At 37.2% G+C, this 144,179-nt stretch overlaps 3 protein-coding genes and 2 long non-coding RNA genes across 5 annotated transcripts; 2 read left to right on the top strand and 3 right to left on the bottom strand.

The window, feature by feature from the left end:
- Nucleotides 1-55,836: 55,836 nt before the first annotated feature.
- LOC126824470 (gamma-aminobutyric acid type B receptor subunit 2) lies at nt 55,837-73,455 on the top strand. The gene is made up of 10 exons (XM_050553701.2): nt 55,837-56,065; nt 56,385-56,448; nt 59,240-59,390; nt 60,162-60,297; nt 61,290-61,397; nt 62,319-62,441; nt 63,766-64,101; nt 65,500-65,635; nt 71,389-71,474; nt 72,477-73,455. Exons 1-10 carry the CDS (start codon nt 55,862-55,864, stop codon nt 72,603-72,605), a joined length of 1,473 nt encoding a protein of 490 aa, XP_050409658.2. The 5' UTR covers nt 55,837-55,861; the 3' UTR covers nt 72,606-73,455.
- Nucleotides 66,842-69,379, bottom strand: LOC126825695 (uncharacterized). The gene is made up of 2 exons (XR_007682123.2): nt 69,265-69,379; nt 66,842-67,865 (listed from the first exon to the last, which is right to left on the bottom strand). It is a non-coding gene; the product is annotated as an uncharacterized LOC126825695 (long non-coding RNA).
- Nucleotides 73,456-76,409: 2,954 nt separating the features above from the next.
- LOC126825660 (protein aurora borealis) lies at nt 76,410-91,728 on the bottom strand. The gene is made up of 12 exons (XM_050555403.2): nt 91,613-91,728; nt 89,128-90,043; nt 88,112-88,200; nt 87,173-87,306; nt 86,149-86,232; nt 84,834-84,890; nt 84,164-84,284; nt 82,089-82,197; nt 81,480-81,618; nt 81,055-81,207; nt 79,349-80,026; nt 76,410-78,076 (listed from the first exon to the last, which is right to left on the bottom strand). The coding sequence occupies exons 2-12, from the start codon at nt 89,947-89,949 to the stop codon at nt 77,994-77,996; spliced, it is 2,469 nt and encodes an 822-aa protein (XP_050411360.1). The 5' UTR covers nt 89,950-90,043; nt 91,613-91,728; the 3' UTR covers nt 76,410-77,993.
- A 9,676-nt stretch (nt 91,729-101,404) lies between these two features.
- Nucleotides 101,405-118,962, bottom strand: LOC126825682 (uncharacterized). The gene is made up of 11 exons (XM_050555447.2): nt 118,672-118,962; nt 116,352-116,467; nt 115,049-115,101; nt 110,009-110,072; nt 108,697-108,776; nt 107,941-107,997; nt 107,364-107,445; nt 106,122-106,246; nt 104,731-104,791; nt 102,398-102,481; nt 101,405-101,901 (listed from the first exon to the last, which is right to left on the bottom strand). The coding sequence occupies exons 1-11, from the start codon at nt 118,698-118,700 to the stop codon at nt 101,684-101,686; spliced, it is 969 nt and encodes a 322-aa protein (XP_050411404.1). The 5' UTR covers nt 118,701-118,962; the 3' UTR covers nt 101,405-101,683.
- Nucleotides 118,963-122,185: 3,223 nt separating this feature from the next.
- LOC126825699 (uncharacterized) lies at nt 122,186-127,467 on the top strand. Its single transcript, XR_007682131.2, has 3 exons — nt 122,186-122,477; nt 123,150-123,201; nt 126,035-127,467. It is a non-coding gene; the product is annotated as an uncharacterized LOC126825699 (long non-coding RNA).
- The last annotated feature ends 16,712 nt before the right edge of the window (nt 127,468-144,179 follow it).

Raw genomic sequence — 144,179 nt, 5'->3', positions numbered from 1 at the left:
ATATTTTTATGATATCATTCAACCGAAAGGTTAGATATATGCAACATAGATAATTGATATCCACATTCAAGTTAAACCAACTGTAGCTATTCATTTTAAGTTTTAGGTCGAGCTGAATTAAAACATTTATGGGTGGTTAATAGTGTTTACCTATAATTTTTTTACGCCAAGTCTATTACATCCAGATATTTAAAGCGCGTTAACAATATATTTATTTAAGAGAAACTATGTCATTTCGGGATTAACATATCGTAAATTTCATATTGATCTGACGATCGGCCTCCTATTTACAAAGCTATGGTTTATCCCAACTACAGTGTAAACATGGTTTAGAGACTCTATCTGAACTGCAGGGTACGTCATGTTTTAGAGACTTACATGGTAGATTATGGATTAGAGACTCCACCTGAACTACAGGGTGCATCGAACTACAAGGTACACAATGATTTAGAGACTCTATTCGAACTACGGGGTACATCATGTTTTAGTGACTCTGTCCTAACTTTATTATATTTACATAATATGTATGTGTTTGCCATTTTAACTATGAATATACACCCATTTGCATTAATATTATATATTATTTAGGGAGAGTGGTTTTACATAGGCTAAGCCTGTTTTGAAATCCCGTTCAGTCAACCTGAATAAAAATATTGTTTATAAAAAACAACTACAGGGTGCATCATGGTTTAGATATCCTCGGCCCCCGGTCTGTCCTAGCAGCACCAATAGTTACCACGGGTGCATTTCTGTCTGTTGTTCATTTCACGATTGTCACAGTAGTACAGTTTTTCACAAGCAAGAAAACTAGGTTACTGATGGTCCCTGAACTTGGCCTCTCGAGGGGTTCCCACTCTATTGGGGGTCCGGTTTGGTTCTCTCCCTGCTTTTATAAATCTGATCGCAAATTTGTTTTCTGTAATTTGCCCTGATGTTTCTAGCCTATTCAAAATTTGATGTTTCGAACCCAATATTGAATTCACTAACACTAAAAACCTTATTACCACCACCAAACTGATATATACGACATATTACAAAACATACCCAACGGAACAAAATGACGAATAATTAAAATTCCACTATTTTGGATTTCATTTTGCCTGCCATTTTGAATTTCTAACATCAAGAATTCTCAAAATTTATTTTTGAGATCAGAGTTGAATACAACAACCCCAAAACACATAAATTATTATAAGACATATTACAAAATTCCACAGTTTTGGATTAAATTTTTCCGTCCATTTTTAATTTTTGTCATCATGGATTCAGATCGGTTTTGAATCCGGCGACATCAAAAACCGTGTAAATGACATATTTCAAGTAATATCCAACAGAAAAACATGACGATTAAATTAACATCCGCCGATTTGTGTTGCTGCCTTTTTGGATTTTTGAAATTTATCTTTAAATTCAGAGACATTGAAAACCATATAAAAGACATAGCAAAAGTCATATCTTAAGAAATTATCGCTGCCATTTTATTAAAAAAATTTATGTTGTTGTTTTTTTTTTCTTTTTTAAATGGTATTATATTACCAAATTTGGCAGCCATTTTGAAAGAAATGCCCGCCACCAATGACAAATACTTTTTTTTAATTGATGTTTGTCAAATTCGATTTTTCGGCACATTTCGCTTGCATAATCACTCTGTGTTTGAAAAATTTAAAAAGAAATTATTTATCCTCCCACCACTGAAAGACACCGATTACGAGATATCGCTCTCCAATAATTCCTGAAGAACGCTGTATTGAATTATGTTAATTACATCATTTTGCCTTGTCCGAATTCGGTCGATTTTGAATGTGATTTTGTCTGACATATTTATCATTGAACCAAACTGCATTGGTTTCCTTTGCAAAATAAAACGTTTTGTTAAGTACAAATATTTGGCGCCAAGACGTCATAGTTTTTACGGTGTCATAGTTGGGGCCCCAAATGGCGCCTGTAAATGAGTTGCCGTAACTCTGCGACATCATTATGATGTCATAGCGCTAAATTATCGCCATTATAACGTCATAATAACGTAGCTCTGACGACGAGTACATGAACATACAATGCTTCGGTCCTTTCTCTGACATATCCAATGCAATGCAATGTAATGCAAACGCATAAGACAGATCATAAAACAAAATATCACAAATATTTGTCATTGGTATCATTACATTCGTGACAACAAATTCAACTGAATCAATTGTCATTAGTCACCTTATCGCTGGAGAACCACGGTGACTAAGCGGGTAAAGCGCTGGCTCGCTAGCCTGGAGATCGCGTGTTCATCTGGATTTTCTGGTGTGGTTTCCCCTTGTGAGTGGTGCAGGACGGATGGCCTGACAATGACAGCTGTCTAGTCGTTCGGATGGGACGAAAAACCGAGGACCGTGTATACATTGGCGTGCACGCAAACCATCCCTTAATAGTTGGAATCGATATAAGGGTAATGATCATATATTGCTGTCCGGGCAGAATTTCCCTCGTAGCATACTGTGTGGCGTATGCCCGTCTTCATTAGCCCAATCGGAGCAGAACAGTAGGACGTTAAACTCGATTTCATTTAATTTCCTGACAATAAAATCAATTGTCAATAGTCACCTTCTTCATCGCTGTTCTAACAATCGACAAAGCATTGTACGTTCAAATCCAAGTCCCAACTATTTTCTGCACGAACAGTGCCTTGTATTGCAACAACACCTGATTGATGACGACTATATACGACCACCCTATGTATGTGCGTTTAAAATGGTATAACGTATTTCTTTGCATCTGTAGGCCTACTGTGTACTGTTTAGTGATCAAACATATATATTTACTCCAAGTCCGTACCTGTAATAATCGAAGTTACTTTCCCCTATTTTTACAAAACAGAATGGTGGACCTACTTTTCTGGAGTACTCAAAACTTGTAAGAACTATTGCCTACGTAGTCGGAAAGACCTGGAATTGATTTTGAATTTTCAAGTCATTAATAGAATTGGTAGTGTATCATACGAACATAAATATGCAGTTTTGGCCTATAACTTATCTTCAGACAAAATAAACATTTTGACAATTCGAAATACAAAAAAAAAATATTCATGTGGCGTTTTGACTGTCATCCACGGTTAATTTCCCGCTATAAGAATATCACTTGGTAATTCCACTGCCTGATAAATATTCATAGAACCCATTAGTTTGTGTTTGCTCGTGTATGAAAGCGTGACTCTTGGTGGTGGTATCGGTGCCTCCGTGTGTAAATTGGTAGTTTGAAATAGCTATTAATTCAAATCTTTTGACGTTATTTTAAGGGATTGAGGGATGAATCAACGAATGAATAAATGAACTTGTCTTGGGTTGACGTCTTACTTTCTGCTCTATCCGAGCTAATGAAGACGAACATATTCCATGCATGCATTGATGACATTTGGTGATAGCTCTCTGTGTGTTGATTTTGAAGAGGACAGGACAATGCTGGTCGTTGACCAGTTTTGCATAGAACTGGTCAACGCATTCCTACTTGTCCACACCAACGGGCTAATGTAGACTGGCATTATGACATGAGTGAAACTGTATCCATATACTGGTGTTTCCGCCTACTGTCCTTCGTCGAATTCTAACTGCAAAAGATTCTTTTTCGTGCAAGTCACATCTGCTGAAACGGTTTGTTCCCGGAATGCCAACAAACTGTTAATCCGTTGATTTATCAGTAATCCATACTTGTCACTCTGGGCCCTGTTTCTCGAAATCTTAACTAAAGATAAAATCCAAATTTTAGTAGATACTTCAATTTTGATTGGCTAAGCACTAAAATCAATCTAATATTAGCCAATCAAATTACTAAAATCTGGATTTTATCTTAGTTAAAATTTCGTGAAACAGGCTCCAGGTATAGTGAGGATTGTTAACCGTTAATGAGCCTGATCCTTATTAGTAAAGCTTAATAATTAATTAATAATGTTATTATTAATAATTAATGACAGTCTAAACACAGTTTATATCGGCTTTATGCCTTCAAAACATGAATTCAATGCCATGGGTAGTCTATGTCGAAATTATATTTATTTCAAATTGGCAAACGCTCAGGTTAACACCCTACTGAAACACCCCAAGAACTTTCTCGGTCATCGCTGGGACTTCCAGATTAGTTATTTGTTAAGACTGAATTCGTAAACTGTTTTATGTTAATTCGATTGGTTTTACGTACAATAACAACTACAACCCCATTGTCTTTCATTCATTAAACGATATATTCATCCGCAGGCGCAAAAATTAAGCTGCTTTATCAGGTCCGGTCAGTAATAAACCGTAAGATCAGTTTACTAATCCTAAGATGAAATTAGTTTTTCCTTTCTAAAAACCTCATTTTATATATATATATATATATATATATATATATATATATATATATATATATATATATATATATATGAATATATATTCTTTAAAAATAACAAACTGAAGATTGGTCTTCATATAAATTCATTACCAACCGGTTTCACAACATAATGATCATCAGGGTAACTTACATTGTGTTGCTAATGGTATAGCGTTAACAATGGCAAGGGACCATATATATATATATATATAGAATGACATTATTTATGAATAGTCCCAAGACGGACGAAAGGTACTTTAAAATGTTAAAATGTTATTAAACCAGTGTTGAAATCAGTTTGTGTCGGCATACCATTTTTTATCTTTTCATCATTTACCGTGAAACAAAGTAGTGCAGTTGTGCTAATAACTTTGGATATATATATATATATATATATATATATATATATAAAATAAAATAAAATATGGACTAAAAAACTACATTAGTTGTATATATTTCTAAGTACTTTCGCTAATACTCTTCAGACAAATATAGACAATGGTTAAAAAATAAAGATAACACAGTAATGATTATGACGTCATAGCGTCATAGTTATAGAGTATTGTTCAGAAGGGGCATAACTGAAATTATAACTTAGACTACAATGATAATACAATGATATAACACTTCACAATTTTGCATTTAACTCTGGCCGATATTTTTCAATAAAATATGATTCTTTGGTCTCTAGTAAATCGTTGTGATTGCTATACAATTTATATAATAACGGGAAAACTTTAAACTCTCGTCCACCGCAAACATCTAAATGGCCACTTAGTGGTTTTAAATGGTTTTAAATCGACATCATTTTAAAACCATTTTGCATCAAAGTAAAAAGCTTCATTCGTGATGACATCATAAGCTTCGATGTGGTCAACCTTTATGGTTAAAAGATAATAACCATTGTATATATTGTCTGAAGAGCATTAGCGAAACTATTGACAAATATATAATTTTTAGCAGTTTCAATTCGGGATGGTGTTTGTCCCGATAGAATTCGTTACTGTGAAATGACCACATCTTTTAAGAGCTCATGTGTTGTTTCTTCGTTATTAAATTTTGAAGATAGTAATTCAATTAAAATCCCCGCAGAGGTGGAACAGAAATTCCTACAATGCTCTAAATCAAAACGGTTTATCCAGAATGCTTAATATCGATATGTTTCGTCTTCCCATGACCCCAATGCTTCACATGTAATGTGAAAAAGAAATCCGTTGGAAACAGTAGCCTCTATTGGCGTTTACAATGTTTTCCGCAAATTAGGGTCAATATCGTTAGGATTCGCCCTCACATGACCCCTTAATGCTTCAAACCGATTTTTTTTTTTTTTTAAATAATATGTTTCAAACTGTGGCCTTTATCTCGTTCACGTGCTTGTTGGCGAAATAACCGACGGCCTGATAGCGAATGTGGGCGTATACATATCGTTTTTATATTACATCAAAGCCTCTTAGCTCTTCTCTTCAGATCTTAAATAATTATATATTTGTAGAATAACATATTTAGGTTTTGCGTTTTTATAATTCAAAGAAACATTCATGCGACAATGAAAAAAGATGATTAATTATATATCATGAATGGTCTGCCATGGAAACTAGCAAACATTACTCAACGTACACTGGTTTATTTCTAATAGTGCTTATAGAAAATAAGTCCGGACAATACATAAAGTAAATTAAAGGGGTTTAAAGTAAGCAAGACAAGTGATTAATAGAGCATTTCTTGTTTCGTTTTCCGGGTAGGACTGGAGAAAAACATCACATCACTAGTTGTTAGTATTAACGAGATAAAATTTATGTATAAATCATATGCACACATTATTACACTTTAATTAGCTGAAATACTGTGGAGCGGAATGAACGACACAATTCTAACGCTTAACTTGGTAATCAACACTGTCCCTAAATCTCTCAATCTAATTAAAACACAGATCATATTTCGTTTCGTGTGTTATGGTTCAAAATTTTGATTTACTGGTCTTCAGTACGCGATGATGGGGGCGAGTTGTTAAATAACCTGTGTTCTTGTTGATATGAACGATTAGCCAATCAAATGATCTGTTGAGTTGGGTTCTTGTTGTCTAGCGTCCGGAACTGTGGGTAGACATTCGTCGTGATAGACAAAAAACACCAAAGCAAACGTTGGATTTCCGAATACTACAACCGATCAGATCAAAAGTATTATAAAAAAAACGAAACGAAATCTAGATCTGTATTTTAATCAGATTGTAAATCTATTTTATTTTAACAACCACTGTTATATTTATTTACTCGGCTTTATGCATGAAGTACCGGATTCCTATTTTAGTGCTGGTAGGATTGTGTATTTGTGTGTCTTGAACGAATAAGTCATATAGCTTAGCATTTTTATATGTGTAAAATAGCAAATTTACTAAATGTAATGTTAGGTTCCCACCACCACGATTCGCGCTACGATTGAAATCATGGTTTGATCGAGTAGAAATCATGGTGATCCTATCAGGTCTTATCATACATTGAGGTCAGTCGTAGCAATCATGTTGACGGTATCGAAACGTATCCGAACGTACCTGCACATAACAGATCCTGAACTCAGTAATGACAATCCTATCGTAACGCATCCTACGACAGTGGAAACCTGGCATAAGTAAGGGGTAGCATGTATTTACTTTACAAACATTTGCACAGGCGGTACTGCATGTAGGTTAAGGGTTAGAGTTATGTCGTGAATTCCGCTCCATAAAGTGCATGTAGTACATGTGCCCGAACAAAATCTAATCATACATGTGTTTTATTTGTCTGAAAATACTCATCGATAGGGCGATCTCGTCTCCGATTATGGCTTAACACAACTATGCTTTCAGAGATCATGTGAAATAGACATCTACATGGTGGGTCGCTTGCGGTCTGGGCTATCCTAAAATCAATAAACGGTTTATGTCCTGCATAAACAAACTAGATATTTATTTAAAAACTTAACTCTGTGTTTGAAATCTCCCCGGTTAAATAACATCCATTAAATAAGCCAACGAATATAATAGCTCTCTCTTGAACCATTTAACTCGTTACAACGTTTCACATCGAGAAACACCAAAATTGAAGTTAAGTACGTCACTGATCCGGATCCGGATAAATCATTTTGTACAAAATATGAGGAGGGGGGGTAGGGTAGGTGAATGGTCTAACGCGTAGGCCCACGCTTTAGTTTGGGGTGTTCCCACTTAGCCGGCAGGCTTTGATGTCAAATTTTGCCGATAATCCTAGAACAATGGTGTTATAAACTATAGTCCATAGCTTTTTTAAGACTAAAACTGTATTGATTTTAACAAATTTAACTTTCATTAAATAACATTAAATAGCTTACACATATAAAAATATATTGATTTTAACAAATTAAATATTTATTAAATAACATTCTGATCCAACAGTGGTAAGAACATCATTCTTGGTGTTTACAACAGCTGGACAAGTTTTTGTTGAACATTTCCAATGGACGGTATTTGGTCTGCTTGACTTTATACTGAACTTGTAACCATTGTGTATTAAATATCGGCCACCTCGATTATTGGAGATAGAAGCGAATATTAACCTGAACGTTTGCCATTTTAAAATAAATATAATTTCGACACAGATCGACCATCTATTTATATTAATATAGTGAATTGAATTCATGTTTGAAATCATAACGCCGGCATGAACTGTGTTCAAAATGTCATTAATTAGTTGGTTAATAAATTTTATTAAGAGGGATTAAGAGCTCATTAACGCTGAACACTAGTGAACAGTTCTTGAGTGACTACTTTTAAACAGACTATAGTTTTAAGATCAATCAATGGATTAACAGTCTGCCGGCTAAGTGGGAACACACCTTTAGATTATAAGGTATGGCATTGAGTCAAGTGACGTTGTTTCGATCTCACACTTGTATGTGGCAAGGAGCTCGGTCGCCTAACTAAGCTCATTGATGTTCTGCGAGTCCTCCGGTTTCCTTCCACTACTAAAGATACCTAGCGAAATAAAGAAACGCTGTGGTTCAGTTAGTAAGACGCTGACTCGCTAACCCGGAGATCCCGTGTTCGGTCCCGATGTGGGCCGAGATAGTTTTCCGGCGTGGTTCCTTCATATCAGTGGTGCAGGATGTGGGCCTGACAAGGGAAGGAAATGGTCGTTCGGGTAGGACAAAACAACCGGGTCCTGTGTACTCATTGGCGTGGTTAGAACGGTCTCTTACTCATTTATCTGTATTTATTTACATTATTTAATCGAACTTTCGTCGTCATGAAACACGTACCATATATTTTTGAAATATCAAAAATAAATAACATAGCTATATATTGTGACACAGGGCTCCATATAAAATTGCTAACATATCAAATACAAACGTTTATTTAGATGCACTGAAACTATTGGACCCCACCTGTTTTTGATAATACATGATAGTTTTGTAATTACAGACCTAATAAATCCCACATGTCATTGAGAAGCTATACATGGTCAGCTAATCGTACAATAACGTGTGTTAAAAAATAACTCCATATATAATGATTTTGTGGTGTGAGACTCATTTCCTTATCTACTTTCCCTTCCCTATTGCTGAACGCTATATAACCTTGAGTTTATTGACAGTAAGACAGACATGGAATAGAGTTCCTTCCGACTTATCTCAATTTCATCTTCTGAATAAAGTTCCTATCATTTTGCTAATCTCCTGTTATCTATAGTGCTACAATATGAAGAAAATGTATACATGTATAAGCATTTGGCTTGTTTTTGTATCATATCTCTAAAATTGTCATGTTATATTTGGTATTTTATGAATAAACATTGTTTAAACCAAAAGCATTTTAATACGTGAGACCAGATAATAGAGTCTAGAGAACATGTTACATAGATAAGTTATATTTAAAGCACGGCTTTCATTCGTTATCGCTCGTCTTCATTAGCCCAGTTTAGGAGCAGAACAGTAGGACGTTAAACCCCTACGGCCTCTGGTTAAACCTGTTAACGAATGAAGCGTGCTTTAAATGACTTGTAGATTGACACCTGCTCAACATGCTTGTTGTTATTGCACAGAAAACCCACCCACATCTCTATATGATTTCTACTAAAACTAGGGTAAATCAGCAAAAGTGTACAATAACATTGAACATGTCTATAGTTATTGCACGGTTAAGCCCCACCCAATCTACTAGAGGGAAAACAATCTGCTTATTCAACGAAAAGAACAAAGGGAGATTTCCTGTCCATGTTACAATTCTAATTAGTGGTGATGTGGTTGATTTATATACAGATTATTTCACCTGTGCCTACAATTTTTAGAATACATGTATCTACCTTTTTCACATTTCTGAGTGCTCGGCCTTATACTTGAGTCTTTGGTAATACCATCAAGGAGTTAGCCCTGGACATCAGCAAAGGTAACAGTTAAAGAGATACATGCAAAGTAATGAATGCAGTACTGCGCTCTCTCTTTTCTGCCGCTCTCTCTCTCTCTCGCGCGCGCTTAAAGTCTGCGATTCCGACTTCTAATTGGACCGCCATAAGGAGCCATGATGTAAAATTTAGATAGAGAGTTGGTCGCTTTTGCTGTAACAGTTTAAAAATATATTGTGAAAACGAATATATTCGAAATTCTAGTCAAATTATTTGATTTTTGATAAGATAGTCTAGTACCATTGCTACGATAAACACGGTCTTGATTATCCATTTCAACGTCGAATTATTAAATAACACGGGTTTGAATCTGTCATCCGGTGTTCTAGAGATTTTTATTGGGCTTGCCGTGTGAATAAATGTCTATGATTATATAATTAATACAACTGCTGAAGAGACCTACAATTTACAATCGACATTATTGGCTCTTGAAGAATAATATATCTTTAATCCACCCTACAATGTACTCAGGCAGGTTATTAACATTTAATTACTAAATCAAATTACAAACGGTAGTTTTTCTCCCGGCGGTATCTTTTCCGGACGTCGTCATATGTCATAACAGGTTACGAAGTTGTAGAGGTAATTGGAGTTAAGGGTTAGTATGATCCCTCATTACCTGTTAATTAACAAGCTACCTTAAACCATTCCGGTGTGACAGTTTGGATTGACACCCGGTGTGTGTTTCCTCCTGGGCACTTGCGCACGTCCGAAACTATTGTTTACTATAACGACAAAACTATATCTACTTCCGCCGGTGTGAGATGGTCCCTGCATGATCAGTCCGGGGAAAAGTATTACTATAAGAGTTTTGTCATTAATAAACAATGTTATCGTGATTAACTGTTGTTATGGTGATCAGAAATTACGGAATCAACGGAAATACCTTGATTGGCTTGAAATTGGTACTTCTCTCTGTAGTGAGTGACAGGGGAAACCATACAAATTGATTATCGAATGACTGAATTAATTCACCTCCACGGGCAGTTATTATTAAAGTCTTTGATATACTCGTGACTCTATTTATCGCACGTATAGAAGAATGGAATTTCTTACCCCCCAATTATTAATCCACTGGTCCGGCTATGTGATTTTTACCGCGAGCACTTCGCTTTTCCACATAAAGCAAATGGATTTTTTTCCCACGTTTTTTTGCTATCCGCACTGATGACGCCAAACGTCAGTCAGCTGGACCTCCTGTTTTTAACTTGTTTTTATTATGACAAAGAGAGAAGACCCACCCTCTCTTCTCACGACAGCGATTTTATAAGTGTGTTTAATGTGTCTTTTTGATTTACAAGGACTTTTTTATTTTTGTGTTTTTACCAATTTCCAACCCTTTAAGTGTAAATAATTCAATTAAATCAACCTGTCCATAATATCATATTTATTTTATTGGACGTTAAATCTGTAATAAACAACAACAACAACATATTCCCCTCCCCTCCATTAGGTTGGACAGGCGGCGGGCCCTAGGGCTCAGCTGACAGTCAAACCTAAATTTACATACATAAGATCGTAGCATTTATGGCAAAGCGGGTCAGACTGCACACGGTTGTCATTCTTTCATTTCTTACACCCGGAGTTACTCCTTTGGATGAATTTCACCTTGGGCGCTTTCCTGCAAGACACTGTGTCTTACCCAACAGCTGAATCAAGCCTATTTTGTGGCTTCCTCTGACAAGTTTCTTAGGAAACACCTGTCTACGATATCACCCTTGGTGGAAGTGGACGTAAAACTCCAGGAACGAACGAACGTATCCCTCCATGCCTTATAGCTATGGCGGGTGTGGCGCCAGGCAGGGTAAGCTTAATCTTCCGGACCCCTGTTACCACTGTTTGTGGTGTATTTTGTACACGAGGAGCAGTCCATTTGCTGATTACACTATTTTGCTTGAATACAATATTTTGCCTATAACATTTTTAGGACTTCGAATTTTGTCTTATGGTTTGGATTGTTCGTACTGGGTTTTATTTTATTTTTAAAGAATTTCTGCATTTGTTTTTGATAATATTCTGTCGACTAAAATAACATGACATTCTTCTATTATTATCGAACGTCGAAGAAGGCTGTTGATTTTTTCGCACTGTAGGTCTGAACCTTCATTAAATTTGTCTTCCAGAAAGTAAATATCGCTACAGCTAGCACTGACAGAATTTCTAGAGAGTTGAATGTTAAAATCCTGTCCCATAAAATCAAAACCTGATCACTTGCTAGAAAGACAGAAAATGCTCTCATTAACCATTAAAATGATATCATTAACGGTTAGCAATTTACAGATTTAAGATGATAGAACAGTTGAGCTTCATGTGTTCGCAGTAAAGTCTCAGATAACTGACTTAACGATAGAATTCCCTGAGGGTCTGTTGAAAGGACATGGAGATGGAAAAAATGACATGTATACAGCTCTCGAAAAACATAATATAACTTTTTCCGTTCTTTATGTAGATAACGCTATGGTAATACATACATTGCAACCCATGGCATATAATTTGATAATAACTGACTTGTTGTTGTTGTTCTTAGTGTTTAACGTCCGCTTCCACCGCAGGTGATATCGCAGACATCGCAGACATCTTATTTTCATTTTCATTATCTCAGCGCACGCGCAGGGGTCTTTCTTGTGGGAGGAAACCGGATTACCCGGAGTAAAACCACGGGGTTGAGAAGGCGCCCACTATCCCCAAGTCACATACGCTCACACCAGGGATCGAAACCACAACCGCAAGCCAGAGGTGACCGGCCAGCTAGAGGCCGAAGCGCGGCACTCAAGACTACTAGGGCACCCCCCCCCCCCTAATAACTGACTTTCGACAACCCCAGTTATAAACTGTAACAACAAACATGGCTTCATTTATTAAGGTATCGGCAACTGCAGTAAGAAAATGATCAAACAGAAGGCATAATCAAATAATCCCAAACAAATCGAACGAGTATTGTTCATAGTGTCAGCCATTTTGATTATATACAGAAACCATCAAAAGAGCCACCGATTCGTATTCGAAGATAAATAAATAAATCTTTTGTCTCTTAATTAGTTTATTACCACTCTTACTTATCGACATTAATCCATAATTGATTAATAGACAACAAATAGCCCTATTATTGATACCTGATTGAATGATAGCTGACTCAGTCAAGCGCAATAGACTGTAACGGTGTGTTCCCACATAGCCGGCAGACTGTTAATCCTTTGATTGGTCTTAAAACTATAGTCTGTTTAAAAGTAGTCACTCAAGAACTGTTCACTAGTGTTCAGCGTTAATGAGCTCTTAATCCCTCTTTATAAAATTTATTAACCAACTAATTAATGACATTTTGAACACAGTTCATGCTCTTTAAGAGTAAATCGGTATGGAACAAATATTTCCTATTTAGTGGGGCTGTAAAATGATTGTTATGTTGTAAGGCATTTATTTATAAATTATATAATGCTATTTAATAAAAGTTAAATGTGTAAATTGTAATGCATTTTTATATATGTAAATCATTTAATGTTATTTAATAAATATTAAATTTGTTAAAATCAATATATTTTTATATGTGTAAGCTATTTAATGTTATTTAATAAAAGTTAAATTTGTTAAAATCAATACAGTTTTAGTCTTAAAAAAGATATGGACTGTAGTTTATAACACCATTGTTCTAGGATTAACTCTGGATTAGCGGCAAAATTTGACATCAAAGCCGGCCGGCTAAGTGGGAACACCCCACTGTAACGGATGCACGAAGTGGAAATCACAGCTTTGTGTAGGGCGTGAACCACGTTTCATTTTATTTCATTATTGTGGTTCTGTTAACTATTATAGTAAAACTTTTATATGTAGGTATATTTGTCATTTTGCGTCCTGTTCTTTAGATATCCCAATTACCCATATTCCTGAAGCAATGGTCCGAGAAAGTCCTCTCTGGCGATTGCTGGATTGGCTTCTGATACCTGAGCTTTTGAGGGAGTGTGTCTATCCTTCCCGTGCAATCAAATCTATCCCAAGTACAGCAACATGATAGCCCTTCGTTTAATCTGGTGTCTTCCCTAAAACTTTGGACAGTGATTTAAGCTATTAAAAAAGAAATTGTTCGTCTCCAAACAGTATTGTTTACATTGTATGCGTTTTGATAGCCTCGTTTATCACGCAATTAGTTTTTCTGCAATATTCTGCTGTGTACTGGTTAATTGGGCATAATAAAATCGTGAATCATGACGTGACATTATGTAAACATATTTGGTCCAATTTGGAGCTCTGTTTAAAGCGTAATGATATTGTTACGCAGTTATCTATTGGTTGTTAATCGGACTATTGACCCGTATAATTTGGAACAGAAATTTGCTTCCATTACAGCAGTGTTAAGTGGGATTAGCTCTAATCAAAAGGATCACTGCGGTGAGTATGCAATTACTAGATCTATTGCTGATGGAAATTTTCAAAAATGATTTAAGATATGGTGATAAAGCATACTTAAGATCAATCTGATTAAAACACAGATCCAATTTCGTTTCGTTTTTATAGTTCAAAATTTCGATTTTAATTGTCTTTACTACACTTGGATCTGGAAGCGTTGTTATTTAACTCGTGTTCTGTTTAGAATGAGGGGTCAGTCAATCAAACAGTCTGTCGAATCGAGCGTTTGACCTTTTTTGCGCGGAACTGTGGGTAGACATTAGCGGCAATAGAAATCAAAACAAAGCAAAAGTAGATAAAAAAAAATACATGGCGGTCGCTAATTTGTTAATCGAATGACTGACGTAATCTGGTCAAATGTCGCTTGCTTGATACCTGACGTCATAGAACGTGATCTCCCACTATAACTTGTTAGATCTACATGTAGTGTAGGCCATCGAAAGTATAAAAAACGAAACGAAATATAGATTTATATTTTAATTAGATTGATTTAAGATTGTCTTTGGTGAATATGAGATTTAAAGCAGTAATAAACAGATAATCTTTTAGGTCTATGTGTCATTTCGCTTGGCTATGCAGTAAGTTAAACATACATTATGCAATAGCTAAATCTGCCTATCGCAGGTCTTTCTTTGGGCCCGAAATGTTATACAAACTATTAATTAGACGTTTATTAACATGAAATGACTTTAATCAACTCTTGATGCCATCTTATGTGATGGATTTTCACTGGATTTGAATCCGATTTACTGCTCAGTGCTCATTGATGATTTAATCCAAAAATGGATAATCGACTATGATTTTTATCGTACCGACTTTAGTAATAATGATCGAGGCTGGGCCTAAAATTCAATCGATAATATCTCTGTTCGGAGCGGAGCAATTCGACTGAAATTTTCAGCATATTCACTTTACATTATTTAGTTTTTTAACTATTATAATGAGAACTGCCAGCTCTTTACCTAATCTTCCATAATGCCCCTTTAATATAAAAATAGTTCATTACCACCCTACCCTAATGGCTTCCCATCTTTTGATGGTTTCTAAATGATTATCTCTGATCGTATATGAATGTTTTTCTTTATCCCATGTTTTGTATACATATATATATATATTCATTGTTCTACGTTTGTCATTCTTTGCTTGATAAGGTATTTTGTATGCCATATAATTGTCATGTGTTATAAAAATATTTTATTTATGACTGGAGTCAGGCATCACTTTATGTATATTCATTGTATCAATATATTAAATTGAAATTCCGAATCAACCATATCTCTTGTTTGGCAAGATGTCTGGCATCGATAAATCACTGATTATTGACAGATAGAGATTTCTAACCAACCGTAACTTTAAGTATACCTTTTTTCCAGATATTAAACCAACGATTTATTGCGAAGGAACACAAAATAACGAATTTTATGTACCATTTAAGTTACAGGAATGTTTTTTTTTGTTAGTTGTTATATAAAGAAGAGGGTCCAGGGTATATGGGGATTATATGGGATGTGTAGCTGCAATGGGCTATATTGGTTATTGCAGCTATTACTGCCGATTAACACAGCACAGAGAGAGAGAGAGAGAGAGAGAGAGATGGGTTTAACGTCCACGCGACACAAACTAGGTCATTTCTGGACTAACATATGGTTCAATTATATTTCAATAATTCACTTGTGCGTAGGGATCTTTAGCAGTGGGAGGAAACCGGAGGACCCAGAGATAAAACCCACGAGGATTGACAGGCGACCCTACTCCTTGTCACGTCAGTTGACTCAATGACAGACCTTATGATACAACGTGCAGGCGCTAACCATTCGGCCATCCATCCCGCCAACGATTACAGTGGGGGTAATATGAAAGTTATCGATGTAAATAGATGTATGTAAAATATATAAATAGTTCTTTTATGGTTATTCGTTAATTATTGATATTTTTTTGTATCTGTTCTCTACTTAATATTTTTTTTATTGTGCTGATGTATTACTTGGTTCATTCAGAATCTTTGGGAATAATCCTTGTAAGGCCTTGTATATGGTTTAGGGTTCCAAAAACTACTAGAAAATCTTGAAAATTCCCTGAAATCTTTTTTATTTTTCTTTGCAAAAAAAAAAGACATAGCAGTCATTCTTGTCATAAAACTTAGTACATACTTGTTGTAGCAAACTCTGTGAGCAGCTTTGTACAGTATGCTTTTAAAAATAAGGATGTGGCACCATCTTTTACATACCCCCGCCCCAGGGCTCACACTGGCTTTCATTTTTTTCCCCTGCCAAAATGGATGATAATTTTTATATAAAAAAAGGTTCATATTTTTTTCCGCCCGCAGGAATATTTTATCGGCCAAAAATGTGTGATAAAAAAGACAACATTTCACAGTTTTATGTCCGAGGTAGGCCTATTATAAAACAATTGCCGATATATACAACTTTAAAGATCTGTCTTTACATAATACATTAACACAGTTTTGATTTACTAAGATAAGATGCTATTTTTGGGGTGACTTTATTCTATTTGCACACTTGTACAGCACAATATAAGTTCAGTAGGCCAGGGTTGCAAATTTTCTATAAATTTATGTTTTGCGTGTACAATAGGCCTATTGTTATTTTCAGGTACTGTAAAGGTATCAGAATCTGAATCCCTGATAAAATGATATCGGTTGCAGTTATATATGTATATGAGATGCTTAGAATTATACTTGTCGTTCACTTTCAGAGCATTTTGGCGACGGTAATATGATACAAATGGCGAAATGATTTCTCGCTCAAGAATCATCGCCATTCAACCCGTTCTTACGTTTCCGACCAGTGATGGTAATATAATTTAATATAATAATATCCGATAGACATGCTTGTATATCAAAATATTTCAATCTCTTCGAAAAAACTGTCGGCAATTTTTGTTAAAGACGAAATGAAACATCAAATAATCACCGCTTTGATTAATCATTAGGAGTAAATAATGACTTGAGATAGGCTTTATATATATCATTGACAATTTGCTGATTACACTATTTTGCTTGAATACACTATTTTGCCTATAACATTTTTTAGGACTTCGAATTCTGTCTTATGGTTTGGATTGTTCGTACTTGGTTTTATTTTATTTTTAAAGAATTTCTGCATTTGTTTTTGATAATATTCTGTCGACTAAAATAACATGACATTCTTCTATTATTATCGAACGTCGAAGAAGGCTGTTGATTTTTTCGAACTGTAGGTCTGAACCTTCATTAAATTTGTCTTCCGGAAAGTAAATATCGCTACAGCTCGAACTGACAGAATTTCTAGAGAGTTGAATGTTAAAATCCTGTCCCATAAAATCAAAACCTGATCACTTGCTAGAAAGACAGAAAATGCTCTCATTAACCATTTAAATGCTATCATTAACGGTTAGCAATTTACAGATTTAAGATGATAAAACAGTTGAGCTTCATGTGTTCGCAGTAAAGTCTCAGATAACTGACTTAACGATAGAATTCCCTGAGGGTCTGTTGAAAGGACATGGAGATGGAAAAAATGACATGTATACAGCTCTCGAAAAACATAATATAACTTTTTCGGTTCTTTATGTAGATAACGCTATGGTAATACATACATTGCAACCCATGGCATATAATTTGATAATAACTGACTTGTTGTTGTTGTTCTTAGTGTTTAACGTCCGCTTCCACCGCAGGTGATATCGCAGACATCGCAGACATCTTATTTTTCATTTTCATTATCTCAGCGCAGGCGCAGGGGTCATTCTTGTGGGAGGAAACCGGATTACCCGGAGTAAACCCACGGGGTTGAGAAGGCGCCCCCTATCCCCAAGCCACATACGCTCACACCAGGGATCGAAACCACAACCGCAAGCCAGAGGTGACCGGCCAGCTAGAGGCCGAAGCGCGGCACTCAAGACTACTAGGGCATCCCCCCCCCTAATAACTGACTTTCGACAACTCCAGTTATAAACTGTAAGAACAAACATGGCTTCATTTATTAAAGTATCGGCAACTGCAGTAAGAAAATGATCAAACAGAAGGCATAATCAAATAATCCCAAACAAATCGAACGAGTATTGTTCATAGTGACAGCCATTTTGATTATATACAGAAACCATCAAAAGAGCCACCGATTCGTATTTGAAGATAAATAAATAAATCTTTTGTCTCTTAATTAGTTTATTACCATTTTTACTTATCGACATTAATCCATCATTGATTAATAGACAACAAATAGCCCTATTATTGATACCTGATTGAATGATAGCTGACTCAGTCAAGCGCAATAGACTGTAACGGTGTGTTCCCACATAGCCGGCAGACTGTTAATCCTTTGATTGGTCTTAAAACTATAGTCTGTTTAAAAGTATTCACTCAAGAACTGTTCACTAGTGTTCAGCGTTAATGAGCTCTTAATCCCTCTTTATAAAATTTATTAACCAACTAATTAATGACATTTTGAACATAGTTCATGCTCTTTAAGTGTAAATCGGTATGGAACAAATATTTCCTATTTAGTGGGGCTGTAAAATGATTGTTATGTTGTAAGGCATTTATTTATAAATTATATAATGCTATTTAATAAAAGTTAAATGTGTAAATTGTAATGCATTTTTATATATGTAAATCATTTAATGTTATTTAATAAATATTAAATTTTTTAAAATCATTATATTTTTATATGTGTAAGCTATTTAATGTCATTTAATAAAAGTTAAATTTGTTAAAATCAATACAGTTTTAGTCTTAAAAAAGATATGGACTATAGTTTATAACACCATTGTTCTAGGATTAACTCTGGATTAGCGGCAAAATTAGCGGCCTACCGGCTAAGTGGGAACACCCCACTGTAACGGATGCACGAAGTGGAAATCACAGCTTTGTGTAGGGCGTGAACCACGTTTCATTTTATTTCATTATTGTGGTTCTGTTAACTATTAAAGTAAAACTTTTATATGTTGGTATATTTGTCATTTTGCGTCCTGTTCTTTAGATATCCCAATTACCCATATTCCTGTAGCAATGGTCCGAGAAAGTCCTCTCTGGCGATTGCTGGATTGGCTTCTGATACCTGAGCTTTTGAGGGAGTGTGTCTATCCTTCTCGTGCAATCAAATCTATCCCAAGTACAGCAACATGATAGCCCTTCGTTTAATCTGGTGTCTTCTCTAAAACTTTGGACAGTGATTTAAGCTATTAAAAAAGAAATTGTTCGTCTCCAAACAGTATTGTTTACATTGTATGCGTTTTGATAACCTCGTTTATCACGCAATTAGTTTTTCTGCAATATTCTGCTGTGTACTGGTTAATTGGGCATAATAAAATCGTGAATCATGACGTGACATTATGTAAACATATTTGGTCCAATTTGGAGCTCTGTTTAAAGCGTAATGATATTGTTACGCAGTTATCTATTGGTTGTTAATCGGACTATTGACCCGTATAATTTGGAACAGAAATTTGCTTCCATTACAGCAGTGTTAAGTGGGATTAGCTCTAATCAAAAGGAACACTGCGGGGAGTATGCAATTACTAGATCTATTGCTGATGGAAATTTTAAAAAATGATTTAGGTAATGGTGATAAAGCATACTTAAGATCAATCTGATTAAAACACAGATCCAATTTCGTTTCGTTTTTATAGTTCAAAATTTCGATTTTGATTGTCTTTACTACACTTGGATCTGGAAGCGTTGTTATTTAACTCGTGTTCTGCTTAGAATGAGGGGTCAGTCAATCAAATAGTCTGTCGAATCGAGCGTTTGACCTTTTTTGCGCGGAACTGTGGGTAGACATTAGCGGCAATAGAAATCAAAACAAAGCAAAAGTAGATAAAAAAAATACATGGCGGTCGCTAATTTGTTAATCGATTGACTGACGTAATCTGACCAAATGTCGCTGGCTTGATACCTGACGTCATAGAACGTGATCTCCCACTATAACTTGTTACATCTACATGTAGTGTAGGCCATCGAAAGTATAAAAAACGAAACGAAATATAGATTTATATTTTAATTAGATTGATTTAAGATTGTCTTTGGTGAATATGAGATTTAAAGCAGTAATAAACAGAAAATCGTTTAGGTCTATGTGTCATTTCGCCTGACTATGCAGTAAGTTAAACATACATTATGCAATAGCTAAATCTGCCTATCGCAGGTCTTTCTTTGGGCCCGAAATGTTATACAAACTATTAATTAGACGTTTATTAACATGAAATGACTTTAATCAACTCTTGATGCCATCTTAAGTGATGGATTTTCACTGGATTTGAATCCGATTTACTGCTCAGTGCTCATTGATGATTTAATCCAAAAATGGATAATCGAGACTATGATTTTTATCGTACCGACTTTAGTAATAATGATCGAGGCTGGGCCTAAAATTCAATCGATAATATCTCTGTTCGGAGCCGAGCAATTTGACTGATATTTTCAGCATATTCACTTTACATTATTTAGTTTTTTAACTATTATAATGAGAACTGCCATCTCTTTACTTAATCGTCCATAATGCCCCTTTAATATAAAAATAGTTCATTACCACCCTACCCTAATGGCTTCCCATCCTTTGATGGTTTCTAAATGATTATCTCTGATTGTATATGAATGTTTTTCTTTATCCCATGTTTTGTATATATATATATATATATATATATATTCATTGTTCTACGTTTGCCATTCTTTGCTTGATAAGTTATTTTGTATGCCATATAATTGTCATGTGTTATAAAAATATTTTATTTATGACTGGAGTCAGGCATCACTTTATGTATATTCATTGTATCAATATATTAAATTGAAATTCCGAATCAACCATATCTCTTGTTTGGCAAGATGTCTGGCATCGATAAATCACTGATTATTGACAGATAGAGATTTCTAACCAACCGTAACTTGAAGTATACCTTTTTTCCAGATATTAAACCAATGATTTATTGCGAAGGAACACAAAATAACGAATTTTATGTACCATTTAAGTTACAGGAATGTTTTTTTTTTTGTTAATTGTTATATAAAGAAGAGAGTCCAGGGTATATGGGGATTATATGGGATGTGTAGCTGCAATGGGCTATATTGGTTATTGCAGCTATTACTGCCGATTAATACAGCACAGAGAGAGAGAGAGAGAGAGAGAGAGATGGGTTTAACGTCCACGCGACACAAACTAGGTCATTTCTGGACTAACATATGGTTCAATTATATTTCAATAATTCACTTGTGCGTAGGGATCTTTAGCAGTGGTAGGAAACCGGAGGACCCAGAGATAAAACCCACGAGGTTTGACAGGCGACCCTACTCCTTGTCACGTACAACCGGGAATCGAAACCACGCCAGTTGACTCAATGACAGACCTTATGATACAACGTGCAGGCGCTAACCATTCGGCCATCCAACCCGCCAACGAATACAGTGGGAGTAATATGAAAGTTATCGATGTAAATAGATGTATGTAAAATATATAAATAGTTCTTTTATGGTTATTCGTTAATTATTGATATTTTTTTGTATCTGTTCTCTACTTAATATTTTTTTTATTGTGCTGATGTATTACTTGGTTCATTCAGAATCTTTGGGAATAATCCTTGTAAGGCCTTGTATATGGTTTAGGGTTCCAAAAACTACTAGAAAATCTTGAAAATTCCCTGAAATCTTTTTTATTTTTCTTTGCAAAAAAATAAGACATAGCAGTCATTCTTGTCATAAAACTTAGTACATACTTGTTCTAGCAAACTCAGTGAGCAGCTTTGTACAGTATGCTTTTAAAAATAAGGATGTGGCACCCACTTTTACATACCCCCGCCCCAGGGCTCACACTGGCTTTCATTTTTTTCCCCTGCCAAAATGGATGATAATTTTTATATAAAAAAAAAGGTTCATATTTTTTTCCGCCCACAGGAATATTTTATCGGCCAAAAATGTGTGATAAAAAAGACAACATTTCACAGTTTTATGTCAGAGGTAGGCCTATTATAAAACAATTGCCGATATATACAACTTTAAAGATCTGTCTTTACATAATACATTAACACAGTTTTGATTTATTAAGATAAGATGCTATTTTTGGGGTGACTTTATTCTATTTGCACACTCGTACAGCACAATATAAGTTCAGTAGGCCTATTTACACGTCAGATCTCATTCAAGGATTGCAAATTTTCTATAAATTTATGTTTTGCGTGTACAATAGGCCTATTGTTATTTTCAGGTACTGTAAAGGTATCAGAATCTGAATCCCTGATAAAATGATATCGGTTGCAGTTATATATGTATATGAGATGCTTAGAATTATACTTGTCGTTCACTTTCAGAGCATTTTGGCGACGGTAATATGATACAAATGGCGAAATGATTTCTCGCTCAAGAATCATCGCCATTCAACCCGTTCTTACGTTTCCGACCAGTGATGATAATATAATTTAAAATACAGATGTGACGTCACCCTTTGATGTTGGCGTACCATTATTTCAAATAATCGTACGGGCAACTTGCCTATCGTACCTTGTCAAATATTAGACTCGAGTGACGTATTTCACTGTAAACGCACGTGCGGAGTGTCTGTATTTTAAGATGTTTAATGGTCTCGAGCTGAGACATTGCGTAATATATTGTAAAAACACTCGGACCTGACGGTCCTCTTGTTGTTACAATATATTACTTAATGTCTCGCTCTCGACCATTAAACAATACTTAATATAATAATATCCGATAGACAAGCTTGTATATCAAAATATTTCAATCTCTTTTGTTACAGACGAAATGAAATATCAAATAATCACCGCTTTGATTAATCATTAGGAGTAAATAAGGACTTGAGATAGGCTTTATATATATCATTGACAATTATCAAACAACTATTCATTAATCTAAGACAGTTGATTATATTTACTCATTGACGCGATCCGGGTTATCAGCCAGTTGATTAATTTATAGAATTGTAATGTTTAATCCAGGATAAATACGATTAGAATTTTAAGATTTTTTCCCGACAGTTCTCAAAAAGAATCGTCAGTACCGCAAAACGTTATCGCCAAAATCAAATTTTAATCGCCACTTTTATGTTTTAATCGCCACTTACATATTTTTATCGCCACTTTCATATTTTTATCACCACTTTCATATTTTTATCGAAAATTGCCCCCCCCCCCAAAAAAAATAACTTTCAAAACTTCCTTTTCCATCTTTAAAGCTACGATCATGTATTCATATCCATTTATTTATTTTTTGTACATACTTTCTTAACATCATCCACTTTTTATGTATTTATGACCAAACCAGGATGCATTCTTCGAATGAGAGAGAGAGAGAGAGAGAGAGAGAGAGAAATGGGGTTTAACGTCCACTCGACGCTAACTAGGTCATTTTGGAACTAACACATGATTCAATTTTTTTTCAATAATTCGCTTGCGCGTAGGGGTGGGTCTTTAGCAGTGGGGGGGGGGGGGCGGAGGGCCCGGAAAAAACGCACGGGGTTGGACAGACGACCCTACTCCTTGTCACGTACAACCGGGGAATCGAAACCGAGCCAGTTGACTCAATGACAGACCGCATGATACAACGCGCGCACGTGCTAACCATTCGGCCAACCAAACCCCCTTCTTCGAATGGCATTTAGTAATTGTAACATATAATCAAATAACACACAATGGACAATGAGGGGATGAGCCGTGTCATTTCACCCTGTTATCCCTCCATTACGTCACATCACGTGTGCGTACATGGCATGGTAACCGCTTGTTAGGACCGATATTCCATTTATTACAGATATTCCGAAATAATCTTGTAGTTTCGTGAGGATTGAAAATTCCCCACATGACCACCAGGGGCTTTAAATTAAATGAAATGAAATAAAATGGGGTTTAACGTCGGACAGCAACACTACGGCCTACTCTTATATCGAATCCCAACTGTCAAGGGATCTTTTACTGTATGGGGGTATGCCCGTCTTAATTAGCCCAGTACAGGAGCAGAACAGTAGGACGTTAAACCCCATTTCATTTCATTTCACACCCGACCTTTCAAGCGGCTTTAAATAAAATAGTGAAATAAACCAAGGTAATCCTCTGTCACAATGTCTGAGGAAACCAATTAAATAGCTAGGGCGTGTAGTTTATTGACTATAAAGCTGACTCTTGAAGCCTGATGTTTTCCAATTAATACACAGAACGGATGCGCTTCGATTCCACATGTCGTGGCGTGAACTATGGTTGTTCGTGATACGTTAATCTAAACACACAGTATAATTTAATGACGTGAAGAACACGTCGCTTTTTTGTGTAAGTCGTAGTCTAGAACACATTCATCCGAACCAGTGTGAGTTTCTTATGAATTACTTTTTTTGTTTGTAACAAGGAAAAAGTTACAGGATATGTTTATTGAAACTGACACGACTAGATTCTAAATGTGAACGATTAAATGTAAAATTTTAGACATAGTATTTATTTCTATTTTGAATTAAAAGTTAAAGAAAAATACTGTAGTGTGAAAAACGATTTGAAGTCAAGGGTATATTTGACAATTATTGGCTATGTGAAATCCCGGGAAGTGGTATCATGTGTTCTAGATAGTAAGCATACTATATGAACTCCCCGAATGAGAAGATGTATCATGTTTTCTAGAAAAAAGCACACTACGTGAAGTTGTATCGGGTGTTCTAGAAAGAATAAGTAAAACTACGTGAACACCTCCGATGATAAGTGGCATCAAGTGTTCCTAAGAAAAAACATCGAACCAGAATCATTTTAAGAGTTAACTATCAATATGTCTGTGTTTATGAATTGTTTAGTTCTGATTGTTGTTTGTTTACAAGATGTAAAGACAGAACCTGTTACACCTATTTATATAGGTACCATATTACCGCTTTCTAATCACTGGTTCCAATCCTATTCAAACTTCTTCACCATTTTATTTCAATTCGCCTTTGATGAGATCAACAATAGAACGGACATATTGGATGGGTATGAACTACACATAGTGGCCAAGGATTCAATGGTAAGTGTTGCTTTTTGTACGAATATGTTGATGTGACCGTTGTCCGCCTGTCCACCAATATTTGATAGAATGAACCCCAATACGGGAACTATATATTATAACATTAGGGCCTATGTTAAAGTTACAAATTCATATTTTCTAAGAAAGTCAAAACATAATTATTTCTATGTCTTTTGCTCAAAAAGTTTTCAACTCACTATTATACGATCATAGGTGTCATTCTCACACTTAAAACTCATTTACACCGGAAATAATAACACAATTACCTCCAAATTACCTCCCTTGTTTTCTATTCTACCCAATGGAGTAGCTTTATTCAAACGTTTGAATTTGAAGAGGAAAATGATATTTTTGCCAATTTCTCAACTGGCAATAGTGAATTATAGGATTAGTAGGATTATTCTTTAACAAGGTAGGACTGTTTATAGATACCATCTATTTTAAGGCTTTATTTTAATAAATTTTAAAAATATAACTGAAAAATATGAAATTGCAACCTTAATGTGACCGCTCTCCGTCTCTCTGGCAAATTTTGAGCTAATTGATTCCAATACCCTGATTAAAATAAACACTATGTTTATTTCTCTTTTTTTGTTTCCTGAAGGAGGAGCGGACGGGGCGGTCAGAATTATTCTTAAACCCCGTGCGCATCTATTATTGATGGAGTTAGTGCACCTCTTATTGAAACTGTGTAATCGCGCCAGAGTATTTAAGTGATCAGGACCGGATTAACCTTGTGGGGGACCGGGACAAGTCAAAAATTAAATAAATAAGCGTATTGAAAAAAATCAAACCACGCGAATCCCACGGTGAGATGGGCGAGGGGGTCTGTCCCCAGAAAATTGATTAGATTTAGCGTATTCTGAGGTATATTCTGGGCGATTAACACGAAGTAAATGAAATTTAAATATTGAACATTTTTTGTATTAAAACCTAAGTTTCAAACTTCAATCAAGTTACGAATCCCAGCCAATCCCTTTAAAGACAAAAAGTGGCCAATAATAGGATATGAGAAGCCAAACTTCGACCAAATTACCAACCCCAGTCAATTGTATCAAATGCGGGTGGGGGGGCATTTGGCCCACCTTGCCCTCCCTAGATCTGGTGCTATGGGTGGCTTAGAGTCGTCATTGGCGTTCTCTTTTTTTCTCCATTTCTGTTCTTCTGTTCATCTCTCCTTGTGTGGACAGGTCATTTGTGTCCGAGGGGGGTTGGATGGCTGAATGGTTAGCGTGTGCGCGCTGTATCATAAAGTCTATCATTGAGTCAACTGGCGTGGTTTTTCGATTCCCCAGTTGTACGTGAGAAGGAGTAGGGTCGCCTGTCCAACCTCGTGGGTTTTCTCCGGGTCCTCCAGTTTCCTCCCACTGCTAAAGAACGCGCAAGTGAATTATTGAAATAAAATTGAATCATATGTTAGTCCCGAAATGACTTAGTTTGTGTCGAGTGGACATTAAACCCCATCTCCCTCTCTCTCTCTCTCTCTCTCTCTCTCTCTCATTTGTTACCGGTATTACCCGTTCATCTCTGGATTAAGCCGTTGAATTAGTTAATTTGTTACCGGTATTGACCCTATAAAGTCCGGAATCAGCCCAGCCGTTGCATCAGTTCGTTTTTCACCGGTATTGACCCTATCAAGTCCGGAATCAGCTGTGTTGAATCGGTTCTTTTGTTACCAGTATTGACCCTATCAAGTCCTGAATCAGTCCAGCCGTTTAATCATTTCGTTTATTACCGGTCTTGACCCTATAAAGTCCGGAATCAGCTGTGTTGAATCAGTTCGTTTGTTACCAGTATTGACCCTATCAAGTCTGGAATCAGCCAGCCGTTGAATCAGTTCGATGAAACCACGGGGTTGCTATTAGACCAGCAGTGTTATTATCCTTTGTAAACATCCAACCCTATATATCTATTTAAAGATAGCCACGCAGCAGCCGTGTCTCTAAAGCAGCTTATCTGAAAGGAAAATCTGGATGTTGACCAAACTTCTTAAGGAAAGTATCCCCCAAGAAATCGTCGTATTCACAAGCTTAAACGCGCTAAATCGCTAATATTCTGGACCTAGAAATTGACACAAATGGGTCGCAACGCATATAATAATGTGATATGGATGTATATAAACTGATTTACATTCAATCGTTTCTGTTTTACGGTAAGTCCTAATCGCCAGACGTCTCAATAGAATGGCAATCTCTAGCGCCTGTTTATTCCAGTCTACACGGGTAGTATTTATTGCGCATGCTCTCCAGATAAAAATATGTCGTCACTGTTTTTACATGACTAGTGGAATATATCCAGCCTCGTTCTTCGAGTCCTTGTTACAAATGTGATGTTCGTAAGGTTGGCAAAAGGGGGAGGGTTTTTTCTCCGGAATGAAAAGTCGAGGAATGCTGAATTTCGATAGGGTTCACCCCACCCCTTGGCCACACTGCTTTAAACTACATTTTAAACAAAATGTAAAATCTTTTGCGTTTACAGGGCTTTCGGCGGGGGTGGGGGATAGATGCGGAACCTCAAAGTCGCAGAACACTGGAGAATCGGATAACAATTTATCCTATATCGCGTTCAGAAGCCATTTGTTGACGGGATAATGACAAAATAAGCCAACACTGAAATATGGACAATAAGATTAAAACACAGATCCTATTTCGTTTCGTTTTTTATAGTTCAAAATTGTTTTGCTTGTCTTCACAACACTAGGATCTGGAAGAGTTATAAAACCCACGTTCTGGTTGAAGTGAGGGATTAGCCAATGAAACGGTCGGTTACGGCGAGTTCTTGGCGTGCGATGCACGGAACTGTGGGTAAACCACTAAAAACGTCAACGCTGATTGATTAATCAATGTCTGACGTCCTAGGGTCCAAAACTGATCGAACGACCCGTGACGCGACCTTTCACTAAAACCGGTCGACCTTTCACTAAAACCGGTCGGATCTTCATGTAGTGTTGGCCATCGAGAGTATAAAAAAACGAAACGAAATATAGATCTGTATTTTAATTAGATTGAAATGTGGGCGTATAAAAATAGATTTCCTGTAATCGGATCCCTCCGACTGTCATTTTATATTGTTAAACACTTGAAACTTCAATATTGTGAAAATTGAGTGGCAGTCCAAAAATGGTTCAATATCGTTCGCTGCTTACAAATATAGAATTTGTCAACGGGATAATGTACAAAGCCAGTAGGGGATCTTTTGTTGGATCTCGTTTTATTCAGACTGAATCCAATCAAGAATATTATCTATCGTTAATATTTTGATATTGTTTTGTTAACTAAGTATTCAAAAATCAATTCGGTGTACATTTTAACAAGTATTAGACCGTGACAATGTTTTTATTTTCGAAACGTGCAAATGACGCACGGAAAATCAAACCAACATTCTGTAGCCATGACAATGATTTTATTTTCTTCTTTAAGGGAAATATTGTTCTGACATCGTCGCTATGGCCTGAATTCGGGCTCCTTCTCAGAGTCAGCGTCTTACTCACTGAGCCACTACGGTTCCCTCACCGTTAAACATCAACAAACCATCATTAGTGATCAACTCATCTGGAACTATAATAAGGTTTTTAAAGCTCCTATCGATCGTCTAATGGCGCCTACTGAGATGTAACTATTTATCTGACACGATATTAAATTCCAATCAGTCTCAAAGTATTTCCTGAAGCAAGATCATATCAAGACTTTTTTATATAATAGGCAAAAAAAAGATATATAGTTAACTTGTCGTTACTTGCTTGACACTTTATCGAATATCCAATCAATTTTAATAGGCTTGGAGCCAGAATTTCTAACGTGCTTAGAAACTCTTCCATCTCGTAAACTATACATTTTGGGAAGCTAAAGTACTGAGGAACACGAACTCACATTGTTCCAAGCACAACAGCGTTTGCACAAACTCGTTTTAGGGCCAGCTGAAAATTGTCATAATTGTCGAGTAAATGCTATGATTATACTTAAAGGAACAAAGTCATTAACTCAATCTCACCCACAGTCTTCAACATTGCTAACACGACTGATTGGCCAATTTAGATCAACATTGGTGTTGTTTATCTTACAGTGAAAAGATGGGCTTCTGATTTCGAATATTTAAGACAAAATGAAAATTTAGAAATTGGCACACGAATCGTGTGTCAGAATGCTTTCGGTCGCCAATTGTATGAAGCGACTCGATGAACGAGGCTAAACATATCCCATGTAGACTGAACTGACCAGAAGACAAAGGCTGCTATTCAATTCGGACTTTGCGTATTTCGCCGAATGTAACTGATTAGAAAGTACAGTAAAACAGAAATGATTGAAAATAAATCCGTTTATATACATTCACATTACATTATTATATGCGTTACGACCCATTTGTGCCCATTTCTAGGTGCCAAATAATAGCGATTTAGCTCCTTTAAAATTTTGAATTTGACAAAAATTAGATATTAGCACCAACCGGAATATTCCATGCATTATCCTACTGGGGGACATTTTGCCCAAACGGCGACTTTACGGTCTACTCTTATTTCGAATTCCAACTGCCAAGGGTTCCTTTACGTGCGCGCCAACATAGGTTACCTTCATTAACTAACTAAAATCAAAACACCCCCCCCCCCGGTTTAAAACGACGCGTGATACAGGCGCACACCCATTTTCTGGGTGCACATGATGTTCATACACTTCCTTACTCTAAGTATTACTAGCAGAATTAGATCAAATCCCATTTCTTGGGATCACGTGGCTAAGTGGGTAAGACGCTGGCTCGCTAGCCTGGAGGACGGGTGTTCGATCCCTGCATTGGCCGAGAAAGTTCATTCAGTGGTTCCTCCTTGTCAGTGATGCAGGACGGAGGGCCTGACAAGGACAGCTGTCTAGTCCTTCGGATGAGACGAAAAACCGAGGTCCCGCGTATACATTGGAATGCACGTAAAAGGTCCCTTGGAAATTGGAATTCGATATAATAGTGCCGCTGCCCGGGCAAAGTTTCCCTCATACACACTGGATGGCGTATGCCCGTCTTCGTTAGCCCAACATAGGAGCAGAACAGTAGGACGTTAAACTCCATTTCATTTCATTTCAAATCACATTTCTAAATGACAAGCAATATTTGTAAAATGATTGATAAATCCTGCACTAATCTTTCTTTTATGCCAAAGTTGAATAAAGCTGGCGTACATGTAAACGAACCCATGGTCGTTGCTGTGCTGACAAGAAATTTTCATTAACTCAGTTGGTACAGAAAAGCGGGACGTCAAACCCCATTTCATTTGTTCGTTCATTATTAAAGCTTATATTACAGCACACCATAGAACAATTTTCTATGTTTAATTTGCTTCGTTTAAAGGATTTAAAGGAGATAAACCTCTACCTCAATAATATTCGAAATTAAAAATACGAATTAGAATTTAATATTGGTCCATTTCAATCAATATTGTTGTTGTTAATCTTGCCATGAAAATATGCGATCCTAATATGCACTATTTAAAACGCAATGAACATTTTAAAACCAGTACACGAGTCGTGTACTGTATGGTTTCGGGAGCAACTTGTAATTAACAAAGAAAAACACATTGTCCCACCAGACAATGCGGGAGTAATAAGTAATGGCTGATTCGCAACGACAAAATGATAATATAGAACAGTAGGCGATAATTTCATATTTTTAAGTTATATTTTTAAAATGTATTAAAATAAAGCCCTAAAAAAGATGGTATCTATAAACAGTCCTACCTGGTTAAAGAATAATCCTATTAATCCTATAATTCACTATTGCCAGTTGAGAAATTGACAAAAATATCAATTTCAACTTCAAATTCAAACGTTTGAAGATAGCTATTCCATGGTGGGGAATAGGAAAACAGGGGAGGTAATTGGGAGGTAATTGTGTTATTATTTCCGGTGTGAAGATTTATAAGTGTGAGAAAGATAACCTATGATCGTATAATATTGAGTTGACAGCCTATTGAGCAAAAGACATATAGAAATAATTATGTTTGGACTTTCTTAGAAAATATGAAATTGTAACTTTAAACGACTGTTGTTTAAAAATGTATTTTAAAAATTGAATATAGATCACTTTATATACCTGTAAGAGTATTGAAACGTTGCATGTAATAAACCAAGAAGTAGTAAATCCATAAAGGTGTGTTATTATGAATATCATACCTCGACTTCTACGTGTCATTTAGGGCTATCACTTTATATGCATTGCTATTACGTTACAGTGTGCTTTAAGACCTGAGTGTTTCTCCCTTGTCAGTGATGCAGGACGGAGGGGCTGACAAGAACAGCTGTCTAGTCGTTCGGATGGGACGAAAAACCGAGGTCCGTGTACATGTAAAAGATCCCTTGACTGATGGAATTCGATATAAGAGTAGGTCGTAGTGCCGCTGCCCGGGCTCAATTTTCCTCATAGCACACTGTATGGCGTATGCCCGTCTTCATTAGCCCAGTTAGGAGCAAGCAAAACAGTAGGGCGTTAAACCCCATTTCATTTCATTTCATTTTCGCTTTAAGACCTATTTAATGTTCCAAAGAATAGAGCCATACGCCCCTTAAAGATACATTATGGAAGAGCTAAATCTGCAAATTGGATTAGAACCCGGACTGCTGCTGATGATTAAATAAAAAAATGGATAACAGAGACTATGTTTTTAACGTAACGACTTTAGTAATGATAATTTTCAGCAAAATCCCTTTACATTATCTAGGTTTTAACTATTATAGTACGAACTGCTATAATAGTACGACTTTTTATTTAATCTCCGACAATGTATCTTTAAGCCTGTATTTCCTTATCAATTATCCCAAACCATCACAATCAATACACACAATGGAAGAGTGAAGTAGTTAATAAGTATAATCAATTAATTATTATCTCCCTTTGAGAAGCCACCATTTTGTGAGACAATAATGGCAGCACGCATGAACTATCTATGCAGTTAATATTAGATGCAAACAATTTCACCAGGACGTTTCACCGTAAATAACTATATTGCTTTCGTAAAATTTATAAAAAGAAAAACAAATTCCACATAGACCCTCCGGCTCCCAAAGCATCTCCTCGGGAGATGAAATATGTGGGACGTTGTTCGGAGTAATAACTTTAGTCACTAGATTTGGGCTGGTGTGGAGTACATAGTTGAAGAAGGGAAAAGTTAGAGTAAATCGCCAGAATGGATGCCAGGTGACCTGGGGGCTGGGGCAGAGTATACAGCCAGTTAGCATCCCAAACTCCGCTAGATAACTGGGCCCGAGTTCACAAAACCTTCTCAGGCTTAAGAATTTACTCAAATTTCAATCACTGTTTATGAGAAATATATTTGATCCAAAAGCACAGAACTTTGCAAATACTTTTTTATTGATGTATTAATAGTTTATTTCTGTTTTGTTTTTCAGGGTGTTTCTGGCCTTGCTGTCAAGAGATTTATGGAACTGATTGATGAACCACCAACCAAACTGGCTTTGATTGGCCCCGCCTTATCTGAAGAACTGACCATCGTTGGTAAAATACCACACTACTTTAACCTATTAGAGGTTCGTAATTCGTGTTAACGTCCAAAATCTCGTAATTACCAGTTATTATCTTGCAATTACAATTAAAATTATCTCAGGACTACGGAATTCCAGTTTGTCTAATATTATACCAACTTTTGATGTTGCAGTTAAATGAGAGAACATGATACGATTTATAATAAGAAATTTATTTATCTGGTAATAGGCATGGTTGACATCGAATAAGTTTTCCTCATTTATACTCATTAAGGTTATGATCTTGGCGTTTTCTTTATTAATGTCTTAGCAGTTTGTCATTACACAGCACAGAAAATATTCCATATACAATTATGAAATATATTATTATTATTGACTATTATTATTATGAACATCATCATAACTGGGTTATAGTCTAATGAGGAAGACATAATATTGATGGTACGTTCTCGTGCTGGTTTAAATTGTCTAATATCATTACAGCGACGTTCTCATATTGTTCTAATTAGTCTGTACAGCTATTTCGTTCCAGTTTATGTCTGGGGCGTCCTAATAAACGAAACGAAACTAATGGGAGGTTTTCTTAAACTGATTTTATCTGTACATCCCGGAGATAATTAACCTATTCGTTTCATACTCTTGATATATTTAAAGTCGCCGATCGTCATTTGAGAGTTTATTAAATTCTTGCAATCTTCAATTGTGTGACAGTTGGATCTCTAAAGGAGAGAGATAGAAATGGGGTTTAACGTTTACGTCATTTCGGGACTAATATATGGTTCAATTTTATTTCAATAATTCGCTTGCGCGTAGGGGTCTTTAGCAGCGGGAGGAAACCGGAGGACCCGGACAGGCACCCCTACTCCTTGTCACGTACAACTTAGTTAAAATTTCGTGAAACAGGCCCCAGGAGCTCATGTGTTCGATCCTGGTGTTATCTCTGAAAGTACATCGGGCTTCCCTTATCAGTTTTTGTTTCTAATTTGCTGGTAGTATATGATAAAAACGAAGTGTTAGATACACAAATCTGTTTATTTGAACCAATGTGCACCATGTTTTACTAAATGAGTACCTTGGTACCCTACTGTACAGTAAGGTTCAACTAACCTTTCATATGACAGGGAGCCAAGGTGACTCAATGAGTATGACGTTGGCTCGCTATCCCTCAGGTTTTGTGTTGGATCCCTGCGTTGGCAGAGAGAGTTCATCGGGATTTTCCGGCGTGGTTCCCCTTTGTCAGTGGTACAGGACAGAGGGCCTGGCAAGGGACAGCGCATAGTCGTTCGGATAGTACGAAAACCCGAGGTCCGGCGAACACACCAGTATGCTCATCAAAGATCCCTTGACAGTTGGAATTCGATACAAGAGTAGGACGTAGTGCTGCTGACCGGGCAAAATTTTCCCCATAGCACACTGTATAGCGTATGCCCGCCTTCATTAGCCCAGTCGGAATAGAACAGTAGGACGTACACCCACATTTCATTTCATTTTTTTTTATGTCATTAACGATTTTAACCAATTATAGTTACTCAAATCGGAGACAAATAAATGAAATATGCTTCAGTGTCCTACTTTTTTTCACCAACCGTGTTCAGTGGAGACGGACAAATACCATGCGGTGGGCTTTTAGGGGGATTGTCGATAACAATTTCATACACATTTTGTTTTAATCGAAAGCCTATTATCTTAGGTGTATTGTTGGCTTACTCCAATATATTCTAATCAAAATGTTACACGAATATGGCCACGGTGACTGTTTTGGTTTTGGAATTCTTAAAACAAATTCTAAAGTTAAATCACTCTTTTCCCTGGTGGAACTACAGCTGCCGAGGTTCGTTTTTCGTTCCCGCCACGGTGTACACAGGACCTCTATTTATTGTCCCACCCAAACAACTAGACATATTACCTTGCGAGGTCTACAGAGACATCACTAGACCAACAATGCATCCACGCCTGAAGGAAAAAAACTGTCCACTGTTATTTTGACTTCTTTTTTTTATTCATTTTCAGATGTCGTTTGTGGCACGTACGTCCGACCTACTGGATAGAGAAGGCTACCCAGCAGTTTATATGACCAACTATATCGACGAAGCTATAAATCCGGTCAGGATCAGCCTAATGAAGTACTTTAACTGGAACCGGGTGGCCACTTTAATTTATAAAGATGATATTTTTACTTCAGTAAGTTCAAACTGCCTAGAACACCTGACATCACTCCTTGTGAGATATTACACAATAAGAGTTTAATAAAATTACTGGTTAATAGGCCTACCCTGTAATCATTCAAAATAAAGTAGGCTAACTTTAGTGATGTAAAGTATTGTACAGTGTAAATATAAATCAATTTTCCCAGATACCCCACCTGGGGAGTTCGCATAAAAAAATTATCTAAACGTAGTTTGAGGGGCAGGGCCCTGTTTCTCGAAATCTTAACTAAAGATAAAATCCAAATTTTAGTACATACTTCAAATTTGATTGGCTAAGCACTAAAATTAATCTAATATTATCCAATCAAATTACTAAAATTTGGATTTTATGTTAGTTAAAATTTCGTGAAACAACCCCCTGTCGAGAACGATCCTCTGGATTTCCCGGCGCGGATTCCCCTTGTCCTGGCCAAAACAGTGTCTTGTCTTTCAGATGGGACGAAAGCTTTAGGTGTACATATTAGCGTGCACGTAAATTAACCCGAGACAGTTGAAATTCGAAATAACAACAGCAGGGGCGGATCCAGGAATTTATGCAGGAGGGGGTTTGCCAGGTTCCTGAGACAATGTATCTCCCCCCCCCCCGCATTGCCTCTATCGTCATTTTGGGGCATATACATACACATTGAGCTTTTTAAACAGAGAAATTCAACACCTCGTTTGACGTCAATTTTTAATATCGAGTTTTGCACGGTTTAAATCATGCTAGGTCGAGTTAATAATGAAAACATAAACTTCAACGGCAGAAAAACAACCGGCTTGGATTTAATCGGATTATATGGCATGAAATGAAATAGGGGTTAACGTCCTACTGGGCTACTGAAAACAGGCATACACCACACAGTGTGCTACGGCCTGCTCAGGGGCGGATCCAGAGGGGGGTTTGGGGGGTCGACCCCCCCCCCCCCTCTGCTCAGCTACATATTTCTTTTTTTTTTTTATAAATCAACACTTTTTATGAGAACGTTTCTCGGCCGTGTTCTTTATCCTTTATCGTCAGATGTGGGACAGGATGGGCACTCAAAGCACGAGATAATGATATAGACAATATGTGAAATCACATATTGTGAGTCACAATGTCATTGTATTAATTCATAATATCCGAATAATCATAGACCCGGTAACAATGGTTTGATGCGCTTATATATTATTAATCGGTAACACAAAGACAAATGAATATCATCATTACAAGTGAGCCGTGTAGTTTATATATTATTTATTTATTGGCTTTTGGTTACCAATCGGGCGAATGAAGACAAACAAACCCCGTGCAGTTTTTTTACGACGTTTTGCAAAGACAAAGGCTGTACGGCTTAGTTTTATATCGAATTCCAACTCTCAGCCGACTTTTAACATGTATTGTTTAAATATTTTGCTAATTTTTCTTTCTCTATATATCGAATTTTAAAGGGGCATTATGGAAGATTAAATAAAAAGTTGACAGTTCTCGCTATAATAGGTAAATAATAGATAAATTAAATAGAATGTGCTGAAAATTTCAAACAAATTGCACCCTGAACCGATGTATTAGCTTTTGAATTTTAGGCTAGCCTTAATCATCATTATTAAAGTCGGTACGATAAAAAAAAACAAAGGTTCAATTATCCAGTTTTACGTTTAATTTTTTTTCAGAAAATGTATTACAATCCGCTAAATATCGCAGGCTAGCGATGACATCGAGGGTGGATTATGGTCTGGATAAGTTAAATAATGTCTAATTAGTAATTTAAATAACCGGCAATAGGCAGACTTAGCTCTTGAATAATGTATGTTTAAGGCTTTGGTTGTTGTTGGATTTTGTTTTCTTTATGTTTGAAATAATTATTTATGTGAAATAGAGTTGTTGTTATTTGTCTTTCAGCAAATGTCGCACTTCCATAAATTACTAGAAGCCTATAATTATACACTAGTGACGTCAGGTATTATAACAGACACAACCCAGGTATCAGAACACATACAGAGGTTAAAGGTCAGTTCACACAGTTTTTCTATGGTGACCACGTGTCCCGTCAAATAAATACAATTTTATATGAATAACAGATATTTATGAAAGGGAGGGGGGCGGGGCAATTTCCATTGCTACAATTGTTACGATAATAAACAATATCTCGATTATATATTTTTAAATTAAATTATTAAATGGCGATCATGTTTCAATCCATTCAAAGCCCCAGCCATCCTATGATCTAGAAAGTTGATTATAGGCTTATGGGTTTACCATGGGAATAAACGTCTAATTAATAATTTGTATAACATTTCAGGCCTAAAGAAAGATATGTAATAGGCCGATTTAACTCTTGCATAATGTATCTTTAATTGTTTTATTTTGTTTTTCAGCAATACGATGCTAGAGTTATAATGGGCGCATTTCGCAGTACAACAGCACCATTTATCTTCTGTGAGGTTAGTTATTATTTTACATATTTTGCGTAGTCTCTGTCAACCAGAACTATACCATCTAGATTTCTTGACTAAAATGACATAGTCTCGGTCACCCAGAACTATGTCGTCTGCACTTCTTGACTAAAATGGCATAGTCTCTGTCACTCAAATCTATATCGTCTGCACTTCTTGACTAAAATGGCATAGTCACTGTCACCCAGAACTATGTCGTCTGCACTTCTTGATAAAAATGACATAGTCTCAATCACCCAGAACTATGTCGTCTGCACTTCTTGACTAAAATGGCATAGTCTCTGTCACCCAGAACTATGTCGTCTGCACTTCTTGACTAAAATGGCATATTCTCTGTCACCCAGAACTATATCGTCTACACTTCTTGACTGAAATGGCCCCTGGTTGCCATTGATTTTTTAATTGGCTGTAATGTTTTGTCTCGTTTCTTTGACCGACTCTAACGTTTTCCATATTGCCGATGGGTTAAATGCTTTTTACCACTTACGACAGATGGACATGTGGCAACGCCTTGCTCAAATGCATGTCTATGAGGTTCACCATGGAAATCTTGAGGTAAACAAACCGGAAGTGGTATGCTTGTAAACATGTAACTATCCACCCCAAATTTCAACATAACCAACCTCTTATGCCAGGTTCTCACTATCATGATTTGTGCTACGATTGACATTGTGGTTTTAATCGTGGAGTAATCGTGGAGTAATCGTGGTGATCCTATCAGGTCTTGTCATATCTTGAGGACAGTCGGTGCAACTATGTTGATCTATCGAAACAAAAATCGCCATGATAAAAATGACCCCCCTCCCCCAGCCCCCCCCCACCAGAAAAAATGGCTTTATCAGCTGGGTCAGACTTATTGAGAATTATGGCTATGTAATATCTATTAAAGATTATGTAATTGTCTGAAGAATAATAAGTAATGGTTCAACTCAGTGACCACTACGGATTTGCCATCCATCGGTGTTTAAAATAGATTATACATCAACATCGATTAGGAGAAATTCCGGTTGCCACACCTTATTTTAAGCCTTGACATGGAAATATAGTCTACCGAATGGTTTTTGGTGGATTATGTATCTTCAATATGTAAAGATTCAGAATCCGGATGATGCCACCCTGGTACCCTTGAGGAAATTCAAATATTCAAGATGGCCGACATGGGGCATTTTCTGGTTATTTAATGGGGTAAACTATGTAACAGATTCTCTAGGACATCGGTTTGAAGATGGTTTCTATAAGAATTCGACCCGCTGAATCCAGTGATCTAAGGTATTCCTCCTAAAAGTGATGGCTAATTCCGCTATAGGGCCAAATTCAAAATGGAAGCTCATTTTGGTGGGAAACTCATAATGTTCTGTAAAAAGGTATGTAATATATTGACACCCTTGGGGAAATTCAAATATTTAAAATGGCCGACATTGGGCATTTTCTGGTTATTTACAACAATTTATTGATACCATATGGTATTGAAACCATATGGTATTGATAACATATAAGTAAAAATTCGTACACCTATAAGCTAGGCTGACACCCCTGGGCTCCTGGTCTATACATTCGTGGCTAATCAAATGTAAGAATGTCTTTGTGTATTGTATCTATATAGGGAACATTCTCCCGTCAAAAGGCAAAACCTAGTAACTCACTTTTTATCAAAATTGAGTTAGGACCAAATTTGTAGTTACTAGGGTATGTGCTTCCTGTTGTTGTACTAGATATTCCAATCTTTTGATTTTGTAAGCAGTTACACCCATGACACAACCTAGCAACTTCCTTTATTTGCCTAGTATACCACAGCAAAACCTAGTAACTCAATAGTCAAATCAATGGATGAGCTGGGGTTTAATAATCATTCATTACGTTTTCCTTTGTTTTCTCAAAATAAGAAAAAAGTGAGTTACTAGGTTTTGCCTTTTGACAGGAGCATTGGTCTCAGAGATTCCTGTGTAAACCAGTAATTTTTGTGGCGAACGTGTCTAATTTTTCTCAAAAAATATAATGATTTAACATGTATTTCTTATTTTTTAATGGTTCTTCCTTGCCAGGCCGGTGGGGGGGGGGGCGAAAGGTTAGCACGTGCGCGCTGTATCATAAAGTCTGACATTGAGTCAACTGGCGTGGTTTCGAATACCCGGTTGTACGTGACAAGGAGTAGGGTTTTCTCCGGGTTCTCCGGTTTCCTCCCACTGCTAAAGACCCCTACGCGCAAGCAAATTATGGAAATAAAATTGAACCATAGTCCCGAAATGACCTAGTTTGTGTTGAGTGGACGCTGAACCCCATTTCTCTCTCACTCTCTCTCTCCCTTGCAAGGCTACTCGTCCTGTACCACTGTCGCCATGCCAACGGAGAAAACATGGCGTCTCCGTAATATGTACAGCTATTACAATAAACTACAATATATTTCGGACAAAGTAATACTGGAAATTCTAAGAATAAAACTTGATTGGCATTAATCCATGATCTTTAACTTAATTTACCGTAATTAATAGATCTTTCGTGATGACAGGTTGGCATGGCGATGGATGGTTTATCGGCTAATATTGACAGATTAACCCAAGACTTGTTTATTGTATAATTATGACTGCTGTGGACAGACATATAAATTTTTGATCGAAGCAGTGACAGTGTTTCAATTAAAGGGTATCCAATATTTCTCCGATAGGTTTTGTTGCAATGCCGTAGACAGAAAGGCGATTTGTATTCACAGTCTGGCTCCATCAATAGAGGAAAACCTCGTACCACGACAAACGAGACAGTCTTTCGTTATTCGAGAATTACGAATAACAATTTTCGAAACAAGCCGCTATTCGACATCACGAATATATACTTAGACTGACATCGATAAGCCGAAAACGCATTCACTTATAATTAAAGTTGCATTATGTAAGAGACAAATTTACCTATTACAGGTCTTTCTTTAGACTCCAAATGTTATATAAATTATTATTTAGACATTTATTCACATGCCAGCCCTATAATCAACTCTCTAGCCCATCGGATAGCAGAAATTTAAATGGATCTAATCACCAGCCAGATTTATGATACAAAACGATAAAATGTATAATCTAGATAATAATTAACGACCTACGTAACATCTTCAAACAGTCATAACTTCGTCCAGAATAAAGTAATTTGAATAAAATGTCCAATATATCTCTTTCTCGTTATCTAGTTTTGAACTATTATAGCAAGATCTGTGAGCACTTTACATGTATCTAAATCTTACATAATGCATCTTTAATTAAACTGTTGTTGGTTCTTTACTATGATAAAAATTTAAAAAATGGTGCTCAACAGTCCCAAAATAAAATAGACTGTCGCTGTCCGTCGTGCCACAACAGTCCAAGTAAAAGTATCATCTCGACGTGGAAGAAAAACCTTAGATTGTTATACAACCAGTGATTCGACAGTTCATCTATAATGAAATATCATTTTAAAAAATCCAATTTTATATCATACTAGAAGAATGTCTGGCTTCGCTCGGGGGTCATAACCCCGAAACCGGAAGTGGTAGACTAACGCCACCTGGCATATGTTACTCCCCGGTCCGAGGTACCCCTATACCCCAAATTTCAGTGTAGCCGCCAACCCCGAACAGATAGACAGACAGACAAACAGACAGACAAACGACAGTCACAAATATTAGTATAGATTAACTGTTGGCTTACTTTGCAATGATTATAATAATTATGCCTCAGCAGTATAAAGTACAATTATCAAGTCTAAGTGGAAGAACAAACTTAAATTGTTGTACAACCTGGGCATGAAGACCGTTGTCCCAAGCTGTATTATATGGTGTCTGGATAAAACCAGACTATTATTTTATAAAAATAACGTGTATGTGAAATTTACCTGGTATCTTAAAATGGTTACGTTTCCGGATAAACGGTTTTGATGTTAGTCCAAACGACTCAATATTTTGAGCTGAAATCTTGGGACAAGGTAAATACATCACTCGTCTATATTTTGGCGCTTAAATTTCGTACATACACGGATTTTTATTTCTGAGACTCTGTTAAAATCGGGATGGATCCTTTAAATCATATTACGTAACTATTGGTAATCTGTGCAATGGTTATAATAAGGAAGCATTAGCAGTATAGTGTACAAATATCAACTCAAAGTGGAAGAAAAAAACTTAGATTGTTATTCAACAAACGAATCACGAATAGCAAGATTACAAGATTATTGCTATGCATAGTTAAGACATCGACCCAAAGCGGATATTAGACAAAAGTCCTTAGATTCCAAAGTATAATAAATTTTCTTATTGGTGATGTCATAGTTACTTGGCAGACTATCACCGTCAAGATAACGTCAGTCGGCAGACGACCACCGCCAGGGCTGATCGCATCATTTCCATTGCTTCTTCCTAATTGTATTCATTCTCCCTGTTTTGTGGAAATAATCACTTATGCTATAACTTGGTATTTAAACATACATTATGCAAGATCTAAATCTGCCTATTGCATGTCTTTCTTTAGGCCTGAAATGTTATCTAAATTATTGATTAGACATTAATTAACATATCCAGACCATAATCAACTCTCGATGTAATAACTAGCCTGCGATATTTACTGGATTATAATCCGATCTGCTGTTCAACGCTCATTCATGATTAAATCAAAAAATGGATAATCAAGACTATGTTTTTTTTATCGTACCAACTTTAGTAATGATGTTCGAGGCTAGGCCCAAAATTCAATCCTAAATTCTCGGTTCAGAGTGGATGAATTTGCCAGAAATTTTCAGCAAATCCCCTTTACATTATCTAGTTTTTAACTATTATAGTGAGAACTGCCAGCTCTTTATCTAATCTCCCATAATGTATCTTTAACCTATTTCTCGCAAATGAATAAACTTCTGTCTACTAATACCGAAATTTCTTATAACACATAGCCGTTCGTGAATCAATCATTCTAGAATGATACAACATTTGGAGAATATTCCCCTTTTTTCGTGATTTTTCTACCGCATTTGGGTTTCCGTTTCCGTTTTAATGGTCGAATCAACCAATAGGCATAGTAGGCCTAGAGCCCACGGGTATCAGGAAGCCCACTGACATGCATTTGTGTCAGCGCATAACACGTTTTCAAGTGTACACTGTGTACACTAAGGAGTTTGGCCTAGGTAGGACCCACAAGTCGGGTCCTGTCTGCATCGTTACGGTCCCGGAACTGTACAGGGCAGATGACGAATACGGTTGGTCCTTGGATCCAAACATTTCATTTGATATATATGTTTGTTTATTGTGTGGAGGTCGTGCCTTTGCTCCCGGTGTTGGCCCAGAAAGTTCATGGGGATATTCTGTCGTGTTTCCCCCTTGTCAGTGTTGCAGGATGGAGGGCCTGACAAAGATCCCTGTCTAGTCGTTCGATTGGGACGAAAACACGAGATCCCGTGTACATAATGACGTGCATGTAAAAGATATCTTGGCAGTTGGAATTCGATATAAGAGTAGGCCGTAGCGCCGCTGTCCGGGCAACATTTCCTGATAGCACACTGCATGGCGTATGCCCGTCTGCATTATCCCAGTCGGAGTAGAACAGTAAGACGTTAAACCTCATTTCATTTCATTTGATTTCATTTCATTTCTTTGCCTATGTATAGTGTACATAGCCTATGTATAGCCTCCTCGTGCACTTACTAGTAAGGTGTGATCATATACGCATAAAATAATAATGGCCCCACATGATGACGTGATTGCAAAGCAAAGATGAAAGCCCAAATTTTATAATTCATTAAATGATAGTTTTAGATCTATCAAGCGAAGTGGATATTTGTAACAGGTTTCCTCTCGAAATAGCAGTTTTAATTAAAATTGTTTATGGGGGCCTTCTATAAAAAGAAGACATTTTCTTTTGTAGCTGTATCATGCCCATCATTCAAACATAGCAATATACCAATTTTTTATATATACCCCACGCACTTCGCTGTTGGCGATATTTAGTTATTCTATTGAACAATCTGAAATATTACATGTATACCTTCAGTTACAATAAGCTTGTCAGATTATCAAAATTTAATGGGTTTGTTTTGTTTTTTGTTTTTTTGGTTCATTAAATGATAGTTTTAGATCTATCAAGCAAAGTGGATATTTGTAAAAGGTTTCCTCTCGAAATAGTAATTTTAATTAAAATTGTTTACGGGGGCCTTCAATAAAACGAACACATTTTTTTTGTAACTGTATCATGTCCGTCATTCAAACATAGTAATATACCAATTTTTTATATATACCCCACGCACTTCGCTGTTGGTGATATTTAGATATTCTATTGAACTAATGAAGACGGGCATACGCCATACAGTTTGCTATGAGGGAAATTTTGCCCGGACAGCGACACTACGGCCTACTATTATATCGAATTCCAACTGTCAAGGGATCTTTTGCGTGCACGCCAATGTGTACACGGGGCCGCGGGATTTCGTCCCATCCGAACGAATAGGCAGTGTTGTGTCAGTGGTGTGTTGTGATGGGTGTTGTGTCAGTAGTGTGTTGTGATGGGTGTTGTGTCAGTGGTGTGTTGGGATGGGTGTTGTGTCATTGGTGTGTTGGGATGGGTGTTGTGTCAGTGGTATGTTGTGATGGGTGTTGTGTCTGTGGTGTGTTGTGTCAGTTATGTGTTGGGATGGGTGTTGTGTCAGTGGTGTGTTGTGATTGGTGTTGTGTCTGTGGTGTATTGTGCTATATTAATAATTCAATATACTATTACACCACTTTTTTATTTTAATTATATTCATTCAAGGGACCATGGTTTAGTACATATCTGCGTGCACGTACAAGAACCATTAACTGTTAGAAATCGGAATAATAGTAGGTTGTAGCGCGGCTGTCAGGGCAAAATTTCTCTCACAGCACACTGTATAGCGTACGTCCATCTTCATTAACCCAGTCGGAGCAGACCAGTAGGACGTTAAACCACCGTTTATTTCATTTCATTTCCAGGATGGAGGACCTGACAAGGACAGCTGTCTAGTCCTTCGGATGAGACGTAAAACCGAGGTCCCTTGTATAGATTGGAATGCATGTAAAAGACACCTTGGCAGCTGGAATTCGATATAAGAGTAGGCGATAGTGCCGCTGCCCGGGCAAAATTTCTCTCATAGCACACTGTTTGGCGTATGCCCGTCTTCATTAGCCCAGCATAGGAGCAGAACAGTAGGACGTTAAACCCCATTTCATTTCATTTCGTTAACATCGACACTAAGAGATTAGTGGCGTGGGTTCAATCCTAAGCCCCTGCCTAAGAGTGTATGTGACAAGGAGTAAGGTCATATCTCTCTCTCTCTCTCTCTCTCTCTCTCTCTTATACACACACACACACCCACACACACACACACGCCACACCACACACACACACCACACACATATACTCAGCCAAATTTAAAACTTGACACTCAGGATTTTTGGGACTAGATTTTTAATATTTGGTTTAAGGCAACTATTTTAGTGTTATGTTGTGCACAGACGACCTTGACATCAACAGAAAGCAAGAATACGTCTCGCCGAAAGTCCTTGACATTGATAACGTTCGTGATTTTACAGAGCCCCCCCCCCCCCCAAAAAAAATGAAATTCACAGACTTGGAGAACAATCGGAATAAAGTGTCTAGTAACGGTTGTGGCCTCCTCTAGCGTCTCGTACTGCCACACAACGTCTTCTCGTGGATCTCGGAACATTAGTAAACACTACCCGAGGAAGACTTAGCATGTTGAAGGTCCTGCAACGTCAGTGGTGGATTCACTTGCTGACGAACACGTCGACCCAGTTCGTCCCAGATGTGTTCAATAGGATTAAGGTCGGGGCTAAGCGACGGCCAATCCAGGACTTGGACACCGGCATTTCTTAAAAGATTCTGGGTAGCAATTGCTGTATGGGGTCGAGCATTGTCTTGTTGAAACGTTAGTTCAGGCCCATGTCTCTGCATAAACGGAAGAAGAACAGGTTTCAAAATCTGATCCCTGTACTGGACAGCATTTAAGTTCCCTTGGACAACAACAAGAGGAGAACGTCCATGTGCACAAAAAGAACCCCAAACCATGACGCTGCCGCCATAAAATCGGTCAACTTCTCTGACGCGTACTTGAGCGTAACGTTCACCTCGTCTGCTGTACACTCGGACCCTGCCATCGGCAAATCTCAAAGTGAATTGAGATTCGTCACTAAAGACAACCGAATTCCACTGTCTTTGAGTAAATCTTATGTGTCTTGTGGCCCACACAAGTCGGTTACGGCGATGAAGAGATGTCAATATTGGTCCATTATAGGGCCTCCGAGCTCGAAGACTAGCAGCCTTCAAGCGATTTCGAACGGTTTGTGCAGTTACCCTTCCACCAAACATCTCTCTACTTGTGGAGGTTGCAGTGACAAATCTGTTTCTAAGATGACGTAATCGTATTGCTTGATCTTCCTGGAGTGACGTCACACGTGGCGCTCCCGCCCTTGGGCGGTCGGCAATAGTTCCAGTTTGAAGCACTCTCATTCTAAGATTAATTATTGTCTGGCGTGAACAGTTAAAGGCTCTTGCAACAGTGACCACAGACTGATCAGCATAGAGCCTACCTATAGCAAGTATACGTTCTACGTTTGAAAGGCGCGACATTTTCTAACAAAGATGAAAATAACAATTTTGATTTGTTTTTCCAGTTCAAGTTACGTGTGCGTGTTCAGTTCAAGCAAACTTGCATCGATTGACCTCACGAGTTTGTGTTTGCACGTGTTTTTCAGGTTTTTCATCTTTTTATGAAATTAAAGGCTTATTACTACTTACTATCGTTAGAAACACTTTAAAATTTATTTGACTTACCAGAAAAAAAAATTTGGTGAAATTCATCAGTGTCAAGTTTTTAATTTGGCTGAGTATATATAACTAATCTAAATGAAATGAGATTAAACGTCTCAAATTTCTCCACCATCTGACATATTGAAAGTTGACAATTTCTACATTTCCAATTAATCACACACTGAATTATTCTTTTTTCCTGCCAAACCCCGCATTTGTAAGCGGCGAAAAAATAATTGATTTTATTGAGAGAAAAATAACACCAATAATATGTGGGTTATTTTGGTCCTGGGTCAAATTAAAAACAATTTTTAGCTGCTGGGAGATTATAATTAAATGGATCAGAAGCTATAAATGTATCTGATCACGTAGAACAGCCCCTTCCCGCCCTTTTAACTCCTCTTGCGTCAATGATATTTGGGTTGTTTTGTCTTATTGAACAGTTTTTAGTTGTTGAGAGACTATGATGATATGTTGTTTGTTTTATTGAACAGTTCCTAGTTGTTGGGGGCTTTTGGTGTTTAACAGTTTTTAGTTGTTGAGAGACTATGATGATATGTTGTTTGCTTTATTGAACAGTTTCTAGTTGTTGAGGGCTTTTTGGTGTTTATGGGTTTTATTTAACAGTTTCTAGTTATTGAGAGATTATAATTATGTTGTTTGTTTTATTGAACAGTTTCTAGTTGTTGAGAGATTATAATTATGTTGTTTGTTTTATTGAACAGTTTCTAGTTGTTGAGGGCTTTTTGGTGTTTATGGGTTTTATTTAACAGTTTCTAGTTATTGAGAGATTATAATGATGTTTTATTGAATAGTTTCTAGTTGTTTAGCGACTTTGGATTGTTTTGTTTTATTGAACAGTTTTTAATTGTTGAGAGACTATAATGATCATTATGTTGTATGTTTTATTTAAAGGGACAATAACACTCTTGCCTGCTTGACAAGTCCAGAAAATAAACAATAGCCTTATTCTAAGTATTAGATGTTTAAGTATCCTACCTGTTGTGTAAATTATCCATTACCAGAGGGTTCGAAAATATTTTTAAATCCAAGTCACATTTGAAAAGGTTTACGTTAGGCTTTTCAAGTCATTTAGTTGAATTTTTCCAATTTTTTAATTTAGGTGTGCTAAGATGAAATTTGTATCATCAATTAATTGGAATATTGTAAAATAGTACAATTTGTTGACCAGAATATAGATTGGGACATATTATTCAGTTACAACAAGAGTGGTATTGAGCCTTTAACAGTTTCTAGTTGTAGAGAGAAATGAAATGAAATGAAATGGGGTTTAACGTACTACTGTTCTGCTCCTAACCTGGGCTAATGAAGACGGGCATACGCCACACAGTGTGCTATGAGGGAGATTTTGCCCGGGCAGCGGCGCTACGGCCTACTCTTCTATCGAATTCCAACTGCCAAGGGATCTTTTACGTGCACGCCAATGTGTACACGGGACCTCGGGTTTTCGTCCCATCCGAACGACTAGACAGCTGTCCTTGTAGTTGTAGAGAGATTATAATATGTGAGTGGTTTTAATCCTAGAACTTTACTAAAAGAATTTCCTTCGTGGTTTCCCCTTGTCAGTGATGCAGAACGGAGGGCCTGACAAGGACAGCTGCCTAGTCGTTCGGATGGGACGAAAAACCGAGGTCCCGTGTACACATTGGCGTGCACGTAAAAGATCCCTTGGCAGTTGGAATTCGATATAAGAGTAGGCCGTAGCGCCGCTGCCCGGGCAAAATTTCCCTCATAGCACACTGTATGGCGTATGCTCGTCTTCAATTAGCCCAGGTTAGGTGCAGAAGAGTAGGACGTTAAACCCCATTTCATTTCATTTCATTTCATTTACTAAAAGAATGTTTAATTAAAATCTATCGTTATTTTATTTCTGTTTATTTCATACGATAAACAGTCTCATCTATCACATAAAGTTGAAAAGGATTAAAAATCTTAAAGAACATAAAGCAGCAACTAGACGTCTGGAACCTAATAAATCTGCAGTAGCCGAACACATCATAGAAAATCCTACCCATAACATAGAATGGGATAAAACTAATGTGCTGACAAAGAACATTAAAGTATGGAAAAGAGAGTCTTGTGGGAAGCCTTAGAAATACGAAGACATAAACCTAAAATGAATAAAGATAATGGTCGAGCAATATCGAATGTATGGAATGACTTATTAATATAATGCAGGAAGATTGGGACCCACCCTCACAAATAGTCAATAGTTAACAATATATTTCATTATTAATAGTTACATAGTTAAAAAATGCTAAATGATTAATTAAAGGTTGTTATTGTAGTTTAAACATAGGGAAATGGTTTGAGTATTAAGTTATAAAATTATGATCATAAGGAAGGAGGAGAGAGTAATCACCCTTATTGATTATGCTTATACACATTAGTTAAATTACCATATCATTAAAAGACATAATCAAAGACACAAATAATTTATTGATGTTTTGATAGTAAGGGGTATTGACAGTATGATTATTAAGCCTTGGTGGTGGCTTCAGTCCCCGTTGTATCTGGTAATAAGAGAGATCGTGAAGTCAGTTTCAAAAGGAATTGGTGTTGTTATAACCATTAATTAATGTTATGTTTTTATTGTCTTACTCAAAGACACTAATAATTTATTTTTGTTTTGATAGTATGATTATTAAGCCTTGGTGGTGGCTTCAGTCCCCGTTTTACCTGTTTATAAGAGAGATCGTGAAGTCAGTTTCAAAGGGAAATGTTGTTGTTATGTTTTTATTGTCTTACTCATGAATGTACTATATATGTAGGTTGTTATTCATTATTGATCTGGGGGGTTGGGATGGCCTAGTGGTCTAAAGTGTCACGCTTCGACCTCTAGTTGGCCGGTCACCTCTGGCTTGCGGCTGTGGTTTCGATCCCAGGTGTGAGCGTATGTGGCTTGGAGATAGGGGCGCCTTCTCAACCTCGTGGGTTTACTCCGGGTACTCCGGTTTCCTCATACAGCAAAGACCCCTGCGCGTGCGCTAAGATCATTAAAATGAACTTGTCTGCGATATCACCTTCGGTGGAAGCGGACGTTAAACGCTAAGAACAACAACATTATTGATCATTGCTTGATAAAGATACCTGTAAGAGTATTGAAACGTTGCATGTAATAAACCAAGAAGTAGTAAATCCATAAAGTTGTGTTATTATGAATATTATACCTCGACTTCTAAATGTCATTTAAGGATATGATTAAAAATCTATTTAGGGTATATACGAATTGGTTAATTACTTCTGGGATGGACAGATAATTGGAAACCTTTACTGGATACAATCAGTCTAGACCTAATTAAAACCTACCGTTATTTTCATTTCACTTATTAGGATGTCAATGGAGTAAATAATGAAACTGAATATATAAACCGAAACGAAATAATGAAAAGAAATGGGATTTAACGTCCTAATGTTTTGCTCCAAACTAGGCTAATGAAGACGGGCATACGCAATACAGTGTGCTATGAGGGAAATTTTCCCAGCCAGCATTACTACGGCCTACTCTTATATCGAATTCCAACTGTCAAGGGATCTTTTACGTGCACGTCAATGTGTACACGGGACTTCGGACTATCGTTCCATCCGAACGACTAGATAGCTGTCCTTGTCAGGGCCTTTGTCCTGCATCACTGACAAGGGAGAACCACGCCGGAAAATCTGGATGAACTTTCTCGGCCAATGCAGGGATCGAACCCCCGCCCTCAGGCCAAGGAGCCAGTGTTACCCACTTAGCTACCATGATCCCCCCCCCCCCCGGAAACGAAATAACTATATAGATTAGAATGATATGAGAAAAACCTAGGTAATTATTACCTAGACTATATTACCTAGACTATCGTTAGTAAGTTCAAAATGATAGCCGCCGCCATGACATTACTTAATTGAAACCAGCACGACAACGCATCATTGTTACATATTTCTCATTAGTTTACAATACAGAATATAATTTAAAAATATAAATAAAATATAGGGCACAAGATAAGAATTAATTATTTATAATATGTGTCATTTGATAAATTAACTCACGTTAATATATGGTTTTACTATGTTTATTGTAAAGCACATCTGTGCACTCTTTGTAGAAATAACGCTATATGATAATTCTTAATGAAATAATTAATAATAAATCTCTTGTTCCCTCGAGATGAAAAACATTCCGCACGTCCGCACAGGAACTCACACAAATTAGCCTATTTCTTGTTAAAATGCAAAAGTACCATTTGATGTGCCAGCTGTGTACGTTCTCCGACAAAATGAGGAATGGCATCTCCGTATGATGTAATAATATTATGGTCCTTGACTAATTATTCTCCATTGTTAGTATATTAGCTATGGTATGAGTTTATTTTGAAACGCAAATTAAATTGTTCATGAAATATTTTGACAATAACAGGACATTGGGGACTAAGGCCAATTATAAATTCTATTGTCCATTTCACTCATACGGGGAATATTCCATTGTCCATTTAAGGATAGTACTCACGTCATTGGGCTTAGTAACCAATCAGCATAATAAATTACGTCATATTTGGCTAATTAAATAATAGATAGCAACAGTTAAGGCATATGAAACACTCGAGATTTGCGCGATTCTACCCCTGGTGGAAGTGGACGAAAAACTCCAGGCACGAACGAAGCGCGATTCTAGAGATCACCATGTAAATTCTAGAGGAGAGGATGTAGCAAATTCTATCAGCAAACTCGCGAGTTTGGAGGGGTAGAATAGAGAGAATGACTTTATTTTTAATCTATGCTTGTAGAATATGTATCCAACTTGATATGAAAGTGTAGAAACCGTTCTTTTGTTCCTGTCATCTTGTTTGTTAATCATACGATATTTTGGGGACGGATAAACAGATAAACGCAACGTGATATGTTAAAGAAACATTTAAAGATACGTGCTAACTAGTTAAAGAATTACAAATACAACAAGACACAATACTAGATACGTCCTGACTAGTTAAAGAATTACAAATACAACTGGGCACAATACTAGATACGCCCTACTAGTTTAAGAATTACAAATACAACCAGAAACAATACTAGATACGTCCTAACTAGTTAAAGAATTATAAATACAACAAGACACAATACTAGATACGTCCTGGCTAGTTAAAGAATTACAAATACAACCAGACACAATACTAGATACGTGCTAACTAGTTAAAGAATTACAAATACAGCCAGACACAATACTAGATACGAACTAACTAGTTTAAGAATTACAAACACAGCCAGACACTATATTAGACGATCGCAAGGCTAATAAAATATGAAGAAGGGGAGAGCATATGCGTCACAGTTGGATGTGGGGAGTTTTCGGGCAATTGTACTTTCCACATTTAACCAACGGCTCATAGAACGGCATCGTATGAACATCTTTGATTTGGGTGCCGAACTCTGCATAGTGCTACAATGACCCCATTTATAAACTTACTGGGAATTGGGTTTAAAGAAGGCAAGTCTCTAACTCGATACCATCCACAGTCTCCGAATAAGGTATCAATTTTACACCGTATCTTGCGTTCCCAAGTGTTTGTATACTCCAATTTGAGTGTTTTGTAAAATATTGGGTTAATTGCATTAGTAACACAGGTATAAATAATTTTAGAGTTTTTGCTCGTAACGAATATAGGACTTCCAGAATATTATCATGTATATTGATCTTAATACATTTTTCATAACGCCTCAAGTATATAGCTTTTTTAAACTTAAAATATTACAAACTACTTTATCTTAATTATTCTTAATTCAGATGAGGTGCATAAATGAATAAACCACATTATTCAGTTAAGTTGTAAGAATATGTGTAATGATTTTTCCTCATGATTTATATTCATTGTAAATTGATGCAGATTGTCTAATTGCTCAACAACAGTTGAATTTGAATCAGTCTGATGGATATTTGTCAATTTAATCTCGTTGTAAAATGAAGCGAAGTAGCCGAAGGTCTATGTGTAGTCTGGATCGGGCTAAACGCCCTATACTTATACTAATTATCATAGAGGCCTATGGACAATTTCAAGTTTTCTGAACTTAGAAGTCGTTGGCTTGAAATATATATCCAACCCTACCATGTTCTACAAGAGTGTTTTCAACAAAACAAATTACACCCGCTTTGGTGTAATAATTAAAATGGAAGTGTAATTTACAATTGAGTAACATTACACTGCCTGGGTGCAATACTCATGCGAATGTACATGTAATGTATCAGGTAGGTTACACTACTGGAAGTGTCAACTAGTTTCCACCTGAATTGGTGTAATGGTCTACACTAGTTGGGTGCTATCGGTTTACACCACTAAAGGCTAGGAGTTACCCCTATTTAGGTGGCAGCTAGTTTCCTTATGAATTGGTGTAAACTTCCTTATTATTTTTAACAGTGTTGGCACACGAATGAAGAAAATCGATGAACGAGGCTAAACATACCCCACAGGAGAACATTAGCCGGCTAGATTTGAATAACCAGACGCCAAAGACTGCCATTCAATATGGACTCTTCGCGTATTTCGCTGAACATAACTGATTAGAAATTACAGTAAAAACAGAAACGATTGAATGTAAATCAGTTTATATACATTCATACTACATTATTATATGCGTTGCGACCCATTTGTGCCCATTTCTAGTTACCAAAAAAGAAGATTTAGTTCCTTTAATATGTCAACAAAATATATTCAGTAAATTATATTTACTACTATGCTGCTTACTCTCGCTAGCAGGGCGATTTAAGGCCCGTTTTCCGTGTAATGGCTGAATGGTTAGCGTGTGCGCGCTGTATCATAAAGTCTGTCATTGAGTCGACTGGCTTGGTTTCGAATCCCCGGTTGTACGTGACAAGGAGTAGGGTCGCCTGTCCAACCTCGTGGGTTTTCTCCGGGTCCTCCGGTTTCCTCCCACTGCTAAAGACCCCTACGCGCAAGCGAATTATTGAATAAAATTAAACCATATGTTAGTCCCGAAATGACCTAGTTTTCCATGTACTCGTTTTCGTGGCGCTTCCGCGTGCGGTTTCACCAGTTACATGGAAAAGGCCCCATTACATTAGCATTAGACCGACTTTTTAACACGCAGAGACGCAAAAAAGACTCACACGGAAAACGGACCTAACACAACAAAACCAGATGCGGAATTAAAAGATAAAAGTTTGGAATCAGACTACTAATGACTTTGTATTCTCTGGTATACATAATTACTTCGTCTTGTTTTCGTAAATTTTAACTTTGTAAAAAGACAGAATACTTATTAATTAGGTCAGTAAAATTAATTGGATTTCGTTCTGAACTTTTCGCGTGTTATAATCTCCGAGTATCGATTGTAGTTTACAGAATCACGATCCACCCCATACCTCGATCAGACAAATCTACACAACAATGGATTTAATAACATATACAAATGATAAAATGATATTGGGACAAATGAGTATAAGTACGGATTAACATAGCGCTGACCACAATCAATATACACGATTATTCACAGTATTCAGGGGGTGTTGGATGGCTACATGGGTAGCACGTGCGCGCTGTATCATAAGGTCTGTCATTGAGTCAACTGACGTTGTACGTTCCGCGGTTGTACGTGACAAGGAGTAGGATCGCCTGTCCAACCTCGTGGGTTTTCTCCGGTTTCCCCGGTTTCCTGCCAATGTTAAAGACCCGAAGACCCCTACGCGCAAGCGAATTATTGAAATAAAACTGAACCATATGTTAGTCCCGAAATGACCTAGTTTGTGTTGAGTGGATGTTACCCCCCCTCTCTCTCTCTCTCTCTCTCTCTCTCTCTCTCTCTCTCTCAGTATTCAGTCAAATTTTATCAGTATTCCGTTGAAGTCGTTGCTTCTACTACTTTGAAGTAGTAATTTGTCAACAGTCCTTTACAGCTGTCTTCTCGGCGTTGCCGTAGTAATTCCAAAGTTGCCAGAATTACACAGGATCTTGACAGGATGAATAATAATCCGGGGTGGTAATAATCCACAGCAATTATCCTAAACTTGGATTAAAACCGAAACATGAACTCTCTCAAAACAGCACAATTTAAAATAGAGAGATAATTTCTCTCGAAACGGCACCATAAGTGCAACAGCTCGAAATGGAAATAACTCAAGAACACAGACCTCGTTGGTCAAACAGAAACTTACGAAGTGCTAAGACAGATCTTCTGTGGAATTTCTGCACGAAGTGCTGAGAAAGTCATTCCCTGGGATAGGTCTGGTCTGGATTATATGGTTTTAGGAAATTCTAGAACTTTCTGGAACATTCTCCACAACTTTCCGAAAATTTACAACTTTTTTCTAGAACCCTCTAGAACCTACTAATTATTTCTAAACACTGTTGCCAAAATTTTCCATGGTTTCTAGAAGTTTCCAAATGACGATTCTGGTAAACCGATAGCTTTGGATGAATTATCATGACCTTATCACATTGCTTACATTTGTGTTGATTAATATTTAATTTGTACTTCAGGCGCATAAACAGAAGCTTTTTGGAAAGAAATATGTTTGGATTTTAACTGGATCTGCCATGTACGACAACTGGATCAAAACCACGGACCCCAGCACCTACCCCTGCAGTCAGGAGGAACTCTATGAAGCTGCCAAAGGTTACATAAGCATCGACCACAAACGACTAAGCGAATCAGAAGAAGTGACATTTATGGGCCGGGTAAATTTTTATTCAGTAGTAAGATTTATATTTAGACAGGATCCTACCCTATGACGTTAATGTATTATATATTATACGTCATGGATTCTATCCGTCTCATAAAAGAAATTACGTAGAAGCCAATCTGACTTATTGGAGTAGTTTATCCAATTTTATAAACGTCATATTCATTGTTACTGCAAACGTTTTCAAAACCTGGGGCAATATTCAAGGAAGCTTAAACAAAAAATATTTTAAGAATGCAGTATTTTCATTGGCTAAGAACTCAAATTTGTTCTAGGATTTTAACCCCCATCCAATGAAAGGTTTTCGCGAATAAAGCCCATCTTCAACAGTATAATAATGTATATGTTGCAAGTAGGTATATGTAGTGTAAATAAAAGAATAATATTATTTTTTTTAATGTCTAGCGAAGTCGATGGAACATTTATGTCGACGAACAAAAACACCGAATAAATATTTTTGATTTTGTTGTCCCCAGATAAACGAATGTTTTAGATCTAACAATAAGTCTAGCGCCACATAAAAACACCGCAGACGAGGAATATGGTAACGCAGGCAAACGAATGTTAGCTCGAATAATACACTTCTGCCCAATGACGTACATACGCCATTGCTACCGTCACATAAAATCACGTGTTTTCAAAATGAGATACATATCACATGAAAAATACCTCTTTTAAAACTATGTGATTCTTGAGGCACACAGTTCTATCTCCTTGTGCCTGACAAATTCATAACATTTTGTAAACCACAATGTCCTATCGCCATTTATCGTATTTCTGTTAGACCAATTTGATTCACACTGCATTGAGAAACACCACACACTCTGCTAGCTTCTTATATTGATTGCTTCCACAACTGTGAACATTTTTTTTTAAAAATTCAAAACTTTACACCCATTTTTCTCAATGTAAAAAAATGTGGACATAGAACCTGTTAATCCTCAGCCCACGGGGATGGGTGGGTAGAAACGCCGCTGTCAACGTAATATATCCCTAAGAATATCCACTGTAGTATTTCGCCATCTTCATTTATCCGGTTGGTGCGTAGTATTTCATTTCATTTCCACAAAATTGAACTGGTTTGTTAACTTTTAATAATTTACATGACTGATTTCATTTTAGACGCCTCAAGAATACAACGATCTCCTAAACAATATGGCCGACCAAACAGAATTCTTAATATCGAGGAGTCATCCATGGGCCTACGATGCTGCCTACGCCGTGGCTCTCTCTTTGAATGCCACTGAGGATAAACTACAAAATGTAAACAAATCTCTGGCCATGTTTAATTACAACGATAGCCTAACCTTAGAATATATGAGGTCGTCAATCGAAGATGTCAGCTTTAATGGAGTTTCGGTATGTAAAATTAGTAATCGCCATTTCTTATCTCTAGTGTATTACAGGCGCTTGTAACGTAGGAAATCTATTTCCATATTACACTGTGACTAAATGAGCGAGATTTTAATATAACTGGTCTGAATCCGATTCAGGGGCAGATCACTCGTCTTAAACCGAACTTACTCATTACTTATAATAATAACTAAATACTGATTTAAACTATAAATAACATAACGAAATAGGACATGCAATGTATCGAGACCGAGGCTACTCGAAAATAATAAATCTATATATATTATTTGCATCAATATAATTTTATTTTATGAATTTCCCCCAGGGTCCTGTGTCGTTCACTAATGATGGTGGTAGAGTTGGTATAGCCTATATAGAATATAATCACAGTAAGTATTAGCAACCCAAATATTGGTCTTCCCACTGACCCGGAGCAACGGTGGCTCCATGTTCCTGAGGCAACGACTGCGAGTTTTACAACATCTGGACGTTGCTAGATTACTTTACAATTCCCGAACTTACAGCTAGTTATCTGCAGACGCAGTGGCGTCCAATAAGAGGTTGTGACATAGCGACCTCCACGGAAACCTTGACATTGAACGAACCTTGAATTTTGCAACTCGATTATCACAAGTAGACATTTTAACTTGAAAGCGCGATGATCGAGGAATCTGATAGGCTCTAAAACTGTGTGAATACACAGTGCTGAAATATGCCGAAATATGCAGGGTATAACGTGGACGCCTTGATGAGATGTACATAGTTAAAGCGAGATCAAGCCTTCTATTGAAGGTGGCGCAGACTCACTAACTGGCTCACTTGTGATTTTCCAGACTAGTTTTCCCGTTGTCACTGATGCTGCAAGGCCTAGCGAGAAAAAGCGGGTGGGACAACAAAATCCATAGGTCCATCAGTTGGCGTGTACGTAAAAGAACCCTTGACACTTGGAATTCGATGAGAAGTAGGGGGTATCCTGGTGCATAAGAGAATGACATTCAATCACATTTCATTTCATTATTGGTCCGGCACTACAAATCGAACCATCGGGGCTGTTCAAGCTCAAAACCTCCATGACTGATAAGAATTGCCCACGTGATTTCAGGAGTGGAGAGGTGGCTCGCAGTATCCGATGACACATTAGAAGTTCAGGTAGAACAGAAAAACGGCTAAGCGGTTGAGCTCCGTTGAAAATTATCTCCCGGGCATTGGACGCGTGACCATAGGCTAGTCCCTATAAATGACGGAATGTAGCACTATGCACAGTTCGGCAACCAAATCCAATATGTCATACGATGCAGTTCTATGAGTCGCTGGAAAGCACAGTCCCGAAACTCCCCGCATCCAACGTGTGACGCACACTCCGTTCTCTGCTAAATATTTTATTAGTCTTGTGGTCGTCTAGTATTGTCTCGGATTGTATTTGTTTCTTATTCTCTTTGTTTCTTATTTCTTTCTCCGCCGTTAAGACGTTTATTTAAATGCCACTCTGACATCCCACGTTAGCTATTCTCCCCTTATTTAGTTTATGGTTGTACACAGAAATAACAATGTCACGGGTCGTTTCTACATTTTATGGCAAGCACTGGATACATAGGTTACAAGCATAGAACAAAAATAAAGTCATTCGCTAGTGCGAGTTTGCTGATAGAACTTTTTACATTTTCCCCAGACAGAATTTACATGGTTGTCTAAAGAACGCAAGTATTTTATATGCCTTGACTTTTGATATCCATTATTTAATTGGTCACAAATTACGTGATTAATTAATTTTTAAACAAAGATTTGACATTAAACGAATGTGAAAGAAATTAGTGAATATCAAATCTTTGTTTAAAAATTCAAAAAAAATGTTTAAAATCACCATAAATCATTTAATTTGTAGTTCTGTCCAGTTTAAAGCTGACCATTCAATTTTGATAATGAGTGTCCAATTTAAAAGTGTTTAATTTCTCAATCACTGTTAAAAAATAAACAACCCAATTGATTAATGATGTATAATGATTCATTTTTGAACAGTGGTCAGGAAATTAAATACTTGAAAATTGAACACTCATTATTAGCTTTAAACTGGACAAAAGTACAATTTAGATGATTTTTGGTGATTTTAAACGATTTTTGCGAATTTTTAAACAAAGATTTGATATTAAACGAATGTGAAAGAAATTGGGTGCTAGATACACAAGATTAAAATGATACCTGGGTTACAGTGTATGTTGATTGGTTACTAAGCCTAATAACGTGAATACTATCCTTAATCGGACAATGGAATATTCCTCACATAAGTGTTATAGACAATAGAATTTATTCTTGGCCTTAGGCCCCATATCCTGTTATTGTCACAATATTTTAAAATAAACTCATTCCATAGTTAAAATACTGACAATGGAGAATAATTTGTCAAGGCCATAATATTATTACAGGAAGTGGTGTCAGTTATTGGTCTGAGTAATCAGTAAATATGTATGATCGATTTTAGTTTCGTTTATTTATATTTTAGATGATTCTAAAACGACCCAGGCATCCTATGATCCCCGAGATGATCGCATCACCTGGTTTCAGTCAGCTACAGCTTTATTTGACGGTAAACATTAAACTTATTAACCAAACATTTTAATAATTAAATACGAAAATCTTACGAAATAGTCCAGCATCAATCTCTAAAACCACAGTTATCTTTATTTAAAATCTTTAGATCCTATGGAATCCGAACCGCGAGTATTGGATATATCTTGGCATGGATTAAGCCGTTCGAATAATGCAAACGACGATCAGAGAATTTAAGGATCACAGTTAAAACTCCTTTTTAAATTATAAATTTGATATGAGAACATCATATTGTTCTATATTCTAATGTTTAAGCACCTAGAACAGACTGGTACCAAAAATGACATCATTAATATTTAGCATAGATAATTGGTCTATTTCAAGCAGGAATGGAGCCAAACTGTGAGCAGAATGATATAATTGGATTGAGCATAGTTAGACAAATTATAGTAATACCACCGACTTCCGTTTGACTTCACTTGAATACCGAGAAGTCCTGCAGTTCTGGCACTTAAAACCCTATTTTCTCGGAAATTACTTTTGTAGACAAAGAACAGTCTGGTTCTAGCGTGGTCAATGGGTTAGACTCCAATTTGATGAGTAGTTAATTATCTTTTTATGTTATTTTATTTCCAGGACGGCCGGCTCCGCGAGACAGATTTATTTACGTAGAGATTTATGAACCGTATGATGTAACAGCTGTATACTGTGTATTATTCAGTAATACTATAGGCGTTATTATAGCATTTGTTTTCCTCGCATTTAATACTATCTATAGAAATAATAGGTAAGTACAAAGGCCTGTACACACCATTTTTCTTCCATATCGACTAGACGCTGTTCCGAACGACTAGGCGCTGTTTGGTATATTGGTTGATTGGTATCATATGGTGATATGGGGTTGTCGCCTTATGAACGGCGACACCACGACATCACGACATTCTAACCCGACACCACGACATTTTAACACGACAAAACGAAATGTTACCCCGACAATAAGACATTTTCACCCGATGCCACGACATTAAAAATGTCGTAATGTCGCGTAAAATATCGTATTGTCGGGTTAAAATGTCGTGATATCGGGTTGTTTGGTTGTCGGCCATATTCCTCTCAATACTATGATTATGTGCACTGATCCTGGTGTGTCAAGAATGTTCCCGGGATTTTGCAGCGTGGTTTCTCTCTGTCGATAGTGCAGGACAAAGGGCCTGGCAAAGATCAGTGTCTAGTTGTGTAGATGGGACAAAAAACAAGCCCCCGTGTACACATTGGCGTGCACATAAAATAATCCTTTATGGTCAAAATTCAATGAAGAAATGCCATGGAACATTGAAAATGTTCATCATATCACTCTGCATAGCGTATGCCTATCTTCAGTAGCCCGATTGGTGTAGAAAAGTGGGAAAATTCAATGAAATGAAATTGGGTTTAACGTCCTACTGTTCTGCTCCAAAACTGGAGTCGAACTTTACTGTATTTAGTGATACTGATCTTGAAAGTGAATCTTTTCAAAGATATATAATAAAATATAAATATTATTTTTTATGTTTTGCAGACATATTAAGATGTCGAGTCCGTATATCAACAATGTTATTATACTTGGGGGTCTGGTCATGTTTGTCGCTGTTTATGTTAATACCATGGATTATGCTAGATTTGGTAGTAAACATTTTGATGAAAATATATGTATGGTAAGTTATAGATACATTATGGGAGATTACATGAAGAGTTGACAGATCTCACTATAAAAGTTTACAACTAGATAATGTAAAGGGAATTTGATGACAATTTCAGTTAAATTGATCCACTTTAGCCTCGGCCTAGCCTCGATCATCATTACTAAAGTCGATACGATAAAAAACATAGTCTCGATTATCCATTTCATGATTTAATCATGAATGAAAGTTGAGCAGCAAATCGGATCCTAATCCCATAAATATCGCAGGCTAGCGATGACATCGAGAGTTGATTATGGTCTGGATAAGTTAATTAATGTCTAATAATTTAGATAAAATTTCAGGCCTAAAGAAAGACCTGCAATAGGCAGATTTGGCTCTTGCAAAATGTATGTTTAACTTAATTCTGAAAATGATTTGTGAACTTAGTCCCGGGTATTTCATACTCAACTAGGGAATGAACCACATAAAACGTACCACACAAGAGATACGCCGAATAGCAAAAAGGAAAGACCTGCACTAGGCAGATTAAGCTTTTGCATTGTGTATGTTTAATTACTTTTGAAACTCTAAATAACCATTGAGACTATTTAATTCTAGTCCGATTCTTTAGACGGCGTCCTGGCCTCTGATAACTATTTAGCTATCTTCAGAAAAGTAGGACATCACTTTTATTTTGTTGGGTAGGGGTCGAGGGGAGCTATTCGATCCTTCAAAGGATCAGTAAATTGTTGGCCCTCTGCGACACCTTCAGAATTGTGCTCCCATATTCGAAAAAGTTGCATTGTTTTCAAATACCATCATGCTATTCCTAATCGCATGCTTACGGTTATTCTGGACAGTCTGGCAGCCCCAAAAAATATTCGTTTATGGACCAAATGTCAGATTTCCAATGGGGGGGGGGGGGGGGGGCTTGCCGATGGAGTTGCAGATGGGGCTATTAGCCTATCTTGGCATATAAATATTTTTGTTGGGAACTAAAGTAATTTTTATTTTGTATTGAATAGGTTAAACTATGGTTGTCTCTATTGGGATTTACTTTGGCGTTTGGAGCCTTGTTTTCGAAAACATGGAGGGTTCATATTTTATTCAGAGAAACATCGTTGAAGAAAAAGGTAGGTAAAACAGCTAGAAAACTAGCATTTCCTTTTAAAATTCTGGAGTTACCCCCCTTTGCCGAAAACCGTGTACAAGCGATAGTGGTTTGTCGTTTTTAACGGATTCTATTCAAATTTGGTAGGAAGTTTTGTGGTCATGAGAGGAAGAAATCAATAAATATTCAGCATTCTGCGACTTCAGTTCCAGAGTTATAAGGCGCCACGGTGGTTTAGTTGGTAAGGCGCTGGCTGGAGGACCTGGATTCAAGATAATTAACATGGGGCATAAAAGTAGGCTGTTTAACCCCATTCATTTCATTTTGTTTTCAAATTACACAGGACACCTCGTTGGTGGTCTGCATCCAGATTAGAGGACGAATTATCTCCAACAGCAGGTTTGTAAATTCAAACAGATTCACGGGGAGAAATGGATATTAACGTCCCCTGGACACAAACTAGGTCATTTTGGGACTGACATGTTTCCATTTTATTTCCATAATTCACTTGTACGTAGGGGTCTTTAGCAGTGGGAAGAAACCGGAGGACCCGAAGCAAACCCACGAGGTTGGACAGGTGATCCAACTCCTTGTCACCTACAAGCAGGAAATCGAAACAAAGCCGCCTGACTCAATGACAGAACTTACTATCTAATGCACACGCAACAAACCATTCGGCCACCAAACCCCGTTGGTTCACAATGTGATGTCACTCGAATTTAGTATAAATAGCATAATTACATTAGTGCAAATAATCAAATATGACTGAATCTATATTTATGTTCCGAATGACATGGCTTAATATCCGTTCAAAATATCTAATTTTCCAACATGATTTCCCCTTGTCAGTGGCGGAGGACGGAAGGACTGATAAGGAACGACAACCGGAGATAGGGCGGATTGTGAACGAGGCTTAAGGATGTTGTTCTATTTTGTATTGCAGTGTATTAAAGATTATCAACTAATAGGTATGTTACTGGCTCTAACACTAGTTGATTTATGTATATTGGGACCATGGACGATCTTCCACCCTTTACACAAAGAAGAAATAAAGATCAAATCAGAGGTAAACTTTTTTTTAAAAAATAAAATCTGTGTTCGCTACATTGTTTAAACTATCGGAAGAAATAGTCCGTATTCCAAAAGAAAGATAATCTTGGTTTTGTAAATGCATTAAACATACATTATGCAAGAGCTAAGTCTGATTATTGCAAGTCTTTATCTAGGCTTCAGATGTCATAGAAATTATAAATTAGATCTTTATTTACACAACAAGCACAAAATCAACTCTGTTGACCCACGGGTGGCTTGGATTCAGCGTGGATTTCGTTGACTGATGTAATTTTAAATGGCGTCGAGAGCAGAGATTAACCGTTACGTTGACGTCATACTCCCGGATAGAGGGTAAATGATAGAGTGTACGAGACGAGGCCGCTCTTGAGCGATGCCTTCACAAATGACATCTAAACTATTTAAAGTGCAATAAACTAAACACAGATAATTACAAATTATACATTCCTGGAGACCGTGTGATGACTACGGACAGGTCTTCTGTCTTAATAATATCAATAAAAATATTTTTATTTCCCCAAAAGGCACGACGCCACTGGTGTATAGCCTACCTATAGATTTATCATAATTGTATTATAATATTATGTTCTATATTCAATTGATTTAATGCATGCCAAAAATACAAGTAAGAATGAAAATTTACCCTCTCACTCATTTTGTCCAAATGTTATAAAAATCCAAAAAGGTAAAACACAAATTCGGATATGATGACAGCAGACAAAAGACACCAGAGATTATGTAGGTGGAGTTAACGCCTGTCAATCAAATGATCGGCCATACTAAGAATCGGTGAAGATGGAATTCGGTCCCATTTCTAGTCAAAAATTACATTGGTGATAACTATGTTCAGAATAAAGTAATTTGACTGAAAGTTTCAATATATTCTTCTTTCATCATCTATTTTTGAACTGTTATAGCAAGAATGGCTAACTCCTTATAAAAATCTCCCATAATGTATCTTTATATAACAATATATCAATATATATAGACCGGAGAAAACCCGACAGTATCAGCATCACTTGACAGTCGACACTTCGTCCATGTTACCATGAATGGTTGGGTGAACAAATGGTTTAACAAGGACTATCATTGAGGCAAGTGGCATGGTTTCGATTCCCAACTTGTACGTGACAAGTAGTAGGTTCGCCTGCCGAACCTCGTGGGTTTACACTCTCTCTCTCTATCTCTCTCTCTCTCTCTTATCATCTCTTTTGTATAAGATTGCTCAAAATATTGCGGCATTTTATATGATTATTAAGAGACAAATGATCCTATCTGCTTACTCAAATTCATTGAAATAACAACAACTTTTTTTTCAGGCGGATTCAGATTCGGATAATGTCGTAACGTTTATCTACACGGCGTGCAAACACCGTTACGACATTTACTGGTATGCTTCCGAGTACATCTACAAGGGCTTGCTCCTGGTGTTCGGTGTGTTCCTGGCATGGGAGACCAGGATGGTCAGTATCCCGGCACTCAACGATTCCAAACTTATTGGGTTCTGTGTGTATAACATCGTGGTAGTGTGTGCATTCGGTGTACCAGTAGCTCATGTTTTGTCCATTCAACAGACGACCTTGATGTTCGTTCTAACATCTGTATTCACGATCTTCTGTACGACGCTTGTACTCTGTATACTCTTTATACCAAAGGTAAATTATGACATAGAATAACCCAATATGATTAAAATACAGATCTATATTTCGTTTCGTTTTTTTATACTTTCGATGGCCTACACTACATGAAATCTGACAGGTTGTACTCAAAGGTCGTGTCATGGGTCGTACGAGCGACTTTTGACCCAATGACGCCAGACATTGATTAATCAATCAGCGGTGACGTTTCTGGTAAATTACCCACAGTTTCCAAGAAATCGCCGTAACAGACTGTTTGATTGGCTTATCCCTCACTTCAACCAAAAGGCCTGTAATATAACAACTCTTCCAGATCCTAGTGTAGTAAAGACAAGTAAAAACGAAATTTTGAACTATAAAAAACGAAACGAAACGAAATAAGATCTGTGTTTTAATCAGATTGGAAATAACCTGTCTTGTTGGACTTGTTTTTTTTTTTAAAGTGGCAATTTCATGTTATTTAATGTTTTAAAGCGACAATAAATCTAGGCATGCCAGAATAATCTGTCGTCATTAAAAAGCCCATGTTGAATATGCAGATCAATAAATTTATATCAGTGACATTCAATTACTTTTTTGAATTATCAGATATCCCCTCACAGCCTCACATAACAACGTTTGGTGTTCAAAGGAATTATTAGTGAGCAGAAATTTGCCTGTGTACCTGGTATCACTCGTCACTTCAGTCAGTTATATAGAAGGATAACTCGTGTTTTCCTTTTGCGTTCATCACTTGAAATCTTCATAACGCATCTATCGTAGCAATGATCTCTGTGTTAAAATTATATTTCTAACGTGTAGGCCTAACCAATTCTATGACATGTGATAATGACTGACACGAACTTTGTCCTTATAACATCACTTAGTGTAAACAAACGTTAATTTGGTAGCCAATGTATTTGATAAAAATGAAATGGGGTTTAACGTCCTAGTTTACTGCACCGACTGGGTTAATGAGGACGTGGGGGGGGGGGGGTGTCTAAGATCCACAAAGTTTGTAGATGCAAATATCGGAAGCAGGAGGATTTAATAAATTGATAACACTATTTCTACTTTAATTTATGCTTGAGAAGGGGGTAACAGTGGTTCAGTGAGTAATACGTTGTACGTTGGCTCGCTAACCTGGAGGTTGCGTGTTCATCCCGGTGATCATCGGGACTTTCCAGCACGGATCCCCCTTGTCAGTGCTGCGGGACAGGGGACCTGGCAAGGGAAAAACCGAGGTCCCGTAACAGTTGGAATTCGATATATGAGTAAGCCGTAGTGTCGCTGTCCGGGTACAATTTCCCTCATAGCACACTGCATACGGTGGTGATAGTGACACGTCCAAAGGTATTTATATTAGCTGTCTTGATAACCCAAAATTCACTAACGAGGAAGACCTCCGCCAAAAGTTAGAACTTTTTTTTATTTCAGTTAAAACTTCGAAATGAAATCGGAGATATCCGATTTGTAAAGTCTTTACAGACTGGGAACTGTAGTGGAAGTTTCGACCCATCACAAGATTCTAATCTCAAACGCCCACCTTTAACAGCCAGGGAACCAGTAACAGGTAACATAAGATTCAGTGACCGATAAGAGTCATGCATCAATATTTTTGGAAACTACTGTCTCTGATACCTAAACATTAAAAAGGCGTACGAGCCAAGGGGGGAAGGATGGGTGGAGGGGGGGGGGGGCTGGCCCCCTAACTTTCGGGAAATCGGACTTTTCGGGCAGACGGGTAAAGGGAAAACAAAAAGTATTATTTCTTCTAGTTGGCAAAATAAAGTGCCCGAAATCTAATTAAAAAACTAATTTTACATTTCTTTTAATTGAATACCACGAATTTGTACTGAATTGACTATGGATTAAAACATTTTGTCTGGAGCCACACTACTTTGTGCGGCATTTTTCGGGCATCGATTATTATTTGGAAACTTTGAAGTTGCTGAATTCACGGGTTAGAATAGGAGAAAAACGCATTCGCGGCAGTAGAATTTTGAAAAAAGCCCCCCCCCCCACCCCGCAATGACTGATTGATTGTAAGGTAGGTTATATTGGACCACACTCAACTAGCCGTATTCACCAGCTGGAATAGCAAGAAAACGCGTTTACAGCAGTTAAATATTTTAAATATTCCCCCAACGGCCCCATCTCCGTGTACTGTAAACAATTGATTGGTTGAGTTGATGAGTTGATTGGCATCCGACTCAGCCACATAAGGTAGGCTATATTGGACCACTATGAAGTTGCTGTATTCACGGTATGGAACAGCGGGAACACGCATTTGCAGCCGTCAAATTTTCCAAATTTAAGGAGCATAAAACGTCTGATTATTCATTTTACTCGTGCAAACCAGTGAGGTGTTACCATAAAAATAGATATTAATACAACCGTCATACTCGTAAGTAATGCTCAGTTCCCACTATCACGATTTGCGCCGGGAAAACGCATTTGCGGCCGTCAAATTTTCCAAATTATCTTTTTTTAGTGGGGGGGGGGGGGGCGCTACACGTTAAGCCCCGCTCTTTCGTCTCTTGTAACCCGAAATTTTTCCGGCCATTTCAGGTTCTGCCCCCCACCCCTTCCCCTAACAGTTCATCGAGCAGCCCACACGCCTATGAATAAAAGCGCAGTTGCCAATATGCGTCCAAGTTTCTCCAGTTTTTAATCAAGTATGTTATTGCCCCTAACTCCACAAAATTGAAAAAAACACCCCAATTTGGAGTAAAACATCTATAACCTTTGAGCGTAGACCACTTTCAAATATGAAGCATTCAATTATCAAAAAATTTATTGTATGAAATTTAAATAAATTTGTGTTGCAAAAATATTGGAACCTAGGGTGAGCACTGATACAGGGTATTTCACAGTGACAGCGGAGAACGTAAACAAAAGGTAAACCCCACCACCAAAAAAGCGCAATTATTAACCCAATTTTGTAAATTGATGTCACTTATAAAAGTTATTACTTGGGAACATACCTCATCACATTGGACACCCAAGTAGGAACTCCAACTAGATTAAGCATGTGAAATTAAAAATTCATTAAAATTAAAGGCGTTTATTTGGTTAGTGAAGGGATGCAAATCGGCATCATTAAAATTTCAACTACAGCTATCATTACAGCTATCCGGCTATTTTTCTATAGCTTGTGTTGCCTTCAACATTTGACATAGTCTGTCTATGCCATTTGTAACAGCTTTCAGTTCATCCTCCACCAAATTGTTACACGGCAACCCATCATTTAAATCAACAGTTTTCAAAATCAGTTTTCGGCATCTCTTCAGGCTCAGCATCATCAAATGTTTGGCAGTAACATTATATTCTTCCTCCAAATCATCGTCGCTATCCTGACAGTTGTATGAACTGTCGTCGTTTACGACACCCAGCTGCCCAGGATCTTCGTCAACCTTATTCTCTGTCTCGGTAGAATTATCATCGTTCTTCTCCTGGTCAGAACAGTTTTCATCATTTTCATAATCTTCACCAACATTATCTTCTGCACCATCATCATCATAATGTTCTGTCTCACACACATCTTTATCTGGATCCGGGTAGCTCACACTGCCTTCTTTACTATCCGCATACCTCCAATCATCTTCATTATCAGGAACACATTGGTCGTTCATATCATATCGGTTCCCTTGTTCAGCATTTTTCAGTAATTCGACATCCCTTTTCAATCTGTTAAGTTCTTGTTTTAATTTTTCTAATTCATTTGTATATGCACCATTATGTATTACAGTGTTTTCTCGGCCCAACTGCATTAGCTGACAGTTGGAGACATGAATCGTGCTCTGAAAAACAAAAGCTTTTTTTATACGGGCTGAATATCAGTAATAACTGATAAAATGAATTCAAATTTGCAAGGGCTAATAAAACGTCTCAACCCCCCCCCCTCCACCAGTATCCACAGAGTAGACTAGAAACAAACGTTTAGAGCATAATGTCGTCGTGATCTCGTGTTGCAGTCGGTTTATGAAATTTGTGGGACTGTATAACATGACATTTGGGTACCCCATGTGCCAAATTTTCCCTACTAAAAGTGGTACTCGAAACGGTGAATGTGACTTGTCTCGAAGTGATTTCTGACTAGTCTCGTACTCTCTTTGAGTCTATAATGCACGTGAAAATCTCAACACATCTATCAACTATTACAGCCGTAAAAAATCTATTGTTGACGATTCTGAATAGCAGTAATATTTAGCTTTTTGGTTATTACAGCAGCTTTAGAAATTACATTCGTTTTATTTTTTAAATTGCTTTATCATTAACTATCATTAACTGGTTTAGTACAAATAATATCTCTGAAAAACTCGGGTTAGACAGGAACATGATACTAGCAGTAGTTTCATTTAACTTTTATAAGGTTCTTAAAACATTTTTTGAGTTGCCTTCCGTGCGTTTTTCTAAATTCAATTTCTTGTTCCAGCTTTCTGTCATGTTTCATAAAAAAAAGTAGTCTTAATTATCCCGGTCTGTCAATCAGACGGAGAATGGTCGATAGACTGGTAAAGCGAGACTAATTTCAAAACAAGGGCACGAAACCTATTTTTTGCTCAAAAGTGTCTGGATGTTATGGACGACACCATTTTTCAGTCTATTATTTATCGATGGTTAAATGGTCATAGCTTATTAAGTACACCATGGCCGTTTATTTAGTGAATATAAATGTGCCAAACAGATTTAAGGATTGGCATATATATATATATATATATATATATATATATATATATATATATATTGTGGTGTAATTGTCGAGCTATTTGGAGATATGTATTTATGGTGGGGCACCCTACATAATGACCACAATATAGGCCACCATATTAAGGGGATTCCCCGCCTCAGTACAATACTTCGGTTAACCAATGTTTATCAAATCGTACAAGGATCAAAAGCAATCCACATGTTTTAAATGAAAACCTAGATCATTAGTCTACTAATAGCTAATTAAGGACTAAACACAATTTCAAAATCTCCTTAAATTAATTTTTTTTTTCAATCAAAAGCGGGATCCTGGACCTACCTATGTTGACTGCGTTACTGTTAAATAACCGTTTAAAAGGAAGTAAAGTTTACTGTAAACAACGAAAAATATAACGGCTGGGTGCGGTTTACTGTCCGTGACAGCTGGGTAGGGGTTCACATTCCATATCCCTCTGTATTTAGCTTTTAGATCTGAGTATCTTAACTTACCTGAGCCGAATCCATCTTTCCCTACATTCACTTTCACTTTCTGTTTATTACTAGGCGACTGGCTTATTGATTACCGTGGGTATGCTTTTGTTAGGCCAAAATAATAATACCTGTGTTTACGGTTATTTTGGATTCAAAAGAAGGGTAGGACTGCCCGAATAACGCCCACCCCCACCCCACACACAAATACTAACACTCGCTCATCGCGGTGTATTTTATAATAATAATAATTCACTCTTATGTAGCGCTTAAAATATACAAATAATATATATCAACGCGCTTTACAAAGTTGTGCGTAGAAGTTGAAGTAAATCATTTTAACATTGCTAAGTATTTAAAAATTGATTGTAATACTCTTTAAATAAAAATGTTTTCAGCAATGATTTAAAGGACTCATATTTTTCAATATTTCTCATTGTAGTAGGTAATTCATTCCAAGCATTCGGTGCGCTGTACATAATGCTCTAGCCTTTGTCGCGTCGATTTAACTACGGTAGTGTTTATTAATTATTTCCTAGCATTTCTATTGCTTAATTACTGATTGAGTTTCTGAAGAAAACACGCCGATTCGGACTGTTGTAAGGAATTTTTCTGCAGAAACCCACGCCATGAGATATAGAGCAAAACGGTAGGGTTTGCGTTTTTGGCTTAAAAAATACGGCCGGCCGGACAACAATAACCATATCTTTTAATAAATGGTTGGCCTTAGTCTCGATCGGGCCAGCCAGGGCCGCTGGTCCGTCCGAGGGGCAGGGCCTCCAAGGCGGTCCGAGGGGCTCTCTCCACCGGGGGAACCTGCAAACATTTCGTAAATCGGGTGCAGAAACGATGAAATCTGAAGTTAAAATATATTAGATCAAAATACAACTCAGTTCACTTCGGCGTAGCATATCGAACAAAAATTTCAAATCCTGTTATTTCACAATTTCATCGGATATAATATTCAAAAATATAAAATCTGATCATGGCATAGTACGGCAACGTGTAATTAGCCGAAGTATATTTTGCACTGCTGCGATCTTGCAATGAACTCTTTAACTGCCTTATATACATATACTTCGTCCATACGATTTTATGAATAGAAGCAAGCTGTGCGAACCCACACTCAGTCTTCATTCACTAACCGGAGATGAGCGCGACTGGGTCCAGCCAGAATTGTCTTCCAGTGTCATACCGTGGTTGATTTACTTACTGGCTGACATTCACTCTTCGATTCGATTATACCAAAAAGATCTATGACGTCAGACATTTGATTAACAAATCAGTGTTTGTGTTTAAAGAGAGAATTTGGAAATACAACTTTTGCTTTTTCGTCACTGCGAATGTCTACCCACAGTTGCGTGCACCGCACGCCAAAAACTCGCCACAAAAGACAGTTTCATTGGCTAATCCCTCACATCAACCAGAACGTGGGTTATATAACAACTCTTCCAGATCCTAGTGTAGTTTGTCTGCTATGTCACTTAGGTGGAAACCGACGTAAAATAAAGCTATTTCACACACACTCCTATTGTAGTGAAGGAAAATTAACCGAAATTTTGAACTGTAAAAAACGAAACGAAATAGGATCTGTATTTTAACCAGATTGCGGTTATACATAATTGTAACATAATGCATTATTAACTCGTAGTTTCTTTTGTCATACCCCGGTCCTAATCACATGCCTCTTACTATTCACGTGGTTACTGTTATTCAATAAGCAAGAATGGGCGAACCTATTATCGAGTAAGATATTATTCTTCTTATTCAACTTTTTATTTATTGTGTAGGGGATCACGTGGCTAAGTGGTGTTCGATCCCTGCATTGGCCGAGAAAGTTCATTCAGATTTTCCGGCGTGGTTTCCCCTTGTCAGTGATGCAGGATGGAGGGCCTGACAAGGACAGCTGTCTAGTCGTTCGGATGGGACGAAAAACCGAGGTACCGTGTACACATTGGCGTGCACGTAAAAGATCCCTTGGCTGTTGGAATTCGATATAAGAGTAGGCCGTAGCGCCGCTGCTCGGGCAAAATTTCCCTCATAGCACACTGTATTACGTATGCCTGTCTTCATTAGCCCAGATTAGGAGCAGAACAGTAGGACGTTAAACAACATTTCATTTCATTTCATTTTTATTTATTGTAGTGAACCGACCTGTAGGATTAATTGAATCGAAAACCTTTGCTGAAGTCTGTAAAGAATTGGCTGTACTGAAACAAGAACTCTTAGAGGTAAGAACCTATAAATATAAACGGGTTTGGAGAATATAAACTCGAGGATGAGGATTGGTGGGTGTGGGTGGAATTTGGTGGACTAGAAGTTCAGTTTAGGGAACAACCATCACCAGGGATCGTACCGAGAGAGGACACATCTGAAACATCACTCACTGGCCACAGTGGTTCAGTCAGTAGGACGAGGCCACGGGTTCGAGCCCGGTGTTAAAAGAGATAAGTATGTAAAACCGGCGTCCTACCGTACATACTCGTTGACGTACGTAAAAGAACCCTTGACGGTTGGAATTCAAAGTTAAACTCCATTAGATTTCAATCCAGCTCTCCCTCTCTCTCTCTCTCTCTCTCTCTCCCGGTACGTTACCGAGAGCGAGAAGGGTACAAGAGTTTGGTTAAAGTTCATTCGCCACAAACTACGTCATTTCAGAACTAACATATGTGGTAGGAAACCTGAAGACACGGAGCAAACCTACGAGGTTGGACAGGGGACCCTACTCTTTGTCACGTACAAGCGGAGAATCGAAACCACACCACTTGACTCAATGACAGACCTTGCTATCTAGCGCACATGCGTTAAACCATTCGGCCTCCCTGGTCTATTTGAACTAAATAATATAAATATAATTAGGTGTTTGTTTCTGCCTTTATATAGAGGGATTACGGTGGCAAAGTGGGTAAGACGCTGGCTCGCTAGCCTGGAGGTTGGGTGTTCGATCCCTGCATTGGTCGAGAAAGTTCATCCAGATATTCCGGCGTGGTTCCTCCTTGTCAGTGATGCAGGTCGGATGGGACGAAAAACCGAGGTCCCGTGTACAAATTAGCGTGCATGTAAAAGATTCATTGACAGTTGGAATTCGATATAAGAGTAGGTCGCAGTGCTGCTGTCCGGGCAAAATTGCCATTATATCACACTTTATGGCGTATGCCCCTCTTCATTAGACCAGGTCGGAGCAGAACAGTAGGACGTTAAACCCCATTTCATTTTGCCTTTATGTTTTACAGGAAGAGAATGCAGTCAATCAACTAAAGGTCGAATTAAGTCGTAAAACAAACAATCAGATCAATTTCCATAAAGTGGACGGTCGTTATACCGTCTTTAAACAATCTGAGCAGAACGAAGCAGATATGTGATGATTGAAAATATTGATAGCTTTAATTCTGTAAGGCTTTTAGTGTTGTAAAATATCGTTACCGTTCTTGTTGTTATATAGTATAATGCAGGGCTAATGAAGACGTGCATGCATAGCCGTACGACCCATGAGGCAGGGGCGTGGTGACCGATAATTTTGCATGAGGAACAAGACCCCATCCGGGCCCCCAATAAGCAAAAACCCAAGGGGGCGCAAAAACTCAAAACCATGACGCAAAGCGCGTCAATGTGCCCTTCTCACTTATGTCCTGCCAGGGGGCAGGGAGGGGTGGGGCTGCACCCCTAACTTTCGGGCAATCTGACTTTTTGGGCGGACGGGTAAAGTTCAAACAAAAATTATTATTTCGTCTAGTTGACAAAATAAATTGCTCGAAATCTACCCTGCTACGATTGGTTGGATATTTTGGGTTTCGGGTCAGCCACCTAAGGTACGTTATATGGGATTACATTGATGTTGCTATACTCACAAACCAGAGAGATAGAGAGAGAGGGGGGCGGGGTAACGTTCACTCGACACAAACTAGGTTTGTTCATATGGTTCAGTTTTATTTCAATGGGTCGCTTGCGCGTAGGGCTCATTAGCAGTGGGAGGAAACCGGAGGACCCGGAGAAAACCCACGAGGTTGGATACCAGACCCTACTCCTTGTCACGTACAACCGGGGAATCGAAACCACGCCAGTTGACTTAATGACAGACATTATGATGCAGTGCGCATGCGCTGACCATTCGGCCATCCACCGCTCATTTGGTAAACAAGTGTTTCTTGATTGCAAACAAGGTAAAACGCCTGATCTCCTGGTGGACAGTTTCTACTGTCCATTTAAGGGTGGTTCTTGACTAAAAAAAAAAAAATAGACCCACAGAAACCAAAGAAATCTGCTGGCAGTAATTTTATGATGAATTGGTTGGGGAAAGGAAAACAAGAAAAAGATGCAGAGATGACAGAGTCTCCTTCAAAACGCTTTAAATCACAGTAATGATCATCACATTGTCCGTTGTGAAATAACATGAATGTTTTAGTGATAAAGGTGTTAACGGTACTGTTAATGTGTTTAGGGGTTGAGTACAACTTACTTTTTTATTTTGTTAATGTAGAATGGTAACGAACTGCTCTTTTCATTTTCTTTGTTTTATTTGTTTCGTTTGAATTTGATTTATCTGTTTAGTTTTTGATTGTTTAATTTTTGTTAATGAAGTTGATTCTTTTAAACTTCGTTTTTATTTTTGAACTCTACTTGGTGTAGGTGTTCATCAGGTAATACCTCGACTGAGTTCAATATTGAGATTAGCCGGTTGATTTGCTGGATATAAACCTTTGAATAATAGCGCCTAACAGGCAGCTGTGTTTAATTATGTTCTCCTGATTTTGATTGTTTCTGTGTGTTTGAAGTATATGTTTGTGATATGTGCTTAGAAACACTTCACGTGTAATGAAGCGCTATATAAATCGAATAATAATAATAATAATAATAATATTAGAATAGACTTTAGACAGCTGCTAGATTCTTAGAGATGCCCTCTGGATTGAGTAGACCCCATTGATTTGTAGGGGAGCCATATGGTGTAGTGTATTCCGCCAGTAAACTTGATCTGCGAATTAGGGGTTGTAGAGAAAGATATGTTAATTTTTAGTATTGTAATGTAACCTAAGCTTGTAACCTATGTATCCAGTGCTTGATATAAAATGTAGAAACGAACTGTTGCATTGTTATTTCTGGTAGATAAATGTCATAATTCATGAGACAGTAAGAAGAAAATACACAACGTGAAAAGGGGTCCTAGTCATAAGAAGAGAATTGCAAACATAATACTGACGATCCCAAGGCTTGCCAACTACTCCGGTTTTACCGTAACATGTACGGTTTCCATCAACTTATTCCGGGTTACGGCTGCATTGATATAAAATACGGTTTTTCATTAAAAATATTCCAAAAATTAGAATTTGTTGAAAAGTTTTATTCACGAAATCGCGAAATAGCTGTACCGTAATTCAATGCAAAGACAATCGGCACGGCTTTATCGTAACTTTCTGTCGAGCCATTCCAAATGCTACTGTATGCGTAAAGCTATTTATAGCTCTGCTGCCAAGCACGAGGCACCAGTCTGTTTCCAAACGAGTGAACAATCATGGAATCAGCCGGAGTGTAAAACCGAAAAGAAAATTGCAGTTATTCCATGAGGAATATTCCAAAGCCTACCCAGGAGTAATTATCCGTTCAAGAAAGGGTGAAAATTACGCAAACTGCATTCTTGTGAAAGGTTGACAGCATAACTGCCAATATAATGGTATAATTTCATACTATTTATCAACATGACTGTTCATTAAATTTAAGGTAGCTAATAGAATAAATATATCTTATCAACCTTTATGACTTTTCCAGTATTATTTTTGGTCGAAAGTCTCTATGATTGTGGTAGGAATGTAATGATTTTCGCCACATTTTAACCTATCTGAATGCTAATATTCATTTTGCGTCGGGGGGGGGGGGGGGGCTTCGCCCCCCTGACCCCCCCTCCAGAACCATGTCCTGGGCTAACTGGGGCCTGTGGCCCCAGGACCCTGGCTACTAGGCTTTTTAGGTTTTGAAAGTTGCCAGATAGTTGAGAAGGGAGTATGCGTCACACGTTGGCTGTGGGGACTTTTTGGCATCTGTGTTTTCCACATCTTACCAGCGACGCATAGCACTACACGGTACCATCTCTGTGGACTGTAAACAATTGATTGGAATTCGAGTCGGTCACCTAAATTTGGCGATATTAGACCCCTTTAAAGTGGCTGCATTCACAGGCTGGAATAGCGGGAAAACGCGTTTGCAGCCGTTAAATTTTCCAGATTCCCTTGCGCGGTCCCTACACCATAAGCTTCACCCCTTCGCCTCTCGAAGACGACTAGCGCCGCCGTCTGTAACCCGAGGTTTTTTTTTCTGGCATTTCGGTTTCTGTTCCATTAACAGTCATCGAGCCCGTACGACTATGCGAGCAAGTCCGCCATACAATGTTCTGGGCTAATATACTTTGCTGCTTTGGGTCATAACGTCCACTCGACACAAACTAGCTAATTTCAAGACTAACATAGTTCTAATTTTATTTCAATAATTCGCTTGCGCGTTGGGGTCTTCGCTGTGGGATAACCCGTAGAAAAGTCACGAGGTTGGATAAGCCCCGTGGTCAAATGTGCACCCATTAAACCATTTTGGCACCCAGCCGCCTATTAAGGTAGGCCTACATATTGTTTCGGTTATATTTGTTTCATAATGTTTCATGTGAAACATGGGAAATCTGAGTCGAAAGGGGTAACTAAATCCCTAAACCGCTTGACAGTTGTCCTTAACGGGTAGACTACAGCCCTAGCTGCTGTCCTTAACCGATCGACAACCGCTTGACTACTGTTGCCCCTTAACACTGGACAACTGTTTTCCTCAAGCCTAAGCGACACATTCCCAGTATTGCCCAAGGGGCAATTTTAGCTGGAAAACAGTCTAGTTCGCGGGTTTACTGCGGTATGGCCACGACAGGTGCCGATACTACTAAAGTTATTACCACAGTTTGATACGGTACGTCTTCGATTTCCCGGTTCACCGTCGTCCTCCGTGATATTACAATGCCACCACTGATTGGCACGATTGACCCTGTTGTTTAAAAACATTTTACAACACGGTTTCGCCATGGATCAACACGGTTGGTCCCGGTTTGCTCACCGTAGCCCTACCCTGGCCAAATATCTGACTGGGGTTGAACCGTTTGACAACAACAGTCCTTTTGAATAAGAATCAAGTCAGAGATATTAAATTATAAAAATATTTTATTGAGCAATATTACAAATTGACTAGGCAGGACAAACATGATTTAATTTAATTACAAAAATACAAAAACATAGCTCCAACATCATCAATTATAATATTCATTACACAATCAACTATAAAAATAAAATACCCCAAAAAATTATCATAAATTATAATTGAACTACAAAAAATGGGAGATGCTAATTGTAGGCCAGTTGGGGAGGTTTGGGAGTCTAAAATGGCCGCTTTATATAAATGAGTATTTTGGAGAATACGGACCAGAACCCTAACCCTTTTATGAGGGGTAATAGGTAAATTGGATCCAAGTTCAGTCTTCTAAAAAGGGTTAGGGTTAGGATTCGCCAAAATTATCATTTATATAACCAGGCCATTTCGGACTACGGAAACACCCGAACCTCGCCCCAACCCGCTACAATTAGCATCTCCCCACAAAAAATAGAACATGATTTTCACTACCCTATCACTTAAAAAAAACTCCATGTTCTTCCCCTCTAAAAACTATGATAGGTTGCCAGGCAAAGAAAACATACGCCCACACCAGCCATTGAGATCCAAGCTATGAATCTGTTATCATCAAAGTAGATACCCTCAACTTCTTGCTGGCCAGTCAGTTTACCAAGATATTTTTTTCAAGAGAATATGACAATTTTTAGCATTATTGCAATTTTTTAAAACACACATATATAATAACATAATTATAACCGTATTTATTGTGCTTTAGTATTAAATTTGTTGGAATTCTAATTTTATGGTTTATAAATTGATGGACAGGTACCAAGAAGTTCTCCACTAACATGAGAAATACAGCAAAAACTGACCATATTATTAATTGTAGTTGATTCTTCAAAAACAAAACAACACAACAATTAAGCACCATCGTGACCTTCACTTTTCCGAAAATATTTGATATTCCTGATAAATTGAAAAATATTTATTTGACACATCATGCATGAAATATATTTTAAAAACTTTGGTATACATTGGTATCTTCATGAAAACGTTCTATTTATACTGTTTTATGGAAAAAAGTCTTATAAATTATCCTGCATGCAAAGTGAATCCATGGACAGCATGATTGCTTGGAGGTATGAAGTGAACCAATGGACAATGACCTTTTCATTCTATTCTATGGATTATGCCCTTCACTTATAGATCCATTTAATGTTTGAAAGACTAAAAGATTATTTGTTTATAGAAGTTTCATGGACAGATATGGAAGACTACTGATTTGAAGACATATTCATCACACTAGAGATTGTTTTATATTTTAATAAGTATTTGTGGATTTCATTGAGTTTCTGTGACAACAGAGTTTTGTGTATTTCACTAAGTTTCCATGACAACAGAGTTTGTGTGTTTCACTGAGTTTACATGACAACAGAGTTCGTGTATTTCAACAAGTTTCTGTGACAGCAGAGTTTGTGTATTTCACAGAGTTTACTGACAACAGAGTTGTGTATTTTACTGAGTTTCCATGACAACAGAGTATGGTATTTTACTGAGTTTATGTGAAAAAAGAGTTTGTGTATTTCACTGAGTTTCCATGACAACAGAGTTTGTGTATTCTACTGAGTTTCCGTGACAACAGACGCTGTATATCTGGCCAAATCATCACCAGCACGTTTTAATATCTCCAAAGCTACTGCACCTGCAAAAACATAAAAATAAAATGTAGAAATGGCAGGTTTTCTGACTGTCTCATCTTGGCTGATAAAGTCTGGGAGGGGATTTATGCCATACAGTGTGCTAGGAGGGAAATTTTGCCCACATGGCCATTCGTTCTTAAGATTCCAACTGAATGGGGTATTTTACATCCACACCATTGTGAATGCAGTTGGAACTTGGTTTTTAGTCCCATGCATATACTACACACCGCTCATTGCCAGACCCTCTATTCTTCACTGCTGACAAGGGGGGAAACTAGACTTCAAAATCTTGAGAAACTTTCTTTGCCAATACCAGAATGAGACAAATACAGTGACAATTATTAATCAGGTCACATAATAAACTAGCACTCTTGGTGATTAAATACAAGTCGGCTTCCTTCCTGGTGAATAAATACAAGTCCCCTGCCCTACTTGTGAATCAATAAAAGTCCCCTACCCTACTGGTGAATCAATAAAAGTCCCCTAGCCTACTGGTGAATCAATAAAAGTCCCCTACCCTACTGGAAACTACAAATTTTACAATGCATCTATATTAACTTTCACTTGTCAAAAACTGGACAATTTCGGGGCTAACACATGGTTCAATTTTATTTCAACAAAATGCTTTTGCATAGGGGTCTTTAACTGCGGAAGGAAACCGGAGGACCAGGATAAAACCCACGAGGTCGAATAGATGACCCCAATTCTTGTCACGTACAAGTAGGGAATCAAAACCAGGAGACTTAGCTCGATGACAGACCTTACGCCATTTGGCCAACTACCCTTGCACCCCACGATGCATCAATAAGAGGCTGACACTGCAAATACATTTCTGTGAATATACAATCCAAATGAATATAGATGGAATACATTCTGTAAACTGGCTCGCTAGCCTGGAGGTCGGGTGTTCGATTCCTGCATTAGCTGAGAAAGTTCATCCAGATTTTCCGGTGTGGTTTCCCCTTGTCAGTGATGCAGGACGGAGGGCCTGACAAGGACAGCTGTCTAGTCGTTCGGATGGGACAAAATGTAACCCTTCTACATGTACATTTATATATTTAGCAGTAAATTAAATACCTCAAAATTTAACCTAAAACAGAATTTTCAACAAAGGGCTATAACCTAGTAAAAGTCCTGACACGCAAACTTGATTGGTAACTTTGCTACATGTATATACATCAGTGTACCAAGGTTCAATCACAATCACAAAGCTTTCTAAAAAAAATAATATATCTGAAAAAAAAAACAACAACAAAATTAACAACTCTACTTACTGCCTAATTGTTTATCTTGAGCGAGGTCAAGGTCATCAGAGAGATGATCTCTAAACAATCGCTGTTGTACAGGATTTCTCACTATTCCTTTTGTCGGTGTCGATGATCCAACAGGATTCAATGAAACATCCAGACTCTCCGGGTACAGACTTGTAACCATTTCAAGAGCATGCTTCGCTTTGTCGAATCCCTTTCCCTCCGATAAAACAGAATCTGTATCGAACTGTCTTATTCCATCACCACCTTCCGAGTCCAAGTCAAAAACAGATGAACGATTTGATTGGCTGTAGTTAAAGCTATCACCGAGGTCATTGGGATCAATGCTACTTTCGGTTTTAAGAGGAAGCGAACTGAATTGACTGGTCAAGTTAGTGTGCAGACTTGTCAACTGAATACTAGCTGTTTGATATCCTGTGTCCTGATTGGTGGAATTTGGCAACGGAGCCGAGTCGCTGGTTGTCTCCATATCGGTAATTGAGAAATCGTTAATGTCCGTCAATGGATGAGGTGGTTTGTAAGATTCAGTTTCCATGGCAGTAGCCTCCGTGATTAATGGCGAACCTCCCACCGTGTCTATCGTATGAAATTGAGGAGAGAGTGTGAACTGGCTAGCCTTGCTGTTGTATGATCGTGGATTTGAGGCTTGGGGTGTTGATTCGTCAGAACAATCATCATTATCTAAAAAAGAATAAATATATAGTTATTACATGTGGCAGGTCATTCAGCTGAACAAGAAATAGGTCTTCCATTGCTGAACGTCAGACAATATTTAATTTTTCACGCTACAATCCATTCAGCTGAACGAGAAATAGGTCTTCCATTGCTGAACGTCAGACAATATTTAATTTTTCACGCTACAATCCACGCTTAAATGTACTCAACAAATTGGTTAGTATTTATTATTTGATAAAAAGAGAGAAATGGGGTTTAACATCCACTCGACACAAAGTAGGTCATTTTGGGACTAACATATGGTTTTATTTTATCTAAATAATTTGCTTGCGCGTAGGGGTCTTTAACAGTGGGAGGAAACCACGAGACCTAGAGAAAACCCACAAGGTTGGACAGGCCTTGTTTTTATCGTCTGCAGGATGTTTGCTAAATTTTCAAGACATGATATACATAATGAAAGCGTGGTCACTGATTTGTAAATACTAACTGCAAACAATCCATTTTTGGGCCGATATTCCTTTTTATAGATTGAACTTTCCCTGTATTGAAGTTTGCAAAAGTGAGTTAATGTACAGGACCTTTAGGTATGAGAGTGTGAATGAGGGGAATCTTGCATACTCCAAGTTATAAAATTCCATGAGATCTGTTAGGTGAAAGAGAAATTTGTTGACAGGCTTTCACATCATTGGGTGTTGGATGGACGAATGGTTAACACGCGCGTTATATCATAAGGTCTGTCAATGAGTCAAGTGGCATAGTTTCGATTCTCCGCCTGTATTTGACAAGGAGTAGGGTTGCCTGTCCAACCTCATGGAGTTTTCTCTGGGTCCTTTTGTTTCCTCCAACTGCTAAAGACCCCTAGGCACAAGCAAATTATTGAAATAAAATTGAACTATATGTTAGTTCAAAAACTCTCTCTCTCTCTCTCTCAACATCCAGACAGCTAATTAATACTATCATTCATAGGTCAATAAATCAGCGTTTGACACTGAAAAATGGCCTCAATATAAGGCTGTAAAAAGAGTTAATCTTACCAGGTAGATAGGAGGCACCAAGTTCTTTTCTGATGGGAGACATGTTTGGACTGGGAAGGGGAGGGAACTCTTGGTCAGAGTAATCTTCTTGTATAGGACTTGTACACAAACTTGACATGGGAGCAAACTCACCAGAAGATCTCGATTTACGTACTGAAATACAATCAACAATAATAAAACACATTTCAAACAAAAAGATTTTATTTTTAATTTGTGTAGCCTAAAGCTCAACGCAGATTTGCGGAACAATGTTTTCTGACAAGTTAGCTGGTGTGCATTGGATATCAACTTGAACATGTGTTGGCAGAATAATTTTCGAGAGATCAAAGATTTCAAAAACATTGGTTGGCCAACACATGCCCCGGAAAGAGTGGGCATACCCTGCCTTACACACAACTTTCAAAATTATGATTGGGAAATCTTACATGACGGTCCTCCAGAATGTCGTCTGTTAATGGGAGATAACTCTGGTGATGCCATAAACTCTGTCTCGGAAGAAGATCTTCGTAGTTGAGTGAATTTCTTGGAAGAATTGGTACGGATAGGACTAGATGCGAATTGGGCCTGAGGATCAAAAATAAATATTTTCATTAAAGTTTTTAAACTAGACACTGGTTCCATACACTTGATAATCTACTTCTTGGGACAACAATCTTCCAAATAAGGCTCTATCAGATCTACGAGCGACACAAAACTAGGCTTATTCTTTGGACAATTCTGCATCAATTGACATATTTTTAATAAGCCGTCACATTTCCAATATGGCTGAGATGACACACTTCTCTTACATTAGTTCCATAGGTAGTGAAATGAATTGGGGTTTAATGTCCTACTGTTCTGCTCCGATTGGTCTAATGACTCAACAGGTAGAGAAAAACCTTAAAAAACCCTGATGATTCTCCCCAGCCCATGTCAGGATTTGAATTGGATCACTTCTGGTTGTATTTATAGTTCCCTAGCAACCCAACCACTGATGCCCCTAGATCTGATGACTTATTAAATATATTGTAAAGGAATAATTTAAAACCCCTTACTGAAGATGGAGTTTTGAGCGGTGTTTTTCTCTCCCATTCTGGTGTTTGTTGTTTTTTAATAGGAGAAACACCTGGACTATCTAAAATCATGGCTGCTTCACTACACAATCTACCAATAGATCAACAGACAATTAAAAGATAGGTTGCCAGGCAACGAAACATACACCCACAGCAGCTAAATCGTCCGGGGAGTCAACAAGAGTTGTCACATATTTTTACTTTTTTCGGTAATTAAACATTTATAATACATTAAAATCTGATTAAGAGTAACAACTAATTAAGTAATTATCAGAAAACCATTAGAATTTGTTTGGTTTTTATAAAGTTCTGCCCCATGCTAATGTTTAGTATACGAACTTTAAACATCATGGATTTAGTTGTTCAAGTCATAAAAATTCATTGAAAATCAATATACTTGTTCGTCTCAAGACCTTAAACTCTGTGTATCAATCTGAAGTCAATCGGATGATAACTTTAGCCTCTAGAGCGTCACAAGATTTTTCAAAGTGATCAAGAACCATAACCTCAAACACTGTGTATAAATTTAAAGTCAATCGGATATTAACTGTAGCCTCTAGAGCGTCCACAAGATTTTTGAAGTGTTCAAGGGCCATAACTCTGGAAGTAATTATTGAAAATTAGTGATCAAGAACCATAACCTCAAACACTGTGTATAAATTTAAAGTCAATCGGATATTAACTTTAGCCTCTAGAGCGTCCACAAGATTTTTTGAAGTGATCATGGGCCATAACTCTGGCAGTAATTATCTGAAATCAATGAAAATCAATAGGCTTCTTCGTCTCATGACCTTAAACACTGTGTATAAATTTAAAGTCAATCGGATATTAACTTTAGCCTCTAGAGCATCCACAAGATGTTTTGAAGTGATCAAGAGCCATAACTCTGGCAGTAATTATCGGAAATCGCTGAAAATCAATAGGCTTCTTCGTCTCATGACCTTAAACACTGTGTATTAATTTAAAGTCTATCAGATATTAACTTTAGCCTCTAGAGCGTCCACAAGCAATTGTGGACGCCGGACGGATGGAGGTGACGACAATATACGACCACATTTCAATGTGGGCATATAAAAATAAATCATATCCATTTGCATGCTCAAGACAACATATAGCGCGTATAGCACTATTTGTTGGAATCATATAATAGACGAAAATGAGCCATAAAAGCAAGGGAGGGGGTGGGATGGCCAAATGGTTAGTGCGTGCATGCTGTATCATAAGGTCTGTCATTGAGTCAACTGGCATGGTTTCCACTCCCCGGTTGTATGTGACAAGGAGTGGGTTTTCTCTGGGTCCTTAGGTTTCCTCCCACTGCTAAAGAGTAAAAGACCTCTATGTGCAAGCAAATTATTGAAATAAAATTGAACCATATCTTAGTCTTGAAATGACCTAGTTAAACTCCATTTCTCCTCTTGCCATAAAAGCACTTATTACCATAATATGAATGTATATAATGTGATTTATACTAAATTTAAAAAAATTTATTATAAATTCCAATCAATTATGTTTGGTGAAATACGAAAAACAAACCAAATTGAATGAAAGTCATTTACACCTGCTTAGTCCATTCTACACCTTTATTTTATACCTGCTTAGTCCATTCTACACCTTTATTTTATTATCGTTTAATCTTTTGTGAATCAGCCATTACTAAATACTTTTTTTTGTTCATTACAAATGTCACCCAAAACCATAGAACACATCAGCTGTGTATTGATTATATAAAATTTTAATTGTGTCTTAAATATTGGATATCAGGATCCCAATATTTTCATGGTAAGATAACAACATCAAAGGGGTCTTTAGTAGTGGGAGGAAACCGGAGGACCCAGAGAAAACCCATGAGGTTGGACAGGCGACCCTACTTAGCAATGAAAACTTATCAATAAAAACTTAATGATGGAATATGACCTTATTCAGACAGACCAGGATTTGAATCTGGTGCACAGTGATTTTAAATGTCCTACTTATATTTACAGATTTAAAGATCTGTACAATCCAGATTATCCCCCCTTTCCCCACCTCTCTCAAAACAAACAATATATAAATCTTACTTGACTGGACTAAACGAGGTATTCCCATCCCCTTGAAAGAAAAGTTTTCTCCGTAAAGACGAAGTACTTAATTCATCGCTGGTATTTGTCTCTGTTTCTGGTTTATACGTCATATATTGCTCTGTAAAACAATTAATAAAAGGTGTTACTTGAAAACGGTGAAAGCTTGGGATGACATGGGTGAATATTTTGAGGTTGTTGTTACAATCCTGGCATTAATGTACTAGATTCTGTTTAAGTGTTTAGGTCCATACAAAAATAAAGCTCTCTTCATACACATTCGGTAGCATGTATTGATTCGTTACCACTTGCGCAGTACACTTATTTCTTTTGGGAGCCAAATCATAGGTGCTGGAATTTGCAGGGGTCTCATGCACAGTACACCATTTGTAGCAAGTTAAAAATTCCCTGACATAAGGCTGCAGCTCTGCTCTCAAGGCAAAATTACCCTCATAACACGCTACATGTACATGGAGAATAGCTGTCTTCATTAGCCAGACAAATTCCGACTATCAGAATATCATTTACATGCATGTTTATACAGGACAATGTTTGGTTTTTTTCATCCTATCTGAACGACAAGACACTCTACCTTGCCAGGACCTACCTCCTTTCCAGAGGCTGACAATACAACATGAAACCGACCTACTAAAATATAATATTTACGTACCTAATACTTTATACATGTCTAAATCTGTTGGTAGAGTTAATATGGTCTGACATGAGGCTGAAAAAAAAAAATCAACACAAATTGAAGAATGATAGAGAGAAATGGGGATTTATGTCCACTCAATACAAACCATGTCAATTGGGGGACTACATTAACAGAAAACAAATCTCAGGGCTTGCCACGAGACGCGAGCAACTGCTCGCACTCGCGTAAATCTACATTTACGCGAGCGGTTCATTGCTCGCGCAAAATTTTAAGAAAACCCTGTAAAAATAATCAAAGTATTGACAAGTTTATTGCCGAAACTAACCCAACAATGTCAATAACGTCATAAATTCGTCTGTCAAACTGAGATTCACCCAGCTGCACACGGCATTTCCTCCTGAAATTTGATTGGCTAATAAAGTTACTCGCAACTTGTGTTACTAAAAATACACTTTAGACCTGAACGTCATGACTGGTTTTCCTACGAACACCAGTAACAAACACGTGATAATCGTGTCTAAAGTAAAGAATGTTTACATCCGGCATTTGGCATTCACGCTAAATGAACACGTTTCAAACTAATATTTATCTGTATTTCCTATTTTATCAGAACTTCGGTTTTTATTCCATTGTGCAGTCGTATAATTTTCAATCTAAGCGTAATAATGGCCAAAGGCAACCTGATTGCCCTATCCACATTTATTTCGTGGGGTGAAGAAATCCATACGGAAATTGGTTTTAATAAAGAAGAGTACGTATGACTGTCAAAAACAGAAAGCGATGGTCACACATGTTTACTGCAAACTTTGTGCCAGGAATAGCAATTTTCTTATGATTTTAAATTGAAACAATGTTACAAAATGTGTGCTCACGCAAACAACATTTTGCGTGAGCAATTTTTATTGCTCGCCCTAACCTAAATTTGCGTGAGCAGTCATCTGCTCGCCATCAATTTATTCGTGGCCAGCCCTGAATCTATTCTTGTGGTTCACATTTAGTTTGCTCATTTGTGTTCAGCCAGCTGGTAGTAAAAAATGTTATATTATAATTCAGAACAAATTGTTTCTACTGCCTTCTGTTTTATTGGTGTTGGCAGATGGTGTGTTCAGATTCACCCACCCAAAACACAAACACATCCTTGCAACAATAGCAATACAATTCCTTTCTTCCCCAAATCTGTTTTTAAAGGCCTAACAGCTTTTAAAGAGGTTGATAAATCTTTTAGATAGAAAAACAAAACATTTACAGAAAAGTGAAAATGATTGTTCAAAATTAACAGATCTACAACTAGTACAAGAGTAATACAGAATTGAGTTCTGTCATCACTCACCATCTTGTGTTCTAGTTTTTCTTCCCGTTAATTCCTTCTGTATCGAGCCCTTTAATTCTTCTACATTTATAGCCATCATACAACCTGTCAAAATATCATACATACATTTATAGCCATCATACAACCTGTCAAAATATCATACGTACATATATAGCCATAATACAACATGTTAAAATATCATACATTACATTTATAGCCATGATACAACCTGTTAAAATATCATACATTACATTTATAGACATCATACAAACTGTTAAAATATCACACATCACAATACATTGAGTGATACAAAACAAAAAATGTTCTGATTCTCAAATACGACTTTGTGACACAGTCTGTCATTTAAAGATACATTATGGAAGATTAGATAAAGAGCTGGTAGTTCTCACTATAATAGTTAAAAACTAGATACAGGGAATTAGCTGAAAATTTCAGTCAAATTGATCCACCCTGAACCGAGTATTTAGCGATTGAATTTTGGGCCTAGCCTTGATCATCATTACTAAAGTCGGTACAATAAAAAACATGGTCTCGATTATCCATTTTTTGATTTAATCTGAAGCAGGAGACCTAAGTTTGAAATACCCCTTTCACTTCTCTACAAAATAAGTCATTTATAAAACGGAGCCACGGTGGCTAGGTGGTTAAGACGCTGGCTCACTAGCCTAGAGACCGGGTGTTCGATCCCTGCATTGGCAGAGAAAGTTCATCCAGATTTTCCGACGTGGTTTCCCCTTGTCAGTGGTGCAGAACGGAGGGCCTGACAAGGACAGCTGTCTAATCCTTCGGATGACATGAAAAACCGAGGTCCCTGGCAGTTGGAATTCGATATAAGAGTAGGCTATAGTGCCGCTGGCCGGACAAAATTTCCCTCATAACACACTGTATGGCGTATGCCTCTCTTCATTAACCCAGTATAGTAGCAGAACAGTAGGACGTTAAACCCCATTTCATTTCATATCATTTCTAAAACCTTTTGTATTGTTTCTAAATTGAACACTTATTGGTCATCTTATAAACTTACCCATCTGTGCTGTGGGTGTAGAAGGTAATGTAAAAGGTTTAGGGTTAGGATTAAAGGGTGACGGTGCTATGATATGGTTAGCAAAGTAATCATCTATAGCTTTCTGTGCTCTCTCTTCCATCTCTCGATCAGGTCTGCAAGAAAACAAAACCACAAAATAAACAAAAAGACTTGTATCATCAACTTGTATGTGCTTTGGATATAGAGGGATCTCTGTATCTATGCAGTAATGAACCATTAAAACTAAGTCAAATTTGTTTCCATGATTTAAATGATGGGATAAAGTTTAAAAATGTGAGATAAAAATTTAAACTTGTGAGAAAAATCTATCTTGATAGGGTAAAGTTTAAACTTGTGAGATCTATCTATCTTGATGGGGTAAAGTTTAAACTTTAAAAATGTGAGACATTTTATCTTGAAGGGGAAAAGTTTAACCTTGTGATGAGATACAGTATGTATTTACATGTATGATCTACGTGTATCTTGTAAGATCTATCTTGATTTTGTAAAGTTTAATCTTTAAAAATGTGAGACATTCTTTCTTGATTGGGTAAAGTTTAAACTTGTGAGACATTCATGTACAATGTATGTATCTTGATTGGGTAAAGTTTAAACTTTAAAAATGTGAGACATTCTATCTTGATGGGGTAGAGTTTAAACTTGTGAGACATCTATCTTGATTGGGTAAAGTTTAAACCTGTGTGACATATCTGTCTTGATTGGGTAAACTTGTGAGATATTTATCTTGATGGGGTAAATTTTAAACTTGTGAGACCTACATGTATATTTGTACCTGTCGTAATGGGGTAAAGTTTAAACTTGTGAGACCTATCTACATGTATCTTGGTATCTAAATTATAAAATCGTGAGATCTTTCTATGGGGTAGAGTTTAAACATGCAAGACCTACCTATCTTGATGGTGTAAAGTTTAGACTTACGAGACGTATCTATGTTGATGGTGGGGCATCTCATCTATATCAGCTGGATGTAGGGCTGCCATCTGATCTATAGACCATCGAAACGGCTTCTATAAAAATTCAAACAATTAAACAAGATATTGACTACTTTTTCATGTTGTCAGGTTGTTCCTGCCTAATGAACAAGCCTGTCTCATCAAAATGTATACAAACATCACAGTAGGGGCCCGTCTCCAAGAAATAATCAAATATCAGTAATAATTATTCACAACCTAAATATAGACTAAATAATATAGAATGTTATATTCTGACTGCATGGTGGGTACCCAGAACAATCTCTGGAATTTCAAACCTTGTTCACATTTTTCTCATGGGTCAGGCTAACAACATGCAACATGTGTTGCTTAATTGGTTGAATGGGTCAAAAATGAAATGAAATGGGCATGTGTTGCCTAATCGTTTGAATGGGATGAAAAAATAAGGAAATGGAGATTAATGTCTTACTTTTATACACAAACAGGGCTACTCAAGACAGGCATACTTTAGTATGAGGGAAATTTTGCCAAGGCAGCAATGCTATGGCCTACTCTATATTTTGGTTTCAAACTGTTATGCAATCTTTAACGAGTTTAGAATCGGAATGGTATACACAAGACCTCATGCCCATCCAAACAAAGTGACACTTTTCCTAGCCAGTCTCTCCAGCCTGCACCACTGACAAGGAGGAAACAGACAGTAAAATCTTCTTAACAACTTTCTCAGCCAACAAACATAACTGAATCCTCAAACTCATGGTTAGCGAGCCATTTTATACTCACCTCGGTTATTTTAGTTAAAGGGACATTATGGGAGATTAGAAAGAGTTGACAATTCTCGCTACATGTGTATAATAGTTACAAAATAGATAATGTGTGCTGAAAATTTCAGTCAGATTGCTCCACTCTGAACCGATATATGAGCTTTTGAATTTTAGGCTAGCCTCGATCATCATTACTAAAGTTGTTACAATAAAAAACAAAGTCTCAAAGTATACTTACAGGTGCTCGGCCATCAGTTGAAGGAGTTGAGGCGACTGTAAACATGGACGGACTGAATGTCGGCAGATTTAACTTTTCAGTACCATCATCAAATGGATTTATAATTCTTGATTCAGGTGTGAAGTTAACTCCCATTGGCGACGTGACGGGAATACGAGAATCTTTTGGCGTACGAATACTTGAAGGACTGGGAGTATTGTTTCGTACCGGTGTTTTGATGTGAGTATAACCAGGACTACGATAATTATCATCATGAGCTGGTGTTTTAAAACAGGTTGAGCTGCCATTATCATTCCTATTTGTTGAAGAGGATGGACTGTGTTCTCCTTGTTGTGTTTTAAATAATACAGCATGAGTCATCCCTGAACTACAGTTTGTGAAAGGAAGATAATTATTGTTATTATTAGTGACTGATTTATTATCAGGGCTGCTACTGTTATCAAATTTAGAAACAGAGTAATTGCTGTCCCCAGAATTATTGCGATATCGTTCTACATTCTGTGACTTATTTACCAACGGACTAATCGTAAACACACTGTCACTAGACTTACAACAATCAGGAATTAATCCGCTCGGTGAGCTACCACAACTCTCAGTCACATTTTCATGCTCTTTTGATAACTGACACGAGTTCATGTGTCTGTGAAACAACTCTGAGCGTAAAGAATTTGAGTGTTGATTCTGATTGCTTCTATATTGAGAGGATTCGATCTTTGAGTTGACACTGCCAAACTTGAGAGTCTGGATGACACTTTTGGTTGTAGGGAAATGAGGGGAAGTCTTTTTATGTTGATTTGGGTTACAGATGTCTGACACTTCCATCTTTCAGATCTGTGATTTATTTTCACGTATTCCAGTCTTTTAAAATTAAAATTGAGCAATTCTCAGCAAAGGAAAATTATTTCGAATTTCACACCTGAAATAGTCATAACCAAACATGTAAAATAAAAAATATGAACCCAGCTTGAATAATGTTATTACTGGTTCTTACCAATGAATACTCTCACTAATATTATATGCATATTCTTTAAAAGGCTGATCAGTGTCTAGTGATATTTTGGCAAAATATGTGCATGTTACGTACATGTATACCTGGCCCTCTACATATACATGTATGTAAGTCTAATAGTCAATAGTGTACATGCATAGTTATAAATTATGCTCTACAGTACCATGCAATGAAATCAATTTGATATCTAGACTGAAAGCTTGAGTTAAAATAGTTAGATCTACATTAGATAAGAAACCTCATCTCTCACCCCTCCATGTTTCAAGATAAGAGATGGTGCTATAGTTCCTTCTTGCAAATCCCGACGGGGATCACATCAGGCCCCAGTAAGCAAAATTGACAAAACTTTTCATCAAAACAACAACTGATTATTGTTATTCTTAACATTTCTGCCACATTCAACCTCAAAGCATATAATCCTACCTGCTACCTGACACAGGTACAAATCATGTCTATTTAATTCAAAGCGATAATTGCCTGGCTTTACGCCATTTTAAATTTGACATCTTTGATTCTTTGACATCATGATGCCGGGTGGTCTTGTACAACAGCCAATCAAAGTACTAACCTGATTATGAGTTGGACAGGAATAATAGGCCTACACCGTAATTATGAATGTCCGTATCAATTTTGATAAAACAACAATTTGCAGATAAACCTAATTGTTTCACTAACTTTCACTAGAGTGGGGTGCGTATGTTTAATAAGTTCTTAGTATAAAATTAACTTATTTTCAAGATGTTACATGCATTATGCCATGGCATTAATTAATAATGAAATTTAGAAGTTTGCCAGGGGAAACTAAAGGCACCCAATCGTAGCTAAAAACAAGCACGTTCTCGTTTTGATAAAACGACAATATTTGCAGATAAACCTGAATTGTTTCACTAACTTTCACTAGAGTGGGGTGCGTATATTTAATTAGTTCTTAGTATAAAATTAACTTATTTTCAAGATGTTACATGCATTATGCCATGGCATTAATAATGAAATTTATAAGTTTGCCAGGGGAAACTAAAGGCACCCAATCATAGCTGAAAACAAGCACGTTCTCGTAGCTAGATCTACATCATCACATTCCAGTAAAATATATCGGCCTTCCATCATCATCATGTACTAATAACTATGCCAGCCTATGGCTGTGTCTATCACCCACTACTTGTCTTGAATAGACTGTTCAGTTCTTCTAGACAGAGCAAAAGTTTAAATGGAGAATACTGGTAGCCCTATCTATATCTACAATAAAATAACTGCACATCTTGAAACATAATAAAATCAACAGAAAATCTCTTTATCATTTCTACATGAATCATTTTAGAAACAAAACATTCCAATATCATATGATTCAATCAACAATTATTTTTGCAAAACGTTCAAAAAATTATAATCACTGATTCACTCGGCCTACTAGAAATGTATTCTAGACATGTTTCATTGGAATTCGACAAAACAATTAAGGAGGATTAAAGTTTAAACCTTATAACGAAGCCATTTAATTTGTTGGCCAGCTGAAAATCATAACAGTAAATCTGTCTGGACTTGTTATTCAGTTCAAATTCCCGCTTCCTGCGCTTAACGGGTGCGATTAATCCGATCGTCAACTTCCGCTTTTCGTAGAAAATATTAAATATCTAGATCTAACTAAACAAATATTTTGACTGTCAAAATAAATTCATAGGCCCTTTTTCCCATTTACAATATATTGATTCATCCGTTAAAGATATTTTCCACTAAAAGGGAATAATATTCATCGCGGGACAGTCCTTGAAAACAACAACAATAATGGCGGATTCCAGCAAACCGCGAATTTCGTCTGCAAGAGAAACCATGGAAAGTAAGTTTATGTAGCGTGGATCAGTCGTTTTGTTAGTGATTCACGTGTGTGGTTATTATTATTTTTCTCTCGCTAAACTACAAAGGTAATTGGGCCTACGCTAGTACTAGTAGCCTAGATGACCGAGGAAATGGACAAACTGAAACTCACGTGAATGAACATGATCATGATCATGCATGATGATCAATTATCAACCCAAACTGACTCAACGAGAGAGAGAGAGAGAGAGAGAGAGAAATGGGGGTTGGGGTTTGACGTCGACTCGAAACAAACTAGGTCATTTCGGGACTAGCATATGGTTCATTTTTATTTCAATAAATCGCTTGCGGCTGGGGTCTTACATGATATGGGTACTAGCCTATTTCAGTAACGTAGTTACGTAACCTACCACTACTACAAGTTCCCATGATCGTAGAGACATGAGAAATTTTCAGGGGGTATTCATGGGTCCTAGCCATGACCTCACACCAAATTTCAGCCGAATCTGTCAATATTTTTTTGTAGGTGGAAGGACTCGGAGAAAACTCACGAGGTTGGATAGGCAACCCTATCCCTTGTGACAAAAGTGTTTACGATAAGAGTTTTATAAATTGACTGTTAACTCCTCTAGTGTTTTCTCTTTCATCGTACCAACTTCAGCAGAAATCGCAAAGGTTAAAAAAAGTTTCTGCTCTAACTCTGATCTTGTTTTGCGTTGAGACTGAGTCCTTGAATTCATTGAAATTTAACTCCCAGCTCTTTTACAAAATTTTTTTAGCTAGTCTTTACTACAATTTTTATTCTTTCAGCTTTGATGGAGATTTCCTCGTTATTGAACACTGGACTTGATGAAGAAACTCTGGCGACTTGTGTTCGACTCTGTGAATCAGGAGTTAATCCCGAAGCCTTAGCCTTGGTTATCAAGGAACTTAGACGAGAATCTGCTGCTATTAAGGTAAAGTTTCAAGTTTTGTTTTGTGTTAAAAGTACAATCAATGGAAAGTGGACAACTGATATATTGAATTAAATCGTCCATTGAGGGATAGTTAAAGCCGATAATTGTCATTTGAGTCTTTGTTAATCCCTTACAAACTACAATATTGTGAAATTTAAATATCTAAAAGGAGTCAAAAATGGTTCAGCACCCTTCCGTATTAACAAAGATATGATGAATTGAAAGGTTTGCAACATTCGCCATCCTCTCCAGACGTTATAATTCCCCTTGTCAGTGGTGCAGGACGGAGGGTCTGACAAGGACAGCTGTCTAGTTGTTCTGATGGGACGAAAAATGGTCCTGTGTACACATTAGCATGCACATAAAAGATCCCTTGGCAGTTGGAAATCGAAATAAGAATAGGCCGTTGCATCGCTGTTCAGGCAAAATTCCCAGCACACTGTATGGTGTATGCCCATCTTCATTAGCCCAGTTGAAGCAGAACAGTAAAACAACTGACCACAAATCCAATCGAGTCCAGAGTCAGGATATTATCTACAGTTGATATTTTGGTTTTGATCATCATTATTTTTTTCCATTAAAAGTTTTGTGATTTTTATTTTCAGGAAAACGAATCTTCACAGCAGTCAACAACTTTTTCATAGCCTCTGTTACTACTCTTATCACTACGCTGTGAACTAAAAGACTTTTAAGTAATTATTGTAGCATATACACATGTATCTAAATTTTTCTCATGTTCTATTGATTCAAGCATGGTTAAATGGACAATGAAGCTCCTCAAAATTATGTGTTTTTATCTCCTGATTCTGATGTGTTTATCAAATTAGGTTAAAGATACTGTGTGGTTTGATGATATATTTGGACTAAAAATATATTCAAACCAATTAATCTATCAAAAATTTGCTTCAAATCCCTCTCAAAACTTTGTTTTCGCGGGGAGATACCTTAAGCTATAAATGAACTGTTATTAGACGCCATGTCTGTCACCTCAGTTCATTGAGGGAGGGTCCATTTTTCAGAATGTATTTTTCATTACTTACTGTCCATTTATCATTCATATTGGGGCCTAAGTCACATGACATCTCCACTAAATTCAAATTGATTTGGCAAGTTGATAAAAAAAAACTTAAAATATTCTCTTAGAACCGATATGACATAATGTACATACTTGTAAATAATAAATTGACAATTTTGAAATGATTTATTTGATGTGCTGTGTTTATCTTTAAGAATGATTCCGACTTTTTCAGAAAATTTCAAAAATACATATAAGGGAAACATTATATACCTACCGGTACATAATAAATTGCACGTAGGGCCAATATTCATTATTACTGGAAGAGGAAGCTGCAGTGGCTTAGTGAGTAAGAGGTGCCTGTGTTTGCTGAGGAAGTTCCTCAACGTTTTTTTTTAACGTAAAAACAACCGATAGCCATTTGGATGTTACAAAAAAACTATGGTCCTATATATATTATTAGCATTATATTATTGAAGGTCCTGACAATTAAAAATTAAAATAAGAATTGCATGACCTATGACTATCTTTATTAGCCCTGTTAGTATAGAACTGTAAAACATCAAACTTTCTCATCTGATTATCATGTAACTTTATATTATCACCTCTATTGTCATTTTTGATGTGCCTCTTGGAAAATTTTAAAAAAAAATATAAATAAATTCCCGGTGTTGACCGAGAAAGTTCACCTGGATTTTACAGTTGTCTGTTGTGCAGGGCATGGCAAGGAACATAACGGCATCTAGGCATTCGGATAGGACACTTTGGCGTGCATGTAATGTCACATGGAATTTGATGAAGAGTAGGCCGAGACCCTACTGTCCATGCAAAATTTTCCTTATACCACAATATGTGATGTATGCTGATCTTCATTAGTCTGGTTTGTGCAGAAAGGTTGGACAGGACATTTAGGTTAGCGAGCCAGCACTTTACACACTACTGTAGCTCGCCACTAACCCACACTCAAACCATTAATAGCTTCCATTAGTACCAGACTTATCAGTTAGCACCTATTTTAACTTCTGTGACCAATATGCTGGCCCACGGGAGCTCGGTGAGAAAGACTTAGGGTCACTAATCTGGGGTTTGATCCATGTGTTGGCTGAGAAAGGTCGCTGGAATTTTCCAGCGTGGTTTCCGCTTGTCAGTGGTGCTGATGGAGGGTCTGACAAGGAACAGGGTCTAGTTGTTGGGATGGTACAAAAAACACATTGGCGTGCACGTAATAGATCCCTTGGCAGTTGGAATTCGATATAAGTGTAGGTCGTAGCACTGCTGCCAGGGCAAATTTTACCTCATAGCACACTGCATGAGGTATGCCGTCTTCATTAGCCCAGTCAGTGCAGAATGATAAACCCCTTCTCATTTCATTTCATGCTGGTCGACCGTGGCTATGAAAGAAACAACTGAATACTATATTAAAGGTACAGCCTCTGTATTTAAACTTTTATTGCACTAAGACTAAATACTACAAACATTTTCATTGGTTAAAATCTTATTCTATTTATATCATATACATATAGAAATAATCCATTAATTAATAGTTTATTGTCAATATTACATAATGATAAAGATTAAACCATCATCACAAGAAAAAAAACACACCTTCCCAATCTCTACTGGAACAGTATTGACTACTTTTTTGAGTAGAAATGAAAAGTAGAAATTAGAGGCTTCTTCAACAAAATTAAGGACAGAATCGATATTTAGACAGTTATTTGGATGATTACACTACTTTAGGCCCCCGAGTTCACAAAGCATTCTCAGACTTAAAAATTTACTCAACTTACAATCACTGTTTATGAGAAAAATCTTTAATCCAGATGTATTTGATACATTAAACAACAAAGATTTATAAAGGGCTATAGGCAAACAATTTTAAGTAAATTCTTAACTTTTAAAGTCTGTGAATGCTTTGTAAACTTGGGCCAGATTAGCAATTTTTTTTCCTTCCAAAGGGTATAACAATTTTTAGAATTATCCCAATTTTTAAGAGTTTTAAGATATAAAAACTATAAATTTAAATGTTTTTATTCTATTTTAAGGTTAGATTCATTGAAATTCTAATTTTTACCATTTAAATTGACCAATAGTTAAGTTCTCGAGCTGGTCATTTTCACTGCGATTCCGTCTAGATTGGCAATTGTAATTAATACGTGAGCCCAGGTATTTAAGATAGTAATTTGGATGATTGAAACAAAAATTAAATATGCATAGGGGTTTACGATACGAGTGGTAGATAGAGATGAAATAATGTTCAAATGATTATAACAATTGGTAAATAAAAATGCCGCAGTGAAACCAAAACATTCAATGGCTTAACCTTTCCATTAGTTTTCGATTTTAATGATTTTTTCGACCAATTTGGGTTTATTTATAACTTTTGGCCGATATTCTTTTCAGTACCAGATGAAGCCTATTCAATACTGAATCAAAGGTGCCCCGCTCCTTTAACCATAAACAGTTCAAAAATATAATTTCATCACCTTAATTGATTTACATCCTAATTAAATTCATTTAAAATGAAATAAAATACATTACAAATTATAAGAGTAATCAAATCATGTAATGTCAGCATTTAAGAAGAAAACTGTGAGATAAAAATTTCTCTAATCTCTAAAAGAAAGTTAAAGTGCCATACTGGCATTATATAATAATAATAACATCTGTCCACCATCAAGCAATCTTGAACTGTCAATCTCGATCATGGCTTTCATTTCAAATTTCTGCCAGTCGGTCAATTTACATGTATTATGTATTTTGTTTACTTCAGAACAGCAAGATATTTTTCATAAAGAATATGACAATTTTAAGAATTGTTCTAATTTGTTTATATCCATTTCTAATTGTTTTTACACACAAAAGCTATACATTTTACTGTGTTTTAAGGCTAAATTCTTGGCAATAACTAATTTATGGCATGTAAATTGACTGGTATTTCATGTCTCAAGTTGGTCAATTTCACTGCCAGTCAGTCAAGACTGGCAACCACAACTCAAATGAAAGCCCTGCTCTCATCTGTAACAGTAACTCCGCAAGTGTACTAATACAAGGTATTGGCAGGTTGTAATATGTTCTCTGGCTTTATGACTGACATGACAGCCTTGTTCTTGTCAGTAACACACTTTTGACAGACTGTAATATATTCTCTCTGGCTTTATGACTTTTATGATAGCCTTGTTCTTTTTAGCAACACAATGTAAAGGGTACACTGATACATCCCATTACCAGGCTGTAATGTGTTCTTGCTGAGACCTTTCAGTTAAATGACTAAATGTTTGAAATGAGAGCCCTGCTCTTGTCAGAAAGGGTAAAATCACAAGTATCCAGTTTTATTTCTCATACACAGTGAATGAGAGAGAGAGAGAGATGGGGTTTAACGTCTACTCGACACAAACTAGGTCATTTCGGGACTAACATATGGTTTAATTTTATTTACATAATTCGCTTGCGCGTAGGGGTCTTTAGCAGTGGGAGGAAACCAGAGGACCCGGAGAAAACCCACGAGGTTGGACAGGCGACCCTACTCCTTGCCACGTACAACCGGGGATTCGAAACCACGCCAGTCGACTCAATGACAGACTTTATGATACAGCGCGCGCACGCTAACCATTCAGCCATCCAACCCCCCACACAGTGAATGCATGTCTCTCACATCGGAACTAGAGGTTAACTGTCTACTAGTTTAATACAATGTTACGGAAAATAAAGACTGCTGGCTCAGATGGTGGACAAAAAAACCTACAATTTAAAGGTTTAGAGGAAATAAATACTAAGCTCGCTGCTAATCTCTGAGGTCAATATTAATTAACAATAAAATATATAAATAAATTAGAAACATAAGGAAAATTGACCAAATAATTTAATGTAGGCATATCCTAGCCTGGAAATAAGGCACCTATCACAGACATTGTCAGTCGGCACAGATCAGTCTCTTTTCATTGTTTCTATTAAAGGCTTGATGCATCATTTAGCACTGTATTTATCCCTTGCAAAATACAGCATTGTTAAAGTTTAAGCTCTACATGGAAAAGAAATGAAATGGGGTTTAACGTCCTACTGTTCTGCTCCGAACTGGGCTAATGAAGACGGGCATACGCCATACAGTGTGCTATGAGGGAAATTTTGCCCCGACAGCGGCACTACGGCCTACTCTTATATCAAATTCCAACTGTCAAGGGATCTTTTACGTGCACGCCAATGTGCACACGAGACCTCGTTTTTTCGTCCCATCCGAACGACTAGACAGCTGTCCTTGTCAGGCCCTCCGTCCTGCATCACTGACAAGGGGGAACCACGCCGGAAAATCTCTACATGGAATATCAGTCAAAATATGGTTCGATTTCGTTCAGTATTTGCAAAGTTATGATAAATTGAAATTTCATTGATCTATGCTGCTCGAGCATAATGAAGAAACCTGATGGACCTAGTTTAAATTAAATTGAATCCAAGCCAGGATATTATCTAACGTTGGTATTTTGATTTTCCTTTTCTTAATTAAATGGTAAATAATCAATCTGAGTACATATTTATCATGTATTAAGCCACCCAAAAATTGATATTTTAGCGAAATGATGCATCAAGTCTTCAATATGTTTACTACATATCAGGCATAAAATTAAATAGGACTGATATTTTGTCAGATATAACACAAATAATAATTTCCAGGTCTGACATCTTTGGTCTGAACAACTTTTCCTGCTGACAACACAAGCTTATAATCCATTATACACCCTGTCTAATAATTTCAAACAGAGATTTCAGTATCATATAGTTTTGAAAAGGACCCCCCAGAAATGTGGGCATTTCACAAGTTTTAAAACTTCATATTTAATTTAAGAAATAAAACAATAATCTCTGATATTAAATTATTTGGTCAGATTTTTAGTAAAGGAAAGAGCAAGTAAAGAAAAAATAAAATAAAAAGTATGTACTTCATACTATCATGGATTACTCTGTGGATACCTGCCACCACTAGTTTCTATAAAAACTTTTATTTAAACATTTAACACATGGAAATATTGACTACACCAGCTCCATGAAAAAAATAGGGGAGAAAAGTGATCAATTAATACTGATACACCTCTGAAACAGTCTCAAACTGCATGATATATGTGAATAGCTCTCCAGCCAGATACAAGTGCGTTTGGCACGACAGCTGTGCACTTGACAGGTAGTTTGGGGTGTTATAAGGACCAATAAGTGCTAAAGGCACCCTAAATATTGGGGTCCCCTGGCTTCAGAGATATATCTCAGGATGAAGGGTTAAAGCACCCTAAATATTGAGGTCCCTTAGATTCCGACATATTTCAGGCAGTTTGGGTTGTTCTAAGGAGCTCTAAGTGCTAAAGGCACCCAAAATATTGGGGTCCCAAGGCTTCATTCATATTTCAGGCAGTTTGAGGTGTTCTAAAGAGATCTAGTTAGGATGGTTTTGAGTGGCGTAAGTTCTAAAGGGTTAAAGAAAGACAGATTATAGTAGAAGAAGTTGTGACGTTGAAATCACATAGAGAATAAATGGCAAGTTATAAGATGACGAACAATTTGTAACCTTGAATTGAAGACGGCTTATCTATCATTTTACCTTAATTTATTTAGTTACACACCAAGTCAAACAGAAACAACATCTGTCAGTATTTCATATTTTAAAGATGCATTATGTAAGATTTAGATAAAGAGCTAGCCTATCTTGCTATAATATTTTAAAAATAGATATTGAAAAATGAATACATTGAAAATTTCAGTCAAATTAACTTATTCTGAGCCAAGTTATTTGGCTGTGAAGAGTTCACAATGAAGTCTTGATTATCCATTTATAAATTCAATTATTAAAATGGTGATTGTATTTAAACCCATTGAAAATCACGACCATCCATCCATTGATTATGGTCTTGTTTTGTTAATAAATGTCTAATTAATAGTTTATATAACATTTGAGGCCTAAATAAAGACCCGCAATAAGCAGATTTAGCTCTTACATAATGCTACTTTATACACATCTAAATATTTAATCAGTAAAATATATATAATATATATATCACGAAAATATTAAAAATCAAGTTGTCACTATCTTGTTATTTAAAGTTAAAACTAATGCTAGATTAAATAAGCAATCCAGTGGCGTAGCGTGGGTCACCAGCGCCCAGGACAAGGCAAATATTGCACCAGCTAATCAACAGACTGTTATCACAACAATCAATTATTTAACTCATTATGTTGAAAAACTATGCAGAATATTCAAACATTGTGAGATTTTCTATTAATTAATACTTTTTGTGCTTCACATTTTGTGACTCGAAAGACTTTTGCAAATGCCACCCAAGCTACGCCACTGCAGCTATCCAAGCTAATTCTTTATATTCTGGTGACTGATTTGCATAAATGGGTTAATTACCTGGATCATATGAATGAACTATGTGGCCCTTTCTCACTAAGGTATGACTGTTATTGTTACTGACAAGCAAACCGATTGAGATCTTAGTTGACACGTTATAATTTAACTCTTTGTAATTGAGCCAAAAGTAGATTGATTTATGATACCATGGTGACCGTTTCATTGTTTTATCAATCACCTTTTTAAACAACAAAAGACTATAACCAGCCAATTAAGATTCCTGCTTAAAGTTACAATTTCATATTTTCTAAGAAAGTCAAAACATAATTATTTCTATGTCTTTTGCTCAATAGGTTGTCAACTCACTATTATACGATCAAAGGTGTCATTCTCACACTTAAAACTCATTTACACCGGGAAATAATAACACAATTACCTCCCAATTACCTCCCTGGTGTTTTCTATTCTCCACCATGGATTAGTTATCTTCAAACGTTGGAATTTGAAGATGAAAATGATATGCTTGCCAATTTCTCAGCTGGCAATAGTGAATTATAGGATTAATAGGATTATTCTTTAACAAGGTAGGACTGTTTATAGATACCATCTATTTTAAGGCTTTATTTTAATAAATTTTAAAAATATAACTTAAAAATATGAAATTGCAACTTTAAAACCTTGTGTAACAACAGAAACTTGTGAAATCTGGGTCACCTCTCCTAAAGATGCATTATGTAAGATTTAGATAAAGAGAGAGAGAGGGAGAAATGGGGTTTAACGTCCACTCGACACAAACTAGGTCATTTCGGGATTAACATGGTTTAATTTTATTGCAATAATTTGCTTGCGCGTAGGGGTCTTTAGCAGTGGGAGGAAACCGGAGGACCCGGAGAAAACCCATGAGGTTGGACAGGCGACCCTACTCCTTGTCACGTACAACCGGGGATTCGAAACCACGCCAGTTGACTCAATGACAGGCTTTATGATACAGCACGCACGTGCTAACCATTCGGCCATCCAACCCCCCTTCTAGATAAAGAACTGACTGTTCTTGCTATGTATAATAGTTCAAAAATAGATAAAGAAAAATTAATATATTGAAAATTTCATTCAAATTACTGGTATTTCATTCTGAGCGAAGTTATCACTTTAGATTGTTTATTATTGTAGAAAGGGTTATCAATTTTATCATTAAACTTTAAAATCTTGCAAGTGTTCTAATCCATTTAAATCTCAGCCATCCAATAGTCTAGAGAGTTGATTATAGGCTTGTCATGTGAATAAATAAATGTCTAAAAAATAGTTTATATAACATTTGAAGCAAATATGCAGATTTAGCTCTTGCATAATGCATCTTTAAGTTTTTTGGAATAGCACAATTTTATGTAATATTTACAAGATAACAATTTTTTTTTACGATGAACATGACATTAACTGATATGAAATCCTCCCATCGCTCCCGTTAAATCTTCGCCATTGTCATCACTCCTCCATTCATAGTCTTCCGCTGTTATCTGTCGACCATGTGACGGCGGTAATGATCGGCGTCGAGGAGAGGCACCATGATTGGCTGAGGAATTTAATGAAGAGTTGATGCTGCTATCGCTGGTCACGTTGTCGGTTGGGGAGTACGGTGGTGGAGGTTCATCTGAAAAAAACAAAAAAACCCATTGATCAACATATTATAAACCTACTGCTGGACCTGGAAATGTCTGGCACTAATGAGAGGGAGAGACACAGAAAGAGAGGTTAACATCCGCTTGACACAAACCAGGTCATTTCAGGACTAGCACGTGGTTCAATTTTTTATTTTAACAATTCACCTGTACATAGGGGGCTTTAGCTGTGAGAGGAAACCGGAGGACCTAGGGAAACCGCACAAGGTCAGGCAGGTGAATCTACTCTTTGTCAAGTACAAGTGGGGATTCGAAAACATTCCACTTACTTGACACAATGACAGACCTTATGGTTTTACTAGACCAAAAATCCTGCCATTCAGGAGCTTCGGGGTAGGTATGGGCTTTGGGGGGCTTAGAAACCGATTTCACGCTGATTAATGGCCGACGAGTTTTACGAGAGATAAACGAATGGTAAAGTTATCTCCGGGCCGAGAGTTAAAGTGATTAAAATATATTTTTTCTTACAGTATGGAGATCGAGCTGCCCTTTCTTTATTTTTCTTAATTTCATCTTTTGCTTTCATTACATAGTGTTTAGTAGCCCCTGAACCTGTATATAAAATAACATAAACATTACATAGTGTTTAGTAGCCCCTGAACCTGTATATAAAATAACATAAACATTACATAGTGTTTAGTAGCCCCTGAACCTGTATATAAAATAACATAAACATTACATAGTGTTTAGTATTTATAGATTTCCAAACTTAAAAACTAAGAATGAAAAACTTTTGAGAAGAACTAACACGCCATTACTATACTCAGCCAAATGAAAAACTTGACACTCAGGATTTTTGGGACTAGATTTTTAATATTTGGCTTAAGGCAACTATTTTAGTGTTATGTTGTGCACAGACGACCTTGACATCAACAGAAAGCAAGAATACGTCTCGCCGAAAGTCCTTGACATTGATAACGTTCGTGATGTCACAGTACCCCCCAAAATGAAATTCACAGACTTGGAGAACAATCGGAATAAAGTATTTAGTAACGGTTGTGGCCTCCTATAGCGTCTCGTACTGCCACACAACGTCTTCTCATGGATCTCAGAGCATTAGTAAACACTACCCGAGGAAGACGTCGCCACTGCTCAGAAAGAGCATGTTGAAGGTCCTGTAACGTCAGTGGTGGATTCACTTGCTGACGAACACGTCGACACAGTTCGTCCCAGATGTGTTCAATAGGATTAAGGTCGGGGCTAAGCGACGGCCAATCCAGGACTTGGACACCGGCATTTCTTAAAAAATTCTGGGTAGCAATTGCTGTATGGGGTTGAGCATTGTCTTGTTGAAATGTTAGTCCAGGCCCATGTCTCTGCATAAACGGAAGAAGAACATGTTGCAAAATCTGATCCCTGTACTGGACAGCATTTAAGTTCCCTTGGACAACAACAAGAGGAGAATGTCCATGTGCACAAATAGAACCCCAAACCATGACGCTGCTGCCACCAAATCGGTCAAATTCTCTGACGCATACTTGAGCGTAACGTTCACCTCGTCTGCGGTACACTCGGACCCTGCCATCGGCAAATCTCAAAGTGAATCGAGATTCGTGACTAAAGACTACCAAATTCCACTGTCTTTGAGTAAATCTTATGTGTCTTGTGGCCCACACAAGTCTGTTACGGCGATGAAGAGGTGTCAATATTGGTCCATTATAGGGCCTCCTAGCTCGAAGACCAGCAGTCTGCAAGCTATTTCGAACAGTTTGTGCAGTTACCCTTCCATCAAACATCTCTCTACTTGTAGAGGTTGCAGTGACAAATCTGTTTCTAAGATGACGTAATCGTATTGCTTGGTCTTCCTGGAGTGACGTCACACGTGGCGCTCCCGCCCTTGGGCGGTCGGCGATAGTTCCAGTTTGAAGCACTCTCATTCTAAGATTAATTATTGTCTGGCGTGAACAATTAAAGGCTCTTGCAACAGTGACCACAGACTGACCAGCATAGAGCCTACCTATAGCACGTAGGCGTTCTACATTTGAAAGGCGCGGCATTTTCTAACAAAGATGAAAATAACAATTTTAATTTGTTTTTCCAGTTCAAGTTACGTGTGCGTGTTCAGTTTAAGCAAACTTGCATTGATTGACCTCACGAGTTTGTGTTTGCACGTGTTTTTCAGGTTTTTCATCTTTATATGCTCAAAAGTCACGTGATCCACGTGATGAAATTAAAGGCTTCTTACTACTTACTATCGTTAGAAACACTTTAAAGTTTATTTGACTTACCAGAAAAAATTTTTTTGTTGAAATTCATCAGTGTCAAGTTTTTAATTTGGCTGAGTATATTTTTAAAATAATTTTGCACCTGCAGTAATTGGAAGCAAAATTTTGAAAAGAACAAAAATTCGAATATCATGTGATATGTATGCCATGACGGTAGCGATGACATAGGTTAATATATATTTGTCATTAAGAGGTAATGTATTGTTCGAGCCAAAACATTTGTTCATCTGCATTACCATGTTCGTCTTCTGCGGACAAAAAAATAAAACAGTGTTTTTTACGTCGACATAAGTGTTCAATCATCTGCGATCGGCTTTACATAGAAATATGAGAAATACTTAAAATATTTAAGCTTAATCTTTGTGTGTGGTGTGGTTCTCCTGCACAACTCGCAAAAATAATTGCCACTCCCTCCCATTTCTCATAGGCTGTCCACCGCTCCCGTCAGTTGACAGTTACTGTAGCTTTTTGCCCCTAAATGTCCTTACAATTTGTTCGAGTAACAATTTCAAAATGCATTCCCACATTTCTTTTTTTAGCACATCACTGGTAATAAATTAATATAAATGAACATACCAGTATATTTTATATCTTCTAATTCTTGATCATGTACATCAGGTAGTTGTAAAGCTATATTCTACAAACAATGGAAAGGAATAAAATAGGGTTATAATACTATATTACACTCCCCGCGGATTGAATATGTGTCACTTTAGTTATTCGACACAGACAAAAGGGTGTGGGGGGGGTAGAAATGGGGTTTAACGTCAACTCAACACAAACTAGGTCATTTCGGGACTAACACATGATTCAATTTTATTTCAACAAATCACCTGTGCGCAGGGGTCTTTAGCAGTGGGAGGTCATCAGAGAAACCCATCAGCCTGGGCAGGCGACCCTACTCCTTGTCACGCAAAAGCAGGGAATCGAAATGCCACTTGACTCAATGAAAAATCTTATGATGCAATGTGTACACGTTAACCATTCGGCCACCAAACTCAACACAAACTAGGTCATTTCGGGACTAACACATGGTTCAATTTTATTTCAACAAATCACCTGTGCGCAGGGGTCTTTAGCAGTGGGAGGTCATCAGAGAAACCCATCAGCCTGGGCAGGCGACCCTACTCCTTGTCACGTAAAAGCAGGGAATCGAAATGCCACTTGACTCAACGACAAATTATATGATGCAATGTGTACAGTTAACCATTCGGCCACCAAACCCCCGTACTGAGGACAGGATTCTAAATCTCCTGATCCTTTCACTTAAAGGGCTAAAACTGGCAACGATTGCTATCTGAGACCAGCAAACTGGTCTGCAATCGATTGGCAATTAGTTTGGACTATGGTCGTAACTCGTCAAACAATACATTAATAAGATGACAGAGAAGATTGAAACTTGAGTAAATTTTTTACTGGAAAATATAAGCTGCTGAATGGAGCAAATGTTATAAAAAAAACATTTCTGATAACCATTGTCAAAAAAAATTTCAGAAAGTTATCTAATAGCAAATGATACTAGTACTTTTGTCAGCACCACCATGTTGAATAGACAGTGGTTGGTACTTTTTGCTAGTTCGAATCATAGTTACGACCATAATCCACACCCATATTAAACCTGCATTACAGATATCAATAAAAACACACAAAAAAAAAACACAACATGAAAAGATGGGAACTTGAGTCCAACGACTTGAGAGTCGAGTCTGACAAAAGTCGCATCAAAGACCCAATAGGCAAATCGACTTGAAATATTTGACGCAACTTGACTTGGCAATCTTGATAACTTTCAACTTGAAGGAGCTAAGGACTAAAGTCAGCGACTTGGGACTCGCGACTTGTTCCCACCTCCCCAAAATGGTAACAAAGGGATTGAGCCTGACAAAACGGGGATATGTGCTTGACATTGTCTGTGATAGGTGCTTTATTTCAAAGCTTGTGTACATCTGGTCATGTCAGATACTTACTCTTTGTGATTCAAACACAACAGCTGTATTGTGTGCAAAATCTATATACGAGTTGGAGAGTTTTAATAATCCTTCTTTTATACGTATTAACTTTATAGCTTCATTTTCTCTCATTCTTTCATCAACTGTAAAAATACAGAAAACAACACAGTTATACATAAATTTCAATAAAAGTATATTTTGTCTTATGGGTTTTGTTTTGTGTGTAGTGAGGTTATCCTTAATAGAAGAGAGAGAGAGGAAGAGAGAGAGAGAGAGAGGGGGAGGACTAACATATGGTTCAATTTTATTTCAATAATTAGCTTGCGCGTAGGGGTCTTTAGCAGTGGGAGGAAACCGGAGAAAACCCACGAGGTTGGACAGGCGACCCTACTCCTGGTCCCATAGAACCGGGGAATCGAAACCACGCCAGTTGACTCAATGACAGACCTTATGATACAGTGCGCATGTGCTAACCATTGGGCCATCCAACCCCCGCTAATAGAAGAAACCAAATATTTGCATCATATGTACTTTTTTGATACTAAAATTTAAGGCTCGTCAAAGCTACAAATATGGATATTTGTAATACTACAGAACTTCATCCTATTGAAAATGGAAAAGCACCCCATCGCCCAAACCTCTGTTCTATAGAAAATTATAATGGTTATTTATGACTTTTTATCAAAGGTATACTTCGACTGACAGCCGACTAAGGCCATCATTAAACAGATATAGGGGCCTAACACCTCCGTCAAATATAACGGCAAGTTAACGACATGTTAAAGTTAACAGGCTTCCAGCAACAGACTTTCTCTCCATTAAAGATAACGATATATTAACTCCATGTTAACGAGTTGTTAAAAGTTAAAAGAGCTTTGAACAACCGGCCTGACTTCAAACACTCATAACTTCAAACAGAATAAGTAATTGGACTGAATTTTTCAATATATTCATTATCTATTTTTGAACTATTATAGCACGAATGCCTAGCTCTTTATCTAGCTCTTACATAATGCATCTTTAACACTGGTACTGATTGATAACATCTAGTTTTGTGTGTTAGGACAATTCATTAGTGGTCTGATATGTTAAGACATGTCAAGAGTTATCTTTATTATTTGGAGTGGTTTCCCTTGGAAGAGTTCTGTGTGGAGCTTGACTTTGTTTTTGTAATGGAAAGGTCATTTCATTAAAATGTGTTGACAAGACAAAGAGTCTTAATTATTGAGTTATTACTGATAATTTGTTTCATCAATTTACCTTCTAACTGGGCAAAGTCTTTAGCTTGTTCAGCCTGGGATAATTTGGCTTCTAAAGCCTCGAGTTCAGAACGAGGAGCTTTCTGGAAAAATACAATGTAAAAATCTCTGTTGAAACACAATAAATATTTCATCATTCAATAACTGAGTGTAAAACTGAACTGCATTATTAGAACCAGATAGGTATCAAGGTTGGATGAGACCCTGGTTGTAATTCTGTTGTATCGTACTGTAGGTGACAGGCATAATAGTTTTACACAACGCAATAGCAGTCAACCATTTTCATAACACATGGTGAAGACTACTTTAATAACAATGTATTCATACCCAACAAAATAGTCCTAGATATTAATTAAAGCAGTTGGAAGAATTCGAGACAGGAGAAATCTCCCGAGGTTGGACAGACGACCCTACTTCATGTCACGTACAAGCAAAGAATCAAAACCATGCCACTTGACTCAATGACAGACCTTATGATCACAGGCCACCCGTTTAACAAATCGGCCACCCAAACCTTATTGTCGCAAAAAGTCCTGCTTCAAGTCAATTTCTGAATGAACTATAATAAATCTATTTACCTTATAAGCTTTCTTTAATTCACGTTTTATTTTATTTTCTCTCTGATCACATGCTGCCTAAAAATATATCAATAAGGAAACAATTAAGTTTTATTAATTTTCATCGTCAGATTTCTGGACAGAAATTAAATGAATGGGGTTGGATAATGAAGACGGGCATATGCCATACAGAGTTCTATGAGGGAAATTTTGCCCTGGCAGCAGCGCTATGACCTACTCTTATATCGAATTCCAACTGCCAAGGGATCTATTACGTGCACGCCAATGTGTACACTAGACCTCAGTTTTCCATCCCATCCAAACGACATGACAGCTGTCCTTGTCAGGCCCTTTGACCTTTACCACGGACAAGGTGAAAATTCTGGAGAGCCAACAGGAAGTAATGATGACATATTTTGAATTATAAGGAGTTATAAATCTCGACAACACAATATGGCAGTTATTTTTAGAATAACTTACAGTTGATTATGAACTAGGTTCATGTGTGCAGCTGCCTAGACAGAAGTGTGTCTGCCTACTTTTGATCAAACTCCAACTTATGTTATAATCATCAAAATATATAAAATCAGTAGCATTTCCTTCATAGCACATGCATGTCACATGTCTGTTCCTGTTGGCCCAGTATGAGGCCAAACCCCATTTTATTTAATACTATTTAGAAATGTTCAAGAGACAATAAACCAGATTAAATATCAAAACCTTATAATATCTAATACGATTTAGAAATGTTCAAGGGAAAATAAACAGACTACATACCAGATTATTTTTCGATTGATTTACATGTTTCTCCCCTTCTAAAACTTTCTCCCACGTTTGACGATATTCTTTTAACTGATCTGAAAAACAATCATTTACACATTACCATATACAACCATCATTTACACATTACAATATACAACAATCATTTACACATTACAATATACAACCATCATTTACACATTATACAGAGAGAGAGAGAGAAATGGGGTTTAACATCGACTCGACACAAACTAGGTCATTTCGGGACTAACATATGGTTTAATTTTATTTCAATAATTCACTTACATGTAGATGTCTTAAGCAGTGGGAGGACCCGGAAAAAACCAACGAGGTTGGACAGGCGACCCTACTCCTTGTCACGTACATGTACAACCGGGGATTCGAAACCACGCCAGTTGACTCAATGACAGACCTTATGATACAACATGCACATGCTAACCATTCGGCCATCCACCCCCCCCCCCCAAAACACACACACACTATACAAGGATAGGAAATGAAATGGGGTTTAACATCATATTCCTACTCTTATATCGAATTCCAATAGCCAAGGGTTCTTTTCATGCCCACCAATGTATACAGGAGACCTTTCGATTTTCGTACCATCTGAACGGCTATATGTTGTCCCTTGCCAGGACTTGTGTCCACAGGGGACCTCCAGGTTACCAAGCCAATGTATTACTCCCTGAGCCACTGTAGCTCCCAGCAAGGCTAGGAACAAATTTAAACATCTTGTCAACACAATAGGGTCAAAAGCAGCTTGGTTGTCCTCTGACACAACCTCGCACTACAACCGGTTTGATCTGTACTACCATCAGATTGCTCCTAATGCATGTGGAACAAACAGACAAACTGTAATCACTGTAACCCAGGTATCATTTAATCTTTTGTATCTAGCACTAATTTCTTTCTTGTAAAAAACATTTAAAATCACCATAAATCATCTAATTTGTACTTGTGTCCAGTTTAAAGCTGACCATTTAATTTTGATAATGAGTGTCCAATTTACAAGTGTTTAATTTCTCAATAACTGTTGAAAAATAAACAACCCAACTGATTAATGATGTATAATGATTAATGTTTGGCGGTGGTCAGGAAATGAAATACTTGTGAATTGGGCACTCAGTATCAAAATTAATCAGTCAGCTTTAAACTGGACACAAGTATAAATTAGATGATTTTTGGTGATTTTAAACAATTTTTACAATTTTTTAAACAAGATCTGATATTAAATAAATGTGAAAGAAATCAGTGCTAGATACACAAGATTAAATAATACCTGGGTTATTGTGAATATTGAACAACTTACCAGTAAATTCTCTCTGTACTTCCGTCCATAGAGTGTTTAATTCGGACAACTGATTGGCAACATCCTGTATTTCAATAAATATAAACAATTATAGTATCATGTTATTTACAAGCTCGCATACAATCAATATCTCCACAACTGACACATTCATGTACATCTATTTATGAATGGTTATAGCCACTGATTGCCATTTGCAATTTTCAAACAATATCTCATTTCTCATGGCCTACAGGGTGTAAAGCTTTAACTCAATATTATCCACAGTTTTTAACATTACAAACATGCTTACACACTAATCCGCTTTGAATATTCGCCAGGCTGCGGCAATCACTGATAAGGATGACATCGATGTGACTTAATAAGCCACAAACATTAACTTTTTTCCTCCGACAAATTAAATTCTAAAACATTATTCTTATGTATTAGAAAAATAAATAAAGACGTTTGAAGTATTTGTAGGTAAAAAGTATTTTCTATTTTAGGCTGACCTTAAAAATATCTTTGTTTCGCCTAACGCGACCGACTAACTAAAACCACCCCCGACTTAAATTATTTTATTGCACTTTTCCATGATCTTTTTATTTTATTTTGTGTGTCAACCTGAAATATATCATGAGAGTTATTTCCCTTTACTATGGCTATGGTTTGATTCATTATTGAAACTGGTTGATCAAGACGAAAGCGTCATAGGTGTCGCTTCTCAACAAAATGGTTGCAGACGAATACACGTCCATTCCCACGAAATGATTCTGCCTCTATGTCTGTGGTGCGTAGTTTTAAACATGACGACGATATTTTCAATATCCGTTTTCGAGAAAAATGAAGGCACAACCCGCACTATCGTTAAAAACGTGTTGAAGGAGTTTCACACTTCAAGTTCGTGGCAAATCGTGTGCTAATCGGGCATCACGAAAAATCCCGATGTCATTGATTTGTTTGCCAATAAAGAAGACGAATGTTTAATAAGTTTAATAAAAACTTTCAGTTCGTTACTTTTTACGTCAGACCCCAAATTCATTAAACAAAATTAATGAATCTGTAGTATACAGCTAATAAGTTTTCTGTATTGATTTCTCTGACTTTAAAAAAAAATCTGAAAAAAAAACCGACCTACCGACCCTTCTCCTCGATTGTGGGTCGGGTTTGGTGAAACAAAGATATTTTTAAGGTCAGCCTTAGTGTAAATGGGTATTAAAATGAGTAAAAGACGCCATTCTGCTTGAATCAGTATCGTCTTATGTAAACAATGCATGCGCCATTTAGCCAATGATTGACGCCACGTGATATGACCTCATGTGTTGAAGGCAGTCACCCTTTACAGAGATATTAGAAGACTTCCATAATACTTTGTGAAACAGATTGACATGCTTATTGGTCCATTCCAATCAATAATAATGATGTTATCTAACCATGAAATATGGGTTTCTTATATCCAATATCAATAAACCAGTTTAGAATAAGTTGGTGACATTGTGTAATGAGGCGTCTTGGTGAACGAGATAAACTTGAACCGTGAAACAGTACTCTTGATGTTGACTAGACTAACCAGGTGTGAGTGACCACCATATAATTTGGATGTTCATATATTTTGACGAACATAACTCATCAGAAATTAAAATAGAAAAATTTAATATCAGTTCATATAAATATCAAAATATCAATGACAGATAAATTCTGCGATAAGAGGAAGTGATTATTATTATTATTATCATTATTGTTCGATTTATATAGCGCTTCATTACACATGAGTGTTTCTAAGCGCATTCACAACAAAACAGTTCAAAAACATTTTTGAAATAGGTATGTTTTTAAGTTAGTCTTAAAGCTCTGGATGGAAGAGGACTCTCTAAGAGTTTTTGGAAGATCATTCCACATTTTAGCTGCTCTGACGGAGAAAGCATATTCACCAGAACGCTTATTATATTTGGGGATCCTCAATATGCTACGATCACTTGAAGAATGAAGGTTGGATCGCCGGGGAGTATAGAAATCAAAGAGTTCTTTTAAATAACTGGGTGCGGTGTCAGAATAAATTGATTTAAACACATTCACAAGAGCTTTAAATTGAACCCTCGCTCGAACTGGAAGCCAATTGAGTTTCTGTAACTTAGCTGATATATGATCAAATTTTTGTGTTTTAGTTATAAGACGTGCAGCATTGTTTTGCGCTATTTGTAGTCTGTTTAAAGCTGTTTCTGGTGCTCCTAATAGAAGAGAATTTGCATAGTACATGTGCGATGTTACTAATGCTCTAACAACACTCTGGCAAGCATCAGTATTAAGATTAGAGCGTATTCTTGAAATAGCTCTCATTTGATGATGCATTTTCTGTATGATACTATTGATTTGGGGAACTGGGGAAGTTAAATTCATTAGTAACATAGCCCAGATTTTTAGCCTGCTTCTTGGGAGATATAGAGCAATCACCGATCTGAATGGAATCCGCTTTTAACAATTTACTGGATTGTGATTTTGATGATATAAGAAATTCGGATTTGTCATCGTTAAGTTTTAGCCTTCTGGTCATCCATCCTCGAATGTCATTAAGACAAGACTCAAGTCTACTGATAGAATCCTTGGAAGCAAGATAGTTGTGTTGAAAATAGTCATATATTTGGGTGTCATCAGCAAAGCCATGGTTTTGTACCCCATGTCTTCTTATGATTTGACCAATCAGAAGAATGTATAGAAGAAAAAGTAGAGGTCCCAATACAGATCCTTGTGGAACACCTATCCTAACAGCACAGGGTTGAGACACAGACCTGTTTATTTGCACCTTTTGAGTTCTATCTTGAAGATATGACTTTATCCATGACAGTGCGGCACCACAGATCCCAACCGAACATTCCAGCTTTGAAATAAAATACTATGATCTATAGTATCAAAAGCAGCACTGAGGTCCAAAAGTACTAGGTGTACGGCTAGATGACCTGGCGCCTGGTATGTTCGGGCATTTTTATGCGCGAACTCTTAGTTTTTTTTTTACTGGCACGCGCACAGGTACTATTTCTTTTTCTTTTAACAAGTACCCAAATCGGGGATTTCGTGCGGAGGTAGTTCGGGGGTAAACAGTCTGTGAAGTACAACACTTGCCACTGTAGCTGTGTATCGCTAATTATAAACCGAATGTGTGAAGACAGTTCATACATATCACTCAAAAATTTTTCAGTACAAACTCAGTTGATTCACGCTCGATTTGCTACTAAACAAACCCATCGGTTTATTTTCTCAACAGTGTGACCCGAAGTGACCGCGGATTTATTGACCTTGTATGAACTTATCCATAGCTATATCCTTACACCGAGAGAAATTATCTAGTCTCGGTGAAAAGAACCATGGTCATCTGGTAGAAAATTACTTTTGTATTTTTTGGAACGGAAAACAGTGTTTTTAGAAGCAAACTAACCTGCCGCACATGAGGAAGTCATTATACTAATAATAAAAGGCGAGACCTCTTTTTGCGGCGCAGGCTTATCACTGAGTAGTAAACCGTCCACAAACAATAATATAGGAAGCCTAGCGACCAGTGTAGTACTGTAAGTAGGCTATAGACTAGTCGAGATTACTCGCTTTCAGTTTACTCTGTTTTTGCGATAACCAATTATGTGAGAAATACCATACTGACATTCGGTTTTTAAAAGTTGTACGCGAACTAAATGCGTTTGTTAGATACTGACAGAGCAGCCCCGAGTCGAACAATCGCCGCCCGAGCTGTCTTCGTCAGCTAGTTTCACAATATCGTGCAATAGGTGTATTAATGTGATTTTTAGGTTTAACCCCGCAAACAATGCCTAAATAGTGTTTTCACTGCTTACAGAAAACTGAAATTTAAAAAAAATTTTTTTTATGAGGGTGACCCTCCCACACACTCCCTATCGAGCTGCCGCTCGGTCTGCGCAGCCTCATGCCTGGCACATACTGTCAACATTGTATATTTTTCCGTTTCCGCCCTTCCCCCCCACAATATATATTTCACGGCTACGTTGCGACGGTACCAGCATACCCAGTTGTTGACACCCATTACATCACTCCTGTCTAACAAATCATAAAGCTGTGGTGTTACGATGGCGAGTTTACTCTGTTTTTGCGATAACCAATTATGTGAGAAATACCATACTGACATTCGGTTTTTAAAAGTTGTACACGACCTTAATGCGTTTGTTAGATACTGACAGAGCAGCCCCGAGTCGAACAATCGCCGCCCGAGCTGTCTTCGTCAGCTAGTTTCACAATATCGTGCAATAGGTTTATTAATGTGATTTTTAGGTTTAACCCCGCAAACAATGCCAAAATAGTGTTTTCACTGCTTACAGAAAACTGACACACTCCCTATCGAGCTGCCGCTCGATCTGCGCAGCCTCATGCCTGGCACAAACTGTCAACATTGTATATTTTTTCTGTATCCGCCCCCCCCCCACAATATATATTTCACGGCTACGTTGCGACGGTACCAGCATACCCAGTTGTTGACACCCATTACATCACTCCTGTCTAACAAATCATAAAGCTGTGGTGTTACGGTGGCGGCATAGTATTTCACCGTAACACCACAGCCACTCTAACCATTCATAATACATCTAACTATCCCTTTACAGCACTTCACTCCCTACACATTTCCCCTCGTCCTACTTTCCCAAACGTCAACAACACATCTCATACATCCAGTTCGCTGATTAACCCTTGTACCACTTCTACTGGATTCCTATCCAGTGCCAGGTAAATATCGTTTTTAATTTTAAGTAGAGCCATCTCTGTACTGTGACCTCGTTTGTAAGCTGATTGAAGTGATTCGTGTAAACCGTTTTCAGACAGATAATTTGAAATTTGAGAAGCAATGACTCTTTCAATAACCTTGCCGATGAATGGTGGTCTACATCCAAAAACAATAGCCTAGCACAGCAGTGACATCCCTTGATTTACCATCAAGAGATAGAAGTAGGTATATACTGTATATGTCTATCTACTTTATTTAACTAGATTTGAGTGAAATGAAAGTATATTCAAAATATATAAAATGTTAGAACACAATGCAATACGAACCTGTAGTGCTCTATTTTCAGCATTTGTTGACCATTTGAGGAAATCCTGACAGGCTGAAAAAAAATCGGAAATTAACCATTTATTTTATTGTGGTTCATTCTCTATGTCCTACTAATATCACAGAATTGACCTTTGGTAATTACTTTTTTTTATCAGAAGATTATTTTATTTCATTTTCCGTAACAGATTATTTTGAACACGTCTTTCTTGCTAATACAAACTATTAACTACATGTAGGTAATGATGTGATCGATCACTCACAGAACATTTCATAATCTTTGAGAGGCATTCAGCAACTGACTTATAATATACTATGAGAAAATTAATGAATTGTTTATTACACTGTTTCAATAAGATTTAGCAGGTGTTTTTATACATGAAAGTAAATGCTGGGTTCTAATAACTCACTTTCAATTATAACATAACTCTGTCGGGCATTGGGGATCACGTGGCTAAGCGGGTAAGCCTGGAGGTCGGGTGTTCGATCCCTGCATTGGCCGAGAAAGTTCATTAAGATTTTCCGGCGTGGTTTCCCCCTTGTCAGTGATGCAAAATGGAGGGCCTGACAAGGACAGCTGTCTAGTCGTTCGAATGGGACGAAAAAACGAGGTCCCGTGTACACATTGGTGTACACGTAAAAGATCCCTTGGCAGTTGGAATTCGATATAAGAGTAGACCGTAGCGCCGCTGCCCAGGCAAAATTTCCCTCATAGCAAACTGTATGGCATATGTCCGTCTTCATTAGCCCAGGTTAGGAGCAGAACAGTAGGACATTAAACCCCATTTCATTTCTGTCGGGCATTGAAAAGGTTTTAAATGTGTACATGGTTTCAATAACAAGATAGGATATGGGTTAAACTCGTCAGTACAATACTTTGGTCATTCTGAGACTAACAGTTATTATTTTCTATGATCACATGATAGTGGAGAGATACTGTCAACTCTTCATTGAATTCCAAATGTGATCATTTTTTTAAGTGGACCTGGCACCCTACTGTGTACACAGGTTGACCTTGGTTTTCTGTCCCATCAGGAAATACTAGATAAACTTTTCTTGGCAGCCCACACTGAGAGAAAAACTGATGCACTGATATGCTCACAAAACTACTGTCAAATGGAAGTTTTAATGTCCCACTTTTCTGCACTACAGTAGCTAATGAAGATGGGCATATGTACTGCAGGCAGTCTTCATTGAATTCCAACTGTAAAGGGTTCTTTTATCTGCATGCCAACATGTACAGACTTATATTTTTTTATCCCATTCAAACGACTAGACATTGAAATGGGATTTGATTAACATTACCTGATGTTTGAGAATTAGCGTAAGCTTTCTGGCTATTCCTCATGTCTTTTAATTCTGATATCAAAACATTTAAATCACTGTGACCAGCACCAAATGATAACAATCGAGCACTGCTCCTAAAGAACATATAAATATTTACATATAAGTACTATGAGAATATAGCTGCATCAAAGGAGAATCTGAATGATGGGTTAATAGATTTACATGTACAGACAGTTACCAAATCACCTATCAAGGTATTGTAAAGCCAGTAACTAGTCTACAAAACCCAGGATCTAACATAATATCGGAATGATAGACTCTCTTACTAAAGGACAATCAGAAGAACAGGCCATTAACTGTCTACCAAATGAATAAGGAAGCATTTGATTATCAGACTGTCGTACTCAGGGATGATCGGAATAACAGGCTGTTAGGTTAACGGGTCAGCCAACCTTCTATATAACACAAGGACCATCAAGTGAATGGAATATTGAGTCAAGTGGCTACCCCAGCGAAAAATTATTATTATCATTAACTGGCGCGTTGGCGAGGAAGGTCAGGAAGCCATCTTAGTGTCTTGATATTTGAATCTAAACAGTAAATAAACAATTGTGGTCTTGAAATTTTTTTTTACGAAATATTGAAAGTATATCATAATCAAATATGTTCTGTACAACAAAAAAGTTATTGACCAATAACAAGCTGAAATTTGGTTAGTTCAGCTCTGAACGTAGGTCTCATTACACTTGCCCTATATGTTCAGGAACCGTCCTATTAACTCCTTGTTGAAACACTTTCGCTTCCCAGTCAATTTTACTTGGCAACTTTTCACTGCTAAACAGTCGTGTGTCAGTCCCTATGAACACCCGTACAATGTAAAGGGGTAACACATCATTTCGGTCCTGCGTCATTTCGGACTTAACACAGACGACCTTTCGAGCTCAGTTTGACGACGGTTCGGACTTACTTGACGACTTTTCGGACTCGGGTCTGGTGACATTTCGGACTCGGATGAATAATTAAAAAGACTGTTGAAAATTTATGTGATATATTTGTAACAGCTGGGTTTTTTTTTTCGTTTGATGTGAGTCCGATGGTTGTTTTGTTTTATTTAATTATCAGCAATTCTCGAGGCCGCTAATAAAAGGATAAAACTGATTTTACACTGCTTGTTCTATTTTGTTTTGTTTCATCGGCGAATGTTGAACTTGACAATAAAATATTGTTCAAGATTTGTGTATATTTGGCAATACTGCTAATGTTTTTATAATTGTAAAAGCCTAAATGTCTTTTATGTGAATCGAAATAAACGAATCAACACACGGCCACCATTATCGCTGATTGACAACTCACGTTTTTCCTCGTCCACTAAAGAACTGTTAGGTTTCTTTGCGCACACTACAATAACATAGGGATTATCGGTTAATCAGCTTTAATTATCCCACTTTGATTGTTGCCATTCCTAATATTTTCCAAAAAGAGTTTTCTTTGAGTTTATCGATTGGTACTGCTATCTATGGCAAGCTTGTCGAGGAATGCATGTCAACATGTAGCTTAAGGATTATCGTTTAAAAATTCTAGGGACTTGTAAAAACTAAAAACAGTGCATGTCAAGTAAATATTTACTTTTGTTTTTTGTGTAGGTCATTTTGAAATAAATTCTACAGCATATTATTCTTTTTTAAAAAAGTAAATTACTTTTATGAGAAACGATGATAAAGAACCTTAAGTGCAACTATGTTTTATCGTTTGGTAGAGTCTTTTAATAACCATGTGTTTCATGTTAATAATTTTCTTTTGTGTTTTGAATTGGCCTATTTCTAATAAATTCATCAGCTACTTTTTATATACATATTACAGATATTAAAAAAATAAAACATTCTTTTTATAAACATTCAACATTGAAAATTTTGCAGTTCCTTGAGAGATCTATACGGTGAGTGATCAGTGATCCACACTTTCATCGTGTTGTACTTGATTGGGGGCACAAAATTTTACCTGCATGTTATCTTTTATAAAATCGCTTTTGGTTTATTATGGATTGATTTGACAGTTGTGTTCAACCATTCATTTTAACTTTTCCTCCAGTCCGAAACGTCAACTACCCGAGTCCGAAATGTCACCTGGTCGAGTCCAAAACGTCAAGGCCATATTTTTTTGAGTCCGAAATGTTTTAAGTCCGAAATGACACGGGACCGAAATGACATGTAATCTGTAAAGGAACATTATTTTAAATTATTAACATTTTAGTGACAAGCAAAAAAAAAAAACCATATAATATCCAATTTTAGAACAAAATTCAACTATAATTTTGTAAACAAAAATCAATACAGCATACCTTCTAACTGCTTTAGCAGCTTTTTCCATTTTGTCTTTTTTTTTCTAAAATGTCACTGACGACTGACGTCAATAACAGATATTAAGCAATCGACGGATGTTTGTTTACAAAAAGAAATCCTCTATAAGACAGATGAAAACCCACAGGAATACTCTGTATTCTTCCAATTTCTGAAAGTGCGATTACTTATTTAACAACATGATTTAATTTAGCTGGAATAGATCAGGTCAATACTATAATATTTAACAATTAAATCGCTTATTTTGACAATTTCAGTGACTCGCGACAAAACTTCCGGAAGTTATTACTGACGCTTTCCCCCCTAGCGGAGAAGAACGGGCACCTGTTAGTTAAAGGGGGATAACTAGTATAAGGTGGTTGGAAGCAGACCACCATTAATTTCCCCCATTGACTTTAATAATAATTCTGGCCTCTTTGCCCACCTCCAACTTTTCCCAAAATTTTCGTTGGGCTGAATGCTTTTCACTACAGACAGAGGAACCAATGGTCATGTCTTTGAACAAAAATTTGTATGTTGTTGACCACCAAAATTTTGAGATACACAAACATGAAGAAGCATACTAAAAACATGTAACTAGTTGCCGTACATATCACCGTAGCCAACCTGATAACCCCGTTATCCTTCCGCCTCAAAATCATGAATATTTACCAAAACCTGGCAGAAAATGTGAATTCAAACTGTCTTCGTCCATTCTAGACCGAAAAATCAAGAAAAATGGACATTCAAAGGGGAGAAAAGAGACAGAGAGAGAATTGCCATAAATAGACGAATTACAATTTTCATGATTAATATTTTAAAAATGTATTCAATCTGGACAATGAAATGAAATAAAAGCCTTACAAGGAAAAAAAATGGTAAAAGTCGGTTGAAGTGGGGAAACATGCAAGTATAGAATTAAAATATAATACGACACGCAGTCAAAAACAAACTGGTAAAACCCTTGGTATAACACAATATAATTAAGGATACATAATGCGCGATTTAGAAAGAGCTGGTAGTTCTTGATATAATAATTCAAAAAATAAATAAAATAAAATAGATAATGTAAAATGAATGATAATATTTTTATCGGCTGTCAGACAGCAGATGCAATTAAATTTGTATTACTTTTAATCCAAATAAGACTTTTAATATATATGAATAGACAGTTATATAGACCTCTAATGACGGGCCTTTTATTTATCGACAGTCTCAGTGTGTAGCCTATGTAGGTATATGGCGAGTATTGTCTAATTCACTCAATATCTAAGTCACCCGATGATCTAAAGAGTTGATTATGGGTTTTTCATGTTAGAAAATATATACTAATTCATATAACATTTGAAGTTAGCAAAAGGCCGTGCATTATGCAAGTTTAGCTGTTAGTGAGTAAGACGTTAGCTCGCTAACCTGTTCGATCCCGATGTTGGTCGAGAAAATTCATCGGGATTTTCCTTCATGGTTTCCCATTGTCAGTGTTGCAGGACGGGGAGAAGGGAGGTGGGGGCTTTGCAAGAGACAACGTTTAGTCGTTCGGATGTGGCGAGAAACAAAGGCCCCGTGTACACATTGGCATGCAAGTAAAAGAAACCTTCAAGTTGGAATTCGAAATAAGAAAATGATGTAGCGGCTTTGTCTGGACAAAATTTTCCCCAAAATGCCGGTCTTCATTGACCCAGACGCACAATTCTGTTGCAGCCCAATGTGACACTATCGTGTCTCGCGGTACCAAACAATAAGGCCCATGTGACACCACGGGGACAGATGTGACTATCTAATCACGAACCTTCACGTTGTGCATAAACTATTTCCAATGATCAATTAACTGCCTCAGTCAAATTAATCCACTATGAACCGAGATTTTAGCGATTGAATTTTTGGTCTAGCCTCGATCATCATTACTAATGTCGGTAGCATAAAAAAACATAGTCTCGATTATCCCTTTCATGATTAAATTATGAATGGAAGTCGAACAGCCAATCGGAACCGAATCCAATAAACATCGCAGGCTAACGATGCCATCGAGAGTTGATTATGGTCTGGATAAGTTAATTAATGTCTAATTAATAATTTAGATAACATTTCAGTCCCAAACAAAGACTTGCAAAAGGTAGATTTAGCTCTTGCATAATGTATGTTTAAGTATAGAATGAATAATAACAAGTGAATTTACGGACTATTTCTATTTTTCTCGTGTTCTCTTATCTAGTGACATTCAATAACCTTTTTGAATTGTCGGATATTCTCTCACAGTCTCACTTAACAACTTTTGGTCTTCGAAGGAATTATTAGTGAACAAAAATTCGCCCGTGTATCTGTTATGACTCGTCACTTCAGTCAGTTATATAAAAGGATAACTCGTGTTTTCCTTTTGCGTTTTTCCTTATGTATGTTTATAGTTTATTTATCTGCCCAGTTATTAAATGTCACTTAAAGAATATTATCGTCACCCTATAAGAGTCGTTTAGAGCTGATAAGAAGTCATCATTACTATTATTAACGGAAAATTTAAACCTTTGACCACCGGGGTCACAAAGAAGAAAGGTGAATTTAGCAAGTTTACATATTTATTGAAAGGTTTATTACTTTCGATCATTTTCAGCATGATTTCACGATGCAAGAATTACCCATCTTTCAGAAACTTGCTTCATTCCTGACTCGTTGGCGAAAATGTGCTTAATTCTCTAGCGAGAGCTGCCCACAGCACCGGGAAGGTGTCGAGTGATCCATCGTCGATCAGTCATCACCATGTCATGCACTTTGGTAATGTTTTCCTTAATGGGTGCTGAAAATAGCCTTCCAGGATGCTGGTTATTGGCAAGGCTCTCTGCCCTGCCACGCTTAAATTCCGCAGATCACCTCTTTACGGTGGAAAATGAAGAGCATCATCTGTGTTGGGGTTAGTTCCTTCAGTGGTGGGTACTTGATGGATGACTGTCCTATAGCCGGTTTTGCCCGTTTCTGGTGCTTTTAATGGGTAGGTTCACAAGATGGTCTGGTATACGAAGACAATAATACCGCTACAGTTGCAGTTCTTATGGTTATTATTCATTAAATGATTGTACTTGTTGGTGGCATTAGTTTGTTTCAACCCAATTGTTTTAACCTTTTCAGGCTTAGAACATTTCAGCCAACCCTCATAACGCTAGAATAGAAACAATAATTGTGTTTGAATTTTAAGATACAAATATTTTATTATTAATTAGTTAATTAAATCCCAGGCGTTTCGTTGATAAATTAATTACGAGGGCCATATAGATTAGTGAGATTATCGCTAGAGATTAAGCAGATAATCCTAGTTAGATTGTGCTTATATAACATCTTAATAAGACCATAGATTTCTTTTGTTACTGCACATTATTCACAATTAGTATACTTATATTGCCATAGATCGATGTTATTTTGTATACGATTAATATAACTTTCTCGTCACGTGACACCATTAGTAACAGACGGTACCATGATCCCGATTATACAAGTCGCAAAACAGCACTTAACAATCGGCGAAAAAGAGGCTGGTAAATCTTACGCGGTAACTTGTTAATTAGAAAGTTTATTATATATTTGGATGTCACAGTTTGTGTATAGCCATTAGAAGAAAAGACAACGCTTAGGGTTGATGATCACGGCTCGTGTTGCTATCTGAAACTATTTTACAAAAAAACAAAGCACGTATGTCTTAAAGTCTACTGGGAATATTGGCTGCACTCGGTAGTTACTGGATATATAGTTGTGTTAATTAAAAAGTTACAGAAATGTCTAAACCCTGGACAACTCCTAGAACGGATAAATCTGCCATTGCAGAGTGAGTATTTTCTTTTCTTTGTGTCGTTTCCTTCGATGGAGTAATGCTTGGACGAGAATCTACATTGGGGCCTCAGCGAATGTAAAAATATATATTTGGGGCAAAATTAGCTATCTTCTAACAAAAGAAATAACACCATTGCCTACAGTACTGACAGCTTCGTCAGGTGCAAGATTTTCAGAAAACAATTATTGTTAAATTCGCGTGAATGTTTTACTGTCCTCCAATAAGTTAACTTGTTTCTGATCAGATGTCAATTGTTTAAAGCTCCGATTGATCAACTGGCCTAATAGTAAATTTTAAAATTGTATTGAGCGTAATTGGATTGTTAAACTTTTGATAATTATAACGTCACCTGCATAGAGTTCTGTTTTCTTAACTGCGATTACTTAATTTATATATATATTTTTAAAATTATATGAAATGAAATGATATGGTGTTTATAAAGATCTTACGTGTCCCCACCAACTGTCCTTTCTGTTGAAGATGGGTTTACGCAATGCAGTGTGTTATGAGGGAAATTTTGCCCGGACAGCGGCAATACAACCTTTTCTTTTGCAAATGGCATACAATTAATTGTCTCAAGTAGAAGAACGTCAAGAAGATTACCATTTGTACGGAAACAGATCCTAATTTAAACATATAAACTGTTATTTTTATTTCTATTTTAAGTGAATTGACTCCACGTCACTATGACAACCATCACCAAGGCAGTATGTTTGGGGTAAGTTTCATATTGACAGTTTGAAATCAACCAATATTAGCACTAGTTAGCACCTTTTTAACCCATATCTGGTCAAAACTTCAAGAGCGGAAGACTAACGCCCACTCAACACAAACTATGTCATATCGGGAATAACATGATGCAATGCGCGTAGGGGGTCTTTAGCAGAGGGAGGAAACCGGGGAACACGGAAAACCTACACACACGAGATAAGACAGGCAACCCTACTCGTTGTCACGTGCAATTATTGCATCGAAACCACAGCACTTACTCATTGACAGACCTTATAATCTAAAGGGCACTCGCTATAACTCTCCCAGGTCAAAATTCTTATCCCCTGTATACGTTTCCATAGAAAAGGTTTACCCTTAATATGTTAGTCTAAAAATGACCTAAGTATCGTGTTGACGTAAAGTTAAACCGCACTCTTGGTCTTGGAAGGAATTATTAGTGAGCAGAAATTCGGCCGTGTATCTGTTATCACTCGTCACATCAGTCAGTTATATAGAGGTATGACTCGTGTTTTCCTTTGGCGTTCGTCACTTCCGATTCAGGAAACCTGTATTACTCAGCTATCGTAGCAATGATCTCCGTGTTAAAATTATATTTGGAATGTGTTTAACCAGCTCTATCACATCTTTGATAATGACTGGCACCAATATTTTCCTTTAATGTATTGTTGATTAATATAGTAAGATCAAGAAGGCCACACACACACACAAATAAAACCCATTAAACACACAAATTACACGGACATTGCAAGCAATATAGAGCCACGGTGGCTAAGTGGGTAAGACGCTGGCTCCCTAGCCTGAAATTTCATCGGGACATTCCGACGTTGTGCCCCCTTGTCAGTGATGCTGGACGGAGGGCCTGACATGGACAGCTGTCTAGTCGTTCGGAAGGGACGACAAACCGATGTCCCGTGTATACATTGACATGCACGTAAAAGGTCCCTTGGCAGTTGGAATTCGATATAAGAGTAGGCCATATTGCCGCTGCCAGGGCAAATGTCCCTCATAGCACACTGCATGGCAGAACAGTAGGATGTTAAACCCCATTTCAATTCATTTCATAGATATCAAAATAATTTAACTTAAACATACCTTATGCAAGATCTAAATTTGCCAATAAAATTGCCGGTCTTTCTTTAAGCCTAAAATGTTATCTAAATTATTAATTAGAAATTAATGAACTTATCCTGACCATAATCAACTCTCAATGGCATCACTAGCCATCAATTTGATTGAAATTTTCAGCAAATTCCCTTTATATTATCTAGTTTTTAACTATTATGGTGAGAACTACCAGCTCTTTATCTTATCTCCCATAATGTATCTTTAATATAAAGTCAAATTGCGACACCCGTATAAAACCAATTATATAAACATGGCCAATACTTAATTAATAAAGCATATAGGAGAATATAACATGTGTTACATATTCAGGTATTTAGCATTTAATCAATATTAAAATAACAAAATATATTTCATATTTCATACTATGAATAACAATCGTGCTGTCTGAATAATTGTATTCATTCAAAAAGACTCAGCTCTGTGTCATGAATCGAGACACCTAAACTGAATGAAATAATTAATTTTATTGTTTAGATTGTATTGTATTATGCGGGCGGAGAAAAAATAGAGATATCTGAAATGAAATAAAATGAGGTTTGAGGTCCGATTTGCCTGCGCCGATCGGGCTAATGAAGTCAGGCATACGTCATACAGCGGACAGCGGGACAACGACCTGTTAGTTTTATTTCGAATTCCAACTGCCAATGGAACTGTGTTTTTCGTCCCATACGTACGATTAGACACCTTCCATTGCCAGGCCCCCGTCTTGCATCCCAAACAAGGGGAAACCACGCCGGAATATCCTTGGAATCGAACCCCGGAAATACTGCTTATTAAGTCAGACCCTTACCCACAGGCCACCCTACTCCTTGTCACGTACGAATGTCGAATCGAAACCACGCCACTTGACTTAATGACAGACCTTCTGATGCAACGCACACGCATTATCTGTCGTGGAGTTTTCAGTGTGGTTTAGTGATTCTGGTATTGTGTCCCCATCCAGTGTGTCCCTGGTTCAATCCCGGTGTCGGACGAACAATTTAGAGTAATGTCGACCGCCCCCCCCCCCCACAGTACACTGTATGGCGTATACCCATTTTTATTATGGATGGCCTGACAAGGACAGCTGTCTAGTCATTCGGATGGTACGAAAAACCGAGATCCCGTCACCCCGTGTACACAGTGGCGTGCACGTAAAAAGATCCCTTAGCTGTTGGAATTAGGGTAGGCCGTAGCGGCGCTGTCCGGGCAAAATTTTCCTCATAGCACACTGCACGGTGTATGCCCGTCTTCATTAGCCCAGTCGGAGCAGAACGGTAGGACGTTAAACAACATTTCATTTCATTTTTTTTCATTTACATGAAGTTAAACTTCATTTTCATTTCATCACGATTATTTATCGCCGGTGGCCAATCAGCGAAAATTAAACCATGGTCATGCACCCGTCTGCAAATTTAATGAACCGCATTTGGCGATTCTCATACCAGTTTTACATGCACATTAATTAATTAATTTGTAGAAACAAAAATTTTGACTTGACCAGATATTTTGTGTTGATTTGTGTTTTAAGGTGAAAATCTTGCATCGTTATAAAATATTACACCCCCACCCCTTCCCCCGTTGAAAGTCATTTCCACACAGGTTATGGGCGTTTTAGAGGTAGGAGGGCAATAGAAAAACCGTGTGATTAGACATTTTCAGGTGCCAGTCAGAGGTTTTACCCTCTAAAAATTTATATTTTTTTTATTTTACAGAACGTAAGAAGATCAAGGTCATGTTTCGTCATCAACCCTGATTGGACGTCAGAAAGTGTCAACACCCCAAGAAATCAGCCCTTGAGCCGACCACCATGGCCTTGGGAGCAACCCCGACACCGAGTCAACATGCAGGTGCCCATGACGTATACCGTAATGGAGAAACCGACTGCTATCCACCCGCAATCCACCATACCTTATTCTGGACGAACCACTACGGGTCGTACTTATCATGTTCAAAATTCATTCGGAAACCCAGCTAAAGGTTTAACACCCATCGAAACTGTCGACAGGACCTAGAGATATTCTTTGTTTATATTTCGTTGATGTATTTTTTTTTAATCTGCCGAATTTCCGCCTTTTGAATGCTACATGTTATAGTAGTAATATCATTGGTTTTTTTTTCGAATTTTATAAATGATTTAATGCTTTGTTTTTGGTATTGGTTGTTTTAAGCAATCCTTCACAAATTATGCTAATATTATTATTATTTGTGTAGTGGTGTTTTCATTGTGTTGCGAAATCGTATTCCTATATTACGAAATATAAATGAAATAAAATGGGGTTTAACTTCATAGTTTGCGCTACCAACCGGGCTAATGGCGACCAACATACCTCATGAAGTTCCCGCCTACTCTGGCAAGTGTTCTTATATGTGCAAGTCAGTGTTTAAACGCGATACGGGTCGCCTGTCCAAACTCGTGGGTTTTCTCCGGGTCCTCCGGTTTCCTCCCCCTATGCGCAAGCGAATTATTGAAATAAAATTGAACCATGTGTTAGTCCCGAAGTGACCTAGTTTGTGTTGAGTGGACGTTAAATCCCATTTCTCTCTCTCTCTCTCTCTCTCTCTCTCTTTAAACGCGGTACCTTGGTTTCTGGTTTCATCCGAACAACAAGACACATTTTAAGCTCTCTCCCACCTCCAAGTTCTGCATCACGGATAAGGACAAACCGGTCTTGAAAATCGTGAGGATCTTTCTCGACCAACACCGGGATCGAACCCGTGACTTCATTATTAAAAGTATATTACTGATCTGTAGATCTTATGCCATTTGACATTATAATATATTGGCACTCGAAGACACCGCGTCGTTGTAAATACCCTAACCTCTTTATACTCGCAATTAGTGAGAACAAAAATACAACTCAACGAAACATTGGCGTGCCGACTAACTGTTAAGTGTTGACTTATTGTGACTACAGGGATTAGAGTATTGGCCGCGACGCCGGCTATTTTGAAATTTATATATTTGAAATTGATCTTTATTCCTGCCAGTATCCAATCCAAAACGAACGGATTTCAGTTTTAAATTCCTGGCTACAAGTAAATGTGAATATCATGTTATTTATCGGTAATTTATTGTTATGTAAAATATTTATGTAAGTAACATATTTATTATATTTTAATGTAAGTAAAATATTAAATTATTGTAAAATGTTTTCGATCTGAATTGTTAATTTATTTTTCAAGAACGTGTCTGGAATAGGTTACATACTGTCCTGAATCACTCAAATTGCGAAAATGTAAAATAACAAAATGAAATGGGGTTTAACGTCCCATTTGTCTGTACCAACTGGGTTAATGAGGTTAGATCTATTTGGGGCTAGGTCCAGGGTTAGGGTTAGGATTAGCGCTAGTCCTGTTTAGATCTCGTGACCTATGACGAAAAATTGAGCTGGCCTTATCATTTAGCACTAACCACTAATGAAGACTGGAATATGCCACGCAATACGCTATAGGTGAAATTTTGTACAAACAGCGGTCCCGTGGGCTACTTTTGCTTCGAATTCCAACTGTCTATGGTTCGTTTGCGTGTAGACCAGCCTATACATGACACCCTGTGTTTTCGTACCATCTGACACGGGAAAACCACGCCTGCGGGAGCGAACTAGAGACCTGATTATTGAGCCAGCGCCACATACACTGAGCCACTAAGGCTCCAAAATGTAAAATGGCGCGAATTAGTAGCATCGCATACCCAAAAATGTTCAAATTGTTGTTAGGATCCATGCTGATCAGAGTTGTTCTGTCCCACTAACGACTTAATTCGTGGCTTCAGGGTCCGCGACTGAAATATTTTCGGGTACATCAATTCTGCCCCCTACTCCTAAAGCTGATCGGGCAGAAAAAAAAAAAAAAAAAAAAAAATATTTATATTACTAAGTTTTGAGGGAAGGAGGATATAAAAATTTTGGACTGTTTGGGAACCCACTATAGAATCGATCTCGAGCCATTTGCTAGGGGAGGCAAAATCTGTATAACAATAAAATTGACCCTCCTCTCAATGAAGTCAGATACAAAATAGAATTTACAGGTTTCTTCAAATTAAAATGTTTTGAGAGGGATCTGAACCAAATGTTTGATAAATTAGTTTGAATATGTTTCTTTGGTCATTTTGAGACAAAATAATTGTATTTTTTTTCATTTCTATGACTACTGTTCAGGTAAATGCATTTTGCCCAACAAAGTTTTTTCTTCATCCCCTTCTTTGATTGTTACCTTAACATTGTACACAGGGTGGACCTTGGTTTTTCATAACATCCTGACAACTAGTCACACTCACCTTGAACATCCCACAGGTGAATGGTCACTTTGGCCAACACTGAGATTCAAACGCTTAAATCGTGAGACCACTTCACTTACCGATCTACTACTGCAGCCTCCTCCACGCCCACGGCAAAACCTCAAACAAGGTACATTTTAGTTTGCTTTTATCGATGGACTACCCACCCCAATAATGAAACTTCAAACAATGTACATGAGAGAGAGAGAGAGAGAGATGGGGTTTAACGTCCACGACACAAACTAGGTCATTTCGTGACCAACATATGGTTCAATTTTATTTCCATAATTCGCTTGCACGTAGGGGTCTTTAGCAGTGGAAGGAAACCGGAGGACCCAGAGAAAACCTACGAGGTTGGACAGGCTTTATGATACAGCGCGCACGTGCTAACCATTCAGCCATCCAACCCCCCAACAATGTACATTTTAGTCTGTCCTGATTGATCGACTATGCCACCCCAACAACGTACATTTTAGTCTGCCCTGACCGATCGACTACCCCACCCCAACAACGAAACCTCAAACAAGGTACATTTTAGTCTGCTCTGACCTATCGACTACCCCACCCCAACAACAAAACCCTAAAAAAGATATATTTTAGTGTGCCCTTACAGATCGACTATCCCACCCCAACAACAAAACCCCCAAAAAGATACATTTTAGTCTGCCCTTACAGACCGACTACCCCATCCCAACAACGAAACCTCAATGTACATTTTAGTCTTCCCTGACCGGTCGACTACCCCAACCCAACAACAAAACCCTAAAAAAGATCAACTACCCCACCCTCCCCCCACCCACACACCCAATAAAGAAACCCCAATGTTTGTTATTTTTATTTTACAAACTCATTTATACAGTTAATATGTAATTTAACAGATATATACTTGTGTAAGCTAATATTTCCAATACACCTTATGTTAACGTGATTATAGTAAACAATGTTATTGAGACAAATAAGTGCTAAAGATGCATTATGTAAGATTTAGAGAACAGATATAGAGAAATGGGGTTTAACATCCACTCAACACAAACTAGGTCATTTCAGGATTAACATATGGTTCAACTTTATTTCAATAATTTGCTTGCGCGTAAGGGTCTTTAGCAGTGGGAGGAAACCGGAGAGAGAGAGAGGAAGAAATGGGGTTTAACGTCCACTCGACACAAACTAGGTCATTTCGGGACTAACATATGGTTTAATTTTATTTACATAATTCGCTTGCACGTAGGGGTCTTTAGCAGTGGGAGGAAACCGGAGGACCCGGAGAAAACCCACGAGGTTGGACAGGCGACGCTTCTCCTTGCCACGTACAACCGGGGATTCAAAACCACGCCAGTCGACTCAATGACAGACTTTATAATACAGCGCGCGCACGCTAATCATTCAGCCATCCAACCCCCCCGGAGGAAACCGGAGCACCCAGAGAAAACCCACGAGTTTGGACAGGCGACCCTACTCCTTATCATGTGCAAGCAGTGTATCGAAGAGATTTAGATAAAGAGATGGCCCTTCTTGTTATAATAGTTAACGAAAAATGAATATATTGAAAATTTCAGTCAATTACTTTATTCTGAGTGAAGTTATGTGTGTTTGAAGTTTTTACAAGACATAGTACCATTACATTGATAATAATCAAAGTCAGTCCTTCTATTGAGCGACAAGGTCGACTGTCCAACCACGTGGGTTTTCTCCAGGTCCTCCGACTGCTAAAGACCCCTACACGCAAGCGAATTATTGAAATAAAATTAAACCATGTTAGTCCCGAAATGACCTAGTTTGTCGAGTGGACGTTAAACCCCATTTCTCTCTCTCTCTCTATTGAGTGACATCCATTTGGTCCAATCCATTGAATATCTCAGCCATCCAGTGGTCTAAAGAGATAATTATGGGCTTGTCATGTGGATAAATTATATAATGTTTGAAGCCAGAAAAGATCTGCAATAGGCTCCTTTAGATCTTGCCTAATGCATCTTTAATAATAATATATTGAGACATTAATATGTGTTAATACATGTAGGCATACATCATGTATCTATTTACAATGGAAGCCCTAGTTTAAAATTATAATAACAGACATGATAAAAATATATAGTAAAATTTATATAAGTGGTGAAGACCAAAAACAAAACAGTTACAACAATAGATAAAGTCTCTGATTCTCATGAGTAGGATTTTGAATCCCTGGCAAACAGCACTATTATCAAAGTGGGGGTTCTAAAAGGAATATCGACCCAAAATTGGTTCAATTCTGTTCAGTAGTTGGTTTAAACATATTTTATTGCATCAATGAAAATAATTAATGATACAATTGGATTAGACAAAAGTTATTAAAACTTACAAACGTCCTTTCTGTATTCCGAAATTGTATAAATATAATAGTGCAGTTTAGTTGGAGAACTGTGAGATGTAATAAATATAGATCTGTTCAGTATTTATAGTGATATGATGAATTGAAAATTTTTTAACATACAGTATCCGCTGTAGATGAGAAAGAGAGAGAGAGAGAGAGAGAGAAAGAAAGAAATGGGGTTTAACCCACTGGACACAACTAGGTCATTTCACTAGGTCATTTCGGGACTAACATATGTTTTAATATTATTTAAATAATTTGCTTGCGTGTAGGGGTCTTTAGCAGTGGGAGGAAACCGGAGGACCCGGAGAAAACCCACGAGGTTGGACAGGCGACCCTACTCCTTGTAACGTACAACCAGGGATTCAAAACCACGCCATCGCTGTAGATGACATAAAAAACAGGATGTAATGTTTGCTCAAAGCTCTCGCAATATCTGGAAGCTTCTGTAAACAATACAAACAAGCCAGAGCCACCGGACATTATCTAATTGTTACATAATCAATCTCAGTACATTTTTAGAGTGGATTAAGCTGTCAAAAATGGTTCGATTCCTTTTAGATATAATACTATAAATTGAAAATACATCAACTATCCACATAAAAGTTTTGATACTACTAAAAAGAAGATTCGATAACAGTGAGAAAAATGTTTGACACTGTGAGAAAAATGTTTGACACTGAAAAAAATATTCTATACGGTGAGAAAAATGTCCAATACTGTAAGAAATATTATTCTTTACTGTGAGAAAAATGTCCAATACTGTGAGAATTATGTCCAATACTGTGAGAAAACTGTGAGAAAAATGTCCAATACTGTGAGAAAATTTACAATCAGCAGCTATTACCTAATTATTGAGATAAATAATATGTTTGTAAAATAACAAGATATATAACGATAAATGGATGGAATTGTATGTTGTAAGGTCAAACAAAACAGACCAATTTTTATATCTGGCCTTATTTTCTGGACGAGTGAGCGATAGAGAGAGAGAGTTTCTATCGAAGGAATCAGGTTTGGAAATCAAAATTTGATGCATGCTAATAATATAATCAATCAGACATTATTTATTAATACCTCTTTCAAATTCCATATTAGCTTGGAAAACTTGAACTGCTGACAGAATATAATTCAGGAGTACCGGTCAAATATCAATTTTCAAATCTTCAATAAACAAACATTCCAACAAGATAGATACAATTCAAACAATAAACAATAAACAACAAACATACAAATCAAATCAAGTGAATGGATCCAGGGGCTAGTTGTAAGCTGTAGGCCTCCAGTCCCAGGCCTATAATGATATAGGCATCAATAAAAATGAAAACAAACTAACAATAAGGGAATCAATCCAAGATAAACATTGTATCATACTGGCCGTGTGATTCATGATCAGCTATGTCAGGACATTGAAGGAAAAAACTATTATTTAAAGTACCAATTTTCGTGAAATTAGGTAAAATTAAATGGCAGTAGATAAAAGTCCAAAACTTATAAGCATGGGAAAAATTGCAAGTGTATCTATTTTCACAGTAAATCATCATCCAAATATAAACATTGGGTGTGTTTTCCCTATTTTCACAGTAAGTCATCACCCTTATAAATATACTTGCATTTTTTCCCATGCTTATTCCAAGGTTAGGGCATACGCCCTTATTTGTATAAAACAGAGAAAACTTAACAATCGAAATGATTTCACCAGTGTTGATGATGGTCATCTGCGAAATGTCATTCCATTCATCAACAGATGGGAGTTAATCAACGTCAATGTTTGGCTTGGACAATAAGAAGTATCAAGGCTACTAAAAATGCTTTATGTAAGATTTAAACAAAGAGCTGGTCAATCTAGCTATAATAGTTCAAAAATAGATGATGAGAATTGTGTATATTATAAATTTCGTTCAAATTTCTTTATTCTGAAAAAGTTATGAGTGTTTGATATTTTGAAAAGATAGTCTCAATTGTCAAGTACGATAATAAACAAGGTTTCTATTATCTATTTTATCAGTAAATTATTAAATGGCGAGGTATCCATTTAATATCTAAGCCATCTGATAGCTTAGTCATGTGAATAACCAAAAAGACCAACAATAGGCAGATTTAGCTCTTGTCTAATGCATCTTAACCCTTTAACTGCGTAGGGCGTTATATAACGTCCTGGACAACTGCCACTCACCGTGTGTAGGACGTAATATAACGCCCTGGAGGTATTTTCCCCAACCTATTCTTCGAACACGATCCCAGCATGTGTAAGACGTTATTTTACGTCTGGCTCGAGGAAATTTAATTGAAGGGAGACAACTCTATTTACCGTTAGTTTTTTTAAAATTTGTATTTAGGAATAAAAAGGTCCAAAAATGACGTTTTTCGGCAAATTAATTACACAATAGGGGGTAGTTAAAAGTTTTAAAAACTATGCAGTTAAGGGGTTAAATAAGGATCATATATATTTAACAGTACATATAATAATAATAAAAAATATACAATATGAGTATTACAATCATCTTCAAGTTTTACTATTTTTATGTTTATATAAGGGTGATGATTTACTATGAAAATAGGGAAAGCACACCCGATGTTTATATACGGGTGATGATTTACTGTAAAAATAGGGAAACACACACCCCATGTTTACAAGGCTGATGATTTACTGTGAAAACATGAAGAACACCACCATATAAATGGAAAAGATAATGAAATGGGTTTAACATCCACTCGACACAAACCAGGTCATTTCAGGATAAACAAGGTTCAAATTTATTTCAATAATTTCTTGCGTGTAGGGTCTTTAGCAGTGGGAGGAAACTGGAGGACCCGGAGAAACCCTACGAGGTTGGAAAGGCGACCCTACACCTACATATAAATGGAAAGGTATAGGGTGTCATAAGTTACTCATAAGTTGGTCATTATTTTATTGAAATTCAAATGAAAACATTTGAGATTCGAATTTAAAGACGATACATGTAACTTTTAATGTTTCCCTAAAATTTTTACAAGAATTTGCTTAGATACAGTAATACGAAACAGAAAATCACCACCGCTATGTTTAGAACACAATAAATTCACGATACTTGTAAGTTGAGTTATCATGTTGATATGATATATAACGGGGTAAATATATATGGAGGGTGTCACTTTAATGATATGCAAATTATCGAGAACAGATGTATATACACATAATATAAGATTCTTTCACCATTAAAAATAACATGTAAATAATTCTATAAAGCATTATGCTAGGTTCCCATTGTCGTGTGATGCCTTACAATAGGATTCCAAGATCTAGTACGTGCCGATACGTTTGGATACATTTAGAGAGAGAGAGAGAGAGAAATGGGGTTTAACGTCCACTCGACAAAAACTAGGTCATTTCGGGACTAACATATGGTTTAATTTTATTTCAATAATTCGCTTGCGCGTAGGGGTCTTTAGCAGTGGGAGGAAACCGGAGGACCTGGAGAAAACCCACGAGGTTGGACAGGTGACCCTACTCCTTGTCACTTACAACCGGGGATTTGAAACTCAGTGTCGACTCAATGACAGACTTTATGATACAGCGCGCGCACGCTAACCATTCAGCCATCCAACCCCCCTGGATACATTTAGATGCGACCAACAAGATTGATATGATATAATACCCATAGGAAATGAAATGAAATGGGATCACTACGATTAGTCCACGATTAAGAATACGATTTAAATTGTAGCACCAATCCTAATAGTGGGAACTGGGAACCTAGCATTAGTAAGGCCAAACCAATTTGAAGTTTAGTTCCACAGAATCTTGATAAATAGTCTCAAGGTGGGCGGTGCTAGTTTTATAAAAATTCTAACCTTTCTGTAGGAGATTAAGACCTTTTGAAAAGAGAAACATTTTTTTCTTTTAAAACACTTTCTGTTTCCAACTAATTTGGGTAGGTAAAATATTTTGACAAGAGAAAGATTTCTCTTTTTATTAAACTCTTTCTCTCTCCCCCTAAATTGGGTAAAAATTTAAGTGTCAAGGTAATTTAAGTTTAGTGTTTGATTACTTTTGCAAAGAGGGTATTTGATTACCAGTAGATTTTTAAAATTTTGGATACAGCTTATTAATTTGCCTATAACTAAAATTGTATTCAAAAACAAAACAGAATTTAGTAATTTGTCTACAACTGGATACACAGATACAGTTAATTTTGTCTTCTATTGCCGAGTTTTAGCTAAAAACAAATCTAAATTTAATCAAAATGGAATTGTATAACAAACCACATTAACTCCTTAAAGGCTCAATACCACTCTTGTTGTAACTGAATAATATGTCCCAATCTTTATTCTGGTCAACAAATTTTACTATTTTAGAATATTTCAATTAATTGATGATACAAATTTCATCTTAACACACCTTATTTAAAAAATTTGAAAAATTCAACATAATGGTTTGAAACGTCTAACGTAAACCTTTTCAAATGAAACTTCGATTTAAAAATATTTTCGAACCCTCTGGACAAGTAAAATAGGATGTAATGGATAATTTACACAACAGGTAGGACACTTAAACATCTAGTACTTAGATAGAGATATTATTTATTTTCTGGAGCTTTCAAGCCAGCAAGAGTGTTATTGTCCCTTTAAACACATCTAAATCAACACACACAAAAAATATATATTGTAAAACTTACAGCAGACTAACGCATCAAAAATACTTGAACAAATTTAATAATACTGACATGCCAGCATGTTTATTATTTACTAAGACTAGACTAACACTGACTAAATGCTGTAAAATACTTGACTAATTTCAAACGGTCACATTTCTCAACTCACAAAATCAATCTAATTAAAACACAGATCTTATTTAATTTCTTTTTTTATAGTTTGAAATTTCATTTTACTTGTCTTTACTACACTAGGATCTGGAAGAGTTGTTACATAACCCACGTTTTGGTTGATGTGAGGGATTAGCCAATGAAACGGTCTGTTGCGGTAAATACTTGGCATGCGGTGCATGGAACTGTGTGTAGACATTAACAGCAAAGACAATGCAAAATTTGTACATGTATTTCCAAATACCCACTAAAAACATCAAAGCTGATTGGTTAATCGATGTCTGACGTCATAGTGTCAAATGCCACTGGTATGACCCCTGAGACGACTTCCGACTACAACTGGTCTGATCATCATGTAGTAGAGGCCATCGACAGTATAAAAAAAAGAAACCAAATATAGATCTGTATTTTAATCAGACTGCACAAAAATAGTCTTTAGCACACTTATTGATATTTACGACAGTCGTTGTTTTATTCAAAGTGCTCGACCTTAGTGCCATTGAGTAAATGTACGTCGAGAACCTCACACAGTTGGAAATCGCTCCTCGAATTTCCATATTTTATTCTATCACGTAACCAATGGTGAAAAGTCCTCTTTAGCTCTAAATGCCCATGTCTTATTAATGAAAGCAACCATTCTCCTTATTAGGATATAACTCTCCTTGTTTATCAAATCTCCCACCATGTTTATGATGAGGGCACTTTTGAAGTAGAGCTTTATTCAACTCACCAGCCAAACATAGAAAACAATGACTGATTTACGATTATAAATCTTTCAAATAAAATCGATCTGATGTCATAAATTGATTTTAACGTTGTTAAAACGTATAAATAATACTTCAGGTTGCAACTGACTTTGACAAAAGATCAACAAATTTCATATGATATTGCATTGCGTTGCTAAATAACGTTCATCTATGTACAGAATCCTTAACACCTTCATTAAAACAAAATTCAACAGATTCTTGTCACATTTTTCCATCGTTCTTGTCACATTTTTCATTCGTTCTTGTCTTTCTTTTTGCGTAATGGATTTGCAGGAGCGTGACTGTAAACTGCCGATCCAGCATCATACGTTTTTCCAGCCACCCATTTGACTCCACCCACACCGAGTCCGACAGCCCCAGTAGCCGTACTATAAACTCCGCTTGACATTCTCCAAATTATCCCTGGCTGACTGGCAGGATCTGAAATTTAAATAAAAAAATCTCGGCTATAACTACTTACCTGAATAGAGGCATTTCTAAAATAAGGGGGTGGGAGGTTGGAAGAAATGAAATGACATGGGGTTTAACTTCCTACAGTTCTGTTCCGACTGGGCTAATGAAGACGGGTATACGTCATATAGTGTGCTATAAAGGAAATTTTGCATGGACAGCGGTGCTACAGCCTACTCTTATATCATATTCCAACTGCCAAGGGATCTTTTACAATGTGTGCCAATGTGTACAAGGGGCAGCTGTCCTTGTCAGGTCCTCGATTCTGTGCCACTGACAAAGAGCAACCACGTTGGAAAATCCCATTAACTTTCTCGGCCAACAATGGGAGCGAACCCACGAAATCCAGACTAGCGAATCAGCATCTTACTCAATAACAATCGTGGTTCCTAGGTTAAGAAAAGCCTGATCATGTATATTTCAAGTAAAATAAACAACTTTCAGTCATATTTAGACTAAATGTGCCCCCATACCTATTTAAAGCTTTACACATTTCTATGGAATATGATTAACATTTTTAGTGAGCAACATTTCAGGGGTCTCTTGTCTTTACCAAGTAAAGTAGTAACTTCAGTCAGTAATTCCAGCTCAATTATTAAATGCCATTGAATCAACTTAAAGAAAGTCTTTAGACCCCTTGTTAAGTTATATTTATAGCACGGCTTTCATGAGTTAACTGGTTTAACCAAAGGCTGCAGGCTGAGGTGTTAAACCTGTTAACGAATGAAGCGTGCTATAAATGACTTGTAACATTGACACCTGTTCAACATGCTTGTTGTTATTGCTCAGAAAACCCACCCTACTTCTCTATATGATTTCTACTAAAACTAGTGTTAACCAGCAAAAGAGTGCAATAACATTACACATGTCTAGTTTTTGCACGGTTAAGCTCCACCCAATCTACTAGAGGGAAAACAATCTGCTTATTCAATGAAAAGAACAAAGGAAGATTTTCCGTCCATGTTACAAAAAGTTATACCAGATATATGTAGTATCAAAACAGAGAGAGAAATGGGGTTTAACGTCCACTTGACACAAACTAGGTCATTTTGGGACCAACACATGGATCAATAATTTGCTTGTGCGTAGGGGTCTTTAGCAGTGGGAGGAAACTGGAGGAACCGGAAAAAACCCACAAGGTTGGACAGGTGACCATACTCCTTGTCACATACAACCGGGGAATCAAAACCACGCCAGCTGACTCAATGACAGACATGCTAACCATAAGGCCATCCAACCCCCGAAATGGAATGCAAAACAAGATAAAACAAACAAAATTGGAAATCATTCCCAATGTTCTTTTAGCTTGAGATCATTATTTCAAAATACTTCAGTGATAAAATTCGATCTACTTGCAATTTTATTATTGATAACAAATAGATGTTAATTTAAAATTTCAGATCAAGGGAAATAACTCCATGGATTTCCAAAACAAGATCTGGATATTCAATGGTTTATTTAATATCTATACATGTACCTATGTACAAACAATGTCAGACTGGGTCCTTAATTCAACTCAGGCATCTTTAACCTACTGAGTCATTCCATTTTTAGACAATATTTTTCCAGCAGTATTTGTATCAAGTTAAGCAGCCCATTTTTTACCTGGTGGCTCCAGTATTTGATCAAGTTGAGCAGCCCTTTTTTTACCCGTTAGCTCCAGCTCATCAGGCTTATGCCCCGACTGGCCAGCCTGCCCCAGTAGTGATACATGTACAACAATTAGATATCAACATTTTATGAATTATGCAAATCCTTTATGACTTTAACAAATACTTCCACAATAATCTTATTTTTCATGATCTATACTAAAATGTAGGCCTACTCAAGTTGTGGAATTAAGCAATATATTTACCATGGACTTCATCCGTTTTTTTATCTGCAGCTAAAGTTTTAGATTCAGGTTCTTTGATATCATCTGGATCGTTTTTTGTAACTTCTGACTGTTCGGATGCGGGTGGTGTCTGAAATATAATAAATAAATACACAATATTATATGGTTAATGAAATTGGATTAATGTCCAACTTTTCGTTATTGTAGTACGGGGCATGTACCATACCCTTATTGAAGTACGGGCATGTACCATACCCTTAATGAAATTCAATCTGATTAAAATGTTGTGAAACTCACAGTCGTTGTTTCAGGAACATGTACTGTAGTAGTAGGCCATCGAAAGTATTAAAAAATGGAATGAAATATACATGTAGATCTGGGCCCTTATTCACGAAAACTTAAACTAAGATACAATCGAAATTTTAAGAAATACTGCAATTCGATTGACCAATTGATTTTACTGGTCAGCCAATCGAATTGCAGTATTTCTTAAAATTTCGATTGTATCTTAGTTTAAGTTTTCGTGAATAAGGGCCCAGATCTACATGTATATTTCATTCCATTTTTTAATACTTTCGATGGCCTACTACTACAGTACATGTTCCTGAAACAACGACTGTGAGTTTCACAACATCTGGCCATTGCTTGTTTACTTCACAATTCCTGAACTTATAGATATGTTATCTACAGACCCGTGAGCAGTAGAGATTGTGACATCGCGACCTCCACAAAAACCATGACATTGAATGAACTTTGAACTTTGCAACTCAATTATCACAGGTACACATTTTATCTTGAAAGCGCGCGACCTGGTATTCGTGACGATTGAGGAATCTGATACATGTAGGCTCACAAGCTGGGCTTGTACCCAATTGAAATTAGTGCTGAAATATGTAGGGTATTACGTGAAAGCCTTGATAAGATGTACGCAGTTAAAGTGAGATCAAGACTTCTATTGAAGATGACTACTGTAGTGAAGACAAGTAAAACGAAATTCTGAACTATAAAAAATGAAACGAAATAGGATCTGTGTTTTAATCAGATTGAATCAAATTCCAAGTGTTTAGGAAGCCTGGAAATAAGGCACCTGTCACAGACAATGTCAGGCACAGATTCAGGCTTTGTCAGGCACTAAACCTCTAGTGCCTGTCATTTTGTCCAGCACTAAGTTAAAAATGTTAGATACGATTTCATTAATGATTGCCTGTCATTTTGTCAGGTACATCTAAAATCGATATTTCCAGGCCTGCATGTAAACCCTCTTTACACTAGAAAGCTAATATGTTCTGCTCCAAACTGGGCTAATGAAGACAGGCATACGCCATACAGTGTGCTATGAGGGAAATTTTGCCCAGACAGTAGCAATACAGCCTACTCTTATATCGAATTCCAACTATCAAGGGATCTTTTATGTGCACACCAATGTGTACAAGGGACCTTGTTTTTTTTTGTCCCATCCGAACGACTAGACAGCTGTCCTTGCCAGGCCCTCCGTCCTGCATCACTGACAAGGGGGAACTACGCCGGAAAATCTGGATGCACTTTCTCGGCCAATGCAGGGATCGAACACCCGACGTCCAGGCTAGCAAGCCAGCGTCTTACCCACTGAATGAAAATCTGTTTATATATGTTACAGTCAATTTGTGTAACCAGTCATTTCATGTAATGACTAAACGAATCAGTCATTACGTGAAATGCCTGTGAGCATCAGGCAATACGTGCAATGACTAAAAATTCCAGTCAATACACGAAATGACTAAAAATCATGGTCGGGGATTACGCGAAATGACTGAAGTGCTGTTAAACCTATAAAAATACACTGTAAACCATTTTTTGACGTCAAATCAAACGTTAAATCATACATTGCAGAAAAATATGCATATAGTTGTCAAATCTCATTTTATTTCAAAAATTCTGACTGGTTCATCTCTAAAGTCGCATGTTTTTGCATAACATACTGCTTTGACAGCGGTTGAAGCATTTTGATTTTGATATTGTTTTTGAAACATTTGCATCTATTCGTCACCTGAAACCTGCATCATTGATAACCAGTGTAAGTTTCTATTCTAGAGGGTTGGGCATTGGGGGAGCTATTCCAATTTCTATAGGATGAAATTCTATAGTGTTCTACTTAATTTTGGGGGTCTGTAGGAAATAATGACCAGAAATATTATGTAGTGCAAATCTCATAATTTTTCCTACAGATTTAAGCTATAGTATTTTCTGTAGTAAATTCTATAGTTGTCTGTTTGTCTTTAATCAAGTTTTGTGAACAGACTGCACAGTTACTGAGTTAGTTGACTCACTGTCTTCAGTTTCTTGTAAATACTAACTTCTATGAACATGTACATTGAATTTGATTGGCCGAGAAAGTTCATCCAGATTTTCCGGCGTGATTCTCCCTTGTCAGTGATGCAGGACGGAGGGGCTGACAAGGAAAGCTGTCTAGTCGTTCGGATGGGACGAAAAAGCGAGGTCCCGTGTACACATTGGTGTGCATGTAAAAGATCCCTTGGCAGTTGGAATTTGATATAAGAGTAGGCCGTAGTGCCGCTGTCCGGGCAAAATTTCCCTCATAGCACATTAAAATTCAGCCATGAACAAACAGTCTTCTCTTGGATTAACTTAAATCAATCCGTTAGCTAACGGATAATGAAATTTAACGGATCGTTAACAAACAACACGTTAGCAAGATAACGATCCGTTAGAGTTTAACGGACCATTAAAATAACTTAGTTTTGAGCAACCGGCGGATCAACTTGGCTAGCTGGAGGTGCAAAATCCTGACTGGTAGTTTGTGTGGTTGTTTGTGGAGGTCAGCTTCCATCGAAGTGATACCTTTATTGTCGTTCGTGTGTTCGTCTCTGGAGTTTAACGTCCACTTCCACCGGGGGTGATATCGTAGACAATCTTTATTGTCATGTGCAAGGGGCTTAAGAAGATGTCTCTTGTGTGAAACCGCTTGGGGACAGTCATTTAAGGGAAGCCACAGATTAGAAACTCAATTAAAACAAGTATGACTATTAGTGGATGAAACAGAGCCACGATCCGACAGTTACAATCCGATATGCGCGAATATCAAAAGTAACCAATATCTTTGGGTTATAAACATGTATTACATGTTTCATCGTGGGTTTTCTTCAGGTCCTCCGGTTTCCTCCCACTGCTAAAGACCCCTACGCGCAAGCGAATTATTAAAATAGAATTGAACCATATGTTAGTCCCGAAATGACCTAGTTTGTGTCGAGTGGACGTTAAACCCCATCTCTCTCTCTCTCTCGCAGTTTTGGCCCGATTTTCACAAAATCCTGACCTCTAGAGGATATACAAGCTAAAAACGAGGGGCGGCCATTTTGTCTGGCAGTTTTGGTCCAATTTTCATGAAATTCAAACTCAGACAAAATTACAGTGTAACGGTGATATATCCAAACTTTTTTCTTAATCGGATAATAATTGTGACCTCTATAACCTTTAAAATGAACAGATGTGTCCATCAGACAATGACAACATTGTCCTTTTATGTGTTAGGTCTACACATATTGCCTGATTTGCAAAATCTGCAGTCAGGCATTAAGTGTAAAAAGAAGGTAGGAATTTTAATCATTTCGTGTAATGTCTGGTGCTCACAGGCTCTTCGCGAAATGACTGATTTGTTTAGTCATTACGTGAAATGACCGATTACACAGGTTGACTGTAACATATATATGTACATTCGTATTACATTATTGCGACTCATTTAATTTGTATCAATTTCTAGGTCCCAAATATTAGGGATTTAGCGCCTTTAATTAATATTTATATAACATTTCAGGCCTAAAAAAGACCTGCAATAGGCAGATTTAGCTCTTGAATAATGTATGTTTAATATTTTTAAATAATATAACATTGTGTGAATATCAGTGAAAATAAGTTTATATATAGAAACAATAGGACATGGTTTATTGAAAGATTAGGAGACTACCATCTGCTGTTGTTCACAGTTTTTATCTTGTATAGTACATGTATATTTAATTTACCTCTATTGATTCTCTTATGCCTATTTATTGTTCTGTATATAATCCATAATATATATATATATACGATGTCTCATGTACACATTGGCATGCACGTAAAAGAACCCTTGACAATTGGAATCTGATATAAGAGTAGGTCATAGTACCGCAGTCTGGGCGAAATAGAGTGTGCCCGTCTTTATTAGCCCAGTCCGTGCAGAACAGAGGACGTTAAACCTCATTTCATTTGTGTTGGCGGCCGTTGACTCACAAACGAGGAGATCCTGGTGCAGTCAAAAAAAACCACGAGGTCCACCTGTGTAGGCCTACTTATCGCCATGTACGTAAAAGAACCCTTTACAGTCAAGTAGACAGAAACACTGTCCAAGCAAAATTTCCCACATAAACCTTAAAGACATACGACAATCTTCATTAGCCCGATTGATGCCGAAAAGTCAGAGTTTCAATTTTCACCGCTTCCAAGATGAAGTAACGCCTAACTCACAATAAATTATACATACAGGTATTGACACTCAGGTTTTCAAAAATACACAAGTTTTTAGGCGAGACAGAGAGACGGACGAACAGACAGGGGTGACATCAAAATACATCCACATTTCATCATTATTACTACTAGTATGACGTTATAACTTAATTCAAGCCATTACACCTACCTTAAATATACATGATTTAACAGAATTATAGAGAGCAGCCATCGTCACTGTCTCCTGTCACCACAAGATGAGTAAATCTATAAAATCTATATAACAGCTACAACAAGAGCTGGGACAACCTGAAAAACATAATGAGTCAACAATCATTGACATCTCATGCCCTTTGACACATTTTGGAAGGTACATGTAGGCTAAATAATAATAATTGTCATTGAGTCACATGGCGTGTTTTCGATTCCTTGGTTGTACGTGACAATTTAAGGACTAGGGTCCAACCTCGTGGGTTTTCTCCAGGTCCTTCGGTTTCCTCCCACTGCTAAAGACCTCTACGCACAAATTAAAATTACATGGGCAGCCACGGTGGCTAAGACGCTAATGGCTTGCTATCCTGGAGGTCACGTGTTCGATCCCAGACAAGGACAGCTGTCTAGTCGTTTGGATATCAAGAAACGCTGTCCTGTCCATGTATATACATTGTCATGCACGTAAAAGATCCCTTGGCAGTTGGAATTCCTAGTGCCTCTATCCTGGCAAAATTTCCCTTATAATTTATAACACACTATTATGTATGCACATCTTCATTAGTCAAGTCGGTGTAGGACGTTAAACCCCCTTTCATTCCATAAATCATATCAACATATTTCGAAAGATTCTGGTTCCTATGGGTCACTTGGATAGATTGTCAACTCCAGGGATAGTTAAAGCATAA

The sequence above is a fragment of the Patella vulgata genome, chromosome 6 (assembly GCF_932274485.2).
Source record: "Patella vulgata chromosome 6, xgPatVulg1.2, whole genome shotgun sequence".
Lineage (NCBI taxonomy): Eukaryota > Metazoa > Mollusca > Gastropoda > Patellidae > Patella > Patella vulgata.
This window is presented reverse-complemented; position numbering and strand designations above follow the sequence as displayed.

What these genes read in the sequence shown, in the direction of transcription:
- LOC126825682 (XM_050555447.2), bottom strand. Translation starts at nt 118,700, where the DNA reads ATGGAAAAAGCTGCTAAAGCAGTTAGAAG. An exon ending in TTGTGTTTGAATCACAAAGA is followed by an intron (nt 104,792 to 106,121) that starts GTAAGTATCTGA and finishes CATTGTTTGTAG; the next exon opens with AATATAGCTTTACAACTACC. An exon ending in AGAAGATATAAAATATACTG is followed by an intron (nt 102,482 to 104,730) that starts GTATGTTCATTT and finishes TTTTATATACAG; the next exon opens with GTTCAGGGGCTACTAAACAC.
- LOC126824470 (XM_050553701.2), top strand. Translation starts at nt 55,862, where the DNA reads ATGGCCGACCAAACAGAATTCTTAATATCGAGGAGTCATCCATGGGCC. An exon ending in TCAGCTTTAATGGAGTTTCG is followed by an intron (nt 56,066 to 56,384) that starts GTATGTAAAATT and finishes AATTTCCCCCAG; the next exon opens with GGTCCTGTGTCGTTCACTAA. An exon ending in AAACATCGTTGAAGAAAAAG is followed by an intron (nt 61,398 to 62,318) that starts GTAGGTAAAACA and finishes TTTGTATTGCAG; the next exon opens with TGTATTAAAGATTATCAACT.
- LOC126825660 (XM_050555403.2), bottom strand. Translation starts at nt 89,949, where the DNA reads ATGGAAGTGTCAGACATCTGTAACCCAAATCAACATAAAAAGACTTCC. An exon ending in AAAAACTAGAACACAAGATG is followed by an intron (nt 84,891 to 86,148) that starts GTGAGTGATGAC and finishes TTTTTTTTTCAG; the next exon opens with CCTCATGTCAGACCATATTA. An exon ending in TCAAGATAAACAATTAGGCA is followed by an intron (nt 78,077 to 79,348) that starts GTAAGTAGAGTT and finishes ATGTTTTTGCAG; the next exon opens with GTGCAGTAGCTTTGGAGATA.